The 106537-nt window shown below is 42.0% G+C and overlaps 1 protein-coding gene and 1 long non-coding RNA gene across 2 annotated transcripts; one reads left to right on the plus strand and one right to left on the minus strand.

The window, feature by feature from the left end:
- Window positions 1-405: 405 nt before the first annotated feature.
- Window positions 406-43511, minus strand: LOC130148170 (uncharacterized). The gene is made up of 3 exons (XR_008821487.1): window positions 43290-43511; window positions 39962-40085; window positions 406-2668 (listed from the first exon to the last, which is right to left on the minus strand). It is a non-coding gene; the product is annotated as an uncharacterized LOC130148170 (long non-coding RNA).
- Window positions 43512-43976: 465 nt separating this feature from the next.
- PDIA4 (protein disulfide isomerase family A member 4) lies at window positions 43977-57782 on the plus strand. Its single transcript, XM_056336379.1, has 10 exons — window positions 43977-44165; window positions 48533-48707; window positions 51827-52032; window positions 52708-52846; window positions 53364-53569; window positions 54237-54395; window positions 55520-55671; window positions 56069-56225; window positions 56320-56553; window positions 57118-57782. The coding sequence occupies exons 1-10, from the start codon at window positions 44060-44062 to the stop codon at window positions 57531-57533; spliced, it is 1950 nt and encodes a 649-aa protein (XP_056192354.1). The 5' UTR covers window positions 43977-44059; the 3' UTR covers window positions 57534-57782.
- The last annotated feature ends 48755 nt before the right edge of the window (window positions 57783-106537 follow it).

Genomic DNA, 106537 nt, shown 5'->3' on the forward strand with positions numbered 1-106537 from the left:
AAGCCTCAATGTAACATCACTGTAACATAAAAAGCAGGTTAGCTGATACTCAAAAAAAAAAAAATAGAGAGAGAGAGAAGCACAACCAAGGTTGTGTTTCAGTCTGTAAAAACTCCTACAAAGAAAACGTTCTAACAAGTTACACCAATTCAGAGTCTGGGATCTCAGGCCCAAGAGAAACCTTCAGCCCAGTGAAGACGATGATGGAAAATGAACAGGCAGTGGCTCAGTGAGTGATTTGCCACAGTACACAGCAGAGGCATTAGCAGAAAGAGACCATTTATGATCAATCTAGAATCTAGATTTTAATCTAGAAATTATTGAGAAGAAAAAAACAACCAACCAAAAAACCCCCAACAACCACCATCTTCTTTTCATTATGAATTCATTCCCAAAGCAGATATGTGCCTTTAGATGTGTGAACATTTATTCTCACTTCTGCAATTTGAAATACCTTAAAGTTGGGAAGAAGGGGGAGATTTGCCCACCTTCCATCCAAAGAGACCTAATTTGTCTTTCCTCTGGATGGGCAATGGTGCTCCACTTACAGTCTTGTGATGCATGGAGTCTCCACATCCTACCTTGAGATTAGAACTATTTTTAGGATTATTTTGTAAACATTCTTCAGATAAAGTTAAGCAGTATCAACACAGTTGTACCTTAACAAACTATCTTTAACCTCAGGACCTGGAAGAATGATGGAGAAGATCATGCTGGTGTTATTGAAAGACTTTTAAAGAACAATGTGATCATCAGGCACAGTCAACACGGGTTCACAAAGGGAAATTCCTGTCTTAACTGATTTTATATCCTTGTACAATAAGGTCAGCCCCTGGTGTGTGAAGGAATGGTTGTGGGCAGAGTTTTTTCTGGGTTTTAGTAAGGCTTTCAGCACTGTCCCTCACAGCATCCTTCAGGACAAGTTATCCAACTGTGAGATAGTGTGCTGGGTGAAGATCTGGCTGAAGGACAGGGCGCCAAGCCTTGCAGTGAATGGGGCTACATCTGGCTGGTGACCAGTCCCCAGGAACAGGGATCCTGTTCCTCAGGGTTCAATTCTAGGGCCAGCTCCATGCAATCTTTCTGTCAGCGATCTGGATGCATGAGTTGAATGCATGGTTGGCAAGTTTGCTGATGATGCTAAACTGGGAAGTGCTGCTGACTCTCTCGAGGGACAAGAGGCCTTGCAGAGGTCTCTGGATAGATTGGAGCATCGGGCAGTCATCAACGGCATGGAAGTGAACAAGACCAAATGCTGGATTCTGCACCAGGGACGGAGTAATGCTGGGCACCAGTCTAAACTGGGAGAGGAGTGGCTGGAGAGCAGCCCTGCAGGAAGGGGTCTGGGGGTGCTGGCTGACAGTAGTCCTCCTGCAACAAATTACATTACCAAATAGAGACCCTCCCACAGAGAAACAATGTTTGCTAATGAACATTAATTACATCATTGCTTTAGAAGTGAAAAACCAAAACATCTGTGTTCGAGTGGTCAATTCATTAAAATGCAATGACTGTGCAGAGAGCATTTAAAGGCTGGGAAAGCTAACCAATTTCCTAGTAAAGAAATCAAGAGTTTCATGAAAATCCCTCTCTTCAGTTTCTTAAAGTTAAATGTGTCCAACCTATGATGAAATCACAGAGAGAAATATGGCAACATGGAGATACCAAAACAGACAGCAGTTGAAAATTCCCATCTGTAACCCGCACAAAAATGGAAGAAACAGGCAGTTACAGAAACAGGCAGACTTACAGATCTAAGACATGGTAAGTCATTAGCAATTACAGGAACAACACTAATGATGAAACATTTTTGAATAGCCAAACACATATCCCAGAGCCTCCAATTATTTTTTCTCCTTATCCCTGGTCCAGCTGTGGTAGAGTCCATGAGGCACTCTTTAAAAAAAAAAAAAAATAATAAAAAAAAATGAGCTAAGTAGAGAGGGTTAGTGAAGAAAAATCCAGAACTGTAAGCTGACCTAACATAAACTTCCTCCCGGTCCCTTCAACATGTCTATTTCCCTAGTCCTGCAGCACTCCCACATCTCCCAGCAAATAACCTGCTCCCTCCTGCCCTGCCCCTTGTTTGTTATTGCCCCTCAAACTCCAGAGAGGTTCACCAGGCTCTCCAGGCTGTCGGGTCCATCCATCCAAAGACATTTATCACACCCAGCTCAGCCCCCTAACACTGTCCCAACTTCTACCTTTCTAATTCACTTCCAGGGTTAGACAGGAGCATTCCTGGTGTTTCAGGAACATCAAAGCACACTGCCTGATTTAAGCTTCCCTGTTTCGTATGCTTTCCTAATAGAGACATAGGTTTCAAAGCCGCCTGCTCTTCGAAGCAACAACTACCACAAAGTTCAGAGTCTTCATCCACTGCAGCAGAACTTGGCAATGGAAGGGGGCTCGTGGCTTATGTGTCCCACCTGTCCTGAAGTTCTCTGAAGTTTCTGAAAGAAAAATCCCCAAATCTCTCTCTTTTTTCAGCTGTGTCATCCCTTAGATTGGATGCAGATATCTCCACTTGTACAAAGTGGGGACTTATCCAAGAGAAGGGTGCACAAATCCCTGGAGAGAATCACCTCTTAGGCTGCTCCACAGGCACATCCCAAAACAGCTGCTGGCAAGGTGTCTTTCAAGGTGAGTACCGCCAGGTTCATAAATTCTGGAGATAAAGAAGAGAGAGGAAACTGCATGTGAGGTGGGAACCTGCTGGAGCTTGTTCTCCCTCCTGGGGTCTTGGTCCTCCACAGAAATGGATCAGTATCTTACTCTGCACTTCCATGTTTCCTTGCAGATTGTGAAAGATCTCAAAAGGCAGGGCAGGCACTATTTTTTTGTTCCCATTGTCGGAACTGTTAATTTAATTTGATGATCAGTTACTATGACCTTGCAATCCAGTCTTCTCCACAGAGACTGGCAGGACCACTAAGTAAAATGTGTTCATCTTCAGCACCATGCAAATAAAGGCATTGGAACAATTCAGTTGCAGTGGAAGAGAACTGTTCAAATCCATCATAATTAACAAAGACAAAGCTTTAAACAAGAGGCCAGAGAAAAGACTAATACTAGTAACAAAAACAGACCACAGAGATTAAAAAAAAATTGAGTAGTAAGAGGCAGACATGAAATGATGGCTATAGGGTAAAGGTCAAGAAAGAATATTTTTAAACTCATTGGAAAAGAAGGGGATTCTTGCAGGTCTTACAAATTTAGAAGTACAATATGCAAATAGCATTAATGAGAAAAAATGGTTGAACGTGAAGATAGGTTAGGGAGCTATCAAGCTACTATATAATTTTCTAATAAAGATAACTATCACTTTTGTGTCCTTTGATATTTAAAAATAGACAAAGTATTAAAAAATACCAAGTACGGAACAATGCCAGAATAATCTGGGGAAACTGGACTGGGAGACCTCCATTTTTCTTTTATGATATGCACTTTAACAAAAGCCATAATGACTCTCAGAACAAAGGAAGAATATAAAAGATGATGAAGGTAAAAGCCAAGACGTTCAGAGTGTGAATAAAGGCTCTGCTTAGATTAATGCGGGGAGGAGGAAATCATGCAACCTGTAGAAGAAAGAACAGGTACAAGAAGAGGAGCAAGGTGAAAGTTATTACATGTGGTTTATAAATCAATACAACAGAAACAAGAGATTCCCTATAAAATGTTTTCAAAACTGACTAAACCAAGGCTAGTCCAATGAGAATAAACTAAACGAAAAATTATGAAAACTAAAGAAATCAAGAAAACCAAAATAATTTTGGAATAAACATCTCTGGAAGTTGTGGGGTTTTAGTCCCTGACTCAAATCGATCTGTCAGTACCTTTTGTTTTTTAATGGAGGTTTGATTTCAGTGGAAACAGTTCTTCCAACAGGGAGTGCTGCACACAGAGAAAAAATAAGGATAATTAACTGATGACATGAATTCGGAGCAACAAAATCATGTAGCTCACAAAGTGCAAAGAGGCAAAAGTGCTTCTGTTCATGTACGGGTCACTCCATGTGTGGTCTGCTTCCTTCATCTGCCAAACAGTAAGGCTCATTCAGCACATAGTTCTGTTTAAGTGGTGTTCACAGGATTGGTGCCTAGGCAGTGGCGCAGGTGGCTGAGAAAAGGATGCAAGTAAGAGAACTGAAAAGATGACAGTGAAAGTAGGACTTAGGGCAGGGAGGGAAAGAGAGCAAAACAACTATCACACAAAAACAAAGTGACAGCAAAAAGTTTGAAATAATTCAGAAAGCTGAAAAGTAAGCATAACCTATTAACACATCTAACAGAAACAAACAAACGAACCAGAGTTGCAAAGAGATTTAAGCAGCAGGAAATTCACTTAGACTGCATGACAGAAAAAGAAATAATTGTATCACGGAAAAGAAATATCACTGCTCCCGGTGACCAGCCTGGAGCTCCAGCTGATCCTTCATTACGCTAACCAAAGAATAGCTGTCAAGGTGACGAACGCCAGAACCGTTCAGTACCACTCAGTGACTAAACCAGAAAGGTACTCAATTTCTTTCAGATCTGTTTCAGACCCTTAAAGAATGCTAGAAAGCAATGAAGTAATCAGTCTGTAAAGCATCAGAGAACAAAACATCAAGGATTCAGTCTCTGAACCCTGTACCCTGGGGTACAGGGGTCCCCATACCCTGAAATAGTACGTTCATCTATGACCAGAAAGCTTAAGATCTAAAAATCTGATGGAACTCCAGGTCTGAAAAGAATATGTTCAGAGGAGAATAAAAAGCAAATTAAATTGAGGCATGGATACAATATATTTAAGTTTTCCATTCTAAAAATTCCTGTTACAGTCAGGGATATAAATCCTTGAAAAAAAGGCAGAAAAAAAAGAAGAAGAAATAAAGGAAAAAGAAAACAGTTCTATAATCTAAAGATACAGAAGAAATCTTGCAAGTGTTTTATGATGGATCATTTATATGTAGATTCCAGTGCTTCAAAAGACTTTAAATATAACAACTGAACTTCAAATTAATATTATAGTCATACAATTTAGTATTACATTCACTTTGCTGGCAGATAAACTAACCAGAAAGTCACACAACTAGCCTTGAGTCATGCAGCAAACATTTACAAGTGAAGAGACAAAAAGCCTTCCTTCTAAGCCTCTTCAGAATCTCAGAGAAGGGTTCCCAGAGTAATCTCTACTCTTAGTGCAAAACCATCATCAGCGCAAGGCCAATGGCAACTGAGTTTTTGACTCAATGTGGCCATCTTAGGGCCTGCCTCAGTACACTCTTCCCTGTCTCCTGTGGTTAAAAATAAAACAATGCATTTTCTTTTTGTTTCACTTGGGAACCAAGAGATTTTATGTCCCTGTGGGATACTGATGTTCTGAAAAATTCACTTGTCTGGTATTTGAATTACCACAAAGTTGTCTAAGTTATGGCTTCCTGTTGGCCCAGCATCAGTCTTACTCAACTTTTGCCATCTTATCCAACTGCTGTGGATAAGCCCTCTCCAGACCCAAGTGTCACTTTTGCATTGGTGATGATAGTGATGATGGGAGAAGTGGATAATGAAACGCATGGCTCAATGGAACTAGGAATATTTTCTGATAAACACGAGGGAAAGACTTAAAGTCGAGACTATTAGCAGTATAAACCTAATATACACACCCAATAAACATTTGTGACACCCAAGCTTGGTACGGAAAAGGTGCTGTAGGGCAACATCCCAGGACCCCTTTTCCTATTAATGGAAAATCCTTGCTGCTATAGTTCTGAAGACATGGGTTAAAACAGAGTCTGGCTGAAGAGCTGCTTCGCTGTTACAAAGCTGGGCTTCAGTCTATGCCATGAACTTTATTAAGAACCAAATAAGCAAGCCCAGCAGGAACAAAGCATAATGCTTAACAGAGGGATTTCTAGGCTTTCCCTACAGGAAGGACAGGGCAGCAGCACTTCAGTAACTCACTGAAGGTTTGCAGTAGAAACATGAGTGCAGTTTTACCTGTTCATTCTAAATGAGCAAGATTGGTTCACTTATTACAAACAAACAGATAAAAAAGTGCCCTGAGATCTTTCCATGATTCCAAACAGAAAACGATGTGCTTACTGACATGAGTAAGTAATTATGAGATTCACTCGTAGGGTCTGATTCAAACAGCTTTACCATCACAGTTTACAAAGAGGGAACTCACCCTCCCCTTCTTCCTCTGCTTTACCCTCACCATAGATATCAAATACATTTAAAAACATATCGTGTAAAGTAAACCTTGGTGTAAGAGAAATCAAAGAAAGTAGTCATTATTTTGCCCTTCACAACGATCAGTTCCCCCTTGTGGTGGCAGAAAAGCAGGTGGAGTGTATCCATTCTGGGGAGAATTCCGACCTCCCCCTTGAGGCAAGAACAGCTGCAGAATTTTGTTATGACACAGGTAGGTCCAGGGAAAAACCCAGAGGAAGAACCCAGCTCTGATCAGCTGAAAAAGGCTGCTGCATCCCAAAGAAGTCGTCACACTGACCTTTTCAAACATTGTTTTAAAATGCCCACGTGGACCGGTATGACAGTCTCACCTCCTACACCTTTCTAACCCATTCCTTGAAAATTATTTGCTTGACCAGAGTCTGGCCGACAGGGTGGACAGGACAGGTTACCAGGCTCATATGCACCACTCGTAGTATCAACCCATTTCTCATGAACTCTTGTCTTGTCTCCTCCCTTCTTCCCTCTGCAAACTACTGTAACTGCTTAAAAAGAAAGGGGGACAAAACAAACAAACAAACAAACAAACAAACAAAAAAACCCACAACCAACCCACAAGACAGACATTTTCTTACTAAAATACAGTAAAATCACAGTGCTGGAATCCAGAGGTGGTCCAGTTCTCTCTGGTACCCAAAGGCAGGAACCACAACATTTATAGCACATTTGTAAAAGACTCCCAACAATGAAGACTTCAAAACTTTCTCCATCTCTTTCAATACTTCAGCGTCTTTATCACAAAAGCTATTTTCTTGCAAATCTAACCTGAGTTTCCTTTTGTTGCAATCTATGTTCATCACTTCCTATGCTGTCCATTGCTGATAAGGGGAGCAGGCTGGAAAACAGAAGCTGTAGCTACATCTACATCTAGTGCTAATAGTCTGTTAAAAGAGCTCACCGGTGTTTTACAGAAAGCTAAATGCTAGTAAGTCAATATGTCAGTCCTGAAAGCTGTTATCTGCTATTGAGGTGATATATATTGGACATAATAGCAGTGTCAGATGTTTTGGGGTACTGATCATGAACAACTTTTCAAGAGATGGAGGAGATAATACCTTAAAGTATGGGAAGAAGCTGATAAATAAGACAACAGCAGCAGAAGAAAGCCTTAGCTATAATACATGGGTTTATACAGTACTTTTTTTTGTAGAAATGGAGCTGCATGCTTAAGTCAGGGTTGGAAGCTAAAACTTATAAAAACTCAGAAGAAATTGGTTCCAGGTCCTGTTTTTGTGGGAAGTTTGATCCAATATGTAGATCTCCACACAGGGAAAGCCTATGCAGTCTCTTGCAGCCAGACATGAGTTTGCTCTGCCCATGTTCCCAGGCAATCAAGAAGCTGCTTGGCTACAGTAAGGGTGGCACTTAGCCCGTATCTGCATAAAACCACAATGTATATAAACACAAAATCAAGGGCAGCAAACTGGCTTAGGGAATCTGCAGCCCCTTGGCTTCCTTTTCTAAAAACAGCCTCAGAACACAAAACATATGGGGTCAAGCATGACAGAAGAGTTGGCTGAGAAAGTACTGTAGTAACTGGGAAAAATTGTGATGAGAATGCAGAAATTACATAGCCTGGAAATTTTGCAGTAAAGAATAAGCTTGCCTTGAGACATAAAAATACATGTAAACACAAAAAGAACCTAGGAAAGTATAATAGAAAACTGAGATGCAATTGCTAGCTACTAGCATAATCATTGTTTTCTCTATTATTTATGGGTTTAATAGCAAAGCAGCATGATGACATCCATCTGCACGCCATTAGCTGTGGTAAAGGATGGGTTTATTACAACAAGATAAGTAATAAAATACTTTAAACAAGAAAAAAAAAATGTTTGGCTTGGAATTGTTACAGTGCAGCACAAGTTATTAGGTGTGAGTCAGGCAACCTTACCAACAGATGGCACTGATCTGTGAATTGAGTGGCTAAACATAGTATATTATTATTATACCTATGAAAAATCATAAGGAATTATTTTCAAAACAAGTGCACACCAGATTCTGTATATGAACAGTATATCCAAGGTGTAGACTCATAGGCATGTGCATATCTATGAATATATATGTAGAGTTTATATAAACCAGATTTTTACCAGAATAGTAGGCTGGAAAGGGGCGTTAAAAGGAAGTTAAAGAGGGGAGTTAAAAGGGAAAAAAAAACCAAACCAAAAAACACAAACAAAAAAAAAAACCCAAACCAACAAGGCAACACATATCTCTGACAGAGCAATCATTTTGGATGGAAAAATGTATTAAACACTGCAGTCCCTTCAGGCACCTGCCCCATATGGAAGCCCACTAAATGTTCTGCCCTGTTGGCTGGAAGGCGCTCTGCTTTCGCAGTCTCCTCAATATGCCTGTAGACCTCGTGCTTCTCCCTCCTGCCACAGTTTCGCATCTCTGCTGGCATCTCCTCAGCCCTGACCACATATTATTTTACCCTTGTGGTTTTCTCCTTCCCCCTTTTCTTACACAAATTCTGGTCATCGTTCTCTTTCAAACTCCTGCATGTTAACCTTATTTTCACTAGAAAACAGACTCTACATGCAAGAAAAGGTGCAAGTTTTTGCTATTATGTCTAGGAGATGTTCCTAAAGCCACTCAGCTTTTTGTCACCCCTCTTCTTCAGTGCCAGAAGGTGATGCTCTTGCTGCTCAAGGAGGTTTTCAGTTAGTTTTACTGTGGCTTTGATATCACTGAGGAAAACCGCATTGCTCTGGACTTGGTCTACTAATGCCATAAAGTATCCATTGTGCTTCTGTATTTACTTGCATTCGTAGGTGAATGCACAGCAATGCAATTTTCAATAAAAAGCTTCAGAGAATCTGTTTCCTGAAACTCAGCCAGATTTTATTATTCCTGATTGAATCTTATAAGAGTAAGTAATGTGTACCTGTTTACTGTCAAGAGGGACAAAATTTAGATTATTAAATCTTTTGAGAGTGCCTGACAAAAGACTGAAATGTTACTGCAAAAATATGTTGCTGAAAATATTAGTGGTAAGAAACAGGTGGGTAGAGGAAGATAAAGTCACATTAGCTGAGACTGTAGGCATTTTCCATGGAATCCATCACCATTCCTACCTCTTGGCACACTGTGGATTAAAACTGTTCATAAAATGTTTCCTGATACAAATATAGCACAAACATTTCCTGTGGGAAAAGGGAATGCAAGGCAATTTGCTGTAATCTCTTACCACCACAGACGGGTGGAAAGGGCGTTAGAACAGCGCAGAGCTTCCAGTGATTTTTCAGCTGATGCCTGTAAAAAGTTGTTCCTACCTTGAAAAGGCCCTTAAAATCAAAGAAAGGTGTTTAGTTTTCTGAAGGAATGGTGAAATCTCTTTGTCTGGACACCGGGTTTTCTAGATTTAAAAATTATGCTTATTAAACTGAACAGTAGGAAACAAATAATATTAATCCAGGTCCTTCAGTGTTTCCCTAAAGTTCAGAGATGTGGATGTGCAGAGATAACCACCTCCTGTATTTTACACAGCTAAAAGAAACATTTTTCATAAAACAAAGAGGTGCTGGCAGCCCCAGATCAGCATGTGTCCCAACAAGAATGAAAGCACGTGCCAAACAAGTGTTTTGTCATCTCCTGTCATGGCTATTACTGTGTGCAGGTCTGGGTCACGGGAGGAGGTCAAGAAAAGAGCAGTAAAGAGAAGAAAGAAGGAAAAAAAGAGACAAAGGCTTACTAAGGGCATTTGGCTCTGAAAATAAGCTTTGAAAGAGGGTTTTTTGACATAACTGATTATCAGTGGGAACAAGGAACCAAAAGACTTGACTTCTATCCTGGGGTTCAGGACTTGGCACATTCCTTTTAAAAGCCATGGTTGCATTATAAATTTTCAAACCGAAACATTCAGATTTTATCCTCAACTCCTCATTTACTTAAAAGACCACACAATTTTGTCCAACCCCTTCATGTCAAAAGGGATAACTCCTTCTAGTTACGCTTGATGGATAAAACTAGATATTCCTTATATTTTAGAGCAACAGGCTATGAATGTAATTGTCAAACAGCACGATACTTTAAATGTCTCCAACTTTAGATGGATAAATGGTGTCATCTAAATCAAACAGTGCCCTGAGCTACTTTGTCTGTTTATATACAGCACTGAAATGCTCAGAGAAATGTGTTATACCTCAGCAGGAAAAGTGTTTCCAAATGTCCACCCATACACTCCTTGTTTTAACACACAGAAGTCACTCATGGTTTCTAACTTGGGTTTTAGCATTAACTGGATGTGCAGAGTGAGCTCAGAATAGGCTGGCAAACTGATATCATCTATTCAACTGCATGATTCTTAATGATTAGACTAATATGCTCCTAATCAAAATTATATCTGATCACTCGGTATATATATTCAGTTAGGACTCTGACCGGCATTAGGTTTATACATACGTCTAGTTCAGGTAGCATAACCTTACACGTTTGAGTCACTGTGCACCCTAGAAAAAAAAAAGTAAAATACCAACAGTAAATGGCTCAGTAATATTTTTGGTTCGGCTGATGTGTCTGCAGTTATTCTCCTGTAATGAAGAACAGAGCTACAGCAGTAGCTCACCACAAGCCCAAAAGAGTACAAGCATTCAGATTTCAGTTGGGATGCTGGCTGCAAAAAGCCCCCTCATTGACACACAGTCCCCTTTGGCACTCATGGGCAGACTTTTGGAGGCCAAGGAGGCATATGACCTTTCTCATGACTTTTGCCTTAGATTTGGCTGGGGGAAGTTAATAACATGGGGTGAAAATAAACACGCTGTGGCCCACACGAGAAAAAATGGTCTCCTCTCTCCTCGCCCCGTCCAGAAACCCAACAAAGAAAAATAAATTATTTGTATTGAAGTATGAACAGACTTAAATGCAAGGATAACCAAACTCAATACACATATATATGCATCTCCAAGGTCACCAATTTTAACCTTTTTAAAATAATTGTTTCTTAAGGATAGTGCAGTGTACACCCAGCAAATTATTCTAACTGGGCAGGAACTGATCAATGGCTAGTAAGCCTGAAGTTTTAATACTATCCTTAAAAGGAGCTAGAAAAATACTATCTAGGAAGAGCACAGAAGCTTTAGTGTTATCTCTGCCCACACCTGAGTCCAATGGCACTTTTAAAAAACAAGCCAGTAAGGCAGACTCTGCACAGAATAACAAGCAGCGAGGGGAGCCCACCCCTCCGCCGGGCTCCTGCTTCCTCAGGGCAGTGGGCAGAGCACCCTCAGCCCGACGGTGCTCATGAGCTTCTGGCTTCATTTCAAACATGTCACACCAGCAGAGGACTGGCATCACAGAGCTGTCTTCTGGTGTTTCACCCACGTCAGTATTCAGGGGAATGGAGGCATCAAAGGATCCTGAGCAAGCCCACAGGTGATGACAATGTAGTATTACCCTTGTGATCCACTTTCAAAAACAGGTCCAGCTCCAAATCTTGATCAGTTGCAACATGTTTCCTCCTTCAATTGCATTACAAATAAACACTTATTTTCTTCTGCTTAAAAGCAGATGGATCAAGTGCTCCAGTTCTAACTCCAACCCCATCAACACATGTGACAGTGGGGTAGGATTCTGTATACCTGAGGAGCAGGCTCCTGAGAAATTTCTGAATTATTTTCACTGGCATTTGGGTATCTCAAGCAGAGAAGTTGTGCTACCAACAGCAGGGAGGAAAGGCTTTCTGGCACATAAAAGCAGCACACCCGGGAGAAAAAAGCTTCCCCAGTCATCTCCACGAGGACACCAGAAGGTGATTTCAGACAGTGAATCGGTGTCTAGTTCTCACCATTAAAAAAAATTGGCTCACGCTGACCGAGATGATGGAAAAAGTGAATATAATAACAATAGCAATTCTCAGTACTAGGAGAAAATAAACCTTTCAATAGCTGATGGTTGTCTAAAACTAATTTTGTATTCTTTCGTATGTTTCTCCTCTTATTTTATTTCTGGTATTTGCTATATCTAAGCATGTTTATGGACAGCTTTTTCTGCCTGTCCTGACTCCAAGGCTTGACAAAAATAATAAAAACATACTTAAAAAAGTAATAAGATCACTATTTAAAAAATCTTCAAACCAAACTAGAGGAGAGCTAAAGGTATACAGGACAAGAAAACACAGCAATGGAAAATGTATTAACTATGTTCCTCATGGCTGTGTTCATTGTCTTCTACGTTGTTTCTTACATGGAGCAGTCAGCCAATATTCAGAACCATTCACGTGAAAACAAGTGAATTTTAAATGCTAGCATTGTTGTGGTTGACAACAAATGTAAAGTGCTGCTTATCCAAACACATAAAGCAAGCAGATTACTTAGGAACTCTAAAGTTTACCACTTAACGCAAGCTCTCTGCCCCAACCCCCCCAAGTGAACAGACCCGTATGATCTATGAACAAGTTTGGTTTATTCTTCCTCCTCTCCCACTAGACACCACCAGCCCCACAAACAAACTCTGCCAGCTGGGCTGTTTATGTACCCCCTCCTGAAATGAAGACTGCCTTCCCAAGCAGCATGGCCTGATGGCTGAAACAGTTGGTGATAATGTCCTGGTCCCCACACTAGAACACATTTCAGGAGTTCTACTCAGTGCTAGCCTGATCCTATGGATCAAATGCTGACTAGCATCCCTAGTTCATGAGGTACGCACTGGGACCACATCTTCCAGCTGTGGTTCTTCCCAGCACAATCCAACACACATGCTTTGAGATGGCTCTACAAGGGGAACCAAGGTGCAGTAAGGGGACACTGCCAGGAGGTTCACTTATAAAAATGTCTGAGCTCTACATTTGGGCTAAAACACCCGGGATAGCAAACTCTTCCTACTTCATCCATTTAAGTTAACCATAACTTCTTCAGGAGGTGCAGGCTCAGCCAGGACAGAATGCTCTTCAAAACCTTCCATCCTCCACTCTTAGATTTTACTCAGCCTCTTCCATACGCTTTGGTATCTCTGAGAACCAGTACCTCAGGCCGTCTGCCTGTCCAGCCGAGGAATGCCTTCATGCCAGACAGAAGCAGGAAGGTGTCTTGTAGCTCTATTTACAAAAGATATTTTTTTCCCACTGGCAATTAATAATGAAGCATGCGTGCGCGCTATGGAATCAGTATTTTAATAAATATGCATTCTTAAAATGTAATACTACAGTATTGGCTTATTATGGGAGGTTATATCTGTTTCACAGAAATCCAACACAAACAGAAGTAATTTCATAAATTTCTTTGTTTTTAAAAGAGTTCCAGTGACCTGAAAGGAAAACAATAATGAAAAATATGTTCCACATTATTTGAAAAACAAATAAATACCACTTAGACTTTGCAACAACTTCTATTTGCTTTTGTAATGCAAAGCGCAGAGAGGACATACATGTAATTTCCTGCTCTTTCATAAAAGTAAATATTCTGTAATTCATGATCTTCAACATGTAAAAGCACAAATACAAAAGGGAGTTATAATTTATAGCAATTTCCTTAATTCAGGTTTGGAGTATTTTTATTTTTTTTTTTTACAATCCTGAAAAATAATTACATTTTAAACAAAACCAGCAAAATGTGGCATTTTGTTTATGCCATTTTCATAGCAATTTTAGAGGGGAAAACTAGAACTGTAGGACACTGCAGTTCTACAGGTATTTCTTTACAATAGAAGTGCTTTTAAGCTAATATCTTACTAAGACACTCATTTCAGTGGAGAAGTGGTGCAAATTTAAATCACTGGGATAATTCTTACAATGGTTTAATGCTACTTAGAATTATAGGAGAAACTGTTCTGAAAATGATGAAAACATTGAAGACATGAATGAAACTTAGCCAGACAAAAAAGGAGAACAAAGCACTGGAAGCAAAGAAATAAAAAGTGATGGTATCAATACTTCGATTTTTTTTTTAAAATTTAAAATATCTGAAAACACAAAAGCACAGAACAGGAGCTTCTTTGAGTGGAAAGACAACCGGAGCTGGTTTATCAAGGTAACAGTAAAAAGATTCATATTGGATTTGGTGAAATTTCCATCTCCAGAATAAAATATAGCAGTGTAAATAGCTTGAAAAGCACAGTATCTTCTGGCAGCATCAGCTGCAGATGCCCCATTGCCTTTCTTTCAGTCCTAAGCAGCAAGTTTTTTCCTCCTAAGGCCCACTTGGTATCAGGATGAACCTGATGCTAGTTCTACCTGCTCCGTAGGAGGGAAGATACTTTCTTGTTCACGCCATAGTTTCCTTTGCTTAAGAAGTGCTTGGAGAGACAAGAGACAACCTTTTTGGTTACAGCTAAATCAGCACTTCCCATTCTTTCAAGAGTAAATCCGTGCCAGCACCTTCCACCATCCCCAAGCAGAAATGCAATTACGTTTTTAGTCCTGTCAAGTTGGAAAATCCTGGTTTCAGAATATAGATCCTTAATGTTTCTGCATTTTTTACATGGAAATAAAGAAAATATTTTGACTTTTGTAAAGCACTGTGAATCACAGAGGAAGGTGCTAAATAATATAATTATTAAATAATTGATTTCAGCACAGCCATTGCATTCTTACTGAATAGGTCTCCCTATATGAGTGTTTGTAAACTTAATGCGATGTTTACTTGCAAGAACAACAAAAGGCTCTTGTAAAGAACCTACTTGAAAAGTCATAAAAAGCTTCTTCTAAAGTTGGAGTTAAGTGAATCCTACAAGTGATTAGATAATGGGCTTTATGAATGAAATACAAATTAATGTCAAGTCCTATTCCTGTTCTGACGAGCAAGATTAAACTAAATTATCTAGAACATATTTTTAATTTAAACCAGTTTTAAGAGTCAGTCTCATGGCTATGAGTATCTCATACATAGCTGAAATTTACTGTTTTCATCACTTTAATAATAACATTCCTTGTATAGAGAAAACCAACTGTTGCAAAATTATGAAAATAAAAGTGTTTTATTACTGTATAGCATAACACACAGACACACACACAGAGATGGTATGTTCTTAGGAAAAACAGTGGAATACTGCACCCAGATGAGAAACATTATCAGCTTGCAAGGAGAGCAGCGTTTAGAAAGGTCTGAGACCCCTACGACTCTGAAACAAGGAAATAAATCACTGCACATAAAAAAAATTGCTTTACCATCCTTTAAATAAATGGAACATGCTCATTTCCTTTGCCCAGGAAGCTTCACTGGCTGGCTAAGCAAGGAAAACCTCCCACACTGACCCTTGCTAGCTCAAGTCGCAACTGGCTCAGAGGAGCAAAACTCATACCTTAGGCACAGCACACTGTGGCCTGGCAAAGTCCTCCCCAACACGGAGTAAAGAAGAGGGTATCCAAAACCTTACACCATGAAGGAAACACGAAAAGCCTGAGTCTTTTGCTTCAAAGTGTTACAGATATAAAATACACCATGCAGACCGTTTGCAAAGTCCAGATTAAATAACATTCCACTTTCCCAAGACTCAGACCTGTACATAATCAATAAAATGATGACTTAAGGAAAAAAAACCCCAACATATATAAATAAGCACAACCCTTCAGAAGCCATTCCTCATGCCTGAAGGCAATTACGGAAGGACCAGCTGTTTTGTCAATTATAGTTTGTTGAAAAGTACCATCTAGTGGTGATTTTATATTACATGCTGCAACTTTCTTTGGCCTGGTAATGTCAGAGCACAGATTCACCAAAACCAAGTTTCTCACTGTGATACCACCCTATACAACACTTTCCTTAAAAGAGTGCATCATCCTTTGCTCTTAGCTTTGTTCACATACCAGCTTGTGAACCGCTGGAAAGGCATGATATTCCTGAAGAGAAATGAAAGATCTGCCACCTTGCTGCTGAGTTTAGCTCATTTTTGGGATTGTAGTAGTAAAGACTTGTGGAAAGAACATTATAATAATTACTGAAATTGGTTTTTTGCTCTATTAGCAAAAACCTCAGGTGGCGTTTTCTATCAAATGAACTAAGAGAGCAACCCAGGAAAAAAAAAAAGCACCTTGGCATTTTTCATGTTGCCAATCCTTGGTGTAAGCAGGGACATGTTTGTTGTAAATAAAAATATAAAAGGTTTTATTGGAATTTTTGCTATTGATTATCTACATTTGTGTAATCCACATCAACTCTGATGTCAAAGCACAGGCTACGCTGTTCAACATGTTTGATCATAAATATGCCTGCAGACCACATTAATAAGTCCCAAGTTCTCCTGAAAACAGCAAGACCCAAAGAACAAAAATAAAATAAGAAATAAGTGCTGCTATGTTTTTTTACAGTCTTTAGGGTAACAAAACAGTAGGTGATAACCAGAAGTAGGTGTGTTTGTTGTAGCTCCTGGTTACTGCAAGCCTGCAAAAGGACAGAATATCGGGCATTGTGGGTATCTACACCATCGAGGATTCTGCCCAAATGCTCAGTCTCACATGCCAGGACCCGTATCAGCTTACGGAAAGAATAAAAGCCAGGTCCAACAGAGCTAAGGGTAACAGATAAAGAATATTATTTAAACTTCCACTTAAGCCCATGATGTCAAGGTTATAAACTTCAAGTAAAGGATTCCCAGACAGACTGCAAACGGCAGTGGTTCGCACAGCAGCAGGGGATCTACTCTTGGTGGGTGATCTGTGGGGGTAGGAAGGCAAGCATGCACAACTGATTAAACAGTTTGCCTTCCACTGTCCTTGTAATTTCTGTTGCTATCCAGACGATGAACCGTCACATTGGCCTCTGTTTTCCTAGCCCAACTCTCTACATTCCTGGCCTTGCAGATGCAAATCTCATCTTAACTTTTTTCCCAAAACTCCTCCCAGAGGAAGACACTCAACATTCATTTTGCTGCTCCAAATCCCACTCACATGAGTATGTAAATCCTATGGCAAGAATTCCCCTTCTGTGTGCACACGATCTTTCAGAGTGGTTTTGACTTCCAAATAGCTCAACCACTAAATGCAAAAATCAGTTTAATTGCTAGACTGTAAAATATGCTGCCTCATGGAATGGTGTCACGCATTACATAGGTCCTCCTCATACAGATGATCTAAACGCACATTCTTTTCCTAAAAGAAAAAACAAACAAACCCCAAAACCAAAACATTAATTTTTCTCTCTGCTGGTTCCTGCTCCCCTTACATTATCCAATTAATCCTTCAAGCCCTCCTAATAGTTTCTGGTATGACAACCATCACAATATGCTCCACCCAGTCCAGTTTATCTTTCTTCTACCATGTCGTAGTTTCATTTCACTGGTTTAACTATTCAGCTGTTGAAAACAGCTCTAGCAGAAAATCTTTATTATTCCAACTGCTTGACAAATTCATTTCAAAGAGAGCTTGTCAGTGCTTTTAAATACAGTCAGCCTAACAATTCTGAGTTTATTTCAGTTTCACAGTAGCGGGTCAAATACAATTACTTCCGCTATATGTTGTAGAGATATTTTTGAAACCTAAAGCATGTATACTTTCTCAGGTGGTCCTTTTGGAGGCCAAGTTATAATCACATGGTGTCAAACTGGATAGAATCATTCCTTATTGGTTTACATGTAAATTACTTCCAATTATTTCTTGTTAAGCATATTATGCTTGCATGAACTAGAACTGTACTGAGTATTTTAAAAGGACAAATATTCAACCCTAGTAAATATTAAAAAATAACCCATGCAAGATAGTAAAAGTAGAGGATAAACCATTTTCTTAAAACATTTGTGTCATTTCAACTGCTTCAGATGGCTAAAGTAGGGAACTGAAAGCCAGAAATTTGAATTATAAAAATACCCAAGAGTGAGATCCACTTTACAAAGGTTGATTGTAAACATTACATTAAACATATCTATTTCAATAGAACAATCAAAAATAATCTGACTTACTTGCTTTGGTATGATATGAAGCACATCTACATTTTCTAGCCTCAATATTTTCTAGCTTAAATGTTATATATTACTTCTCTGTTACAGATTTGCATTGTTAATATGCAAATTATACTGCAGAGTTCCAAACCCTAGAGAAAAGGGTGATAAACTTTACAAAACCTATAAATGGAAAACTATGTGTACATGTGCACACAAATGGAGCTCTACATACTTCTCCCTTGTCTCCTCTGTGCTGATATTGTGCTGCACCCCACATTTGGGTAATATGTTCTTGCCCGAGACAGTAATAGCTTGACACAGTGGGTGTTCTGGAATTTAAAAGCAACAAAGGCTCAAAATGTCAGTCAAGTCCACGCTGGGTCTTATTCATATGGGGCATGGCACAGCCTGAAGGTTTTTAATGACAATACTGCCTCAGATTATTGACTGTTCCTGGTTTATCCACCAAATCCTGCCAGATAAGCTGGATGAGGTGAGGCTGGTGCTCCCCAACAGATGGATGCAGGCAGGATTTTGAGGAAAGAACTGGGTTTAACTGTAGTCAGAGGGTTAGAAGGCAAAAAGAAAAGAGGCTGCACCTCAGGACACCTTCCTTTTCAAAGTGTAAACACCCATGACTTCCAAGCCTACATGTAACAGCACTTTAGAGATGCTCTTAATTCTTGCTCACCTACCACAGTTCATCTGAAAATATATTAACTGCAAATTGGTAGCAGTTGGCACCCACTGAATGATGTTACAGAGTAATATGTTCTCTTACAGGAGAATTTCTAGGCATAAAAATGGTTTCACCACCTGGTTCACATACAGGCAGACTGTGGATGAAATCTGTAGAACTGCAGAGGGTCACCCTTACAGTACTGCACTGGCAAGAAGCTCTGAAACTGGAGAAGTGGAAATCACCAGAGCAACACTCACAAAAACAGTGTACGACTATACAGGCTTTCAGAGGAAAATTCAGACTTGCCTGTACTTCCAGTGGCTTTAACCTGCATGGCAGTGAGGCTGGGTCAGGACAAATTGCAGAAGCCAAGCCATCACACTGGTGGCTTCTCAACAGCTTTGTCACTGCTGGTCCCCAAAGCGGTGAGCTTGGGTACACCCACACAGGCTAGAACAGAAGCTCTGGATTGCAGAAAGGATATTCTCACAGCAATAATGTGACTTTTAGTTCAGTAAAGTGTACATGTATGAGAAAAATGGATGTAATTATTTAAGAATTTGAGATTTCCGCACAACTAATGTTGCGGCACTCTCAAAACTAACAAGCTGCAACAAGACTTTTACCATCCCATACCAGGTTAACTTCAATAAGTAGTTCCCATGCCTTGCCCCGGCACAGCCACCAATCCCTCATGAGGTTTCAACAGTTCATCTACTGTTCCTTCATCCTCTCAGGCCAGTCCACCCTGCTTCTTGCCTCTGCTGCATCCTTCTTGTCTCTCCTCCCTCTGCTTCTTCCAGGTCTCTCTTCATCCAGGGACCCTCTTCCATACCCCTTAGACCTATTTAACCACTTAGCAGGAACCAGCCACCACTGCACATTATCCACTTCAGCCAACCCACCACCCCTGAAGCCAGCCCACAGCTGTATATTGTTAATTAACCCAGCTGCATTCCTCTACAAACTTACACTTCTTTTTGTTTGAAAGCAGAAGACAGAAGAAGCACCTCTTAGTGTTTTTACTTCTACAAAAGCTAGAAGCATGACAGGAATGACACAGCTTTCAAGCATATAACATACAACAAACAACAAACCTGTGTTTGGAAATATCAATAGGAGAAAAATATATTAGCTGAGCCTTTAAAACATAAGAAAACAAGAGCATCTTGGAAAAAATACAGTGCTAGTTAGAAAAAAATATGTCAGTTCAAAGAGTCTGGTTCTGAATTTCTATAAATAGATGGGATTTTTGATCTATAGTAGTGCATGTTTTGTTATTCAGCTTTGGTCAGTGGTAGAAGAGAGAATTAATCATCCTTTGTAACTCTTTTGAAAGGTTGGCCATGGAGAAAGTACTAGACATCTAAGCAAACCTCAGAAGGCTGTGTCCTATCTACAGTTCTAAAAAAATTATGTTTCAGTAAGAGCCACGAGTTCATCCTGACATGTTTTTCTTTCTGGAAAACAACTGCTTCTTAAAGCTCCTGTCTGATAAGAACCAAATCATGGGCCAAAGTAATTCCAAAGGATTATTAGCTACAAATACTTGGCTAGCTGCCCCCCAAAAGGCAAGCAGAGATGAAGGTGACTTATTCAGACAGAAATTCTTAGGCCTGTGACCTAAGGATGTGCAGCAGAAACATCTGTCCTTGACTTGTGGTTGATAGTCACAGGATTGCTACGGCTCTTCAACTGTGACAGGCTCAGTATGTCATGACAGTACCTATTGAATGGAAGAGTTAAAGAGGGCCTCTAACCCAAAAGTGCAAGACAAAACAGTGGTAATCAGAATCTTGAGACCATGGGGCAATCACGTCAGGGACTGGTAATTCATCTTATGGACTAGGTTAAGAGCTGCGCTCACTTTGAGCGTCTCTGAGACAGTGGTGTGTTCCACAGTTTCAGTCTGTTGGGTTTTTCTTCAAAACATCCCTGACTGATAAAAGCAAAATTTGTTGAAAGACTTTTTAGCTCTCTTTTTTGTTACTAACCATTCCCTAAATTGTGTAACTACTTTTACAAAAATTCTCAATCTGCAGCGTTTCTCTACACCTTTCCAAAATTCTCTTATTCTGGACATTGAGGTACATTCACCTTTTATTTGATCCATTTTTAAATTAGTAGCTTCAATTCCCATTTCAGACACGGGATTTAATCCATGCAGTACCAAACCCAGTTTGATCTTTGCAATTCATAATTGAGATCACAGTTTTACTTCAAAACAATCAGCATTTTCTTAGTTTATACATTGTTCTAGATTTTTATTTCTTGATAAAGACAGCCCAACAACAGCTTCATAGAGTCAACCAATACCTAATATTAGTTGGTATAAACTAACACTTTTGTTCTGTATTCTCACACTATTAGCTAGTTGAGCACTGACAGACACTTCAGCCCTGGGGTTCGACCAGCTTTAGCCAAAAGATCAACGTTTGCATTACACAGAGGCAATCTCTGCTTGACTCACAAGCCAAACAAAACCCATTAGCTAATTAGAAAAAGGACCTTTAGCAGTTCAGCCAGACTGCTCTTGCACACTTGTGGTGGCAGGTTATCCACTAACCCAGCCAAAGCCAGCAGACTGCCCAGCACTCCTAAAAGGCAGACCTGCTTGGGCTACAGGTGCCTGTAGCAGGCTGAAGGAGGTTTTGCAGTGCAGCAGGAGATGCTGTCAGCAATGACAAGCCCTGGCACAGCCCAGAGGGCAACCGCAGCCTATAAAGATACAAGAAGAGGAAGGTTAGTATGAACTTTCGATCAGGTGCTGCAGCCCAAGATAAGATTTTGGTCAGATAAAAAATAATCAGTCCTTACTGACAACAGTTGCTAGGCTTGCTTTCTTAAATTGGCAGAAAGCTATGGAGAAAGACTTTCATTTTGATTTCATATACTCACCAAGTTTAAGCTCTGAATCAATATTCCGTAACACAAATAGCAAAGAAAAACCAAAATACCAAATTTTGTGATAAACACAGCAAAAATATCTCTCAGGTAGATTAATCTTCTCCAATGTAGGCAGCTTTCATAAGAAAATGCTGTAAAGCTTGTAGTTCACATGGTTTTGATAATTAATTCATAAACACTGACTTTTCTGAAGTTGGCCTTGTATTTACAACTTTTTCAGAGGACAGTTTGGCATTTTAGCAGAAAATCCAGTTTGCTGTCATGTCACAGCAATTTTAATACACTGTGTTCTGAATTAATACTCACACTTGGTTTATGATTTACGGAAATGAAAATCTAATTCTTTCCATTACTTGGTTTCTATTTTTAGAACTGTCACTATATCAACACATAGGTCATTTTAAGACTATGTAAAAAATATATTTTCTGGAGGATCTGGAATTAAAACAAATAAATTGCTTCCAGGTAATGTTTTTTGAAAGTTGTTTTATTTTCCCTTTTAAAAAGAAATTACTGTAATAATTCCTGTGGATGATTTTAGAAACTATGTGAAAAGGACTCAAGTGACAGCATGTGGCAAAGGAACAGCTGAACTGCTGAGTATGTTACACTGTACCTTAGCCAAGACACTCAGGCCAAGGGTAAGGCAGCAAAATGCCTTTAAGAACAAACACAGGTTTAAGCCAAAACACCCTCCAGCGCCATGCTGCTTTTTGCATTTCAACAACCCAGCTGGTTTTGGGGCACTGTTACACATGCAAGTCTTCACCCAGGCCCCCATCCCAGGCCTTTGACCCTACAAAAGCAAATATCAACTAACACCAGCACCTAATATGTCATTTTGTATGTCATTTTGTGTGCATTGTCTTCTGTGGGAAGGGAAGATGAACTCAACACTTGCTCCCGCAACACCAAGTGTGATCCCTGCCTCCCACCCCTGGCCTCATGCCATGGCAGTGACCGCTGGGGACCAAGTGGTGTGACACAGTTTCAGCCACCTTCAGAGAGCACAGAAAAGGAGGTTATTGAAGAAGCCACTAGAGGCAGGTAGCACATGAGCAAGAAGGCCTTTGGGTGTGCAAGAAGGCACTGTGCAAGGAGGAAGGCATTTGGGAAGCTTCTGCTATTGTGGAGCAGGCAGCTGAAGAACCAAGCAGCACAACAAGAGTTGTGAGCAAACATGACAATGTCCAGCTACAAGAAAGTTAAGCATCCTGACAATTTCTTGGGAAAAAAAATATGGTGGCTTCTTTTTTCCTAAGAGGGACTGTGCTGTTTATGTTACCAAAGTGGGATAACCCCACAAGCATTCAATACCATTTTCAAATTAAACATGAAAAATAATTTAGCAATAATCAAGACAAGCAGAAGAAAGAAGGTAGCACATGAAAAGATAGTGTTCTGACACATTTAGAAACAAACTAAAATTAAAAGAGACATTACAGAAATAAATTATTGGATTACAACAACACACCCCTGCATTTACAGATGGTAATTCCAGGGAAAAAGGGCCAGCATTTCCTCAGAAGTGCTGGATGTTTACTTAATTGTGATGACTTAACATTGTCCTGAACAGAAAAGTGCCAGTTTCTGTAAGAACTGGTGAACAGCAGGCACAAGAAAAAATTATTAGAGACTCACAAGTAGTGAGAAAAGAGAGGAGCTTTACTAGTTTTATACTTGATGAAAGCACAAATTTAAATGACACCTCATACATGGCTCTTCTTTCAAGACCTGATCTTCTGGAAAGAATCCAAGAGGAAATGCATTGCCTTAAACAGAGAGGATAGATTAAATGGAAGAACTCTGCTAACATTTTGAAGAGGGTAGGCAAAAAATGTTTTGTACTATAACTTGATGGTATTGCTGTTAGGCAAAGAGGAAGACTTCAATGCTTATTACACTCACACATGTCACTATCTGACCCACCAAAAGATAATTTAAGTACTGAATTCTCAACCTAATGAAGAAAACTGGTAATTTACTCACTTTGAAAGTCAAGAAAGACTCAGGCAATTTAAACCTGTGATGAATCAGTAAGAATGTTTAGAGAAAGCATTTCATAGAATCACAGTCATATAATGGTTTGGGTTGGAAGGGACCTGAAAGACCACCCAGTCCCACCCCTGCCCGGGGCAGGGACACCTCCCACCAGCCCAGGCTGCTCCCAGCCCCGTCCAGCCTGGCCTTGGGCACTGCCAGGGATGGGGCATCCACAGCTGCTCTGGGCAGCCTGTGCCAGCGCCTCGCCGCCCTCAGAGTGAAGAATTTCTTCTCAATATTTAATTTAAATCTGCCCTCTTTCAGTTTAAAGCCATTCCCCCTTGTCCTGTCACTACCCTCCCTTGTAAAAAGCCCCTCTCCAGGTTTCTTGTCAGCTCCTTTAGGTACTGGCAGGCTGCTATATGGTCTCCCTGGAGCCTTCTCTTCTCCAGGCTGAACCATCCCAACTCTCAGTCTGTCTCCATATCAGAGGTGCTCCAGCCCTCTGATCATCTTCACAGCCTCCTCTGGACTCATGTCAACAGGTCTATGTCCTTCTTACATTGGGCTCCCCAGAGCTGAATACAGTGCTGCAGGGGGGTCTCACCAGAGCAGAGGGGGAGAATCACCTCCCTCACCCTGCTGGACATGCTGCTTTTGATGCAGCCCAGGGCATGGTTGGCTTTCTGGGCTTCAAGCACACATTGCCAGGTCATGTTGAGCTTCTCAGCAACCAGTGCCCCCAAGTCTTTCCCCTCAGGGCTGGTTTCAATCCCTTCTCTGTCCAGCCTGTACTTGTGCTTTGGGTCACCCCAAACCATGTATAGGGCCTTGCACCTAGCCTTGTTGAACTTCATGAGGTTTGTACAGGCCCACCTCTCAAGCCTGTCAAGATCCCACTGGATGGCATTCCTGCTCTCTGGTGTGTCAACCACACCACAAAGCTGATGTGGTCAGCAAACTTGCTGAGGGTGCACTCAATCCCACTGTCCATGTCACTGAAAAAGATGTTAAGTAGCTCTGGTTCCAGTATTAACCCCTGAGGAACGTCTCTTGTCACTGGTCTCCACTTGGACATCAGTCTGTTTCTTTCCCTACTGACAGCTAAGCCACAGCAAAAATTTTGGACTGATAGGCAAACTGCCTCAATGCAATCACACAGGCTTTGCATAAAAAAACCAGACAGCATTATGCTTAACCCAATCGTGAAAAGTAGGTGGGCAGGCTCACAGTGATTACTGACATGCTAGTTATAAATACTGGGACAGCCATGACATCTGGAAGGAGTATGTTTCAAAACTGATGGATTCCATAGGGTCTAGTTCCTGTTTGTGGCCATAATAATTTGGTCCTCTGCAGTGCTGCTTAATACCATACCTCCACCACTGCTGCAGGCATTGCTCCTGCCTTTGTTGTCTGCCAAAAGCAGTGATGTTCTACTTGACACTCTAACAAGCCTTGCCAAGAACTTCCATTGCAGAAATATTTGTCTGTGGCTACAGGGGTCCAAACAACCAACCAGTGTAATGTGGTTCTAATAATATCATCATTATCCACTGTATGAATTTCCTAATCTCCAACCAGAAGCTCTGCTATCACAACCCCAGCTGGGCTGCTGAGGCTTCTACCAGGGTACAGGGGAAGCTTTTACACAGAGCACAATGTCAGCTTCCCCCTTCCTCAGAGGTGGTCTGGCTCCCACTAAAAGCAAACCTGTTTTCCACCTTAACCCACCCAGAGCCAGCTGCTGGTACTGCTGTTGTAAGCAGATTTCTCTGGGATTCTTGGCAGTGACCCAGCTCAAAACTAAACACCAGGAGCACAGAAAGCTGATGGGAAATCTTCAGCAGGCCCCTTCCTACACAACAGGGCAGCATGCATCTTGCTGCAATTTCTTTGAACTTCCCTAGCTTTTGTTCATTTTTTCCTCAGGATTCCCAGGAAGAAAAATTCAGGCTTCCTAACTGCATCCCACCTTTCACAGTCCTTCCAACATGTCCTCCCAGATCCCTAACACTTCTCTTCATTCTGGATTTCTAATCATAAAAAAATCCATATTTGCATTAGAAGTATTTTTCTTGCTGCAAAACAGGGGTGTATTTCATGTACTTGCTGTAATAATCCACTCCAAAGACAGAAATAGGGGCATATAGCTGAACTGAAGGGGAGCTTCAGACCAAAAACATCTTTTTTTGCTGTGTACTTGTTACAGAAGATAGTGACAGTAAATGAAAGAGAATTATGCAAACAAAAATTAATAAATGGAGATTGAAGTAAGAGCTCTAAAATCTCAATGATTTTAAAGGCATTTAATACCAATTTTGTTCAACAGACTGACAGTCTTGTATGTTACAAGACCTTACCAGACACCGGGAATAGTTTCAACAGACCGTAATATCATTTACCATTGCTTCAAATCTGCACAGTGTTCTGGCAAATCCCAAAAATGCTGACACAACTGTGTTTTAAATAACCACATATTCAGCAGCTGGAAAACATCCTCCTAAAAACAGCAACAGGAATAGCCTCTTGTTTGTAGCCTCTGTAAGACTGCACAAGCTGTAAGCTCCTCAGAAATAAAACTACTATGATTAATTTGTTAGGGGCTGTCAGAATGACATGATATACAAATGAAAACAAAGTTGCTAAGCATTTTCATATTTCTCTTTCCAAACAACCAGGCACAAATGAACTACAAACAAGAAGAAACACATTTCAAGTTAATATTTTGTTACTATAGCACCTGAAATTATTTTCTCTCTTTCTCTTGATGACAGCACGAGTATCACAAACGTTAAAGCACTAATACTGACAAAAGTAATAGCAAGTATTTTGTCACATTAAAGAGAGCTGGTCTACATTGCTACTTGGCACTCTTAGTAACAATGCCAATAATTTTTAAGTAGTTCATCATGCCATAGGTGATTACAGTGGCTTTGGCACCGTATCTGACTTTCTAAAAGACAAATCCAGTTCTGTGATACAGTTTTGTTGGGCTATTAAGGCATAAATGGAATAAAGCCTGAGCAATATATTACATTTTTAAGTAGGAAGCCTTCCACAGTGAACCTTTAAAAGTTAACAAAGGTTATGAAATGGTCATGAAATCTGTTACCCTCATCAAAAATAGTAACCCAGGATATGCTCATCAGTGTTTTAAATTCCCCCCCCCCCCCCCAAGTTTAAATACAGCACCCAAAAAATTGCTACTGCATGCAGAAGACTGACACTTCAGCTGTAAAGAAGTGTCTTAAGAGGACTTCTTAAGAGTTCATTAAATTTCTAAGGGATTTAAACAGGCTATGCTCTTCTAGCAGAGGAATGCTGGGATTCCAAATGTCTATGCCTTTCTTACAAACTTATCAAGCATTTTCGTGACCAGAAATGGAGAAACATGACTAAAAGCAATGTATCTCTATGCTTGTTAGTTATATCACCTGGTTTTGTAGAAAGCTGAAGCATCAAAATCAAATTATGATTTTGACAAATTACTTCAACTTGTTCCCATTTACAAAGTCTGCTCTGAAGAGTATGGTGAAGTTGACTTGAGCTCTTTGTCTAGCACTGGAGAACTGACTTCCAAGATCCTTTTCCAAGACCTCAACAACCTGCCCTTTAGTTGACTCTTCAACAAACCTCATGAAGATGAGATGAACTTCAGCAGATTAGCTGCTAGTCAGAACTTGGTGGCTTTGAGGGTGGAGCCATTTCTTAGAGCTCAGAAAGAACAAAGTATTGATTTTTTAAAAAATCTTCTCAAAATTGTCATAATCTTGTATTGTGGATATTGTCACAGAATATTGACTTCTCTGTTTTTACTTAGGACTGTGACCAGTCACACGCCTGAGCGAATGCTGTATTAAAAAATATTAATAGCTCTGAAATACTTAATAAATTAACTTTTTTCCCCTCGCTTCTGAAATCCCTGCAGCATTGATACAATATAATATTTGCACCTCCTGTTTGGCTATTTAGATTAGGCACCTGGCCACAGCATTATCTTTAGGCACAGGCAAAGTACCCTGCAGTTGAGGGAATGCTTTGGAGGTACAAAATGACAGCGTTCTGCAGCACAGAAACGCTGATTGAGTCAGACAGCTTAGAACAAGAACAACCTTCTACAGACACAATGTGTTTTATACTGACACACACACACAGCCCAAGCTGCATTTCACATGACTCACTCTTCCCTTCTCTGATCCTCCATGCTCTCACACTACATTTGATAGAAGTGACATGGAAAGCTGTGTGTGCAGGCTGATCCTGCAGCAGCCACCGAGTCCTCTGCCAGCAGACAGATATTCAGGTTCCTGACAGTAACCATTTTATTTGCTTGAAGAGCCTTCTCCTCTCTCAATTTCCATATCAGACAATGGAAAGGTGTATTTTTTCTTTAAATATTTTCAAAATCAGGAAGTACAGCTGTATGCAAAAGTGTTTCTCCTTTTTACAAGTGCAACCATTCAAATCTTGTCTCCAGTATCATCGAAGGTGTTATTACTGATATTAAATAACCAACTGAACTACAGAACAATTAATAAAAGAAAAAGCTTGTCAATCTGTTTTCCATGGTGGGGTAATTAACTTGGCAAGGGTTATATACTACAGGAGAGTTGTCCATTCATATCAGCCTTCCAGAACAAAAACACAGAGTGAAAGAAATGCTAATGTATCTCCCCCTCCTCAGATGTGGCTTATCTGATTATGATGCTACAGCAAAGAGCATCTCATGGCCTCAGAAAAGTAAGCAAGGCCTGGATTTTAGTCAGGCATCACATCCTTAAACAAAAGGTTTGGATCCAAATTTAAAAAAATATATCCTTAAGCATATATTGTAGAGTAATACATTGGAAAAACCCTACAGACCAGCTAGCTATTGATGCCAAAACTAAACAAACTACTCGGCATCTTATTCAAATAAGGAACTTCATTTATGAAGACAGCAATAGCAAGCTACTTCACAGTAAGCACTTATCCTGATATTGTCAAATAATAAAAGTGCAGGGAATCTTGTACATGGACCACAGAACATAAAATAGAGTTGAATTTCAGCACTAAATTTCAGTATGACAGAGCAATTAACAATTCTAAAGAGACCAAGCAACTCCTTCACCCTGTCATAAAACTCCAACCAGTCTAATAAAGCTATTTTTACTGCTAAGGAAACATTATTTTTTTTCACCCTCAAGTACTGTGCAGTGTTTCTTTAGTCCCCAGAATGCTTCCAGGTGACATTAGGAAACATCACCATGACCTCAAGAATGTAATGTCTGACAAACTATCATCAAACATTTTTGATTAAATGATGTCCTAGGGAGACAAAGGGCAAGAAAAGACAAGTACTCACAAGAGCAAAACAGAAAGCAACACAAGCCATGGGATATTCATTTCTAGCTACAGTTTGTCCAGAATTTCCAAAAGAATGCTTTAGCTTCACCCCCGCTTTTAGCTGGTGGGGAACAGCCGCTGTGCATTTATTTTTATAGTGGCACATCAGTTGCCTCTGCTGGCCTCCCTGCTCCCTCTGAAAGCAGCTTCAGCTACAGACCTCTCCCACTAGTCACTGGTGCCCCACAGCCTCTGTGGTCATCCCACCAGGTCTTCATCGCAGCTCCAGGCAAGCTGATGCAAGTCAAGTTTTGACAGAAATTTGACTAGTGCTATAGAACTCAGCCAGCCTTATCACAGCCTCCCACCCAGAAGCAAAGGGAGGTTTTGGCTGGCTGAGGTACAGGCTGCAGGGGCTGGGTTGCCCCAAAAAGAATTTTTGACTTCTCCCCGCACTCCATTTTGCCAGCAGAAGGATCATGAGGCAAACCCCCAGCATCATCACCTGAGCTATGGGAGACTCTGGCTACAGCACTGTTATTTGTGTAACGGAAAAAAAAACAAGGACTTACATACATAAAATCATCTGAAAAGTCAGCTCCCTTTGCCTGCAGGCCTTCAGGACATGGTGGAGCTCCTGCATTGCTACCTGCCCTGCCCATGAACAAGGAGTCCCATCACAGCAGGGTCACTGGGGAACCCGTGGCCTCCTTCCTCACACTGCCCAGCCTGTCCCATACTACGTGCCCAAAAGATGTCTCCTTCGCATCCTCCTCTTCCCCAGCCACTGTGGGTCCCTCACCTGCTATCTAGATGCTGCACACAGCTAGCGCTGCTCTCTCTTTGTAAGACAGCAAGTGACTTGTTGCAGCACTCTCAAAACCATCAAGCTGCAACAAGGCTTTTACCACCCCATACCAGGTTAACTTCAATAAGTAGTTCCCACACCTTGCCCTGGCACAGCCACCAATCCCTCACAAGGTTTCAACAGTTCATCTACTGATCCTTCATCCTAGGCCACCTGCTTCTTGCCTCTGCTGCATCCATCTCCTTGCCTCTCCTCCCTCTGCTTTTTCCAGGTCTCTCTTCATCCAGGGACCCTCTTCCCTACCCCTTAGAGCTATTTAACTACTTAGCAGGAACCAGCCACAGCTGCACCTTATCCACATCAGCCAACCCACCGCCCCTGAAGCCAGCCCACAGCTGTATATTATCAATGTTAATTAACCTGCCTTCGATTCCTCTACAATGACTCTTGCTTTTTCCTTTGCCCCTTGAGGTGACCCCATCTCCTCAGGTGGTTCATCTTCTGGCCCCTGACTTTAGCTCACAGCTTTGGCCAAAAATTGGATAAACCCCTGGGGCTCCAGCTGAATGAGCTTCTCCACTCCACTGCCAGGAACCCCGGGAGAAAGAAGTTCCAGTGGCAGGGAAGGAAAGAATTGCACAGAAGTGTCCTCTTTACTGTGACAGTCACTGGGGCTGCAAGGGCAAACCACACACTTTCTAGTCACCAGTCCATAAAAAACACAACAGTCAAGCAACTACTTACCAGAATGGGTACTTTGAGCTCTGGTGCCTTGTAGGCAATTTTCCGAGGGACAGCAAGAACCCTCTGGGGCCATCACAAGGGAGTTCAGAGAAGTAAGGGGATACCTGGGGACATGACAAATGCGCTTCTCCATAGCAATTCTCCATAAGGGAGAGAAAACTTTCTGATCCAGTCAGATAAATCTGGTGGGCTAAGATTTGTGGTGCATTTCAAGAGCAACCGGCACAGCCACATGACACCTACAGATACAGACACGTGAGGACATTACAACAGATACCAAACTTCCACATTTTTTCCCACTATAGTAGCCAAAAAGAGGTGACAGCAGAGTGTACTAACAGGTTTTCACGTGGCATCTGCACTGCTTCTGCAACTTATCAATGAAAAAGCAGCATGATCCATGAAATAAGTTGATAGAAGCGTTACACACTTCTGCCTTTGATACAGTGTCTCCTATGAGTGGACCACAGAATAGCTGCACAAGTATGTACCAAGCACTTTCTCTGAATTTCAAAATTACACATTCAGGAAGGGTCCTTTTCAAGTGTGCTGGGAGCTCAGCACAACTTCTGTACACCCGTGAAACCCCAGGTGAGTGTAACACTGTTGAAGATGCAGAGCTCTCCCCAGTAGAAACGCTTGGGTCCTCTAAAACCATTTTCAAGTTACTGGATTTCTGGGAAGGGATGAGATTTGAGAGAAAATGGCTGCACAGGATTTGTGAGCAGCATGTTGCCCAGGCCTTCTCAAAGGTAGCACATCAGCACTGACTGTATCTATGCCTACCTGATAACCAGCTGATACTTTACAAATCTGTGTACATGAATCCTATTTAGAGGCTGAAGAGGAATTGCCTTGACAAGACGGGCATATGCTTCCGGCTGTCCCAAATACAGGCAATGTATTACACAGGATATTGGGCTCCTGGTTACAGTTTGTAGCTGAAGGGGAGTGTAAGTGCTAAGTGAGTTGATGTTGATCCCACTGTCTACAGGGGCTAGCTCAGGCAGAGCCGTAATGGAAGCCATACAGTGGATTAAAGACAGTGAAGATACTGCTTGGGTGGTCAAAGACTAATTGCAAGGGCAGAGACTAGAACACCTCTCCGGTGCAAAAGCTGAGGGATTTCTTAGCAAGAAAAGATAGAGCACAGGTTGCTGAGCTGTGCACAGTACCAGGAGTCTCACTTGGTTTTCATTTGCTGCAGCAAAGCAAACGGCTGAGCTGTGCGCAGGGGTACAACACCAAGTCTAGCACTGGCTCATTTCCAACAAGGACGGCCACATCAGTTGCCAGGGCATGGTTTTGTCACAAGGCGATACATCTATTAATCCATGGTTTTGTCAGAAGGCGATACATCTATTAATCAACATACTCATCAGACCTCTGTTAGTCTCAGACTCTAAATGGGCAGCTGTGACCGAGACTACCACGTTCCTCTGTTTCACAGGTCGAATAGGGCTTGTTAACAGTATGCATGTGTGACTCAGGGCTTTCACCCAGATTATTCTGCTCTCCTTCTCCCATGCCTTCAATGATGTGGATGCATTGATATTTTCTCCAGCAGCAAGACTAGCTTGAGGTTCCAACCCTCTTCCATTTAGTGAAGTTTATTCCCACTGCAATACCACAGTTTATGTTCTCCTCAGATATGCCACGTCAACAGGTTTGTTAAGGTGCTTGATAAAGTGGACCTTTAAAATAATTCAGGTTAAAATCAAAGCAGGGGTTTTGGGGGGGTTGGTTTGTTTGTTTATTGTTGTTTTTTTATCAAAAGGGATACAGGAACATGGAAGAATACAGACACAGAGACATGAAGTTCTCCGGCTTATCCTATCACACAAATTCAGTGTAGAAAAAGCTCTCTGAGCCCAGTAAATTTTAAGATGCATTACTATGTGTCTGCATGGACTAATGTCCACACTCTCTTTGGTTGTCTCCCCAAAAAGAAGCCCAGTGAAGCAGACACAGCAGACATTTTAGCAGGAAGAAATAAAGTTTCTAATTGCCTCACAGGAAAGTGCTTTGATTTTCAGAATTTTTCTGCCACCACAAATCTCTGCCACTTCATAGCATGTGATCATACTTACAAGCCATGTGTTTCAGGACTTCAGATAATGAACAACACATAGCCTCATCATGTCTTGGGAAGCTAATGTTCTCAAAATCTACTACTGTCAGACACATCAATCATTACTTCGCATGCATGAGCCACAATAATTTGAGTGTCTTCATATTACCTGCTGCTGATGCTGAAAAACTGATTAGTGGCCATTTTCAGTATGGGGTAATCTACTTTCAGATGAAAAATCTGTTTTAATACAGCCTTCTGGAAACAGAAATTATGTGGAACCTTGGCCAGATGCCAGATATTCACCCAACTACTTTCTCACTCCCCACTCCTCCAGGGAGAGAAAATAAGATTAAAATGCTGGTGGGTCAAAATAAACACAAGGAGATCGTGTACCAATTACCATCACAGGCAAAACAGCCCAGACTTGGACAAATTAATTTAATTTATTGCCAGCTAAAATAGGGTTGGAGAGTGAGAAATAAACACAAAACCTTAAACATCTTCCTCCTACACTCCTTTTTTCTCCAGGCTCCACTTCATTATCAATTCCTTTATCAACGGCCACAGGGTGGGGACCGGGTGCTTCAGTCCAACACTCCTTCTTCCTCACACTCTTCCCCTGCTCCAGCACAGGTCCTCCGCACAGGCTGCAGTCCTTCAGGACTAAATCTGCTCCACTGTGGTTCTCCATGGGCTGCAATGTGGATACCTGTTCCACCATGGTGCTCTCCACAGGAGAAAGGGAAACACTTGATCTGCTGTGGTCCTCTCCCGGGGGTGCAAGGGAATCTCTGCAGGCATGCCTGGAGCCCTTCCTCCCTCACCTTCTGCTCTCTGCCCTGCTGCCAGCACCTTGCCACGAACTCCCCATACATACAAGTAGCTAATGCTAGCATTAACTGCAGTTGGGAAAAGTTGTCTTTGCATGTCACTGTAACACAGAAAAAAGCACCTAGATCGTGTATTACCAAATCAGTGCTTGCACACTATATGCGGATTGTGAAGATGTAAATATTCTTTTTAAAATGCCAAACACTTGTGTGAAATTCTTCTACAACACCAGTGACGAGCACGGGTATAACTGTGGAAAACACTTGCCACCACACAGCTTGCCATGGCAAGCAGGCAGAGAGATGCAGTAAGCACCCAAATTCACAGCACTGTTAGGAAGTAGCTGACATACCACCTGCGCCGGCGAGGTTAAATGCGGTGCTTCTGCTGCAAAGGGCATGTCAACCACATGCGAGTGACATGAAACCTTACGCTGTTAGAGGTCTGTTAAAGATCTCTTAAATGCTATGCCATGTGCCGGGTAATGTTGGAAGATGTACTGGTTTTTAATAAACATCCTGCATGTTTGTGTGTCCAAGACACACAACTCTAAGAAGGAAGGTGGCAGTTACACTGTTTATCCTTTCTCATGCATCTGTCACTTAAACTACTTAGAGCCGATACAGCACTATATGTACAAGAACTGGGATTGGGAGTGGAATAACTTGACAGGTTATAATGGAAGCATTGTGAGCATGGGTCCCCCATGGGCTTATAGGGCTCACAAGATTCCTTTCCCTTGCCTCTCATGCAGCACACTCTGGGATGGAAAAGCTGTGTTATCTTGTGCCGAGTACACATACTAGTTCTCTTTAGGAAATTTTTCACTGATGTAATCTGCAACAGACTGTACCAAGCAAGTTCAGGCTGAATCCCCTTGAATTAACCTCCTGGATAAAAAAAAGGGCCCTTTACAGGTGACAAACTGGAAGCCCTGTGCTTTCATGTGTCAGCCAAAAGCCGTATGCAAGATGCTCGCCTTTGACTTCGGAGTGCTGTACCACCCAGGATAGCTGCTCAAAGGGCGACAGCCTCCCCCTCCGGCCACAATCTGTTCCTGCTCCTACTCCTGTCGGCTTCCTGCTCTTGCCTTGCCTCAGATTTCTGCTGGGTCGGATGCACAAACCAAACCAAAAGCACCCTGAAAAGAGCTGGAAAAACTCCTGCCAGGCACTGTGGCATCAATGCCCAACAAGCCCAACAATACCGCACAAGTTTCCAATGCCAGGGGCTGATGCAGCCACTGTTCCTTGCAGCATTCACAGAATGAGGAACGGGGAGATCTCCACTGTGTTCAACTTCCCACTCCCAACTTCACTCTGACACTGACATCTTGTGATCAGCTGTGCATATGGCAACACTCCTGTGCTGATGGGGATGGGACCCTGATTTCAAGGGGATGCTCATTCCATGTTATATCTCCTTTCTTTTCCTGTGGGATCAGTGGATCTCCTCATAGGCTAGATGGATCAGAGTCAGAGCTAAATGAAGATTAGAGACAAATCCATGCAGGTGATGAGGTGTAAACAGACGATGCTGGGAAATCTGAATTTCCATCAGCATCACTAGCCCTAAACACAATCCCAAAATGAAGTCAGCGCTTCCAGCAACTGCGCAGCACCATTAGCAAAACCACTTCTCCACATGGGTCCCTCACCAGCACCTTTGCTGAGAACACCACTCCTCATCCTGCCTGCTGCTTATTTAAGGTGCATTCTTCCATACTTGCCTCTTCCATACTTGCCTCTCAAAGCCCTTTCTTCTCCCTGTTTGGGCAGGGTCATTTGTGGCAGGTCTCAGTGGAAACAAGAGAATTTTCTCTGGCTGCAAAGAAGTGTTTCAACTTTCCAGGCTGCACTCAGGCCAGGTGAAACCATCTAGGAATCTTTTTGCTTTTTACATAAAATTATTTCACCCTCCCTTGCTTCTTCAGATGGAAAGATGTGCCCAAACACTGTGGCACCTTTGACCTTTGGAAAAGTTACAACCACCTCTGCAAGGTAATTACCATTTTTTTCAATTGTCCAACATAAAACAACTATCCTCATCTTGTTAGGTCAACCATTATCAAGAAACTACTATACAGTTCTGTACCTTCACAGTACTGTTCTTTTAAACCTCCATTGTGCTATATGCATATATCTAATGCACAGATAAATCTGCTAATTTTTTTTTTCTAGTGAAATCCCCATATGCCAAAAAGCATTAGAGCCAGCGATGCACTGAACTTCACAAACTTTAACTGTCCCTTACGGGAGGCAGGGCAAACATTTAGCCATCTGTACAAAAAGGTGGAAAACAATTTGTGAAAAAGTAAGAAATTCTAGCAGTAGTCACCATGAAAGTTCCGTTATATCCATTCTGTTACATCCAAGCTGTCAACACATTGTAGTCTTGAATACTGGTAAGACTGCTTTTGCATGTTGAAAGCACTAGAATGTGACCTTGTTGAAAGGTTCCAATGTTTATTCCATATGAAGTTACCATTAAATCCATGAAAGTGATCTATATGTATATGTTTCAGCTGGAAAAAAAAATATGTTATAAATTACAGTTTAGATATAAATTACATTTACAAAGTTGGTTTGGATTCATAGCCATCCAAATTTAGAAACCTTGTAAGTTCACAGACACCTGAAGTAATCAATCCCTTCTGATCCATATGTCCAATATAGAACTCTGAAGAAAAATAATGTGAGGTACAGCATTTAGGCCACATATCTCAGTGAGTACATATTTTCACACATTCTCTGCTATTCTTGGCACCAGTTGACAAACCCCTGAAATGCCAAGTCTATACCGGTAAATTAGACACGCCTGGGATACTCCTAGGCACTCGGGCCAACCAACATGACGTGCTTGCTTTTATGCTAATAAATTCCCTCATTCTCCAAGCAGGCTGGCTGCACACAAACAGCTCCCAGGAACACATCAGCTCCAGAAGAATGCCCAGAAGTCCTTGGAAGTGCTGCTCTACCTGGCACAGGCCAGCATTGTGTCAGCAAACAACTATCAGTTTACTGGAGTAGGTAATCACATTCCCTTTCCCCGGGCGCTTGTTTAACTACTACAAACGTTGCCAAACCCTTCTGGCAGGCAGTGTCCAAACACACTTGACACATGTAATACAAAACACTTGTCCAAACACAGTTGATACACTTGAGGGAGGGGATGCCACCCAGAGGAACCTGGGCAGGCTGCAGGAACAAGACCAGCTCCAAGGTCCTGCACCTGAGTCCGGGGAATCCCCAGCATCACTACAGGCTGCAGGATAAAGGGATTGAGAGCAGCCCTTCAGAGAAGGACTTGGGGGTGCTGGTAGATGAAAAGGTGGATATGAGCCAGCAATGTGTGCTTATAGTCCAGAAGACAACTGGCTGCATCAAAAAGAAACGTGGCCAGCAGGTCGAGGGAGGTGATTTTGCCCCTCTACTCTGCTCTCTGAGACCCCACCTGGAGCACTGCATCCAGCTCTGGGGCCCCCAGCAGAAGACAGACATGGACCTGTCAGAGTGGGTCCAGAGGAGGCCATGGAAGTGGTCAGAGGGATGGGACACCTCTCCTGTGAAGACAGACAGAGAGAGCTGGGGTTGTTCAGCCTGGAGAAGGCTCTGAGGAGACCTTATTGCAGCCTTGCAATATATGGAGGGGGCTTATATGAACGATGGAGAGAGACTTTCTTCCAAGGCCTGTAGTAACAGGCCAAAGGGCTACAGTTTTAAACTGGACGAGGGTAGATTTAGATTGGACATAAGGAAGACATTCTTTACTGTGAGAGTGTTGAGACACTGAACCAGGCTGCCAAGAGAAACTGTAGATGCCCCATCCCCAGAAGTGTTCAGAGTTGGGTTGGAGAAGGCTCTGAGCAAGCTGATCTAGTGAAAGACATCCCTGCCCGTGGCAGGGGGGTGAACTATATGATCTTTTAAAAGTCCGTTCCAACCCAAATCACGCTATGGTTCTATAATTCTATATGTCTGACACTGCAATCCATACTAGATGAGATCAGCTACAAGAATCTTAAAATTTTCAAATGTTTTTTAAGCCCTAGAACCAAATTTTTAATGACATCAGTATAACTGAAATTAGACAGTTTTCTTATGCTAATTTTAGCAGTATTTGTATCATTTGCTTCTGAAATGAGGTCTGAATATTATCTACCAATACTGATGTTCACAGGAAAGCTACCAGAAAAATCATTCAAAACACCTGTGTGATACTGTGCCAGTTTAAAACTGGCAGATCACATAAAAGAGAGGTTTTGTAACTGAATGTCTCTTCTTAGAAAACAAATTTTGAGAGCATTCCCCCAAAACTATTCAGAACTGTGCACATTCTGCAAAGTTAAGTGTGTATTAGCAGCATTTCATCCACGTTTTAGACTGCCAGTGGGTGGCATCAGAAGCACCATCAGCTCATGCTGTACAGAACTCTACTCAAAAAAAATCAAAGAAAAAAAGTGGCCTGTTACACAATCCTACTGACAATGCTGTGCATCACAGTCCAACACCTTAGTTCACTGGCATGGCTCTGTGGCTGCATACATCCCATTAAAATGCATTTCCAATCCTTTAAGCACAATCAGCAACTTACTATAGCACACAGACACAACATTCATATTTAAAAATAGTAAATTAATTTATTGCACCTCTATTCAGACAATACCAGTCAGCATCACTCTGTGATATTAAGGATTACAATAAATTAAAGCAGCTACCACACACGTGAGACCATTATAATTGCTCAGTACTGTTACTGAGCTGGTTCAAATCTACTTTTGAGACTGTGATATCATTTAATAGCAGAAATTAGACTAATGTAGCTTAGTCTGGCATACCTTGCAATTTTCATTACTTCACTGGCTTTTACTTTTTTGACACTTACGGCTGAATTTGCCTTTTCTAAAATCAACAACTGTACCCCATAGTATTTGCAGAATGATGGACAGATGACACTAGTCAACTTCTAGGACACCATTTGAAGCAGAAAATCACAGTATGCTACAAAGAGCTATTTTCACAGTCCATCACTTAATGATGCTGGAAAACACAGGTGCAACCTGTGAGGACTTTAAGGTAGCCATTGACCACTTAAACCAACAGGAAAGACACATACCAAATGTTCCTGAGGAAAAGCGTATGTAAGGATTATGATCATCTGCTTGTTCCTGAGGATACAAGTCTGCCAACTGTGATGCTAACAGCTTATAAGGGTATCAAAACACAGCATGTGCAAAACATAATCCATTTTCAAATAACCAGTGTGCCAGCACCTGGATTTTTCTGCAGCATAGCAGATGTTAGCAGACAGAAATGCCTTTTACCCAGGAACTGCTCCATCAATGCTCTTGAGGTCTCATATTTCCAGTGCTTGTTTGCTTTCTTGTATGTCTGAGCCAGAAGTAACTTGTAAGTATGGCCAGTTTCTCACAGCACACATGCTGCAACGGACCTGTGCCATTCACTTTTCCATGCATCTAACCTACAGACGGTCCTATACTTAGTTATCTGTTCCAGGCTCAGTTTTACTTACCTTCTACCTAGAGACTCTCCTGGTAAAGAGGAGAGTTTTCCTGTTACTAACTCATGTAAAGAATGAGTACCTGGCAAAAGGCACAGTGCTCTTACCAGTTCAGAGGTTCATTCTTAGTTCAGGGGATTTTCAGCTTCATATGGTCACCCCCACAGGTAAGGAAGCCTTTAGAGAGCAGGAAGGAATCTCTTGGAAAAGCTGCACAGCTCTTCCCAGTGCTCCGTGTATTTCACAATCGTATCAAGCTTGCACCCTAGCTGGTCCATCATGAATTGCACTTCTGTTTGGTGTGCTATTTATTACTCGCTATGCTATTTTCCGTTACTCCAAACTAGGAAGACAGGCACAGCCCCGCTGGTTTGATGACAGGCCAGACTACGGTCCTTTGCCCTGTTTGGCTAGTGGGATGTGCCTAAGATCTGGGCTACCAATACTGGAACTACCCACACAATGAATCCACAATTCAGCAAATCTCTCGAATGATCAGGTTATCCTTGGCTGAACAGGGATTACAGGGACTCTGTCTTGCAGGCTTTCCTCCTGCAGTTCAAACAAATATAAAGGAAACCCTGTATTTGTAGTATTTGCACTGCCTTTTCACTGTCTAGCTCAGGGGTCCTCAAACTACAGCCCATGGGACAGATAAGGCCCTCCAGGGTCCTCAATCAGGCCCCCGGTGTTTACAGAACCCACCTGACCCCCGCCACACACACACCCCCACACACACACCCTGATGGGGTTTGGGGGGGAAACCAAGCAGCCGCAGATGCCTGCCTGCCACTTCATCCGCGCACCAGCCTTCTGTTTAAAAATTTTGAGGACCCCTGGTGTAGCTGGATGTTGGTGCTTGACACCTTTGAGTCAAGATCAACACCTGATATCAATTTTCAATTTGGTTAACTTGTATAGGCATAAAACACAGCAACCATAAAACTTAGCCATCACAAAAGTACTTAATCCTGTATTTCACATTCTAACAGATGAAAGCAATACTCACACCACCTCCTCATTTTACATACCTGTTTTTTCTGCAAGCTTTTTTAACCAGTTTTCCAATGGCCTCGACAATGTCAGTCATGAAGTACTGGGCCTGACAGAACTCCTCTACTTTCACAGGTCACTGTCAGGTGGATAATCTCCAACCTAATGCAGAATAAAATGCATTACAATAGTTGCTATTTCTCTTACAAACTCTAATGACAAAGGCAGTAAATGTTTCACACACTGACATAGTATTCAAATCGAAGGCTGTGTTAACCAGTGAAGAGACTCTAAATAAAAGCCTTCCTTACTACTAATTTTTTGCATTCAGAACACTAATTGTCCAATCTGATTATGTGTTATCTTCAAATTACTGAATGTGTTAATCAAACTTATCCTCAAAACAAGTTCTGGGTTTTCTTATACTGATACCAAAACCAGACAGGATCAGGATCAAGATCCTGGCAGGATCAAGACAGCTCTAACCTGGTTCAGATCAGGTCTCACTGGATTGCAGCAGCAGGCAGATAAGTTGAAAAATTGCTAGTGTATCAGCCACTGTATTTTAAAAATAACTTGTTTGGCAACTGAACTGAAGGAAGACAGCCTCCCATTCTATAAGTTCACAATGTAGAACAAGGCATCGTTTTAATGCCTTTTTCCAACCTCTTTGCTACAGACCACAGACAAATGCTGAATGGAAACCCAGATACATCAGCAGTCTTTCAGAGCAGTACAATGTCTTCTCAGTCCCCTAAAATAGTGGGTTTCTTATGTTAAGCTTGCACTTCAAGGTCTTGAAAGTATTTGCTTATCAGAAGCTGCTGCTACCACCTTACCGTGTGGTTGCTCTGCACTGAATTTAACAACAGTGCTTCTTTGCTTACAAACTATTCAAGAGTCATGAATTTTGTTAATTGTTTCACGAACCTACAAACAGCTGTGTTTTGTCCAAGTATGTGGCCAAACCGGCAATGCGAGCACCAAAAGCCCAGTTTTTAGTACTGTCTTGTTAGATCTTAGATGTTCACCACACAAGTATTTGAACAGTCATCGCTAGAAATTATGCTGATCTCTCTCTCCAGTCCCAATCAGTACGCAAAAGGGAGAAATACAGTTATTAGGGGGAAAAAAAGGAAGAAAAAAAGAAGTGCCATGGCTATGTCGGGAAGGGGAAAGGGGAAGAATCAACTATCCCAAGGCCCACTTATGCCTGTAGGTTTGTTGATGAGGAAGCAGCCAATACACTTGGAAAAACCTGACTCAGCAAATACCCGCTCTCCAGTAAACCAGCGAAACGACCTCAATTTCACCACAGCTTTTCAGAAACACAAAAAGGTAAGCATAAGCTATTGAGGCAGGCAGCTGCACACCCTAATCCTCTGCCCAAGGCCCGGAACACTTTCGCTTGCGTTGCTGATGGCAGTGTTACAGTCCGACTTGCTGCACCCCACCATCCTCAGCCCCACCAGGCATTTTGAAGCAAAAAATCACAGTATTTTCTGTGCTTCTAGGACACTAAAATTTTCTGTGATTTTCTGTGAAACACGGGCCACCAGGCTCTACGGCACTGCCACACACTGCAGGTAAACGGTGGTAAGTCACCGTGTTGGGTTTGCCTAGTCGGGGGGGGGGGGGGGGGGGGGGGGCGGCTACGGGGGTGGCTGCTGTGAGAAGCTGCTGGAAGCTGCCCCCCTGCCCGCCGGCCCCGGGGGGAACCCAGGGCTGAGCCCACCAGCCACGGGGGGCAGCGGATTTAAGGGGATAAACACCACCACCACCCCCAAACCTGCACAACTGCAGCTGGAGAGAGGAGTGAGGAGGTGCAAGAGGCGCAGCCCGGCAGCCCCCCGGGGCTGGGCCGCAGGGGGCCGGGGGGGAGGTCCCGGCACCGCCGCAGAGGCTCCCCCTGTGATAGATAGTAAACTGTTTGTTCATCAATTTCAGTTAAAAGACAAAGGAGAAGGAGGTTGCCACATAAACCATGTAAGACTAACTGCAAGGCTAACTATATTGCTACATTGTGTGAGACTAACTGCAAGCGCTCAACTAACCAAGTATGGTAGAGCAAGACAACATTGTGTGAGGGTCAAGGAAGCAAGGGAAAAGGGAGTACAGAAGTACGAGGCGAGGAATTCGTGACGTGAGGAAGACAAGGAGCCTTCATCCCCACGACCACCAGGAGGCTGAAGAAGACAATGAACGACCCCCTAGCAACGAGCCGCGCAGACGCAGAGTACACCGCTAAAGGAGACACATATACAGGAAAACGAAGGGTATAAAACCGGTGACTCTCGGGAACTGGGCGCGCGCCGTTGGTGGAGCAAGAGACTCCCCGGCTGCCCAGCACTGTTTTGCTTGTTGCCGCTTGCTTTAATAAACTAATTCGGCTCAATTGGCTCTGGCCTTGACCAGTTATTATCGCCAACTTATATAACACCCCCAGCCCGGGGAGCCCCCGGCCGGGCAGCTCCCCCCCCGCACCGGGGGCAGGGGGTGCCCCAGGGGTCCGTGACCAGCCCGCGCTGGGGCAGCTGCCGGCAGGGCCGGGGCCCCGCGGGGAGAGGGGCCGGGCCGGGGACCCCACATTGGGCCCGGCTGTGCCCGGGGGGCCGCACCCGCGGGGCCCCACGCTGGGGCCGGGAGGGTGTGAAGGGGAAGGGGCGGCAGAAGCCCCGAGGGACGGACCGGCCGTAACCCCCATGGCCCGGCCCCCGCCCGCTCGGGGGAGGGAGAGAAACCAGGAATTGGTGGAGCCCGGGAAGAAGGGAGGGGCGGGGGGGAGGGTGTGTTTTCTGATTTGAATCGCGATAAATCACAGTAATTTCCCCAAGTCGAGTCTGGTTTGCCTGTGACGGCAATTGCTGAGCCACCCCCCTGCCCTCCCCCCGACTCATGAGCCTCCCGTGGGGTTCCCCCTCCCCTGCCCGGCGGAGGCGGGGTCAGTGACAGAGGCGCTGCCAGGCGCCTGGGGTTCAGCCAGGGGCAAAAGGTTGCCTCAACTCCCTAATTACCAAACTCTGATCTAATTAAACAAGAATGTGCACAGGGTTTGGGTCGGGCTGGCCCACCCTCTCAAGCCGGTAATGCTTATGTACGCACCGTCGCAAGTCACCAAAACTGATGGCTGAGAGGACTTCACAGAGGCAGCCAGCCCCGGGCAGGAACAGCGGTAAGGCCACCGCCATATCAATTACGCAGAAAGCAGTCTGCAAGTGAAGAAGTGGCTGCAAGAGGAGACAAGCTGATAAGGGGTTGCTATCACTGATTTGCACTAGAAGCGAGAAACTTGTAAGCAATCTTGCGCATGAATGAATATATAATGTACTATGAATATGCAAGTACTGTACTATATGTAACACGTACCCCCAAGTACGGTGGTGTGCATGTTACCAGGAGAGATCCCCCACGCACCCAGCGCTGCAATAAATCAATGTCGTCTTTCTGTACTGTCATTTGCTTTGGAGATTTTTCCTGGTTACGATTTATCGGTAACAAAACCACCCCAGTTACTTAGATAATACAAACTTCGGGGCCTGCGCCACCAGGAGCCTCGAGCCCACGCCCCATGAACTAGAACGCGACCACCCCCGCCAGACTCCTGACGAGGACAGCCCCTCCCGCCGACCCAGCAGCCCCCGCCCCGCCCTTCATACGCGGCGCGCCCTCACTGGCTGCAGTCGCCCGCTGGCCCCACCTCTCCCCCTCTCCCCGCCCTCCGCCCGCCCCCAGCGTCCGCCGCCGCCAATCCCGAAGGGCGATGTGGCTGCTCGCCCTTGGGGCGGGGGCGGCAGCCCCGCCTCCACCACTCCCCCGCCCCGCTGCCAGGGCGGCTGCGCCTGAGGTGCGTGGCGGCCGGCGGTTGGCGGCCCGCCGCCAGCCAATGGGCGTGAGGCACCTCAGAGCCGGCGCCCGATGTTATGGGGGGAGGCGGGCGCTCGCCCCTGGCTTCGGCCGCTCACCGCGGCGCCGCTTCGGAGGGACGCGCCAGGCGATTGGCGGCCGTGCCGCCCGCGTCGCGGGAAGGCAGCCAATGGGCGGGCGCGGCGTGCTGTGAGGGGCGCGGCGGGCCGGGCAGGGCCGGAGCGGAGCTGTGCAGTGCCGTGCCGTGTTGCGCTGCGCTGAGGAGCGGCGGGATGAGGCCGAGCGGGCTGTGGGTGCTTATGCTGCTCTTGGGCCTTGCCCAGGTCGCCCTACTGGCGAGGGGTGCAGCGGCCGGCGAGGAGGAAGAGGGTGACGGAGGTGAGAGCGGGGGAGCGGGGGCTGCCTGCGGATGAGGGCTGGCGGGCCGTTCCGCGGGCCTCCGGGCCGAGTCGGCGGGGCGAGGCGTTCCCCCCCCTCCCGTGCGGGCGCTGGTGGCTCGGAGAGCTGCTTGCTCCTCGTAACGGGCTAGCTGCCGCTTGGCTGCGCGGCGCCTTCGCCTCGCCTCCTCGGGGCTGAAAGCTGGCGATTAGCCATGTTGGCGAGTGCTGGCTTTGAAATTACCGGTGAATTTGCCATTTCGTTATTCGACGGAGCCCCCTTTTCCTGACCCCCTTAGCTCAGGGAATCTGTGCACCCTGTGTGTCTCAAACCGAGTGCCTGGGCTTCTCCCCAGAAGGAAAGCCGCCTGTTGCTAGTTTCTTGGTGGTTCTTCCCATTGTCTTTGAATTTCACTGATGCGTGTCTTCTCCTTTCCAAAATTAGCTGAGACAAAGCTGCTCGGACTTAAGTTTAGCAACTGTACGTAGGAGGCAGGCCTTTGAAAGTGCTGGTTTTTTTGTTTTAAGCGTCTTTCACGTGGATTTTGAGAAATCCTACACCTTTCATATTTCCTGCATTAACGCTGCTGTATGTTAAGTATTGGAGGGCGTTCAAGGAGGCTGGATTATGGATGACCTCCTGAACTCCTGTCCTGCAAATTCTTGCTTAGTGAACAGGCACTGGAACTTGAAGAAATGCATTTATGTCAAGGTACGTTATCTGTGTCACCAACTGCATAATGTGTAGGATACGGATTAAGAGATTTTTTTAATAGGATATCGTATCTGCAATAAGGAGATACATATATTTCACCGTAGAATTAAAAAGAAATAGCTTCATGGGAAGATTTTGCATTATGTCTCTTTCTCTGCTTTTGTTTAGAACATTTGATTATTATCACTTTGTAGCCTGTGATGAAGCCTGGTCCTTATTTCCCCCGCTACCATCAGATGATGAAGTAACACCTGTGGTGTAACAGTGCAGCCTGAGTCCTTTGGCAGACAGCAGTAGCTCAGTTTCTCACAGCCAGGCTCTCATCAATATTTCCCATGTGTGCTGTGTTTCTCATCGTGTGAGTTCTTGGTATCAAAGATGCATAGTGATGGAAGTATTTCCTCCTGTGTGCGAGTTGAACACTAATCCTTTGCACAACTTGAATCGTTTTCCTATGTCTGTTGTGTATCTCAAATTTGTATATATAAATCGTGAACCAGGCTTTACCAAGCCTTTGCTTTAAAAATACATGTAGTTAGGCATTTCCATTTTTGTCCTTGAAATGCAGACCTGTAATAAATTTACTTAGTAACAAAGAAGTAACCTTATGTAAATTGATTGTTCAGGGGATGAAGCCTGGTTTTGTCTGGATTTTTCTTGCACTGTATGGCTTTGGAAAAGAAATTTGACTAGGGCAGTGTGGCAAATACACTTGCAGCAGCAAAGATGCTTCAGTTTGGGTGCAGCTATTTTATTTTCATGAGCTGTGTTATGCAAATATTTATTAGCTACTTCTGCCTCTTCAGGTGTTACAGTTAAGCTCATTCTGTATCTGTTATTTTCAAACTGTAACTCAGTAATGCAGAGGAAAGTTTGTTGCTCTTTCATTAGAAAAAAGTGCGGATTCCTTCTCCCGTACTTGGTCAGGTCCTTGAAACAGGCCTTTCAGTCCCAACACTAAAGGGGATGTTAGAGGTAGCTAGGATAACCTTAGGTACTGGTGAAGCTGGAGACTGCAGAGGGCGAGTTTGTACTGTTAAGGACCAATCTATAGGTGTGGTTACCTTTCTTGTTTGGAAATGCATGCCCTCCTTAAGCCAGTTGGCAAAAGCTGGAGTCCTGCTGTTCCATGCTACTGTCCTGCCTCCACCTCCAAGGAGGAGGAAGTGGGTGTGTATAATATCCATGACAATGCGTCACTGTCAAGGAAGTCTTATGTTGGCAGGCTGTACAGACACTTGCAGGGAAAGATAAAAAAATATTTTGGTGATGGACGTTAGATCTAGTGGTAACATTTTCTATCTATGCAGGCTGTTTTTGGAGGTGGTGCTTTGTTCTCGGCTTCTTAAACCGTGAGCCTGTGCCACAGTAGCTGCAGTGGTCTTTTGTCTGTTGGGGGTGGGTAGTTAGCAATAGTAAGCCTGAATGAGAGCTGCAACCTGGTAGTGAGTTTCAGAGATGCGTGAGCAGAATTGGCTGGCTAGTTTTGTTCAAATTCCTTTGTGTCAGGAAAAATCAAGTCTGAAGTGATGTGCTTGGAAAAGCAATAGGCATTGCACAACTTGCGAGGAATTCAGGCACAGACCAGCCATGAACACTTTGTGGTGAAACATAGCCCTCAAAACTGCTGGGTACAGCTTTGTAGTTACTTCTGTGAGCAGAAGTTTTGACTGCTGAAACCCCCTGAAAACTAGGCTTTTTCACCAGGACATTCATTCCTGTAGGTACGTGACTGCTGTAGATTCACTTCAAGGGTGTTCTGACAGTTCAGCCCTTTCACTGCAAGTGCTCAGAGGTAGCAACACAAGAGGCATTGTCCACTTGCAAACAGTGCTTTTAGCTGCTTCGTAGATCAGAAGAAATGGTAGTAGTTCTTGGAAGAAACTTAATCCAGGTGACTACTGTTGTGTGATAAATGACCTCCTGTGATCTCTTCCCCTCATCAGAAGCTTTAGTATTTTGGTGGTGTGTATAGTTGTGTTCTAATTAAGATAAATACATTTTCTCCAGGAGCACATATTGTTTTCTGAGAGCATATAAACTTATGTTTTTTAATACCTTCTTCTAACAGAAAAATAGGTATTGCAATTTAACAGCATAGTTTTGTCTATGGTGAGCTTATTCCTGTGGCTGCCTTTGGTCTTAAAATAGCAGGGTTTGGTTTTTTCATACCTGTATATTTACATATTTATCATTATCAACTTTCACATTTTAGGTGATATCAGAGTAGTTTCAGAATTCTTGTCCTGAATAAATAACTTACATGTATGTGATTTACTGTCCTACTGCAGCAACTCCGATCAGCTTAGTCACAATTGAACAACAAACCTTAATTTTCTTATTTTTCTTTTCCCTAATCCTGGGACTCAGTGGTTGAAAGAGCCTTAGGTTCACAGTTTTCATTTGGGATGAGGTATTTTCATTACTTGCTCTGTGGCTTACCATTCCTTTAAAGTCATTCAAGAAGGTCTGCTTGCCTCCAATGACAGCAGTTTAAAAAAATGAAAGTTTAAAGGAACATGTGAGAGATCAAATATTAAAGAACCCATCTCAAATTCCAAGCCAACAAAGACTGAACCAGTTGAAATATCTTGCCTTCAGATTTCATGTGCGAACTTTGCTTCAGTAATTTAGCAAATGTCCTTTCTCCTTGAATGGCCTGTTCTGGACCAGTGGATTGGGCCTCCTTAAATAGAAGGCTTCCCGAAAAAATTCTTTGAAAGAAGTTCTCACTCCATTAATTTTTAGGAGAGTACTTGGTATCCACCAGGTGCACAGGAATGGATTTTCACAGGACTCCTGTGACAGTCACTTGTTTGCTTTTACACTCACTGTGCAGCCTCCTGCTGATCCAGAGCAGTGATGCTTCTGTGAGTGGAAAGCCTATCCAATGAATTGCAGGCCTGAAACGTTGCTGTAACTGAATGCAAGATATATTGAGGTGGTAGGGGTGGGATCGAGCAGTCAGGAACAGAAGCATAATTTTGAAGCACTGCCTCTAAACCATCTTGGTAGTAGTGAAATGATGGCATTTGAGTGAGTTTGTTTGATTAGACCTTCAAACAGGCAGAGCAGAGCATATCAGTTGTGGTGTTACAACTGTAATGAGTAAGGGTACAAGGGAAGCATTGGGGACAGATAACATCTACTTATTTGGTATGAGACACCTGATATTTTTCCAACCACAAGTTGCTGCACTTGAAGGACAGCTGTTTTGCTGCATGACGGAAGGCTTCTTTTTGAATTCAGGTATCATCCGTGTGCCCCTCTTGCCCGACAACACATGTCTCGCTTCCAACATTTCAACAAGATACCCAATGTACTTTGGTAACGGCCATGACATAGGTCTGTGTGCGTTAATTCTTGTTGTGTCCATTTTACTAGTTTGCCCTGAAGCGCAAAATACATTTTGACACTTCACTGAAATACTTATGCTGTTAGCTGGTGTAGAGTGGACAAAAATTAAATGGTCAAGCATCTGAGTCCAAGCTCTTTGCAAACTGAAGTAGCTGTCATTTTATATGGAGCAGGAACTAAATTGTGTTGATACTTTTTTAACCACAGAATATACTTACTAAATCTTTAACCTGCTAGTGTTGTTTTAATGTTAAACTTGACACAGTCTAATCCCTATTGCATTTTTACTTTTCCAGAATCTGTTACAGAAGAAGCTGATGATGGTGGTGATGATGATGATGATGAAGATGATGATGATGATGATGATTCTGTAGTTAAAGAAGAAAATGGTGTATTAGTCTTGAATGATGCAAACTTTGACACCTTTACTGCAGACAAGGACACTGTGCTGCTGGAGTTCTATGCACCATGGTGGGTTTGCAGCCTGTGGTACCTCCTTAGGTGCAGGATGTCAAGGCTGTCAGGGGCTTCTCTGACAGGACATGCTCCTAAAAAGTGAGCTTGGGTTAGGAGTAGCTGGCATGCAGGAGAAGCACTGGACTCTGCGGAGTCCAAGGTAGGAGACAGTTCTGGTGGTGTGGAGGTCCCCATTTCCCTGCCCCTGTACAGACAGACAACAGCGAGCTCTTTCTCCACAGATGTGGGTAATGCTGAGGGATCCCATGCCAAGAGAAGGACAGCCCAGGTTCAGTCCCTGCTCTGTGCCTCTTGGGGAAGGGAAATGGTCCCAGTGAGCTCCAGAAAAGTAATGCAGTGTGATCTGGCAGCCTGCTATTGTGTCCTTGTGCTGGCCCACTGATAACTTGCGCGTTTGCTCACCTAGATGGACGAAACTTCCCTAGTAGGGGAACTGCGAGAAGGTCTCCCTTGTCCAAGTTCAAATCTCTGTCCTTGCTGGAAGGGTGTGGTGTGAGTAGGGATATATAGCTCATTAGTATTAACAGTTTAAACAGTGCATTGTACATCTAACCAATTATGATAATTCTGCTGGCATATCAGTGTACACAGTAGCACTGGTGCATTTAGGGGAGCTACAATGGATTTACCTGCATATAACAGACAAAGGATCTAGGCCAGAATGTATCTTCTCTTGCATTCTTATGGACGAAAGTAATAGGGATGGTTATTGGGGGGAAAACAAGAGTAGGATACATTTGCAGTCAAGTTGGTGAGTTAGTGTTGCAGCCAAAACCTTTTTGCTTTGTGGCTTAGTGATATAAAGCTGACTTGTTTCTCCTCTTTTAGTCTTTAAATAGAAGGGGGAATATGATCTTGCTTGAGGTGGAGTTGCATTTTAACTAGTACCACTCTTTTACAAAGAATCCCATCCCTGCTTGGCTGTAGATACTATTTCTGCAGCTGTAGTTTGCCTGTGTGAAAACTGAACAAGAAGCTGGATTTATTTGAACAGAAGGATGCGTGGTCATCACAGACTAAACACCACTGTTTTTTTTTTTCTTTTTCCTACTCCCCTTCCTGCCGGTTGAGAGGCTAAGGAGCACAGACTATCTGCTACATGCTACTTTCCCTCTCTTTTTTTTTTTTTTTTTTTTTTTTCTGGTTTCGTCTTCAGCTTCATAAATTGTCATAGAGTGGTTTGGGTTGGAAGGGACCTTCAAGATCACCTAGTTCAAATCCCCCCTGCCCTGGGCAGGGACACCTCCCACCAGCCCAGGCTGCTCCCAGCCCCGTCCAGCCTGGCCTTGGGCACTGCCAGGGATGGGGCACCCACAGCTGCTCTGGGCAGCCTGTGCCAGTGCCTCGCCACCCTCATTTCTTCCTAATACCTGATCTAAATCCACCATCTTCCAGTTTAAAGCCATTCCCCCTTGTCCTGTCACTACACTCCCTTGTAAAAAGCCCCTCTCCAGGTTTCTTGTCAGCCCCTTTAGGTACTGGCAGGCTGCTATAAGGTCTCCCTGGAGCCTTCTCTTCCCCAGGCTGAACAACCCCAACTCTTAGCCTGTCTTCCCAGGAGAGGTGCTCCAGCCCTCTGGTCATCGTTGTGGCCTCCTCTGGACTTGGTCCATGTCCTTGCCACGCTATATTCAGCTGTGTTTTATGCTGGTGTCCTCTGTTGTGGCAGCTTTTGCAGCTAGAGCCTGTGTTCTTCCCAAAGAGGTTTGGTGTGGCCAAAGAGAGAGCAGGTGGTGTTCTGCCCTGGTGGGTGTGATATTTCATTAGGCAACTTAAATACAGGTTCATTTTTCTCTTTAGTTCAATTTAGGGTGCTAGGTAGAGAAGATGAACCTAGAGTAGGGAGAAATTGAAGTCTGAGATTTTATTTGGAGGGTCAGGGAGGAAGAAGCATGGTACAAGGTTTGAGATTTTGTTGTAAAAGCAGCTGTTAATTACATTTTACAATGGCTTTATAAAGCATATATGGAAATGTCTGTCAAATGAAAAAATTACAAACCAAAAGTTGGTGTGGTGGTTTTGCATGGCAAAGTTTTGGTAGCAGGGAGGCTACCAGGGTGGGTGGCTCCAAGATGGATCTGCTTCTGGCCAAACAGTGGTAGTGCCTCTGTGATATTAAGGAGGAGGGAAAAATAAAAATCTGCCAGCAGGAGAGAGGAGTGAGACTACATGAGAGCAAAAGCCCTGCAGACACCAAGGTCAGTGAAGAAGGGGGAGGAGGTGTTCCAGGTGCTGGAGCAGAGATCCCACAGCAGCCCACCGTGAGGCAGGCTGTCCCCATCAGCCACTGGAGGTTAACGGTGGAGCAGGTACTTACTTGCAGCCTGTGGCGGTGGGTGCCCAAAGGAGTCTGTGGCCCATGGGAAGCCAGCACTGAAGCAGGTTTGCTGGCAGGACTTGTGACCCTCTGGCAGACCCACGCTGGAGCAGTCTGTTCCTGAAGGACTGCACCCCATGGAAGGGACTCGAGCAGTGTGTGAAGAACTGCAGCCCGTGGGAAGGACTCATGTTGGGGAAGTTCACAGAGGACTGTCTCCCAGTGGAGGGACCCTATGCTGGAGCAGGGGCAGAGTGTGAGGAGGAAGGGATGGCAGAAACAACATGTGATGAACTGACCATAACCCCCATTCCCTGTCCCCTTGTGCCCCCTTGGTGGGAGGAGGAATCGGGAATTATATTGAGCCTGGGAAGAAGAGCGGGGCGGTGAGAAGGTGTTTATTCTGATTTGAATGGTGATAAGTTACACTAATTTCCCCTAGTTGAGTCTGTTTTGCCCCTGACAGTAATTGCTGAGCCACCCCCCGCCCTTCCCTCCACCCATGAGCCTCCCATGGTGTTCCCCTTCCCCTGCCCAGCCGAGGCAGGGAGTGACGGAGTGGTTTTGCTGGGCACCTGGTGTTCAGCCAGGGGCAGACTACCACAGCTGGGTTTTGAACAAACAGCACATTAACTACAGTTACTCTCTATCCATGATCTGAAAACATAGCAAGACAAACATTTTTATATTGATTTTGTGAACATCTGCCAGAAGACATCCTGGAAATGCAGAGCAGCAAAACATTCCTGTGGATCTGTTTTTCATTTATGTATCTACTTTTGTCTTCCTCTGGCAGGTGTGGGCATTGCAAGCAGTTTGCTCCTGAATATGAAAAGATAGCCAAAACTCTGAAGGACAATGACCCTCCTATTCCAGTTGCCAAAGTAGATGCTACTGCAGCCACCTCACTAGCAAGTCGTTTTGACGTCAGTGGCTACCCGACCATCAAAATCCTGAAAAAAGGCCAACCTGTTGACTATGATGGTTCTCGGACAGAAGACGGTAAGCACCAGTCCTTTGCAATTCTCTGTAAAAAGAAAAAAAAAAAAAAAACCCACCGAAGAGGTATATGGTCTTGCTTCTTTGTGTGACTGTTTTGAAGGACTTTGATCTGAATTACTTTATCTTAAGCAGAATAACACTGAAGACTGAAATTCTCAATTGGCTGTGTGCTAGAAGAGAATCTTGTAGGTAGTGGGTAGTGCCGTTACTGATGGAAGGTTTCTAGAAATATGACTTGAAGAGGAGGTGGTCTCATGTTTGCTGAAGGATCAGCTAATAAGAAACATCTGTTCTGTATACTGACTGTTTATAAAACCACTTGGTTTTTGCTTAATGAATATGTCCAACTTCAGTCAGAGCCGGGGGGAAAACTACCTCATCTGTCTGTTGAGATGGAATTCATGTGCTGTGGTGCTGCAAAGTACAGATCTGTGCTCTGCATAAGTAAGATGCTGTGTGGCATGGAAAGGAGACCTTGGCAATACCAACAATGAAGTAAAGCGTAAAGGAGCTTGATTAAGAAAGTGTTCTTGTGTAAGCTCAACATGTAAGCTTTGGTCCAAGACCATGCTTGTCACTCTTGAGTTTTAAATTCTTGATACAGACTCTTGCATTTGATATGCTACTGGTATGATAATGCAGACTTGCTGATTGGGCTGTTGAACTGTCTTTCAGCAATTGTGGCCAAAGTCAAGGAGGTATCTGACCCCAATTGGACCCCTCCACCAGAAGCTACCCTCGTATTGACCCAGGATAATTTTGATGACATTGTGAATGGTGCTGACATAATCCTGGTGGAATTCTATGCTCCATGGTAAGCAAGAAGACAGTCCCCTGTACTTCCTCAGCACAGCTGGCCTGAACATGCTTGGTGAACCTGTTTTATGTTGTTATGCCTCTTCTAAAGAGGCTTGCCTTGGTAGGTGTGTATAGCTCTGGTGTCCCTTGGTTCTAATCTGGGTCTAGGATTGCATTGAAGACTAGGCTGGATCTGTGTCTCAGCAAGGGGTGGTCTCCAAAATTTCATTGAAGATTCTCCTTGTTTATCTACTAATTTAGGAACATGTTGAGAGATCTGAAAACCAAAGGGATTTGGTCCTTAGTTTAAAAATGGCCTCTGAAATTCAAACTACTGATAGTAATGTGGGGCCAGCCATAGAGGCTAGCATCAGGTTGGAGAGACAAGTCTTCTAGACCGAAGACTTCTTCCCTAGTGAATAACCTCATTTTTACTTTCTCCATTCTGGAAGGTTAACCTTCTACTTCAGAGGTGGAAGGTACCTAGCAGGACTTATGGCTTGTAAAAACTGCCCTCCCCTCTCCTTCCCTAGGTGTGGACACTGCAAAAGGCTTGCTCCAGAATATGAGAAGGCTGCCCAGGAGCTCAGCAAGCGCACACCTCCTATTCCCCTAGCTAAAGTCGATGCCACTGCTGAAACTGAGCTTGCAAAGAAGTTTGATGTTACTGGCTACCCAACTCTGAAAATATTCCGCAAAGGCAAACCTTATGACTACAGTGGTCCACGGGAAAAATACGGTACTGCAACTTCTGTTTTTTTCTTATTTCCTGAGGGTTTGATCACATATGTACCTATAGGACTTGCAGACTTATTAATATCCTAGCAATGTTAGTTGGGAAAACCTGAAAGCCTGCTCTCCTGCCTATGTAGGGCAGCATTAAATTTGTCTCTAATCTTTGTAATGTCTTCTGGTGGTACTGTAAGCTCCTTTTTAATATAAGATAAATACACATGATGAAGCAGTGGCAGTACAACTAAATGGGCGGCATTTAATTGCTTTGGAATGTGCTCTAAGGGCTGGTAAAGTGCTCAATATTACATATCAATAAGAGGGAAGACTTGAGACTTCCAAGTCCAAGTAGAACTTCGGCTCATAGGGTCAGGAGACGGTGAAGGGTCTGGAATTTCCTTGAGGGTTTCTTGAAAAATCAGCTGATATCCATGGAACTAGTGCTTGGCCACCTCTTCTGAAATCAACCTGAAAGAAAGTATCCAGAACTGTAGCTTTAAAAGCTTGGACTGAGTTCTTGCTGACTTGGTCTTTAAGTTACTGCAGGAGGGCTGCACAGAAAGAAAGATGCTCATGGGAAATGTGGTATTAAGCAGTGTTGCAGAGGGAATGCCTGAACCTTTCAGTTCAGTAAATGTTCTGAGCAACTTTTTGGGGCTGGGTTTCTCTCACAGGTATTGTCGACTACATGATTGAACAGGCTGGTCCTCCATCCAAACAGATTCAGGCTACCAAGCAAGTACAGGAATTTCTGAGAGATGGGGATGATGTCATTATCATTGGTGTCTTTAGTGGAGAGAATGACAAAGCCTATCAGCTCTATCAGGAAGCAGGTAAAGAATGTTTTAAAATCATTAATGAAATTAATGTTTTGTTGAGATCCTGCCCAGGACTTTGGGCATGGTGAGATCCTTTGTTTCTGCTCTTCGTTCAGGGGGGAAGCTGGAGAGGAATAAGACTGAAGGGTGTTCTTCCACTTGTACTCAAGAAAAAAACCTCACACTAGATTTTGAGGCTATAATTAAAGTATCAGGCAGTTACAGGAGATACCTGTTGGTATCATGTCCCTAAAAACATGTAGATTAAAGAGGAGGGAAAACTCCTGGCTGAGGAATAAATCACAACTTCTTGGTTTAAAGCCTTGGTGGCTTTGTCTGCCATTGCTTGTTTTGTATGACAGTTCCAGAGGCTCAGCTTTGCCAAACTTGTTGGGGGGGGGGGGGGCGGGGGGCCTGGAAAAAGAATAATCATCCACCTCTGTATCAGTTTAGTTAGACCATTCCTGGCAACATTTGTTCTTAAAAACTGTTTTGACATTGTGCATTGACCATCCTGTTAATGATATTTACTACCACACGGAAGAGGTATAACAGTTAAGTGCTCAGCCCGTGTCTCACATGATCAAACCACTCACAGCAGCTCTTGGTTTCTGCCAGAGCCTTGAGAGCAGTGTGGGCAGTTCTTCTCCCCTGGCTCTGCCTGCTTCTGGGACTGCTGTCCTTTATAGTTGAATCAGGAGCTGATTTGGTTGTTCCACTATGGCAAGATACAGAACTGTTTCCCAGGCTGCCCCAGAGCCAATAGACTGACCAGATGACCTTGTGAGTTTCTTTCCAGCTCTACTTTCTGTTATTTGGGGAGAAGCCAGCAGTAGGAGACTGATAAACAAGTAGCTGTTTCACCACATGTTTGACAAGCTGTTAAAGGTTTTTGAATACATAGGCTACCTTATCAAGTAGATGGGTGGTTGAACAGCATTCAAATAGTGCTGCTTGAATTGTATGTATTTTAATGTGCTTCTCAGCCCTGGATGAGAGCTGTTCCACAAGACTATGCGTTGTTCTGTGTCTCATTGGGAATGGGAAGAGTTTCCTTGCAGTGCAGTCTTGAGATTTCAGTTGGAAACTGTTGGTTTGCTTCTTGATGACTTGCCTTCTCCCTAACCTTAATTTTTCAGCTAATGGTTTAAGAGAAGATTACAAGTTCCATCACACCTTCAGCAGTGAAATAGCAAAACTATTGAAAGCACCTTCAGGAAGACTAGTTGTTATGCAGCCAGAAAAATTTCAGTCAAAGCACGAGCCCAAGATGCATGTGTTGGATCTTAAAGTGAGTAGCTGATCCAAAGCTAGGAAGTTTGTGCATGGATTGAAGGTTCTCTTTCTTTGTACATATGAAGAGTTGGCATCGTCCTGTTGGAAGTACTCCACTAGATATTTGAGGCAACCTGTTTGTCCCCTGAAACTGTATGGCTTTGTTTAAGAACGCTTTATGAAATTAACCCAGAGGTTACATATTCAAATAATAATTGACCATTACAATACTCAGTTTAAGGGTAGAATAGTAAATTCTTTAATGCTCAAGGATGTGAAGACTATGGTGACAGCATTGTTTATAATATGCCCCTCTTATTTGTGCATGCATCAAGATCAATTTTCAGTACTGTGTAACAAAAATGCCACTTAAATCCATTTGTCTGAACTTTTTCCCTGATTTTGTTACACAGGACTCTACAGATGGCTTGGAGATTAAAGAGCACGTGCTAAAACATGCTTTGCCTCTAGTGGGTCATCGCAAGCCTTCCAATGATGCTAAAAGATACACCAAGCGTCCTCTAGTGGTTGTTTATTATTCTGTAGACTTCAGTTTTGACTATCGTGTTGGTAAGTTTGCCAAGACTGCTGTTGCTCTGCTTTGGAAGGAAGCAAGCAGTAATTAACTAGAAATTACTAATCCTGTTGTGTTCTTGTTTTTCAGCTACCCAGTACTGGAGAGGCAAAGTCCTAGAAGTGGCCAAAGACTTCCCTGAGTATGTGTTTGCTGTTTCTGATGAGGAAGATTATTCTTCTGAAATAAAAGATTTGGGCCTGCTTGAGAGTGGAGAGGATGTCAATGTTGCCATTCTGGATGAAGGTGGCAAGAAATACGCCATGGAGCCAGAAGAGTTTGACTCTGATGTACTCAGGCAATTTGTGCTGGCATTCAAAAAAGGTACAGTTTCTAAAATAGGGTTGTCTAAGCAGTTTGCTTTGTTTTTCCCCTTCCAAGAGCTTTTCCTGAGGCAATGGCTGCAAAAAAGTCTTACATGCAACCTTACAGTGTTCTGTGGGTTAAAGCTTTTGAACGTTGTTTGCTTTTTTATTTTCAATCTCTGTTCATTAAGTTTGCTTGGACTGTGCTGTGGCATCTAGCTGTATTCTAAAACTGAGCGTGTTTGGCAGGCCTAAAATGTTCTTGCAGCTTTGAAGAGTGAGCTGAACACTCACATTTGGGACTAATAATAAATCACTGTGTAATACGTTGTGGTTGAACAGCTATAAAAAGAGGGAGAAAGGTTCTAGGGGTTTGTGAAACAAATTGTTGCCTATATTTCATGAGGTCATTGTGCTAAAAGGTCACCAGCAAACTAGTCTTTCATGCGGAGGTAAGTTAATTTACCGACATAATGCTTTTCCCTGGTGGGAGGATGTACTTCTGGCCTTTCTTGGAGGGGGGAGATCATAAGGACTGCTCTTACTGTATTTTAACGGTGGTGTGTGTTTTACTTCCTTCTAGGAAAACTGAAGCCTATTGTGAAGTCCCAGCCGGTGCCAAAAAATAACAAAGGGCCTGTGAAAGTGGTAGTGGGTAAAACTTTTGATACCATAGTAATGGATCCAAAGAATGATGTTCTCATAGAGTTTTATGCCCCATGGTGTGGACACTGCAAGAAACTCGAACCAGTGTATACAGAGCTAGGCAAAAAATACAAGAATGAGAAAAATCTAATCATAGCCAAGATGGATGCTACTGCCAATGACGTGACGAGTGACCGCTACAAAGTGGAGGGATTCCCCACTATCTACTTTGCTCCAAGGGACAAGAAGAACAACCCTATTAAATTTGAAGGCGGGGACAGAGATTTAGAGCATTTGAGCAAATTTATAGAGGAGCATGCAACAAAACTCTCCAGAACAAAAGAAGAGCTTTAGATAAGATGGGGGTGGTGAAGAAAAATTGTTTTATGTTGTAGTTAAAAGCAAGTTACTGACAAAACTTCAAGAGAGAAGAATTAAGCAGTTTGAGCAAGGAAATCATTGAGCAGTAAAGCAATTGCAGTATCTTTTTTTTATATGGCAGAAGAGTTTTTTTTCTGGACAATGAACTTCTAATATGAATGTCTTACGTTAGCTATGGTTTTGATCTTTGGAGAAAAATACATCCTTTATTTTTTGTGACTATCTTGAGCTTGGTTATTTGACTCCTGTGTTTAAGATAAAAGATCTTACCAAAAAGAGAGAACCAGATCCCTCGGCCAAACAGATTTCTCTGTCTTGTTTGTTGATATGATTACTGGAGGGAGCAGTGTTTCGAGCCACTCTCTTCTGATATGTTTCTGTATACATATTCATGTAACTATTTCACTATATTCATCACTGAGGGTAAGAATGGAGGTTTTCTAAAGTGTGGACAAATTATTCAGTCCTATTGAGATAAGACACAGTGACTTGCTTACTAAATGTGCTCTAGACCTGTCTGCTTTTGCTTTGTGCCCCTCTGTACAGAGGGTGATGCTAAAATACCAAGTTTTCCTAATTTACCTCTCTTTACTAGTCCATATTGGCCCATTTACGTCTTAGTCTTCCCAAGTGTGTTTTGGAGTAATTGGAGTGTGCCAAAAAGAGCATCTGGTGGGTGGTAATGCTTGGATTCCAGTATCGAAGCTGTGTATTACAGTCTCTTTCCCTTTTGCAGAGAGGAAGGTTTGGTAGTTGCTCTGCTTCAGGGAAGCAGAATGAGCAGTCTGATGGACTTCAGTCCTGTGGCAGTTACTGCAGGTAGAAAGGATGATTGAGTCTACTCTGTGCTCCACTTGGGAGTATGTGCATTTAAAAGTGGATTTTGATCTTGAATGTCCCGGTTTAGAGATGTCCATAAATTTATGGGCCATGATGAGGTGGTAGCCTTATATAGACCAGAAGCGCTGTCTGCCTTTTCTCAGAGCTGTGATGCTGTGGTGTGTGCGACTTGACTCTCACTGAGGTGGCTTTGAAACATACATACTTTTATGGGTAATGCTTCTCTCCTAGCAGCACTATTTTGTGTCTTGCAAAAGACCAGTGTCATCAGTGTATCTTCAGTATTTCCTTATTGTATTAGTTTTCAACTTTGTGGTGGGTGTGCAAATCTAAAACTACCGCCCAGTCTCTTTTTTCTTCTGGGGAGATGCTGTCTTCTGTATAGTAAGGATAAACACATCTGGGAGGTAGCTGTTAAGGTATAGTCCAAGTACCCAAAGGGGCCTGCAAGGACGTATGTAATCTTTATCCTTTCCTACTACATTTTGCACCCTGGTTGAAGGGATGTGCCTTCAAACAGGACTGTTCCTCACTTACTGTTACAACCTACGCAGCAAAGCATGGCTAGTGACTTACTTCTGCAGAGGTGTATGAGACTGCATGAAGGTTTTCTCTTAATTAACAATTTAGCTGAAGCTAGTGAACAAAGCTCACCAGCAGATTAGGAATGAAGGGGACAGCATCACATCTCCACAGGAGTGGCGGGGTGTGCTGGATAGCATTCAGCTCCTGTTGTTTATTGGCAAAAGCTGGGAAGTGCTAAGCAGCTATTCAGGATTAGATCTCAATTGCTGCTTTGTGTTACAGCGTAGGCATTCACTGTAGGCACTGGCATTGTCATTCTCCTCTTGTCGTATTAGAGGGCTTTTTCTCTGCTGTCCCTAAATGCACAGCTACCTGTTAAGCTTAGGCACTATTTCACCTGCAAGGCTTAGCAAGTACATTATCTTCCTGTCACTTGCTATTTCTGTTTGCAGCCTTTCTGTAGAGCCTTCAAAGGCCATATCTGTGATAAATGTCTTGCACAGCCAACGGGACTGAGATCAGACTTCGCTGAGCACCAGCTTATGTTAGAGGTGACTTTTTTAGCTTTAGAAAGTATACATAAGCCAAGTAGCAAGTGCTGTCCTGTCTGCTAGCAGAGATCAACGCAGTTCTGCAAAGTAGGCAGACTCATAAAATCTGTTCTTAAACATAGTTCAGTTTCTATCCCTAAATAAATATCAGGCTTAGTATACTGCAGGGAATTAAACAGCTCCTGCTTGTTAGTTTAGTTTTGCGGGTTTATAGGGATTTGTTCCAAAACAGATGTTGTCTACCCAGCAGGAGGATACTTTCACCAAAATTGGGAATAAAAAAAAAACCCAACTCCTTAACACCTTTATTGCAGTGCTGGATACACAGGGGTGGATCATTCCACCTAATGGGCATGCTGTGTGTTACATTTATATAGACCATACATAGGTTTATGCATTACATTTCTTGGAAGAGTTATACATGTTCATTCATTTACCAAGAATAGGTGGTGCTATGTTAATTAAGCATTGTGTATGCTCCTTACAAGTATTTAAGAAAACTTCTGGGGGTCTCAAACAGTAGTTGACCCTCTAGTTACAGTTGACAGAGAATTGAACCTCAGTCACCTTTCCCTATATACACTTGTCTTGACCACAGTTCAGCTTCTTTTGGCAAGTTTGATTTCAGATCTGGCTTTGCAAGATCTCTTGTTTTAGTTCCTTCTTGAAATTAAGGGAAGGTTAATCAATAATGATACAATTATGCACAACTACTCTGATGGCAATTATCCATTATACTGAAATGAACAGTACACAGTGACAATATGGATAAGTATGGAACACGTAGAAGGCAGGGTGAAAAGTTCTTTATTGGTGGTGAGGACTACAGAATGGTCTGAAGCTCTGTTCTTCTTAAGACAAACAGGGTTAGAGTTGAGCATAAATGTTTCTCACCTCTCTTCTTGCAGGTGGTAATTTCAGTGTTGGCAATGACTATGTTAGCTACTGTTTCTGTAGATCTCTTCCATCAGGAGCTGACATCATTCTGGTTGATAGACTACCTCTCCAGCCTGCTGGGAGCCCTGGTGGCCATGAAAGGCAGAAGGCCCAGGGTGTGACTGCATGGTGGTCTTGCTGTCTTCCTTGCCTCCACTGGTGGAGACAGCCGGTACACAGTTACTTCAGGGCTGTGCTCAAAGACCTGAATTTTCTTCTGGAGAAGCAGTGCTTAAGGCAGAGCTGAATGAGGAAGAGGAATATACTAGCTGTAGCATAAATAACTTAGTTTCTTGACAACAGCAAGCTGCAAAAACACAGTGTTACCCCAGTAACTTATACCCAGTAGGCTATGGGTTTAGGTTACGAGCAGTAGAGGGAATGAGGATTTGATCCATCCTTACGCTAGTGTCTTCTGGTCACGTTTCCTGTGAGTCCTTGGCTGTGCAACGCACCTTGGCTTCTGCACCTCATAATTTATCTGTTTATCTTGATCACTTCCCAGCAAGATGAGGGTACTGTTGCCTGTCAACTTTGGGCAAAGTCCTACTAGAAAGCAAATTGCTTTCCTTAGCTGCACTATCCTGTCTTCTGCCGTGTGCACTACTAATATCACATCGGCGTTCTGTGAAACTCGCTGGGATGGCTACCTCACTAGGCCTGTTATCTCTTCTGAGATAAAGCTCTCTACCTGAAAAGTGATATTAAGGCAATTGATGTCTTTTAAGGGAACAGGTCATACCATCTTTTTGGAATTTGCTTAAGGCATTATGCATGTCTGCTTTTCCATTCCCAGTGCATTAAGATGCTTTCCTAAGCATTCTAAACTTCATTAAAGTATTGTCTAAGTGCTGCTGCTTGTAAGAAGGGGACATCTAGGCTAAAAGAAAAAAATGCATGCAGTGCAGAACAAGGGTGCTCCCTTTTAGCCACAGCTGTGTGAGCATATGGTGTCATTTCTTATTACAGTTCCAGGTGGAGGAACACCTGCAGTTTATGCTTCAGCACAGGGCTGATTAGTCATTGTAGTAATAACACATCCTGGGTAGGCTCCAAGGAGACTGGCCTGGTGTATCTCCCACATATGCATCCACTAGAAAACAAAAATTTTTCTGTAAATGGTAGTACATCATTAAGTAGTTGTACTTGAGACTTCAGGGTCAGTACCTTTTCCTGCAGGGGCAAGGACTGAGGCAAGAGGGAACTCCAGCACAGCTGATACTCCCTGAAGAGTATGTCACTACTGTGTGGCAGGGACATTCAAGGTGATTCTAAATACTGGTCTGGGATCTTGATACTGCATTAAGTGCTGGCCTCTGATTCTGGAAGAGATGGTTAACAACAGAGGGTCCAGCCTCTGCTCCTGCAGGAAAGGTGCCCTGCAGGAAAGGTGCCCTGCAGGAGTTCTGCAGCTGGCCCTCACCTTCCCTTGGCAGCCATGGACCTGCTGCAGCAGGGCTTGTGCTACCTTTTTTCTCAGCTAAGGGAACAGTCCTCACATGTTCTTGCTTCTGCTGAACACCCTTGGCCACAAACCTGAGTGTCAGGCCTCTACTCCCACGGGGAAGGTGCCAGGCAGGAGTTCTGCTGCTGGCCCTCGCCAGCCCTTGGCTGCCACAGACCTGCCGCAGCTGAACTTGGACTACCTGCTTTCTGCACCACGGCAATGGCTGCAGCATGTTCTCACCTCTACTGGGCCCTTGGCCACCGAAGTGAATGTCCAACCTTTACTCCTGTAGGGAAGGCACCATGCAGGAGTTCCGCTGCTGTCCCTCACTGGCCTGTGGCCACCACGGACTTGACGCAACAGCATTTGGGCTACCTGCTTTCTGTGCCAAGGGAATGGCCCTAGAGCATTCTCAGATCTACCACAGGCCCTTAGCCACAAATACATATGTCCAGCCTCTATTCCTGTGTGGAAGGCGCCAGGCAGGAATTCTGCTGCTGGCCCTCACCGGCCCATGGCCACCATGGACCTGTTGTGACAGAGCTTTGGCTATCTGCTCTCTGAGCTGAGAGAACAGTCTCTGTGTTTTCTCAGCTCTGCTGGAGAACCTTAGCCACAAATGTGAACGTTCTTTTCTGCACTGGAGGATTTTACTTGGTTTCTTCTCTATAAACCATCTTTTTACTTTAAAAATGTTAATATGGTAATACCTAGATATGGTCCAGGATTAGGCTGGGAGCAAGCAATCATGGCACTGTGGAGCTGGAGACTAGTCCACAAAGTTTCCCTCCTCTTGTGCATGAGGCTAAGCGTGGGGGAAGCAGTACTGAAAAGTAGAACATGAATAAGAATATACAATACAGGTAAAAGACTTCTCAGTAAGTAGCATTGACTGTAGTGGTCAGACTTGTGTCCTTTCTTTCATGGTACGCAAGAGAAGCTGCTGCAAACTGTCCATGTTCTAAAAGGCTTTTTGCTCACAGCCTGTGTTGGACATGGACTGGGATCTGAGGACTGAGTACTGCAGTCTGTATGCTCAGCCATTGGAGTGGGGTAATGAGTTCATCAAGCCCTGTGCGAACAAGTATCTAATCCACTTAAACTGGTATAGACCCTTGTATTTCTTAAGCAATTTGTCTTTGGCTTGCTTGTGCTTAAGTTGTAAAACCCCCTTTCTCAGTGCAGAGCAGGTATCTGAGCGACCCTGGCTGAAGGCACTGAAATGCTGTAGCGTCTTGCCTCAGGTTGCAGGCGTTTCTAGGACTTCAGCTAGTAGTGCCTCACAGCTTAAGTATGGAGGTGTCGCAGGAATCGCTGCGCATCACTGCAGTGCATTTGGCAGGGGAGGGTTCCCCTCCTGTTCCTGCCTGGACCTGTGGGACCTGTGGTAGGTCACATGAAGCCATGCAGCCATGGGCAGGAGAAACATTTTCCTGGCATGTGTGACCTGTCTTGCTATCTGTGCCCAGAATCCCACAGAGACCACAAGTCAGCTTGTTTTCTTTCAGCTGCTTTGGACGTTGCTCTGTACTGAGGCTGGTTCCTTGAGACTCAGCTGTGAACGTTCTCTGGGGCCGCAGGCTGAGGTCACATAAACGTTGGTGCTGGGTTTTCTGTCTCATGAACAGCTGGTTTCACATGAAGCTGCTGTGCTGTTATCTGATCTTTCGCAGCACAGCTTTCTGCACCATTTCTGAAGGTCTGGACAAACTCTACACACCATGAAATCTAAATTATTGTGTCTTTGCAGAGGCTGGGTGACACCACCTGGATCTAGAAGGACATGGCCATTCTCCAGTTTCATTTCTGCGTGTAGCAAGGAAGAGATCTCTTTGAATTACCATGAATCCTCATATTAGAAAGGTGGAACCTTCAGTTCCAGAAATGCTGTTTGTTCCTATCCCAAGCTGTGTGTGGCTTGATTAACAAAAAGGTAGAGGAGGTAAAGCTATATTTAATAGAATCATGCAAAGAAAACCCTTATCACAATCAGTAACCTGGCCCTCTGACGGATTTCCATGTGCTGGGATTTTGAGCAGCCAGTTTTTTTCTTCGTGGTGAAAGCTGATGCTTGTCACCCCTCCTTTGATTAACGCCCTCCTACTTGCTCTGCCTAAGTTACAGTAGCCTTCCTGAAATCCAGTATGTTTTGCCTTACAACAAGGGAGAATTGTTCTTCAATACAGCCCAGTAAATTGCTGTCCAGCATGATAGAAGCAAAGAAAATACAGAAGAAGGTGTGTGTGTGTGTATATATATATGTATATAACAGAAGAAAATACTGCTCAGAAAAAAAATTAATAACTCTAATTTCCATAGTCAGAGAAATCAAGGCTAGACAGGACCATTTACTCACCTACTCCAATTGCTTTACATATCAGGCCACAAGTTTTCAGCTGTTTGTTTTTTATATAGAGCCTAATAAGTTGCATTTAATCTATGTACCTGTTTAAAAAAACAAAAAACAAAAAAAACCAAAAACCCCAACAACAACAAATCAGTGTGCAACACAACTAAAGCTCCTCTTCTCTGCTAAGTGTCGATGCTATGCCAATACTGATTTCTGAACCACAGAATGCATTCAGGAGGTGGAACGTACCTCTGGAAAGTGGTACTGCCTTGAGTCACGAAGGCAGCTTTGCATTCACCTGCTATGAGAAACATTTTGTATGTTATTTTTTGCTAATGCCTTTGGTCAGTGGATTTTAGTCATGTATTTTAATGTGGGGTTTGGCTCTTCTGCACTTTGAATTGGGTTTGGTCATTCACAGTCTCAAGATGTTATAAAAACTCTACAAGCTTAATTAAGCCATAGCTCTCCCCAACCAGCAGGTCTTCATCCAGCAGGTCTTCATAGAGGGCCTAGTGTCAGGTGGGTTGAGCTTTGTTCAAGATCCTTTCAACAAGCCTCAAGGAGCAGTAATAGAGCACAAAACTACAGCAGATGCACATCAAGAAGTGTTTATTGGTGTACTAACCAGTCAATTGGAATGTAAGTGGCCTTACTACTCCGCCTGCCTCCTCATTTTTCTGAGAGATCACCCTTAATGTTCAATTTGGGTAAACCAGCCAATCTTTAAATAGAAAAGTCACATTCTAAATAAAAAGGAAAAGTCACAGAGGGGTTTGTTTTTAATTTTTTCACTTCCAAGATGCATCACAATAAGACCTTTGAAGCATGCTGTTTTCTGTAGTGACACGGCAGTGGGAGTAAGGGCAGCAATTCCTCATACCAGAAGCAGTCCAAAAGGATGGGTATGGATCAAAAAGTCCTTCTTTGATCACAGTGATGTAGCAACAGCTTCAGTGGTAGGAGCAAATCAGTGTTTGGGTTTTTTTCCTAACAATGCAGCCCGTTTTGCCAAGAATTGTAGCCTGAGGGGATCCTGTTGAACTATGGATACATAGGGAACAAGTCATCCTTTTGGCTGTAAACCACTGCACTTTGAAAGATGAGACCGAACATGCTAATGGAAAACATATTGCTTGGAAAGGAAAGAGGAAATTAGGATAACATGTGAAAATCACTACACATAGGGAACCATGAATTGGCAGTACTAGCTTAATTATTCACATATGCCACTAACATATACGTATCGATAACTATGTGAGTGCAAGGAGATGTGGGAAAACAGTCTGAGAAATGCATCAGCTCAGACACAGAAAAAGTAGAACTATGAAGATGTTCTAGTGGGAATTGTGGATCTTGCATTAGTGTTTGGGGGGAAAAAACCCACAAGACTCGTTTGCTTTGAAACCTTCCTCGTTTTCATCGTATCACTAGCTGAAATCTGTAATCAATTTAGACAATACCTTTTTAATGATGGTAAAAGAATGAATGAGCATTGCCTGACTCAAGAGCAGCACTTCCCTAATAGGCAAATAAACTATCAGCTAAATCTAACTGATTCAGAGACTTTGACTTCAGAGAGTCCATCAAACGCATTCAAAATTATACTGCTGGGCTCTTTTGGATGCCACCAGAAAGAAGTGGTTAATATGTGGTTCTCTGCTACAACGTTTCCTTTCTCCTAGGTCAAATTTTCTTTCTTCTCTTTTATTAAATTGAGTCCTGTCTTAAGCTTTCAGAATAAGAAAGATACAGCCAGCATTATGGTAGCAACAAAGTTTTCCTCATCCCATCACTATTTATTAAATCCAGTAAAAGACTCAGTGCCTAAAAATTAGGTGACTGGTCCCTGCGCTGGTGTGTAAAGTCTGAAGTTCCATATCTGGGATGCACCTACAGGGTAAAAATCCTCCCGCATGGGGTGGATTAAGCATCTCAGACAAGATCCAAACTAAACAAGGTGGTGAGTAAGGAGCAATCAAGCTCCACCCAGCAGGAAACAGCGAAGAAAGGGCCTGAAAGTCACCTCTTGTGCAGGCTTAGGCAGATTTCTTGAGGTCACAGGAATATGCTTGCAGTCAGTTGTGATCCTTAGCATAAAAATCCCTCTGGAAAGCAGTGACTGACAATCTCCACAAAGAATTTCTCTTTAAGCAGGAGGTGTGACCGTCCATGTTTTTCTAACAGTGGTTATAGCACCTGCCCAAGGTCAAGAAGACACCTTCCCTTTCCTAAAAATGCTCAGATGTGCGTCTCTTGAGACAACGCTGTAGCTCTCTATCTGTCAGACAGCTAAGCTGTCCCTTCTGCCACATCTGCTGGGAGAAATAAAAATTGGTTGGGTTAGAGAAAGAAAACAAAACTTCACTGCATAGCTGGTGGAGGGGACCAGCTTACTGATCTTGTTCATGGTGCAGGCAGGTCCTTCTCACCCAGTACTTAGGTGTAACCTGTGTTACATTGGCACACAGCTGCCCAGGAGAGCATGGCCAGAGGCAATGACTTGGCTGCTAGGCCTGGTGCATGGGCTTGCTCCCAGCCCAGCCAGTCTGCACAGCTTGGCGGGAAGCTGGAGGACGCATCTCCCCAATCCCTATACGTGCAGAAAAGCAGGTGGGAGAAAGGGTGATCTGAGATTTACCTCTCTGTGCTACTTGCTTTGGAAGAAAGACTCTGAAGGTAAAGGGCATTAAGGGAAAGAGCTGGGGATGAGGCAAGGAAGTATAATGCTGAGGGCAAGAAAAAGAAAAGAAAGATGGAAGAGAACGGAGCACCAGTAAGAAGGGGGACATAAGGAAAGATGAGGAAGAAACCAAGAGGTAGGAAAACCAAAGATGGTGAGAATGTTGCAATACAATACCTAGTCAGCTGTCTTTTCTTACTTTAATTTCTAAAGACAAGTTTCCCCCCCCCAAAAAAAAATGAAATGTCTTTTTCTGTTTTGTTTTGATTCTCCTCTACAAATCTGCATTATTTCTTTATCTGTGTTAAAACATGGCTTCATTCATTATGTTGTAATATTGAACTCCATTGGCACATCCTTCTCTTCTCCTTATATGCCAAAATTATTGATACCTTTAATTTCTAGGCCCCACCTTTAATGATTTGAGATACATGAACAGATGAAATGTACCTTTAGAAGTGCTCCAATGTGCTCTGAAACTCCCTTTATCTGACCAGGTACACTTTCAAAAGTGAGGTTCTTATACTGCTTCACAAAAATACTTAGCAGTACTTTTAATTGGGCTGACTAAATGGTATGTATTTATAAATGTGTTTGTATTCATAAAGAAGTAGGAGTTAGTTTTCAAGAACAAGTTAACTACAGATATTTCAATTTTCCTCAGAAATCCTTTGGTTTTTTCTGAGAAAGAGCAGACGGCGCTCTTCCCATTACTTAAAAATATTAAAAGAACCCCAAAAGTTACATCTCTAGTTCTCTGTGCTGTGCAGCATTTCTCCAAACCACCCTTACCTTAGAAATGCCCTGGATTCCTCAGGCTTTGGCTCTCCTGAGGCGCTCACGTTTCCCACGCCCAGATTTTGGATCATGCACCAACCCTCCCTTCCCACAAAACCTCATAATTTCTCGTAACAAACAAACCTGATATGCTTTTCGTTTTCCCCTGGAACTCTAAAACCCCACAATTTCTGATGCGTTAGACCCCTTCCTTGCAGCAGGGCCAGACGCGGCACCGGCCCTGTGCTGCCCATTTGCTTCTTGCCCGTTTCCCCATCACAGCCCTGGGTGACGGGTGCAAGGGCCCGTGGGGGTTTTGGTTCCTCCATGCGGCTAAAGGCAGGGCAGCAGCTGCGCAAGAAGCGTGTGGGGCCTTAGTGGCTGAGCACCACGGCCATCCTCTCTGTCACCCTGGTCCCCAGACAGGTGGGAGCAATGCTAGCCACTGGGCATGGCACTCAGCTATCCCAATGCAGTTAGGAGGCGTAAGATGCAATTCAGCTTTACGCAGTGAGCTCTGTCTCAGAGGGTCATCCCTGTTAGAAGCAACACTGCTGTGCTTTTTGCATACCGCCAAACTCATCTAAATGAGCAGATTGTGCTCTGTGCTTTGAAGGCTGCAGGCAGCAGCAGGCAAACCGGACCACCAAGAAAGTGACTGGAAGTATGGATATCGAGAACAGGTACTGGATTCTTAGAAGTTGGCTTTCTACTTTTTGGGGTGCTTTCCTTTGCACCTTTGCACTGAAACTGTGATGGGGAGCGGTGGCTGCAAAATGCAGTGGGGTCTGCTGGAGGGGCAAAAGACCAGTCAAGTGCAGTAGTGGGAAGGGGGGAAAGAGAGAACGAGGAGATCAATCTGTAACTGACTGTGAACAATCAATTGAGATAACCCACTACCTTCGGACCAGCCGAAGCACTCACTTCCCCTCAAAGCTATTTATACCTCAGGATTTGGTTGCCTTTACAGGTCTGGCTACCAGAGGAGCGATGCCCCTGCTTTTTTCTAGCGATGTGTCCACCTCTTTCATCCAGACACGGTGAAAGCGAGATGAAAAACGCTTTAAATCCAGCAGCAAATTACCCTCGCTGCCCAAGTCGTGGCCGCGCTGCATGCTGGGATGGCAGTATGCAAATCACGGGGAGCCGCCGCTGCGGGCCGGCCCACTTTCCTTGTACTCCGGCTGCCGGCTCCGCCGCGCCCGGCTGCAACGCTCCTCATCTCTTTTCTTTTCTCCTTGTTAAGGCCAGCAAATGTTTTCAGGAGCCTCGTAACGACTGGCGGTTCCCCCCCCCCCCCTCCCCCCATCTCTTTACTGTCTTTTCTTAAGAAAACTAAGCATCTAGTATACGCACGCAACTGTCATGCTCGTGTCTGCACGCAATTGTTGCTTGTTTGCGTCTCCTTCCATCACATTGTTGTCCTGGCTTTGGTAGGTGGAATTGCAAAAAATAACTCCGCGCCGACCAGCTAAGAGAAAAAGGCTGGCTGGGGGGAAGGAGATGCTAGGCAAAAAATGGTGTTTAAAAAAAAGGTCTGTGCATGTGCTGCCATTGCGGGAAGGGCTCCCTTCATCATGAGCAACCCGCCGAGCACAAGGAGCAGCCCAGGTAACAGCAGGAGCAGACGGGCAGGACCAGTCGGGCTTGGGACCTCTACCAACTGCCAGAAGCAAGCTGCTGGATCGGCTCAGCTGCAGAAAGGAACTGCATGTCTGAGAGCCTCCCTCCAGCAGATTTTTCAGCTTCTTCTGCACGTAATGAAGACAGATATCAATAAGCACTGATTTATGTGATTTATTTTCCTCAAGTTTCTCTCTCCTCTCCCTCAAGGGCCACTTTTGCTGTGGGAATATAGCCCACCTCTTCTGCCTCGCGAGCCCTGGGACAGACACAGCTGCGCTCCCTCCTTCCATAAGTGGAAGCAACTGGTAGTTAATCTCTCTAATTGCTACTTTTGTCCTTCCCCAAAGGCCTGGGATTATCGAAGGAAGATGGGTTTTCCTGGATTTGGAGGTCTTCTCTTGGATTTTTCTCTGAAGGCCTGCGGGTACTTGTCTCCCTTGGCCATTAGGTCTGGTGTAATTCTTCATCAGAAGTGTTTCCATAAACGACTTCACCAAATGCTTCCAAGCTCAGTCTCTCTTGAGAGTTTCCTTGGTGCCAGCATATGTTCTGGGGAAAATCTTTCCCAGTTAAAGGCTGGGCAGGAGAACATCTAGTTTGGTCCTACGCTGGTGAATGTATAGTAAGAGGTAACGTGCCCAAGCTGTGTGAATTCAGCACTTACTGCGGAAAAACCACAAGTATTTGGTTCTTTAAGCTCCCAATACGTATGCAGAAGTCTGTCTGTCTCTCACCCACTGCTATGTGTTCGTAATATCTCCTCCTTGACTCTTCCCAGAATCCCAGCAACAGGTGCCCTTTTCCTTCTGCGGCCTTGCTAATTGCCACTGCAACCGCTATTGCATGACTCGCTGAGCCCCAACGAGCACATGAAAGTCTAATGAAGTAGACTGTTAAAAAATCCTTGGGTCTGGAGTGACCCATAGAATCATTTCGGGTGGAAAAGACCTTTAAGATTATCAAGTCCAACTCTTAACCCAGAATGATTATGGACAGAAACATGAGGTAGGTAAAACTGACTAACAGGCAAGGAAGCTCATTACTGTCAAAAAGCTTTCAGAAGGGCTGTGTGTTACATAAATCGACTAGATGAACTCACTCAGCAGTGGCAGAACCTGAAACACAGAATATGGTAAAGCAGAGAGAAATCCTTCAGAGGCTACGCTTGCTGTACTTGGTTTGGAATCATATGATAAATGTTCCCTGTGTTGTCCTCTGAATGTTCATTTTTTGTAATGCTGAAGATAGCTGTCCGCAGAGAAGAGATATAGTAAAAGGGTAGGGATTAGCGAAAAATAGGTGCCTAAATGTTTGGGTGGATTGCTGGTAGCAATGTTTTCGGTTTTTGTTTTGGAGCAAGAACTGTAGCATTATTAGCTATCCAAAACTAAAACCTTCACATCCAGTCTCTATCTTGCATCTTGAGTATGGGCTGCAATTAAATACAGTCACATCTAACTACTGAGATGCTAAGCTCCTGCACTTCAATATCAACATTCTCTTTATTCTTTTCTTCTAGGAAAGTTGTATTATATGTCATTACTACAAATTGAGTAAGTTCTGGTCTGTTTGATTTAGTCTGGGTTTCTTTTTACTTGCTTCCTAGAAGATCACAGACTCAGATCTTTATCTGACCAGCTTTCTCTTCTGAAGAACTACAGGAACACAAACCAGGTGCAACTTCTTGCTTAGTCCTCCTGCTTACAATGAGAACTCTGCAATAGCAGGAGGTATTGGAAGCTATTTGGTGTCCATGGTGCCATTCATTGTGGCTACATAAATTTTCATTAAAAAATAACTGTTTGCAAAATGGTTTATTTTATCCATACTGTTTGGCTCCTCTGACACTTGGGTTTTTGCCAAGGGAATGTTTCTCTGTACTGTAGCTGCTTTTTTTCCCCAGCTAACATGCACGATAGGTTTCCATTTCATTTTGTTTTCATACTTGCTGATAATCAGGTTCATACCTTCAGTCAGTGTAAACCGGTATTGCTTTATTAACATCAATTACTGTTGGCTATTATTTACATTGGAAAAGCACCAATATGTCTCAACAAAACCAGCACCCCCCTCTGACAGACAACAGGGCAAACAAGAGGCAAGGGACACTTGCCTGCAAGCTCCTTAAGGCAGAGATTTAATGCATTCCAACATACATCAGCTATGGTCCTTGGAGTATTCACGGGGCTAGGACAGTGACAGGGAATGGCACACACTTGTTGCAGCACATTCTTAAAGCATATCTCCTTTAGATGTATAACTTGCCATTGTTTTAAGTTGGTGGGGACAACTTGTTAAATTATAGATCCATATTTTCAAGGCAACAGAGGAAATTATTTCATGTGACACTGTTAGCAGTGCTTCCTTCTGAGGCCAAGTAAGACTTGGTTTACCTGTACTCAGGGTTTCAGTCCTAAGAGAGATAACCCGTATCACTGTGAAAACATTTAGTGTTTTCTGGGGTGGAAACAAACTGTGAAGTAGCTGGAATTACACAACATGTCTATTTTTTTTCTTGCATAGCTTCCATACAATTTAGAGTTTGGGAAGACTCTCTCCCTGTTGGGAATTAATTAAAATTACTTCATTTAATCTCTGCAGACTATAGGTATTTGTATATTCAGAGACTTCTAACGCCTTTCCCTAGGGAACGCTTGCTGAAGAAATAGCTCAGCTTTTTCAGCAGAGGTAATGATGTTGAGTGTTTGCAATTATTATTTCTTACACTAAGCATCGAAGTTAATACTTCCAGAATTCAGTTTAAATAACAAAACAAACCTCTAGTGAAAGGATAACTTTGCCTAGAGAGAAGGTACTATGTCTAAATGTACTTTGAGCTATGTTCTGTTCAAAATGGTTGTTTTGCTTTAATGAATTTCATAATCCATTAGTCTTACACTACCTCCGTAAAATGCAGATAAAAGAAATTGAGTAAATTCTGTAAGAAACTTGTCATATCATGAGGAAGATTATTTTCATGTATTTTTGTTTACCACATTTGACTCTTGCTGGTTTATGGTATAGATGTTGTGGCCAAAATGATTGTGATTAGTGTCTAAAGACCGATGCGGAGGCTAGGAAGGCAATGGTTTTCCTTTTGCAGCTTATTTTGAGGCCAATCCTCTTCCCTCCTGCACAGGTGTAGATAACCCTTTGGCAGAAAAATAGCAATATTTCTGTGGCACGAAGACAGACTGTCACGCAGAAGCAAAAGGTGTTCCGCCTGGTGGTACAGGCACCGCACCTGCGTAGAGGGGCAGGGATGCACTGGAAGCATCAGCTGTAAGCCCGAGGAATACACCCACAGCTACACAAGGGGCTCCCCCGGGGAGTTGCTCTGCTGGTAGGTAGTGGAAGCTCTCCCTGGTGGAAATTTCAGTGGTTTCTATTAAGTTACCTTAACCTTTTTTTCTCAGTCTGCTGAGCTCCATGGGTTTGAGATGGAGAAAACCAGTGGCTCCCTAAATAAGCTACTCTGATCCTAAAAAGGCCTATGAGCCTGGGAAAAGTGATCAAAATTGCCTAATGAAATTTCTACTTGGGTGATCAAATTAAGAGCACATGATTGTGTGTGCCCACACCTCTTTCACTATCACTGATCTTTATATCGCATTCATTTGCATGAGACTCAGCTGTTGCAGTTTATATCACATAGTAATAAGAAGATCACTAGCTTTTGCTTTACAATATTCTAGTGATTAATATTCTAATAATCGATACTCTGAATGATTAATCAAGTCAGTCTATAAAATTTCATTTGACATCTACAGCTGGAGACAAGTTTCACAGGTTCAAAATGTTATGAAAAGAAGGCATTTTATAGAAAAATAGTCATCACGCAAATATAAAAGATACTTTGTGGCATTATTACCCCCAAACATAAGGTGCAGTGTAAAGACTTGCTGTCCAAAATATATGTTGAGCTGACAGTTGTATTTAGCAGGAATATATTTACTGATCTAGTGACAGCAAAGCCAGCTGTGAGATGTAATCAGGACTCCCAAATACTTAAAAGTCAGAAAGTCTGAATATTTAAAAATTAAAAGTTTAAATTTTAAATCCACCCTCAATTCACAACAGCTTATTTTCTGAAGAAAACACTTTGAGGCTGACCTTTTGCTACATTTCTTCTAACAACATTCATGCAGCCTTTTCTGTTTACAGTGGTTGCCACTTCCTCCGCTCAAAACTTGTGACCTCCAGGATATTTTTCGGAAACAATGAGGCAAACTCTAAATTCAGGGCACATGTACTGCCCCAAGATTTGTACAGACCTGCCAGACGGGGATGAAACTTAGTTATTGCTTGTGTTTGAAGGGAAGGTGGGCTGTTGAGGCTTTTTAAAACAACGTTGACAGGGTTATATCTTCGGAGGCTTGTTGAAGTGGGTCACAGCAGGGACGGGTGCTGCGCTAACAGGGTTAGCAGGATATTTAACTTTAACCCCTCAGTGTGTCTGAATTTTAAAAAAGACCTCACAGCAGAGGGATGTTTTTTAAGCCGCTTGCACTCGATAGGAAACGATATTAGAAATTGCAGTCGCATAGCATTAAGTCTTCAGAAATGCGACCGTTTATTGCCTTCACAGCCAAATCCCTGTGCAGCTGAGTGTATCAGCAATTAAAGTGGATGAAAGGACTATGACAAAATGACAATAACCTATATACTATATATACTTAGAGATTGTGATTCAACACAGTGGCCAGCGCGGGTGCAGTGGGACGAGTCTCCAGTGCTAGAGGGGATGGCCGGGATGTACAGCGTGCTGGAAGAGGGAAGGAGATTGATCCTGCACACCGCTGCTGCGGAGGGCCTAGGGCGGGCTCTGCTGGGTCTCACTTATCTCAATGGCTTTCTTTAGAAACAAGTGTGCTTGACTAGAGGACGTGGCTTTTCTAGAGGAGGGAGAAGTGGTTAGAAAATAGACTCAAGATTGGGTTTCCAAAGCAGGGAAAAAAAACTCCCTGCAAAAGCAGAGCAGACTAGAATCATATACTGTAAAATGATTTTAAAAATATTAATTCCTTTGAATGCAGCGTTGAATAATGCAAGTGCCTTTCCTCACATGCCAGATACTGCCTAGGTCTTATTAAATACCTCTGCGGTAACACAGACATTACACAGTGCTGTGCAGTAAAGTGGGCCAGGTCAGCCACGGCCTCTCACCGCAGACATGACAGTGCTGATGCGGAGCCAAAGCTGCAGCACTGCCCCGGGCACTGAGGGGGTGAGCCCCGGGGGGGGCAGGCAGTGCCCCGGCATGGGCCAGGCCTCAGCCGGGTCCAAGGAGATGTCTGAAAGCTGGGATGAGGAGGCTGAAAGCTGGGATGAGGCAAAGAAGAGAAAATGGCAGTGAGCCCTGGCCAGCAAAAAGCAACTGTGGGCCATTGGCAACATGGGTGGGCTGCTAGCACAAGTGGGGGGGGCATGGTGGTAAAAAAAGCCAACGTCAAAAAAGAGGGGAAGGCTTCCCACACCTCACAGAGGTGCCCTGCTTCCCACCGGCTGCCAACTGCCACCCTGCCCCTCGCAGTACCGTACTGCGCCTGGGCCTGGCCATGGAGGCATGGCTGCCTACAGCATCAGGTCAGGCTAAGCCAGTGGGGGGCCTGCCACGAGAGGAAGAAAGGGGTTTCCCCAAGGTGTTTGCAACCCTTCCGCCCCCCCACCCCCACCCCAGAAAAGGCACAATGTTGAGTTTGGAACCTGCTCCATAATTTGTGCTCGCTTGGCAAAGCATCCGCTGAGATGGCTGTTGCATAAGGGTGGGCACTGCTGCACTGGGGGAACAGGGAGCCCCTCTGCTGGGGTCCTGGTGGCGGTGGCTGGGCAGCAGCTCAGCGCGGGTATGCCTCACATATTGACCCTGGTATTTGACACCAGGCTCTCAGCGTGATCCCTGAAACACATATCCCTTGGGAGCTGGAAGGGTCTCTGTTTGTAGAGGAGAGGGCCTGTGGCTGGGGAAGTGTTCAGGGCCCTGTGATGGAGGCAGAGCTGAGTGTTTGCAACCACCCACACCTGCTGCTGCGTCAGGAAAAGGAGCCAAATTATTATCACATTGATTAACAGTGCTAAATTAAACATTAACATGTGGCAAAGGAGAGTTACTGGAAGGCTAACTCAGGCTTTTGTTAACAGAAAGCTTCCGCACACTAGAGGAAGGGATGTTGTGGAATACTTGTAGGGGGGAAATCAGGAAATGGTAAAGAAAAACCTGAAGGGGGGAAGAAAATATACATTGGATTTAAACCTATGACAGCAAGCAGGTTTCTACCAGTACATTCATGTGATTTGGTTTTATGGAGAGATTTGTCGTTCTTGATTTCCAGAGCTGTGCCTGAGGAGCTTGCGGTGCAGTTGCACAGCGTGAGCACAGCTGAGCCCTCATCGCTTTGGCACGCTCAGCCTGCGGGCATGGTGGGAGGGGGCTGGGGGGCGAGAGGGGTGTGCAGTGCCACTGGGCTCTGCAGCTCACAAAAGGAGCCTTTTGTTTGCGTGCTGCGTCTGTGGGGCTGCAAGGCATTTGTAAGGTACGCAGGTGAAAGGCAGGCAGTGGAAAAAACACAAGAGGGGAATGGAAAAGAAGGGTTGCTATGTGTTTGTGGGGCTGTAAGGCAGTTGTAAGGCAGACACAAGTGAAAGGAAGGCAGTGAGGAAAAAAACCAAGGGGGAATGGAAAAGAAAAGTAAACAGAAACAATAGCAGTTTAGCCAGCAGGCTTTAAAAATTGAACAATAAATGCAAATTTCACATACAGGAAAAATGCTGATACAAAGAACCTACAGGAAAATGAATCTGTAGTAGCTGAGGCTATATTCCTTTCAGCACAATTAACATCTCACAGTTCCAAGACATAAACCCCTCAGTCTAGAAAGAGGAGGCTGAGATGGCTCAAGGCTACAAACTTTGAGCTGCCACCTGTGGGAAGCAGTCATCAAAGAAATATTTGAGCTTCATGATGACCAAAATTAAATACATTTCTGCATAAAACAAGGGCCTCCACCTTGCTCAGTTGCCGTATTCTCTGATAAATCAAACGGCACATTTTCTTGAAGCACGTAGAGCAGAAATTCTTATGTCTCGTATGTGAAAGGTTTAGGCAGTCATCACTTAATTTTTGCTATTTATCTTTTTGACTATTCTGTTTCATTTACCTGTGAAAAGCATGCTTGAAGTTGTAAGCATGATGTATTAGAAATGAAAACCATTAATTAAAGCAGAATCTCAGGTAAGTGACTCTTCTTTCCTCCTGTGCACCCAGCAGTGAGTAACGCTTTCAATTCCCTCTGAAGCACAGTGCCTGTGTTGTTAACAATGGTAAAACCCAAGTAAGTAGCAGGCACTGGCTTCTCAAAGAGACTGGAGGAGAAAATATATTCCATGAGGGACTAAGATTAAAAAATATGTTCTTGACTCGATGCTCATTTATTCCAGAAAATCAGAGGCTAATAAAAAAGACTGTCAGCTTGCAAATTAAAGGGAATAGGACCTACAAAAAAGGGGAAAGTCACTAAAGCACTTGAAAAAGCAGAATCAGGATGAGGAAGGTTGAATTAAGTGTATAGTGTTGGAAATATTTCTGAGCCCAGGAAGCTGCATCCCTGCTTTGTCTGAGCTCTATACAAACATAATTTCTATAATGTTCTATTGCAAGTGATATTAGAAATATGTGGAAGTTCCATAGCAAAAGACTAGTCAAGTGCAGCAGTGGGAGTGGAGAAAGAACAAAGAAATCTGTAACTGACTGTGATCAATTAATTATAAGAACCACTGCCATCGGACCAGCCAGTATACCGTACCTGCAGCAAAATTATTTATATCTCTGAAAACGGCATACCATTTCTGTTATGATGGCACCACTGGCACCCAGGTTTTGCAAAATTACATTACTGTAGTTTTCTCTTTTAAAAACAATGCAGCTGCATCTCTTTTAAAACCCAAAGTGGAATATATTTCGTATGGACCTTTTCCTCTAAGCAACAACAGACAATGTTGCATCATGGGTAAGTGATATGCAAATAAGCAGCCTCGAGCCATAAATTGAAAACGGCTGAAGAAGGATGCTGTTATCTGAATCTTTTCAAGCAGCAAAGCAGGCATTACATGTGATCTTTGATAGGAGAAACAAAACCCACGTTTTCAGATAATCTTTACAAGTGAATTGAACAGTCCTCCACTGAGTACCGTGCGCTACACCTGCATTTCTGCCTCTGCAGCCCTCTGGAGAAGGCAGAGTCATGGACTTATTTATACCCATATATTTGTTCGGTTACGCCTGCTGTAGCTCGTAACACCACACATACCTTTCTCTGCTGGAGAGGGGCTGCCGAAGCCTTAGCACCCTGCTCCAGAGCACAGCAGTGCTGCAAGTAACAAAGTGGAGAGGCCAGGAGCAATTGGGTGCACTTGGGATCTGGATCCCAAAAGCTACTAAGAAACTACTCTTGCAAAAGAGAACTTTTCATTTAGGGATAAAAGAAATACCTCAAAAATGTCTTTCTCTCCTTTTTTTTTTTTTCTTTTTTTTTTTTTTTTTCCCTTCCCTGATGATATTTAGAGCCAAAGTGCATCAAGGAAAGAACACATCCAAAAGGCAGAGTTTCAGCTCTGCTTGCAAATGAAATCAGCTAAAGAATAATCTTCCTTCTGCCCCAGACTGTCCCACAGCCACCTGCCCCTCAGCAGTGCCGGAATAACTGCTTCTGCAGCAAAACCGCACACCCCTGGGAGAAAAATGGCCTCAGTTTTGAAAACCAAAAAAGCCGTGTAATATGTGGAGGGCCCTGGGTAGTGGATCAGCTCAGCCATACAGTTTACAGTGCAGGTCTCCAAAAGAGCACAGCTGCCAGGGTAATGAACCACAGCACTGGGGCAAGAGTTCTGCCCTCCAAACTCGGCATCTCACTCGCTATTTCATTGAGTTGCAGTTCTTTTCACTGTCCCCTTTCTGGCTGTGTAGCAAAAGAGACTTCATGAGCTGTTCTGCAGCCTGTGCTGCTGCCCTAAGCCTCATCCCCTGCAGCCTCACCTTTTCCCACTGATACCCTGGTTGCATAGTCCCACCCTCTCCCTTGCATCAACACAGCTAATCCAGAAAATGGGTAACACTTCAAGTGACACCTTTTCAGCCCAACGAGTTCATGTGCAATTGCACAGGAGCAGTGAGGAAACAAGGGAAGGATGGAATTGCCCTGGAAAATCTTCAGGAGCCTGATTTTAGAATGTCTTTAAATTGCTGTGTGTGCAGTAGCCCACTGTCTTCTCTGAGGAGTAGATTAAATAATCCTAAAGAGAGAAAATATCATTCCTAGTGATTTCAGAGAGATTGGCTTGAAATATTCCAGGGGCTCAATTAAGCTTGATATCTGTGATCTATTAGGCTTCTTTGGGCTTTAAAAGGTGAAAATACAGATATTCCTTACTCTCAAACCAAGCTGGCTGCCAGAACAGAAAATGGAATTATTTTCTGAAATTTGGAATAATGTCTAAATCTCAAAATTTGGTCTATTTGGCCTCTGTATTTCTGATACTAGGTTGGAAGCAAAAGCAAATGTTTGTTTTACTGTAGAATACTGGTATCCTGATGGCACCACAATTAATAAATCAGTTTCTTCAGAACAGTGCTGCACTTTCATTCCAATCCCCACGAGGAAGTGAGGAGTCATAGCTTATCCAAATTGTTCTGTCTGAAGGCACATCAGGCTGTTGTGCTTGAGACCCAGCAGGTTTAACCTGGGTCAGAGAAAGCTTATTACGACACAAGTAGGGGCACCGAATCAGGGTCTCTTTCATGGGAAAGTAGTGTCCAGCCAGCAATAACAGCCAGATCTCTTGTCATTAGCCTTCCTCCTTAAACTGAGGACCTTTTTACCTTTCCTGATTTGTCAGGAGTTCAAAAATGTGTTTTGTTTTTGCTTTTGCAGAGTTCTTTTGGCTACATCAACCTATTGAGCAGAAAGGGAGGCAGGGGAAAAAAAGAGCATGTCATTGCATAAAATCAGTTAAAATGCACTGCAGGATACACAGCTCATTTGGAATGATCCCTGAGATTATTTGCTACCTCTCATTTTTGTCAAATACCTTGATAATGTTGTAAATAAGTTTGGTTAGGGATTTGTTTATGCCACATAGTTCATTTGCACATGTTTTACATCAGTAATATTGTATCCAGGATTTTCAAACAAGTTCCTGATCTAACAATATCTTTTTGGGCTATATCACAGTAGGAACCTATTTCATTTGTTACTACAAAATCTGTTTTGCTGTGAAATTTATTTCCTTCAAAAAGTTGCAAAATTGGGCCACTCTCATCTGCCTCGCAGTGCTGTGGTGCCATTGCTGTGGCAGGCTCCAGCAAGTGCGTGTGCATGGCAAGTAATCTCTGTTTTCAAAGGGATTGTCTATTTTCCTTGAGTTTTCATACCCCTGTTTTCATGTGTTTCACTAACAGGGCCCTGCTTACCTTCACAGATACATCTTTTACGTACTGCAGAGATTTTCAAGGGATGATAGGCTTAGAGCTGTAAGAATAATCCCTTGTCATGGCAAAGACCCAAAGTATTTGTAAATGCTGGCAGAGACAGGAACCTGGGGCCAGCCCACAGGCAGACATCAGGATTGGGCCTGTGCTCATTACTCCTGGCTTCATCTTTGGCTTTGTTCCAGCCACATCTCCACAGGCCTCACATTCGTTATTGTTTTAACATGCTAAAGCAGGGGATATATGTCATCTTCCACAGCACCTTTTTCAATATATGTGTAACAATACGTGCTGGAGCCTTGCTATCTGTTCCAGAGGACCCCATCTACAGCACCCACCCACTTTGAATGTAGTAGGACAGGTTTTTTATAAAAACTCGAGAGGATTTCTTTATATAGCTTGTGTTAATTTGTTTGTTGTGAACTGCTGTTCTTCTGACTAGCCCTGTTAGGTTTAATGCTGACTTCTCTCTCATTACCCGCTGTCTGTGTCTTTACAGACTTAACCTGTGGTCAAAATATTTGACACGTTAAGTGAGAGAGTTAATGTTGCTACAGAAACCTTTACGATTGGTTATGTCTGGTTACTTTTAATTCATTTTGACAGACTGAAAAAAGGTAACAAAGATTCTACGGTGTGCTTCAAATATAGAGTGCTACACACAGCATTTCAACATCTAATATTCGTGATGGGTGTATAGACGATCATTAAAAACAACAAATGACCTCACCTGACACTTCGACATGTACTACAAACCACATTCCCAAGAGTGTTTGAGGAATGCAAGACAACACACAACTCAATGAGCATCTCCACATCATCTATACATTTGCCAACGTAAAGAATGAGAGGTGTCTCCTTCCAATGTGTAAGAAGGGAAAAGTAACTTCTGTTACTCAAAGCATTCTCCTGAAGACAAATAACTTCTGGAGAGGTATTTGATCAATATTGCTGATTTTAGCAAACAATAGTATAGCTCATATATCAAAAAGGAATTTTGTTTATCAAGATAAAGCATTCAAAGCACATTACAAAGGAAATAAAACTTCCTTGATTTCCATACAGCCTTAATATGCCTAAAGAAAATATGTGAGTCTGGAGCTAACAAACAACCCTTCCAAGTGATCTAATCTGGCAATAGGGTTGCGGTGGGTGGAGATAAGGTCCAAAAGACATCTCTTTTCTCCTTAACCTTAGATCTCCTAAAAGAAACACGTAGCTTATTTTTTGTTATGTTTTCCTGAACATCCCTGGACTCAAACAGTTTTAAAAAGCATCTCGACCGTAACCAAGAAGCAGTAGTAAAACCAGTGTTTGATGATGCAAATTTCCCGCTGATGGCTGAGCTCCCAGGTTAAAATCAACCAACTAAATATGACAGTACGGCATGCATTTTCTTTGAAATAACTTTTTTTGTTCTCTGTGCCATGCTGACAAGCTCTCTAAATTGTTACAGACTTGCAAGTGTCAGCTAAAGACAAAGTGATGTCACGAATCTAACTAAATTTCTCGCTAGCATAGACTACTTCCACTTTCTTCCCAGGAGTTGTAATAAGTAAGTCCATAATAGTCCAGAATTATCAGAAGCCATGTGTAGCGGCACCACAACTGCTCTGCTGTTGTGCTTTTTGCATTTTGTCTATAAATGCCATAGTAAATGGCAGGATATTTCAGAAATGGAAGGAGTGATCAGAGACATGATGTAGTTGCAGGGGGTCTTTGTTGTTTCACCTAAGGGAAAGCCTAAAAATTGGTATTTATGTAATTAGAAATTTGGACATAAATACCTTATTTTGAGCATTTCCAGACATGGAGGTAAATGGTTTTTTAACTTCTCTCTTTCTGGTTTGAAGATACAGCACAATTTTCTATGCTGAATAAACTAAACATTACAAAGACTATTAATCAGAACAACAAGCTTTCCCACCTCTAAAGGCAAGAGATCACAACCACAATATTTAAAGACTCGCAGCGTTCATGGTTATTAGCCTACTCAAAAATAAACTGTTCAGAGACTAAAGCTAATTCTATTTGGTGCTGTTCAGACAACTTTAGAAAAAATCATCTGAAAATTGATTTCTGCCAATTTCAAACAAGAAAATCATCTTGCCATTTCTTTGGTTCTGACAGCCCTGACTATCTCCACTCAGAAAATTTTATTTCAGTTTAAATTGCCTACCAGTAAGTCTCTTGCTAGCGTCTGTACTTCATCTTTCTGATCTGACTTGTTCTTCCAAAGCTGAATTGATATTGCAATTTCCTAATTTATGTTGACATGTCATCTTATTCAGGAGCCCAAAGATGTTGAAATCTTAATACAGTAGTAATGTTATGGCCTGTATAAACTGGTATATCAATTACATTTGTCATATGGAACATCTGTGTTGAATTGCTTTTGGTAGGCCTGATCAGGGAATAAGACTTTGTTACGGTGAGAATGGGGATTTAAATATAAAAATACAAATTATGTCCATGGATGCCAATAAAAATCATGTTCAAAAATATCCCTGTTCAACAAATAAAGATTTAGGGCTGCCCCTGAGAAGTGCTTAGCACATCATGGTTTTAACTTATTGTTACAAATAATCTTCGCTATCAGTACTTAGCACTTAGCTGGCCTTCAAGTAAAAAAATAAAATAATGGATGCCTCTTTGCATAAGATTTTATTTACGCTATATGTTTTTATTAAGGTTACAACCTTTTACTACACAGTTTATGACTAAACGCAAGCAGTTAAACGGTTTACGACAAAGCACTACTTAGTGAAATCTCATTTAGTAACAGTGTGAACTGAAATCCAGATCTAGCAGAATATTTCAATATTGGCAGTACTGTAAGCATGCAGCTATTCCTTTTGATGCTGAAAATATTGTGCATGAGATTACTGCTGAATTGACGCCATATAGTGTTTCATCTCTGCTGCTGTCTAGACTCTCAGACAGAGGGTTTTTTGCTGATGTTTTTCTGCAAAGGCTATGCACACTGCATATTTGTGCTACAAGTAAAAAGCAGTGCTCCTCTTGCCCTTTTCTCAGTAGCCCTTCCCAAAATGATAGTGTTAGAAAAGGCCAAGGCTTAGAGAGACAAGAAAATTAGGATAATTCAATCCTTGGCAAGCAGATGTCGAGTGACTCCTAACTTTTGTATGCCTGCAAAAGTGGGTCTCTGTGATTGACTGAGTGCCTTTAAAGCAAACAAAACAAAAATTAACTCTTATTTGTCCTTCCCTCTCCTCTCCTCTGCAGCCTGGGTTTAATGTTGACCTCCAAAATATGATATTTGGTATGCTAGAAATCTAAACAACAGCTACTTTCTACACTTCAAAAATGCACTATGGAATATGAAAGCAGGTTTATTTGAGAGGCTGCAATGCATTAGGAAGGAAGGATTCAAAGTCTGGAAAGACACCTACGTTTTTTGTTTCAGGGGAAAATTATAATCAATATGTTACCCTTATATTAACAGCTCCATTTTTTGATTTTTATTCTAAAAATTAGTCAAGACTAATAATGTATTTTAACTTCAGTTGAAGGTCTTCTGAGAAAGGTGAAGTACAGTTAGATGATCCTTGAGAAGGTACTTTAATAAAGCATTGAATAGCACTGGGCAAGCACATACACACACATTACTGCATATATTTAAGCACAAGTAATGTTTATGTTGCTACAACAGTCAGGAATGACCTAAGGGGGCCACATTTGGGTTCACTGTACATTTATAGCAATGTAGGCTGTTATCCAAGTTTGAGCCAGGGATTCTCCTTCTGAAGGTTTTCCTTCTAGACTTTCTCTCCTTGTGCTATAAACCTTTTTTAAGAACAGCTACATTAAAACTGGGATGAGAAATTGAAGTTCCTTCTGAGTTTGGGTTCAAACTGCTGCATTTAGGCAGATTTCAGTACAAGAATCTCATGTGTTTCTGGTTGTCTTCTCCTCTCCCCCAAAATAGTATTAATTTTTATTAGAAGTGTTGTATTCTTGCCTGGCAGAACATATTTCACTACTTTTGTTCAAGCAGAGTAAATACTGGGAAACATAGCTTTTAGATTACCAAGTACAATAGTATACAATTTCTTATCTCTGGTATTTAGCCGTTAGTTTACAGTTCATATAGAAACTGGTGAGAACATCTAATGTAGAGCCATTAAGATTGCTTTGCTTGTATTTGTGTAATTTAGTTCAGTAACAGGCATAAACCATCTTATGTGTTTATAGCGTGGGCTTATGCTGGTTTACAACAGCAATTTTAGATTGACACTGGTTAGAATACTTAAGCCTTCTAGTACCAGCAAAGCCTGCTATAGGGAACTGCCCCAGCATCCTCCTTAATGCAATGTGTGCGTGGTGAGATATAGTTTGTAAAGTGTATCTCCGTTGGAAAGAATTGCCTTTCCCAGCGTCCTGGTTTCAGCTCGGATGGAGTTAATTATCTTCTTAGGAGCTAGTGAGGTGCTGTGTTTTGGCTTTGATATAAGACTTTTCAGTTTCTCAGGCCTTGTTAGCAAAAAGGCTGGAGGGGCACAAGGAGTTGGGAGGGGACACAGCCAGGCCAACTAACCCCAACTAGCCAAGGAGGTGTGCCATGCCATGGGACAGCATGCCTGGCGTATGTACCCGGGGGGGGGGCGGGGGGCAGGGTGTTGCTTGGGCACTGGCTGGGCATCAGCCACGGGCTGTGAGCAGTTGTGTTGTACACCACGCATTTCTTTCTTCCTTTCCTCTGGATGTTATTCTTTCCCTTCCCATTTTCATTATAACTCTTATTGTCATCATTGTTGTTATTGTTCTTTCATTTTTATTCTATTTCAATTATTAAACTCCACCCTTGAGTTTTGCGTTCCTTTCCAACTCTCCTACCCATCCCTCGGGGCGAGGGGGGAGTGAGCGAGCAGCTGCGTGGTCCTTAATTACCAGCCGAGGTTAAACCACAACACCCAGCATTTCAGAATTGTGATCTCTGCTGTCTTGCACCACTATTGCAAGAAAAAAACCCACATTTTGAGATATTGGGTATGTTTTTGACTACTAACAGCAAAGAATTTTCCTTTAGGTGTTCCGATTCCATTTCCCTACCTAGCAAATGTTACCTGACACTCAACTGTTACGAGGACAGCCAGGTTAATTAAACACATATATTCAGCACATTTTACTGACAATGTTTCCTGCTGAGATGGGAGTTTTCTCTAATTTTACATAGCGGTCCCTGAATCATCCTGACTTCTGGAGAACAATGTAATGCCCTACAATGGAAATTCTCAAATTAAAAATCACCGGAAAAATCAAAATGTGCCTGAGGAATGAAAGATTCTGAGAAACAAGCAAAATTTTTCTCAGAGGTCTATTTTTGTCTGGTATGATAACTCATCACCAAGGCCAACAATCAAGAGAGCAGTTTCTACAGAAGCACGCAAGAACCTCTAATCAAGAAAAAGATTTTTTCTAATCCTCCTCAGCTTTTCGGTTTTGTATGAAAAATGATCCTCTGTGCAAGACCATTACCCACATAAATGCCACAACAGTATTATACCTCAATATATGTGGCAAGAATTTGCACAACTTACCAATGCCTGAAGTAAAATACGGCTTGTTTCGATATCTTGATTGACTTTCATTACTGTTAAAACTCACCTTTTATGTTAATACAAGTAAGTGTAAGTAGCGTCTCAAACTGACTTCCTCTCTGCTATAATTTTACATCCCTCTTTCATAACTCCATCAATTCATCTCCTCTTTTCTCTAAACAGACCCACCTTTTCCACAAATGTTTTCCTTTTTCTGTGTCGTTTTCCTTTGTTTTGCTTTTATTTAGACACCACAGATGAATTCCAAATTCCTTTTAAGGAATGGGATTAACTTTTAGTTTGCCATGAAGTACATTTGTTTCCATTTTTATAGGTCCTAATGATTCATCCACATGCTTAGTTCCCTGCTGTCAATGGAGAAGGTACTTTCACTGAGTTACCCACTGTACTGCTTAGGTTTCCTATTGTGTTATATGCATATTTTTCATCAAACAGTGTATGTATGATTCCTTTTGGCTTCCACCACGTTATCCTGTCTGCACTGGTGTTTTGTAGGCCATTCATAAGGCAGTAATCAAATAGGTCATTGTGAAGACATCATTTGGATTTCTGTATGATTTTAACTTTTGACATGGCTGTACTTTGAAGTCTTATAACATCAGTAACAATATTTCCTTCTTGGTTTGCTCAGTCTTGCTCAGACTGTGACCCCAGCCGATGGACTGCTCACTTGATACACCTGAGCATCACTAAGGATGCTTAACCTTGGTCTGTCTTCCTTGCCTGCTGCTCCAAAATTCTAGTAAGACAAACCCAAATGAGATGAAGTAATTAACTCACCTTACTGAGTATGAGTGAGGAGGAACTCTAAGTCCAACTGGTAAATTCACCACCGCTGTCAATATGACTGAGGCTTGGCCATAGGGGCAGACCTTTGTCCTAAGACTTCCAGAAATTCAGCCAGATGAAGAAAGGCTTAGTAATTTCTGTTGTATTTTTGTTTGTCTTAGAAATTATATAGAGCAGCTGTGGCGGTTTGATCCTGGAAAGGTATATCTACCTTACAAACTGGATCAAAAAACTGTAAATGTTATAAACAAATTTAAAGCATGGCTTTTGGGACAGACACTAGAAACAATTCTGTAGGGCAAAAATAGAAATAAATATAAATAAATCCTCCATTTTCATTTCAGTCCTGCTGCCCTAACAGACCTTTTCACAGCAGCTGAGATACAGGCCAGAGAACACATGGCAACAGAGGACAAAACTGTGGGCAATTTGTCATCATGAATACATTGGAAAAGTCACATATTTACAATTATTTCTGTTAGACAAGAATACTTCTGCCAACTGCTCCTTCTAGCTGGAATTTACATGCACTGCTCTGATTTTCACTGAGGCTGAATACTTGGGTCTTTTACCTTTTTCACCAAATAGGTGGTAGCACTTACAGTCTCCTCTCTAACCTCTGTCCCATATAACAGACCCCTACCCTCATTACCCTCAATGTCAGGAGGAATTGCACCAAAGGCAAAGGAAATTTTTTAGACAGTGATATTACCATATAAATGTTTGACATAATGGTTAAATTGCTCAGCCTGGATTTCTGCAGGTACATCTTTCCTTTCTGGATTCTGTTCAAGAGTAAGGCTTAAATTACTGTTCAGCATTTTCAAGACTTTTTTTATTTTCTGGAATATTTCTTTGTTTTTAATTAGCTGTCATGTGCTTTTTTTCCAGTCACCCTTGCAAAAATAGAGAAATCAGTCTTTGGCCTTAAGAAATCCAGCTTTAAATCGATCGTGCAGGTGTGGCCTCCCCTACAAAGTATCTTTCCTGAACACTAGTAAGTCTTACTAGAGAGCAATGCTTCTGCGAGTTCTTTACACTCTACACCCTTCCACACCTTTCACCATTTCCCATCCAGGTGTAACTTGCACTTTACTACTGCAGTATTTCCTTTCCAATTCTCCTTGGCTTCTTACAAGTAAAGGTCTTTGTTTCCCTGGTTCTATTTTATTCTCTGCAGGTTAGGTAACACTTACTAACCACCTAAATCTTAGCCAGGCATATGTACAATTTTTTCCTGCTGCCTTTTTATCTAAAGTCATCATCAGTACCCTATTGTATTCAAAAGAATGAAACATTAAACTTGTACTTAAAGTTGTACTCCTTTGTTAACCACTATGGCCCAAGTACCTAGAATCATAGCTTTATTACTTCTGTCAAAAAAAACCCGGACATTTGGAAATGCTGTGCTTCTTCCACCATATGGTACCACAAAACAAACTATTTCCCGCAGAAGTTGCACTAGGGAGTGAGAACTGACAGTCACAGCCCAGAGTTTATCTGAGATGTCACTTTACCTGCAGACTAATAGATGTGGCCAGTAGCTGTCAATCTATTAGGAAAAGTAAGTGCCTAAAAAGGTATTAAAATGACCAGTCAAGGTTAGCAGTGGGGTGGAATATAGAAAGGTTAGTTTAACTAACAGTAATAATTTCTGTTAACCCACTACCTTCGGACCAGCCAGCACAAGTGCTGCTTTGTGTTTTATATAAATCTCTCAAATCTCTGTTCCACCCTACTTAGGATGATTTTTTTCACTGCTCCAAGCAAAGAAGATGATTAATGTATAGTATATACGTTGTGTCACCAGCACCAGTAAACAATCTCACTGTCCCCTTGCTGCATTTCTTTGGCAGTTCAGATGGCAGAACTAGTTCTTGGATTGCAACAAATTTGCATGATGGGAAATATAAGCAAATGACTGAGTTGGAAACTGCTATGAAAACATTGAGTCGAGAGACTAGCAAGAGAGAGGTGTATTTAGTTACTGAATTAAAAATAATAACGGGTGCTTTGAAACTGGTGCAGAGAGGCAGATTTTGTGGGGCTTGTTCCATTTTCTGAGCTCTTCCGCATATAATTAAGAAAATAAACACTCTACAAGCCTGTTGATAAAATGCAGCAGATGGCAGTAATGTACAAAGAAAACACGATCCTTTGCTTATCTCAGGATTACTCTGAGCATAGAGACTTCACCCTTCCTCACACTGACTGGCTGGCCTAGAGCTGTTAAATGTCTCTCCATTTTATTTGTCTGGATTTCTACTTGCTTCAGTCTATTTGTCAGCAAGCGTCTTAAATCAAGAATCAGACAGGAAGATTCAAAGCTGCATGCCTTTACAAGTTCAAAAGAACATCACTGAGACGCTCTCAGCATAAATAAATAACCTGAAAATAAATAGCTGCTCGCATTAAGACGCGCCTACTCAGAATAAGAATGTCATCTTGATTTCATTTTAGCCATATTTTTGAAGCACCTGTGCCAGCAATTAAAAGGGTGAATCAAATAAATCCAATTTTATGGCTTTTAAAAAGCAGTATTTCATGGATTCATGCCTATTTGAAAAAGATAGAGCAGTACAACTCTCCTCGCTATCGGTTACAGAAATTCATCACGTATTTCCTGCAAAAGTGTAAAAACTTTCAGTTAAATGGGGCACATCTTACTGAGAAACATTTAGTATTATTGACATGTCTCAAGAGGTGACGATATAATTTTTAGCATCCCAAGAATACTTGACTAAAAATGAAAGGGAAAACAGATTCTCTGATGCTGCTCAGAAGACCTTTAGCAGGGAGGTCTCCCAAATCCTTCCCACTCCTGGCTTCCACGATGCCCCCACTCATTCTCTTTTCTGCCAGCTTAATAACGCTGGGCTCCAGCTCACAGCCCGTGAGGTTTGCGCTAGAGCGGTGCAAGACTCAGCTTTATGTTATAGACAGAACTTGAAGAATCAGCTGAAAGGTTCTGCATCTGATTTTCAGCCACTACTGAAATACATATGAAACCGGAGGTGAGTGTTGCTGTGCTATAACATGCTGGGCTGTGACAAGGGGGTTGTGGCCACCCTGGTGATTTGGCTGTGGTGTGGTGAACACCAGCATTGCCAGGGGTGATGAGCTGCCAGGTGGCTTGGGCATGAAGTGTCAGAAATCATGAGTTATGGGCTTCTGAGGTGTGCTCAGATTCTAGCCACCCCGCAGCTGCCTGTCAGAGTGCACACAATGTACATTTCTGTGAATTGCACACAACGGATACGATCTGGGTGCCCGCTGAGGCACGTGCTTTCAGCTGCAGCAGTAGCTGAAATCTCCCCTGGAGAAGTCCCTGTGGCCAGTCCCAGGCAACACAATCAGTCTCCCAGAAAAAGAGTGAGCATGGCATTGAGATTAGGAGTTAGGAAGGAGGCAGCTTAATTGTATATGCTTTAGTCTTCAGACCTCTTTGGCCCCATGATTTTATGTATGTTAAGGTTGGAAACAAACTGGTGCAAGTTGGCAAAGCTCAGGCAGCACCTAATGGAGAGCACTGAAGCTCCCTTGTTTCTCCCTGGTGAATCTGGCCTTGATTTTAACCATGAGGGCAAGAAATGAGCTTTAAAGGAAAAGGCAGGTGAGATTCACTGTTAACCACAGCTCTCATTAAAAAGCACCCATAAATTCATTTTCACTCCCTGCCTCTCTTTGGTGCTCCTCTGGTCCAGCTGCAGGGATTATTTAGACTTTCCCCTCTCCCAGGAATGCCACCAGTGACCAGCATTTGGGTAAAGCTCTTTAAGACCTAGAAATGAAGGAAATATTGGTTACTGTTTTTTCTCGAGAATTTTATTTTTTTTTAAGGAGCAGTAATGCTTCCTTCTCCTTTATCAGTGACCAGAAAAGTAAATTAATAGAAAGTAAGTGAATAGTAAATGAAAGCTTTGTTTCTTTTTTTTAAATGATTCTAGACTTTATTGGCCACAGCCAACTCCATTGCAAAAAAAAATATTAAAAAAATATAATCACTAGATGATAATACCAACTCTCATTTACTGAAAGCCAGTGGCGACTAAGATATGTCAGCAAGAATTATGCTGCAGATAAAACTTACGAATATAGAGCCCATTTTCATTAGATCAGCCGCACTAGTAGGTGCAATACTTAGAACTGGGTCTAAGTGAACCTATTTTGATAAAGGGAAGCTGATCTAGGAAGAGTTTTTCAGAATTCATGCCACTGTTAGATTGCAACCGTTGCCTTTCAGAAGGGAACCAAGCAGCATCTAGTATGACTATTTCGACCTAGAAACTTCTAGCCAGAAGACCAGGTACCTTTTCCACCTGTTTGGCGTCAGCTCAGCTCACTGACGGTCCAGGCCACTGTGGTGTGTAACACTTTCCTTTTCACAATGAAAAGATGTTGTTCTTAAAATGATTTTTACTTCTCATATATCTGCAGACTTGGTGCTACCCCTCATGAAAAATAATTTCTGGAATAGACTAGTCCATGAAAATGACGTTAATTATTTCACGACTCTAACAATAACCTGGAGGCCAGCCTGTTGGCATCCCACCTAGTTACTTCATTTGACATCTTTTATTCTTCAGGGGTTATTTACTTAAAAAGTACAGCCTAACATTATTCCCAGTTAGAGAGAAAGCGAAACTCTATTTTCTGTCAGTATTGTGGATGGATGTAAAGGAATACTACTGTCTGTAAAATAAATCAATTGAAAATATGTAGAAACTTGTCTTGTTCTGAGCTGCATTCAGCATGAATATCTAAGCATTTATGGAAAATCATCTATAGCACAGCAGCTCTTTAGCCTTTAAAAGGAAGATGTTACTACACTGTACATATCAAACAAACACAGAAAAGATATGAAGATTATTAGTATAACCTCAGTTATCTTGGATATGTCCTTAACATAAAATTTAATCTTCCCATTTTTCTCAGCCAATGAGGCATATAGATTATGATCTGCAGCTGCTGGCCGAATGCTTAGGTACACCTGTGTTAAGAGAAAATGTTCTTCCTATATTTTGTGGATTTTAGTTTCAAGCTGTGCCTGTCACTTTAGTGTCTTTTTATGGCCCATTTTTTATTTTTATGAGTAGTATTACACAATGCTTTCTCAAAACCCCAAACCAATTATACTGAAAGAGGAATCTGAGTCAAATTCATAATCTAAAGACTCTCATTCTTTTAAAAACAATTCTAAATTTAGGTTATCTTTTGAATATGGTAAACCAGAAATGATGTGACAGTGACAAGCCATACTGCAGTCAGTTCTTTAGGTCATCCTGTGTGTAAGAAATAAGGCAGTGCTCAATTTCCTCTGCAGATGAATGCAGAGATATCGAAGAGGATAATTACAACAAATACTGACTCAAAGAGGGAGAACATATTCTCTTAAACATAGCAAAATACAAAAAGGACAATGAAAAAAAACCCCAATGGAACAAGAAATGTCAAAAGTAAAAAAAAAAACCACAAGCCCAAACCAAAAAACTATGAGCCTAGAGCTATATATTCCTGCATGTAGAATTATCTATTCCTGCTCTGAAGGAAGTAGGAAAAGACAATACAAAATGAGAAACGCATTGGATTACAGGAGCTTTGTGGGTGTGAAAAGTACGTGTCATACAGAAATTTTATCTGCTTATTTTATTATGGTTTTAACTGTTTTACTTTAAATCATGGCATGCACTATTTATACAAGCTTAAACAGAATATTAATTAGAAGTGACGGTTAAGCCTGAATATAAATCAAGATGTTAAGTGAGCAGTCTCAGTGGACAATTATAATTAGCATTTGAATGTATAAGTACGTATTAATTGCAAGCTACCCAAAGAACTGTAGAAAAAGCTATAGTTTTGAGTATGAACAGGGCTGGATTTCATATGATTGCATTTACTCATACAACACATTTGGGTAAAAACGGATTCTCTCAGCTTCCTGGTCCCCTGAACGGCCTGCAAGCAGATTTTCTTAATGTCTGTCAAGACAATGACTGGGTTTTTTTCTCAGTCAGAAAAGAAGCTGGCGAGGATTTCCTCGACCCCAGGATGCTGGATGGCCTTTTTACAAACCCTCCACTGAAAGCAGCTGTACATGTGCCAAGTGGTGTTTGAGCAACACGTTTAAAGAGCGCTCTGCTGACTGCACCCCAAGGAAACCGTAGCACGAGTGCCCAAACGGCGTCTCACGTTCTCTCTGTCCCTGTCATTGTATGGTGTTGCTTACTGTGGCCTGACAGTGATCTGAGCACTGCTCTGCTTCACATACTGCTGCTGGTAAGAAGGGAATTAGAATTTAAATGATAATTTCATTAGGGATTCACAGGTCTCAATAAACTCCAGCTGACTCTCCATCAGCTGTGCAGCTCTGTAACACTAGCAGTAGTTAAGGGTCTGGTTTTGTCAGTGGTACAAGCATGTAAGTCAGGGAAAGAACAGATATATATATATATATAACAAATAATTTCTTAATTTCTTAAAATCTTGAAACCTAAGACTTAAAATCATTTGTATCATCTAAATATTGAAATATTATAAATATATATTCTAAAAATAATTCTTTAATTATGAATACAAACATTTTTGTATACAAGCATTGCATAACTTGCAGTAATATATTGTATATGCTAAAAATACTACTTAATCCAGGAGGAATATATTGTAACACAGTATTTCAATTTCCTACATAAAGCAGTAAACCAAAACTTACATTAAGCGAATCTGAGCCTTTGCATTCTGACATTGAATTAATTTTTACTTTGATAAGAAAAAAAGATTGAAATTAAACAACAGTAAAAGGTGGGAAAAATTTTAAGTGCAGTGAGGTGAGCTATGAATTTTCATCATCATTATTACTACTACTTTTTATTTCCTTGGGGTTTGCAGGGAATATTTGGTATTAAAAAGTCATGTTGGAAAATGAAAACAATTTTTTGCTAATACTAATGAGGTCTCTGATATTCTGCCATCCAAGGTTTACCAAGTGTTTTACAAAAGCCTGCATCATCAGTATTCTCTGATAACAAATGAAGAAACAGGTGTAAAAAGTGTGAACTGCTCCAAACACCATGATACAGCTGGGAGAGTGAAGAACAAACCCAAAGCCTCCTGACTCATCTGCATCTCCTCTGTTGTGTCACCAGTAAGTAGAGCACTAATGAGATATGAAAAGGATATGTAGGCTTTACATTTCCACACGTGGATTTGAGAAGGAGGTAATAGTGAAAGAATACTGGTACTTATTTACTTTATGGTTGGTAGATGAGCTGGTGGTCTTCATAAAACCCATCAGCACCTTGCAGGAGATGTTTGGTGTACACAGACATATTAACAACTAAAGAAAATGAAACCAAAAGCAAGGAGAGAAAATGAAATCAGCGTTATACCCCACAAAGTAATCCCTCAAAGACTGAAGCACTACTAAGATGCTATATTTAGGACAGAAGTCTTAAAGGTTGTTTTCTAGCTCATTGGGTCTGGCACTCTGCTTATCACAAGTGCTAGATCCTGTAGTTTATGTCACGACCCTAGCTGGGTCCATAACTCTTTCTCCTTTCACCTGTTTACAACCTAGTCGACACCTCAATGCCTTCCCCTCTCCGTTCTGTACACACTCCCACCCCCATCCCCTTTTCTCTGGTTTTCACTCATTTACGCTCAAACATTTTTATTTCCTTCTTCTTTTCCACACTGACTTCCTGATAGGGACGAAGAGAAATCCCTCCCTCCTGCTGCTTTCCTCTCTCTTTCCTCCTTAGTCCTTATCAGTTGCACCAGGGCAGCTCCATGTCACCTAAAGCCCTGCTGTAGGCACAACATTTAACCCTTTGACGTATTTGAGGAATACCAGAGTCACTTAAAAATGCTGCAACAATACGAAACACTGGAACTGCCTAGCTACCAAATTAATTCTTGAATGTCTATTTGTACTAGACAAAATTTACCTCAGGTGGCCTTCCTTTTGCACCTCATAGCTGAAATGATGTCTCGGCTATCTGTGGGCTCTCCAGACTAGGGGTAATTTCATATTTATCTCAGAAAAGGGTCTTCTGATTTTTTGAATGAATGGATTTACTACTCATGTAAGTAAGTAGAATGTTATTCCATCAGCTAAAGACAGATTTTATTTAAAACTTGTTTGCATTTATACTAAATTAGATACTGCACTACTAGTGTATCCATTAACTATAAAAATAAAAAATACATGTGTAGTTTTGCCACTGTTTTAATAATGTGACATATAATTGACCTGTTTCAGTCATCAGTTAAACCATACGTTATCACCAGTCTTGCACATGTACATAAGAACAAGTCAATCTTTTAGTCTAGAGAAGTATTAAACAATATTTAGCTGTGTCTACAGTACCTGGGGTCCCACTTACTCGTGCTTTGTCTGTTTCCAGCCATTTTCACAACATGTTGTGGATTTCATGTCTTAGTAGATGTCTATAGGTAAAGAAGATTTTCAGTAACTGACCTGGAGACATAAGACTTCTCCAGCAAGCAAGTCCGGAGCAGATCAACTCTCAATCAGATAATTCAGACCATACGTGGTGATGTGAGTGGCGAAACTCCAGAAGGTATGATCGCATAGCAACATGCTTTCTTCTGGTCTTCACTTAAGATAACACATTTCCCACCTGTAAACTTTTCTCTAATGTTTCCCTTTCCGTAAAATTCTTGCTTGGCATCTAGTTACATGATGTTGGATTTGCCAGAGTTCGAGGCCATTTGGTAGACTGAGGTCTACACACGTGTTTACAATAAATGTTCTTCTTTACCTACATAACTGAAGGAAAAGAACGTTAGAAATAGCCTTTGCCTTACAATTTTCCAGAATGTATTGAAAAAATCTTAGTACTTCCAACTGAAATACCTGAAAAAGGTTTAAAATTACATTTTGGTAGAACAGTCCTACCTGCAGGTTAATGCATATGTGCCGCACACCCATTTTACAAGTGTCACTTCAGGAACTGAGCTGCTTCAGACAGCTGCAGTCCACCTGAAACTTGGAATGCTGCAGCAAACGCGGCACCCACTCAGCAAGGCACATAAGCCTACACTTAACAGACTTTGCTGAGTAAGTATCTACAACTTCAAGACACTGCAATCTGTGCTTTCAATATACCTTCACTGATATATACAGGTATACCATATCATAAGTTCTTCTAAAAGCAACCTCTCTGTAACAATAAGACCCAAATTTTGATATTTTTTTTTCCTGATCTACAAACATGCATCTTCCCTCTCCTCTCCTGATCAGTTTGGAACTAGCAGAGATTTACAACAGGTCTCAGCATCTGGAGCCCAAAGTCTGGGCATGTGAGCAAGCTACCAGCTGGCTCTTTCAATAAAAGAAGTGAAGGCAAACAAACTTGATTCTGTAACTTCAAAAGCAAATTGAAATGGGGAATACCTCTTCCAACGAAGTCTGACAGTCTATGACTTGTTTTAATCAGATGCATGGCAAATGTTGCTGTAATTTTTCTTCACAGTATATATGCTTTGTAAAATATCAGAAAGGTTGACCAGCTGTACTCCAAACATCTTCAGCCTTTCCTGGTCTATTATACATTCCATCACGTATTTTGAATGTGTATACAATATGGTAACAAGATAATAGGTGTTGGTTCCTTGTTGGCTGTTTCAGACCATAATATAATCACATAATTGTAGTCTTGAAGCATCTCATTTACCTGTTAGGCCTGAACTGCAGTTCTCAAAAGCCAATTGTAAGGATGCTCAGGCGACACAGAAAGGATGTGTGGATTCATCTATGCATGGGTAAAAAGCTTAAGCAAAGCATGACAGAAAATAAATTCAGGGAGAAGTAGCTGAAAACCAATGATTACAAAATAAGAAACTCAGTAAAAAGTATCAGTAATAATAAAATAAGAACTCAGTAAAAAGTATCAGTAATTCTAAAACTATATCTATCATCCTTATTAAATCACAGAAGTGAAGTACTCCATGAAAGTGCCATGTAAACTGACAAAATCATAGCTTCCAAAGATTTAGACCAGACTGGTATTTGTAACTTTTTACTTTTTCTTAACAACAGATGCTGTTCCTCTCCCTTATTCCCTTGGTACAAAACAGTGTGTCTGTGATTTGCACAGGTAGGATAAGCCTGTCAGGAAATGGGTTTAACAGCCCCAAAGCACTTGAAATTATTAGTATAAAGCAAAATTGTCAAATGGTAAATTTTACTAAAAAATTTATTCATCACCTGGAAGACACCATTGCATGCCATCCAAAAATCTTAAATGAGTTTATACTTAGAAAAGAGGTGTAAGTATTAGTACAAACCACTGAGCCAATAAACTCCTGAAGCCCTTTGATGAAATTGTCTCATAGTCTTATATAAAAATTCCTATAAAATATCAAGGAAGACAAATTTTTTACAATAAGTAGAATGTTTGTTAGCTTCCAAATCTTGACATTTCAGCTGACTGATCTCCTTCAAAAAATGAGGCATTTGGAAACAATCTAGATAATTATTAGATAATTATTAGATAATAATAAAAATTGTTCTATTTACACAAATACTAAGGTTTTATTGAAGCAAGCCAGGTAGCAATAGTGTGTTAAACTTTTAAAGGTGCTAAACTAAACTGCTGCATCTGTTATTGCTTTCCAGTTAATACAGCAGGTGCACAGTCCTTTCCAGAGTTTGCCTTGGTATCCTTGACTTACAAATCTACTGCTTTCTCTTTTTTTTTTTTTTGTTTTAAGTCCTGTAATTAGAAATAACTTGTCCCTTTAATGTATTACTGAAAATTATTTCCATTAACAATAAAATACAAGATATATATCATTACAGAAAATGTTATCGACATAAAGGAAAGAAAACGTGCATTATCTTTGGTTCTTTGCAGTGTTAACATTTTGGTCTCATGCATTTTAGATCTTCGGCAGGCATTATTTCCTAAATTAAGGCACTGGCAGCTTATGAGATATGATAACGTCTCACTGCCATATGCAATGCTAAATGAGTTTAAAAGTCAGACTGTGATTTCATGGTACCATAAACCTGAATTTAACACTTACGCCAGCACTGGATAAAAACCACAATGGTGATGTAATTTGAAACACTGACCCAATATAAACTCTTCCAGATGTTTCAAATCTGTTTATGGCCTCAGATGAAGAACTTTGCAGTAACAGGCTTTAGTGCCAGAGCAGGTTCTCTCTCTGAGCTGCTCTGACCTCGAGACGCCTTAGGGAGCCTGTTTCACCATGGCTGATGCAATGCCTGCATGGAAAACACACCATCCAGTAACCGCGTGGTCCAGGCCAACAGCAATGTGATCATAAGCCCGTTCATCTGTATTGAAGACATACTCGTGGGAACCTTGCAGTGCCCTGACGCAACAGCGATGGCTGAGGAACCACCCCTTCACAAATAATATAGTCAGTTTAACAGCTGCTTTTCTGAAGATAAGATTACCATCTTAAGTATTTGCAAGTCTTTGTGCAGCCTCTGTTGAAAGACTGCAGTACAACAAAAAAAAATAATATGTATATGCTTATTTTACATATAGAGGGGGGAAAAAATAAGGCCAACCCAACACAATTTGTCTTGAGTGAAATCTGGCAGAACAGATGTTTATATGCGCCCCCAGCCTTCACTTGTTGTGATAAACAGATTTTTAATGTAACAAGAAAATGGAAAAAAACCTTTAAAACTGCAGACTTCTTTCTGCAGGCCTACAGTATCTTTATATTGCACATGGAAAGTGGCAGATATTAATAGAAGCCACAACAGGGGCCACTGTAGCTATGCCTAACTATCGACTTTTATGCTATTATTCAGTATTGTATATATATTATTCGTGGTCCTATTGTATATATTATTTTGCGTGGTCCTGCGACTAAGTCTAGGCGTTTTTCAAACCCAGTGGCAAAGTAGCCTCTACTGATGGTGAGATCATCACTGTTAAAATTTTGGCTATTCAACAATTGGGAATAAATCTTTTTCTGATCCCCTCTTCTATTCTATGGATAGCATGTGCACAGGCTTTGTTTTTCTGTTGTTTAAGTAAATGTGAATTCTAGATGATCTTCCTCATGGAAGACAAGATTAAAAAAGGGTCAGGTTTCTGAAATGAAACAGAATTCTATGGTAGTTCATAAATTGGTGTATTCCATAGTCTACACGCATTATCAAAAGCATTTACTCCTTTACACACACATCATATTTTGAAACATAGAGATGATTAAAATCTTAGAAACAATAGTACGATGCATAAATGGAAAATAAAGTGCAGTTTTACCAGTTCTGACTTACTAATTCCATGGGAAATGGTAAGGGTTCTTAAACGTTTTTACTGCCATTGGTCATGGACAATGAATACTGAATGGCCAAATAACAGCTACTCAAGGTCTCCACTTCCTTCTGCAAGCTGCATTTTTCTTTACTCAGCACCACTGCAGATTTAAATAAGAAGTTTAGGACTAGCTGTTAATTTGAAACATTCACATTTTCAAGGCACGCTTATTTACAAGTTAGGTTGCAAATCCAGCTCTAACATATAAGACTGTTTCTACTAAACAGATCAAAATTATGTGTTTCTTTGCAGACTTGACTTCCAACTAGCAGACATGACTGTAAGTAGGTTTTGGGAGTGGCAGCTCAGTGTTTATCCTTCTAATATAATGGGGATTTTTCTGTATATGCTACTTCTACTGGTTCTTTCAGTCAAATTCAACATCCAGTATTAAATTCAGAATAATAGTAAATAGTAAAGGTTCACGTTTCCTCCCTCAAAAAATTAAACCAGACCAGGGACACTCCCTGCCTCCCAAAAAGATCTCTGTATGAATATACACTGGACAAAACCAGTTCAAGTCAAATTCTTCATCTGTTCCGCAGTGTGCAATTTAGTGATCAATCATATAAAAATGCTTCAGAAAGATTGCTAACCACTTAACTCAGGTCCCAAATTTACATTTATGTATTATTGTGTGTGAAAACTTGTTCAGATAATAAATTCCCAAATATCACACATTATTTAATGAAGAACATGCTAACTAACACAGATTTTTCAGCAGTCCTTAGAAGCATATACGTTTCGAAGCTTCTCCAGCAGAGAAACACGGGGAATTCTCTCTTGGTTAGTAAATTTCTAGGTGTTGTTCACTTTGGGCTAAAGAGTAGAAGATAATTTTAAATATAAAATCTTACAGCATAGAATTGTTCTCTAATTCACAAATGCAGGATGTTATCAGCCACAAAATGTAAATATTAAGCTTCTACAGCAACATTAATTTAGACACAATGTACATCTGGTTTATTTTACAGTACACATTAAACAGCAGAAGTGTAACAAGCAATGTATTCCATTAATTTTATTACTGAGACGTATTTTATTATTATGCAAGCACTAATTATATTTTTCCAAACAAGTGTGGGCAGTTTAGTTGGTTTGTTCCAGATGTTAGCATCTTATTCTCAAAAACTGTGAAGCTTCTGCAGTTTAAGAGGGGCCATAAACCTGAATAAATGTAACAAGGAAAACAGGACGAGAAAGACTGTCTCCATTCCATGCAGGAAAGCTGACATAAGAACATTAACTTTTGCATTTCCTGACTTCTTACATTTCAACAGAGTAGCTGTACGTGTGCATGAATGTAGGGTTTCATTTATTTATTTTTGCATTTAATTTCCTAGAGTTTGGTGTTTTTTTTAAAAAAAAAGGCGAGTAAATAATGACACAAAGCCTTCTGTTTATGCAGTCTAACGAAGCTGATTTGGTGTGTTTGATGTGGTATTCTCTGCATGCTGGATAAGGCACACAGGGGGAAGTGTTTTTCAACTATGCAGTTTAGAAGAGCCCTCTGAACTGCTGCGATTCTTTGGATACAGCCTGAATCTCAGGATTAATGAGGTTTCTCTTTACGCCTTCATACAGTGTCTCCAGAAAACACTGCATACTACAAATAAATGAGCTATAGCTCCGAGAACATGTAAAGTTTACTCAAAGCATGAATCTGAAGCTATTCATGCTGGCCAGTCCTGCAGCATTGTACAAACTGGTTTTAAAGATGCAGCTTCTGTAGCACTTTTCTGGTCCCTTCAGTCTGTACGCAGAGAAGGGCAGCAAAAGCTGGTGAAATAAATTTGGATACTCATAATATGTGTCAACGAGCAGCTGTCAAACGGCAGCAGTTTTTTATTATGTAGGATCCTCTCTACCTTCACACTAATATGAACTTCTCAACCCGCGAAAGATACTCAGTGAAAGAGGCACTATGAACAAGCACATGATGTGCAAAGCGTGTGCATTTGGCTGCCACACTCTGAGGAAGCATGAAGAGAATTCTGAATCAGTTACATGAAGTATGGGCTAAGAAGGTGGAAAAGTGCAGCACTTCCAGAGGTAGGCCATTATTCTTAACGACGCTGTGCACAAAAGTAGTCATGAGGTTCTGTTTTTGTGCAGGCAACACTATAAGGCTGAAGCTCAAATACCAAATGAGTCATTCAGGTTTCAATTTATTTTTGTCTATTAGTCCAGTTTAAGAACCAGAGTGCAATCTGATCACCGCATGCAGCGGATGCTCTTCAGTTAAGCTCCATGAGCCATGGTAGACATCGAGCCACAGCCAGACTGACCTTTCCAAGATCTGCAAGAATTATGTGCACGTGAGCCTTTGCTTGCTGTATGGTGTAACTAACAGAGCACACTGCCCTTTCTTATCTGAAAAGTTGACCCAGCTGTGGGCAAGGTTTCTCTCTCCGCGTATTTGGCCACCCAAAACAAATATGACATGATTTAACCCCTACTTATCTTCTGATACTGTATTTCAATATTGCATTCAAATCTTCCAATACAGTACATTCTGTACTTCAAAAATAATTTTAAAATTTCACAAATATGAATGTCAGTGACATCTTATATGGTATGTTTCCACTCCGATAATGACATTCTGAGATGCTAAAGCCTTCTTTTCTCTAGGCATCAAAAGCACTTTATAAACATTCATTAATCCTGGCCTCATTTTGAAAATGCAAGAATTAGGCACATGGAAATGCAGTTGCAAAAAACCACAAAGCGAATCAAAGGAACAGTAAAGCACATCTGTTCCCTTATCCTGGACCATCTACTCCTCACACCTCAGGTTCCCAGCAATTAATACTAAACTAAAGAACTAGACTGAAATAATCCCCAAACGCTCTTCTTTGACACACAGTTCATCTCAGAGAGATGCTGTTGAGCCTTCTCTGTTCAGTGGCACTGTTTGGAATTGGTAGTTGGTGACTGAGAAGAACATTGGGCAGTTTTCAGCTCTTTGTAAAACAGTTGCCAATGGTAGCCTTAGATAGGAACACACGTGTTTTGATTGCAGAGATCAAATAGAAGATTTTTGCCATTTACCAATCAGTTTAAAACCTAGACTGGTAATTCTCAGTTTTCTATAAAACAATTCTGCCGTTTAAAACATTTTCAATAATTTTTGCCTTTGTTTATCTCCAGGTTAGATATTTGTTGTCATGAGACCTGAATGGAATCGCACCCTAGTTTTACCACTGCATGGATAACTGGAACTTGCCCACGTGACCTCCATCAACAGAATTCACAAATTTTTACCTTTGGCATTGGACTTGCACATACATCAGTGAATAATTTTGCTCATAAAGTCAGATAGCTCTTTTGGCTAGGTAAACCCACAAAAACCCCAAAATTGTTACTTTCTTTAAAGCTAATAGCATAGTTTAGGACATCCAAATCAAGACCAAATACACTTGGAAAGATGGCAGCATATGCAGAACATCAGCATTTTGCTAAATCACAGTTTCTTTGCCAAATTATGTCCTTTTCTGGAGGACTGCCATCCCAAACCTTGGGGATGTAAAAAGCAAAGGATTCCTGCTTTTTAAAGAAGGGCAAAATGTTGTTAGATCATAAGATACATGAAAAAATACTGCCAGCTGCTCAATTTACTGACACATTCTGAGAGAGTGTGGTACAGATGAGAGGGCAGATTTTGGCTTAGGATCAGGAAATATCTTCTACTGGAACAATCAGCCGACATGCAAGAAAAAGCCTGAAAAACTGCAGGATACATTATGTAATATACATATGTTTCCCATAACCTCAGTTTTCAAATTCAGAATAATTTACAATAATTAAAAGCATTCCCCAGCTCAGGTCAAGACATCAGAGTTGTTGAAATGCTGGTAACTACTAATGCGTGATATATTTTCTCCGGCCTTTCCTACTATTGCAAGTTACTTTTTTTATTATTATTTTTCAGAAAAAGGTGTTGAAGGCCAGTGAGTCTTCAGGAAAAAAAAAAATCCATAGGGAGGAAAAATCTCAAAGTTTTCCAAGATTCTTTACTATGTCTTTATACGCATGTATCACACCTATGATTTGATTGGATTTTAGAAGCATAGTGTTGACTCCTCTTAATTGCATGCAGCTATGAAATGAAAAGTGACAATAGAACATGATTTATATATGATATAACATAACAAGGCTTTATTCTGTTTCTGTGTGTGCTATTTGAAGGAATAAGCTTTTAGGGTGCCAAAATTATTGCTAGCCTTGTTAACTATGTTGGAAACAAAACAGTTGACATAAGGAAAGCCAAATCTGTTCCTTTATGAAAGTGTAATATGACAGAAAATCATTTCATTGTCAGCTAATGCTTCAGTTTATATTACACAATTAGATTTGCAATAAACTACAAACAGATTTGGTAATGTCACTTGTACCAATAATCCTGGAAGAAGTAAGAGTGTACCATTGAGCTCCCCAACACCAGCGGGCTGAAAGCAACCTGAAAGAGTTACAGGTATGCAACCGAAAACACACCTTGGCATGTTATCATTCATATTTTTTAATTTGTCTCCAAACTATATAACAAGTTTAGCTCTAGCTTATGTGTATTAATATTCCAAACACTTGGCTCATTAGTCTAATGAAATGATGAAAAGACCACACAAATGTATGGATTGTTCAGTAACCCTGACCCCACTCATTCACACACATGTAATAGCCCTGCCATTCACTCATGCATAGAAATGATCACAAAAGCAAACAATGCTGTGCTCACTCATTCACTTAATTAGTTAGTCACTGTTTCGCTCACTTGGTTGACTCAGTCCTTCGTACTTACAGCCTTAGAATCTCATCTCACTTTCCCAGTGAGTAATGCCAATTAAAATTCACTTAAGACCCACATAGATTGAGAAAATCAGAATCACACCCTCAGTCTGACAGATACTAATCTTCATGAAACAATCCCTCAATGTGACTTGGAAGTATTTTAAGGTATAAGTAGAAATTTAGTACTGTACAGGCCTTGCCTAGCCTTCTCTTTTTTCCTTTCTACCTCACTTGCTTTGAAGCAAAAGAAAGGGTTCTGCCCTTGATATTATTTATTTAAGTAAGCATTATTGGGAGCAACATGTGGCCTTTTGCACACAAATTAGAGACAAGGTTTGAACAGTTCATAGTTGTCAGCAGTCTATCCTTCATAAAGCATTTCTCAGCATCAGTCTGTGCAGACACTCATTTATTTCACAGTTTTCTTGGCTAACATCTAGTTCCCTTAATTTCTTTTAATTGCATATTTCATACTCAGTGTAAAGGCTTCTGAAAGGATAGGATGACAAGTAACATTTTAAAATTGTTAAGCCAATGACCTATTTTTATTCTATGATACAAGTCTGAAACAAACTCAAATTGGTGTTTCCTTCTGTTACGTATCTGACCAGCATATTCAGCTGACACCCAAAATGCAATGTTGTCTACACATCTCACAAGGAAGTCTTGCATCACTGCATCACAGAGTAATGTGCAGGTCTGTCTGTATTTGTACACGCACCTAAATCACTGTAATGGTGATTCTTTCTGTCATAAAGCACAAAACCCTCTTATCCTCTGATTTTGGAAATAAGACCATTATTTTCTCAGTAATAGCTTTTCCAGACCAGCAGTAGAGTGATTTTTGTTTTTACCATTTTGATCTTCAGATATATTATATGATAAAGAACCACATCTTTGGCAAAAAGTCTGCCAACTAACTAGAAATCCTTACAGCTAGGAAGTTAACTCACTGACACAATGTCACAGTAGTGAATGGGTCTGTGTAATCGTTTTCTAAAATTTCCATTTATTTGTGAATGTTTTCATCAAGAGGTAAGACTGGAAAACAAAAAGCCTGGGGTGCTGGAAGGCTTTGCCTTCAGTTGGTAGGGACCAGCAACTCAACTCACTACGGGCTCTCCACAAAGATGCAAACAAGGAAGAGGAATGGGGCAGCAGCTTGGTATGATCCTGGACCTGACAGAAGCTTTCTGCAACCCATGCCCAAGGGATGAGCTTTGGAAAAAACTATAACTTGAAGAGGCTTCTGAATCATAAGAAACATTAACACAACCCGGAAGCATATTCAAACAGGATCCATAATTTGTACTTTGTACATCTCCATAAACCTTTGTGAAGAACATCTTATTTTTATGACTTGCATTAGATGACGTTTACCTAATGGGTGGATAAGTATCATTACCTTTTTTACTTCCAATGTAAAGTCTTTACCATACATCTTCTTAAATTCACTTTTTTTGACAAAATACCTTACAAGTCCTGGCAAGATTTAACAGATTATCAAATCCACTTTCAAAGTATAGGTATTCACAGCCTTCTCCCATAAAGGCAAGAAGACCAGGAATTTTTTCAGTTGAATCAAGTTTATGTTATGAAATAACACTTTCATTTTTCCTTTATGAATCTACCAACCTTCAGAATGTCAGATCATGTGTGTATATATATATATACATGTATATATATGTATATATATATATATATACATAATATGCATTATTATATTTTCTAAAAAGGTAGGTAGGGTTGGTGCAACTGTAAATACATCCCACTATTTTAGATGTCAGGATTAGGTAATTCTAGAAAGGACAGGATTGCACCTTTACAAAGGATGACCTGAAAGTGAGTATACTGTCAATATAAAAGAGAGAATGAGGAGGGGTAAATGATGCTACAAATGGAGGCCTATGCATGGCAAATTCGCACACAAATGGAAGTGTGGCTACATTTGGAGGTAATACTTTTGAGAGGTGAAACGATGAACAGAAGAAAAGAGATTTTACAACTGCATTTACTTTTGCAAACAATCTGATTTATGACTATGGGTATATTGCTCTTCACTGTCTAAAGAAATACTTTCTGCAGCCAAACTAGAAGATTTGATTCTAGTCAGTCAGCTCTATCCATCTGCTAGGGTAATCGAGCCACTGCCTCTGAAGAATCTTGACACCTCAGACACAGAGCACTCAAACACAGCTCAAGCTTTTTATCTTGGATTTGGCCTGATGGTACACCATCCATCAAAGCTCATTGAATGCCCACTTGAACCTTTAAATTTGAGCAAAATCCTCCCCTGTGAGTAGCACACCCAGCAGTATCATAGTTACACTGCCAAATACACCTGGAGATGGGGACAGGGCTCTAGAATTTAAGTTCTCAAGCATGTGCTTTCATGGCAGTTTTGTTACATGAGACCATTTAGACCTTTAAATGGTTTGACTATAACAGTAAATGCAGATCAGGTAAAGAATAAAAAGAAAAGGGAAAAGCAAGCAATAGGGATGGGAGAAGTTTGTCTTCCTCAACTTAAGCAGCTTCTGTGACCATAAAACAAACAAAAGTAAATTCTTTGAAGTGAAACCTTACCTATAGATAGTTTTTTAAAGTCAAATTCACTTCTAACTGATGCCGGGGAAGTCAATTAATCCCTTTCACAAACTGAAATGGATGCTCACATGTAATAAGCATTATCTCTCTGTTAAAAAAAAAGTTAATAGGAAACCACCTGCATTGCTTTCCTTGTTGTATAAAAACAACACTGGAGTTTTCCTTTTGGCAACATTTCTCCTTAGCCAAAAAGATACTATCATGCATTTGATACAGAGCCATAGTTTGAGTTAATTGTTTGTGCCACTCTCACTTCCACCTTTATTTGTCTTGCATCCCCTTCCCTCAACAAAATCTCATTGCACTCAGTATGATAGAGCTGAGGTGGCCTGGCATGCTGAAAACAGTTATACTTAGTATAAAATAGATGACATACCTTTATCATGATACATGAGGCAAACATTCGGTGAAAGGTCAGGCAGCTTTACACTACTTGCAGCGGGAGGGACACTGATGCTTTTGCAGAGCTAAGAACCAGCTGCATGTGTTACCATTTGCAGCACCAGACACAGACAGACCCTAAATGGCACAGAAGTCATGTTTAGCAGCGTACTTACTCTTTTTTCATGCATGCGGTCTATTTAATTTTCATGGTGCTCTCGTGTTAGACAATACACCTACGCTTGCCACTGTGCACATTTTTCACTCTGGCTGCGTACACCTC

Source organism: Falco biarmicus, chromosome 4 (assembly GCF_023638135.1).
Source record: "Falco biarmicus isolate bFalBia1 chromosome 4, bFalBia1.pri, whole genome shotgun sequence".
NCBI classification, from domain to species: domain Eukaryota; kingdom Metazoa; phylum Chordata; class Aves; order Falconiformes; family Falconidae; genus Falco; species Falco biarmicus.

Coding starts and splice junctions, on each gene's coding strand:
- PDIA4 (XM_056336379.1), top strand. CDS start 44,060: ATGAGGCCGAGCGGGCTGTGGGTGCTTATGCTGCTCTTGGGCCTTGCC. Junction 53,570..54,236: donor TGGTCCACGGGAAAAATACG/GTACTGCAACTT, acceptor TTTCTCTCACAG/GTATTGTCGACTACATGATT. Junction 56,226..56,319: donor CAGTTTTGACTATCGTGTTG/GTAAGTTTGCCA, acceptor CTTGTTTTTCAG/CTACCCAGTACTGGAGAGGC.